This window comes from Adelges cooleyi, unplaced genomic scaffold, assembly GCF_023614345.1.
Source record: "Adelges cooleyi isolate 19-005CV unplaced genomic scaffold, UGA_ACOO_1.1 ACOO_flye_CR_arks_rails_tigmint_CR_PRNA_247, whole genome shotgun sequence".
NCBI classification, from domain to species: domain Eukaryota; kingdom Metazoa; phylum Arthropoda; class Insecta; order Hemiptera; family Adelgidae; genus Adelges; species Adelges cooleyi.
The window spans coordinates 12,707,896-12,852,074 of NW_026095912.1; the positions used below are offsets into that span (position 1 = coordinate 12,707,896).

At 31.0% G+C, this 144,179-nt stretch overlaps 13 protein-coding genes, 1 long non-coding RNA gene and 1 other non-coding gene across 28 annotated transcripts; 5 read left to right on the forward strand and 10 right to left on the reverse strand.

Moving 5' to 3' along the window:
- Positions 1–11,016: 11,016 nt before the first annotated feature.
- On the reverse strand, positions 11,017–16,938 carry LOC126836896 (KICSTOR complex protein ITFG2-like). The gene is made up of 7 exons (XM_050570604.1): positions 16,816–16,938; positions 15,800–16,230; positions 15,458–15,717; positions 14,425–14,616; positions 14,096–14,333; positions 11,780–11,936; positions 11,017–11,669 (listed from the first exon to the last, which is right to left on the reverse strand). The coding sequence occupies exons 2-7, from the start codon at positions 16,163–16,165 to the stop codon at positions 11,638–11,640; spliced, it is 1,245 nt and encodes a 414-aa protein (XP_050426561.1). The 5' UTR covers positions 16,166–16,230; positions 16,816–16,938; the 3' UTR covers positions 11,017–11,637.
- Positions 16,939–18,511: 1,573 nt separating this feature from the next.
- On the reverse strand, positions 18,512–34,842 carry LOC126836705 (protein timeless). 3 transcript variants are annotated; one of them, XM_050570314.1, is made up of 17 exons: positions 34,647–34,842; positions 30,371–30,507; positions 30,185–30,279; positions 30,012–30,070; positions 29,710–29,893; positions 28,915–29,055; positions 28,434–28,622; positions 27,846–27,938; positions 26,920–27,014; positions 26,649–26,816; positions 26,113–26,352; positions 25,482–25,608; positions 25,317–25,416; positions 25,021–25,228; positions 20,924–21,122; positions 20,639–20,753; positions 18,512–18,757 (listed from the first exon to the last, which is right to left on the reverse strand). In XM_050570314.1, the coding sequence occupies exons 2-17, from the start codon at positions 30,471–30,473 to the stop codon at positions 18,729–18,731; spliced, it is 2,145 nt and encodes a 714-aa protein (XP_050426271.1). In that variant the 5' UTR covers positions 30,474–30,507; positions 34,647–34,842; the 3' UTR covers positions 18,512–18,728. The 3 variants fall into 3 exon arrangements, with proteins under 3 accessions (XP_050426271.1, XP_050426270.1, XP_050426272.1); XM_050570313.1 differs by having other exon boundaries at positions 18,512–18,760; XM_050570315.1 differs by having other exon boundaries at positions 18,665–18,760; positions 20,583–20,753; positions 34,647–34,841.
- Positions 34,843–37,013: 2,171 nt separating this feature from the next.
- On the forward strand, positions 37,014–39,167 carry LOC126836997 (uncharacterized). The gene is made up of 3 exons (XR_007685427.1): positions 37,014–37,112; positions 38,223–38,411; positions 38,774–39,167. It is a non-coding gene; the product is annotated as an uncharacterized LOC126836997 (long non-coding RNA).
- Positions 39,168–40,232: 1,065 nt separating this feature from the next.
- Positions 40,233–47,804, reverse strand: LOC126837195 (uncharacterized). The gene is made up of 5 exons (XM_050571018.1): positions 47,774–47,804; positions 46,013–46,347; positions 43,163–43,497; positions 41,468–41,553; positions 40,233–40,535 (listed from the first exon to the last, which is right to left on the reverse strand). The coding sequence occupies exons 1-5, from the start codon at positions 47,802–47,804 to the stop codon at positions 40,273–40,275; spliced, it is 1,050 nt and encodes a 349-aa protein (XP_050426975.1). The 3' UTR covers positions 40,233–40,272.
- Trnad-guc (transfer RNA aspartic acid (anticodon GUC)) lies at positions 41,955–42,026 on the reverse strand. Its single transcript has one exon. It is a non-coding gene; the product is annotated as a tRNA-Asp (tRNA).
- A 1,002-nt stretch (positions 47,805–48,806) lies between the features above and the next one.
- LOC126836504 (programmed cell death protein 10) lies at positions 48,807–55,693 on the reverse strand. Of its 3 annotated transcripts, XM_050569981.1 has the most exons (8): positions 54,953–54,969; positions 54,732–54,892; positions 54,449–54,638; positions 53,409–53,586; positions 51,795–51,927; positions 51,322–51,354; positions 50,644–50,808; positions 48,807–50,015 (listed from the first exon to the last, which is right to left on the reverse strand). In XM_050569981.1, exons 3-8 carry the CDS (start codon positions 54,521–54,523, stop codon positions 49,931–49,933), a joined length of 669 nt encoding a protein of 222 aa, XP_050425938.1. In that variant the 5' UTR covers positions 54,524–54,638; positions 54,732–54,892; positions 54,953–54,969; the 3' UTR covers positions 48,807–49,930. The 3 variants fall into 3 exon arrangements, with proteins under 3 accessions (XP_050425938.1, XP_050425939.1, XP_050425940.1); XM_050569982.1 differs by lacking the exons at positions 54,732–54,892; positions 54,953–54,969 and adding an exon at positions 55,566–55,693; XM_050569983.1 differs by lacking the exon at positions 51,322–51,354 and having other exon boundaries at positions 54,732–55,070.
- A 92-nt stretch (positions 55,694–55,785) lies between these two features.
- On the forward strand, positions 55,786–59,996 carry LOC126836503 (cyclin-Y). Its single transcript, XM_050569980.1, has 6 exons — positions 55,786–56,678; positions 57,400–57,431; positions 57,520–57,708; positions 57,810–57,943; positions 58,019–58,171; positions 59,110–59,996. The coding sequence occupies exons 1-6, from the start codon at positions 56,468–56,470 to the stop codon at positions 59,399–59,401; spliced, it is 1,011 nt and encodes a 336-aa protein (XP_050425937.1). The 5' UTR covers positions 55,786–56,467; the 3' UTR covers positions 59,402–59,996.
- A 2,029-nt stretch (positions 59,997–62,025) lies between these two features.
- LOC126836652 (serine-rich adhesin for platelets-like) lies at positions 62,026–70,879 on the forward strand. Its single transcript, XM_050570239.1, has 4 exons — positions 62,026–62,390; positions 63,724–63,860; positions 65,539–65,743; positions 65,860–70,879. Exons 1-4 carry the CDS (start codon positions 62,236–62,238, stop codon positions 70,808–70,810), a joined length of 5,448 nt encoding a protein of 1,815 aa, XP_050426196.1. The 5' UTR covers positions 62,026–62,235; the 3' UTR covers positions 70,811–70,879.
- A 1,181-nt stretch (positions 70,880–72,060) lies between these two features.
- LOC126836688 (uncharacterized) lies at positions 72,061–73,261 on the reverse strand. Its single transcript, XM_050570294.1, has one exon. It carries the CDS (start codon positions 72,835–72,837, stop codon positions 72,418–72,420), a length of 420 nt encoding a protein of 139 aa, XP_050426251.1. The 5' UTR covers positions 72,838–73,261; the 3' UTR covers positions 72,061–72,417.
- An 8,097-nt stretch (positions 73,262–81,358) lies between these two features.
- LOC126836578 (aspartate--tRNA ligase, mitochondrial) lies at positions 81,359–83,985 on the forward strand. Its single transcript, XM_050570119.1, has 10 exons — positions 81,359–81,738; positions 81,813–81,985; positions 82,057–82,158; positions 82,218–82,316; positions 82,376–82,546; positions 82,619–82,795; positions 82,864–83,043; positions 83,117–83,284; positions 83,412–83,598; positions 83,681–83,985. The coding sequence occupies exons 1-10, from the start codon at positions 81,480–81,482 to the stop codon at positions 83,827–83,829; spliced, it is 1,665 nt and encodes a 554-aa protein (XP_050426076.1). The 5' UTR covers positions 81,359–81,479; the 3' UTR covers positions 83,830–83,985.
- Positions 83,986–84,834: 849 nt separating this feature from the next.
- Positions 84,835–88,523, forward strand: LOC126836584 (THAP domain-containing protein 11-like). Of its 4 annotated transcripts, none has more exons than XM_050570128.1 (5): positions 84,835–85,227; positions 85,645–85,748; positions 86,199–86,299; positions 86,872–87,134; positions 87,286–88,523. In XM_050570128.1, exons 2-5 carry the CDS (start codon positions 85,683–85,685, stop codon positions 87,507–87,509), a joined length of 654 nt encoding a protein of 217 aa, XP_050426085.1. In that variant the 5' UTR covers positions 84,835–85,227; positions 85,645–85,682; the 3' UTR covers positions 87,510–88,523. The 4 variants fall into 4 exon arrangements, with proteins under 4 accessions (XP_050426085.1, XP_050426087.1, XP_050426086.1 ...); XM_050570130.1 differs by having other exon boundaries at positions 85,681–85,748; XM_050570129.1 differs by having other exon boundaries at positions 84,835–85,018.
- A 415-nt stretch (positions 88,524–88,938) lies between these two features.
- LOC126836902 (protein eyes shut) lies at positions 88,939–105,113 on the reverse strand. 5 transcript variants are annotated; one of them, XM_050570619.1, is made up of 22 exons: positions 105,079–105,113; positions 100,497–100,770; positions 98,697–98,845; positions 98,483–98,596; positions 98,170–98,286; positions 97,703–97,816; positions 97,469–97,637; positions 96,443–97,373; positions 95,830–96,039; positions 95,663–95,766; positions 95,382–95,592; positions 95,072–95,223; positions 94,858–94,994; positions 94,154–94,564; positions 93,803–94,046; positions 93,092–93,474; positions 92,503–92,691; positions 91,663–91,904; positions 91,448–91,589; positions 91,057–91,229; positions 89,752–89,989; positions 88,939–89,382 (listed from the first exon to the last, which is right to left on the reverse strand). In XM_050570619.1, the coding sequence occupies exons 2-22, from the start codon at positions 100,685–100,687 to the stop codon at positions 89,231–89,233; spliced, it is 4,773 nt and encodes a 1,590-aa protein (XP_050426576.1). In that variant the 5' UTR covers positions 100,688–100,770; positions 105,079–105,113; the 3' UTR covers positions 88,939–89,230. The 5 variants fall into 5 exon arrangements, with proteins under 5 accessions (XP_050426576.1, XP_050426578.1, XP_050426577.1 ...); XM_050570621.1 differs by lacking the exon at positions 105,079–105,113 and adding an exon at positions 105,040–105,056; XM_050570620.1 differs by lacking the exon at positions 105,079–105,113 and having other exon boundaries at positions 100,497–100,858.
- A 4,972-nt stretch (positions 105,114–110,085) lies between these two features.
- LOC126836821 (putative fatty acyl-CoA reductase CG5065) lies at positions 110,086–131,357 on the reverse strand. 3 transcript variants are annotated; one of them, XM_050570475.1, is made up of 9 exons: positions 131,019–131,357; positions 123,004–123,222; positions 120,240–120,488; positions 119,777–119,922; positions 117,424–117,533; positions 116,062–116,254; positions 114,612–114,851; positions 112,914–113,171; positions 110,086–112,198 (listed from the first exon to the last, which is right to left on the reverse strand). In XM_050570475.1, the coding sequence occupies exons 2-9, from the start codon at positions 123,202–123,204 to the stop codon at positions 112,039–112,041; spliced, it is 1,557 nt and encodes a 518-aa protein (XP_050426432.1). In that variant the 5' UTR covers positions 123,205–123,222; positions 131,019–131,357; the 3' UTR covers positions 110,086–112,038. The 3 variants fall into 3 exon arrangements, with proteins under 3 accessions (XP_050426432.1, XP_050426431.1, XP_050426433.1); XM_050570474.1 differs by lacking the exon at positions 131,019–131,357 and adding an exon at positions 123,301–123,472; XM_050570476.1 differs by lacking the exon at positions 131,019–131,357 and adding an exon at positions 123,338–123,469.
- A 4,275-nt stretch (positions 131,358–135,632) lies between these two features.
- On the reverse strand, positions 135,633–138,069 carry LOC126836720 (uncharacterized). The gene is made up of 5 exons (XM_050570327.1): positions 137,860–138,069; positions 137,674–137,769; positions 137,178–137,265; positions 136,282–136,368; positions 135,633–136,168 (listed from the first exon to the last, which is right to left on the reverse strand). Exons 1-5 carry the CDS (start codon positions 137,922–137,924, stop codon positions 136,058–136,060), a joined length of 447 nt encoding a protein of 148 aa, XP_050426284.1. The 5' UTR covers positions 137,925–138,069; the 3' UTR covers positions 135,633–136,057.
- Positions 138,070–140,948: 2,879 nt separating this feature from the next.
- On the reverse strand, positions 140,949–141,825 carry LOC126837196 (NADH dehydrogenase [ubiquinone] 1 alpha subcomplex subunit 7-like). The gene is made up of 3 exons (XM_050571019.1): positions 141,745–141,825; positions 141,306–141,487; positions 140,949–141,030 (listed from the first exon to the last, which is right to left on the reverse strand). Exons 1-3 carry the CDS (start codon positions 141,823–141,825, stop codon positions 140,949–140,951), a joined length of 345 nt encoding a protein of 114 aa, XP_050426976.1.
- Between the last annotated feature and the right edge of the window lie 2,354 nt (positions 141,826–144,179).

Sequence of the window (144,179 nt, forward strand, 5' to 3'; positions counted from 1 at the left end):
AGTTTATACATTTTAATTTGGTAGTAGTATTGAAATATCTTTAAATAGTATGCTTATTTAAATTATTATTCTCTCAGCAAGTATACAAATACAATTCAAAATGTATATAAAATTAGGTATCTAATGAGGTATATACTTCGATAAGACATTATCTTCATAAATAATAATCAATTACACGAAATTTTGTAAATCGTGCACAAACGCTGAAAAAATAAACCTACTACAGAAAAAGTCAAAACGTTGTGCAAACATATTCTAAATTAATATATTTCTTTTATTATAGTAGTAGGTAGGTACATACTAAATTACTAAGAAACAATCATCGTCGATCGCATAGGTATTTAATTTTATTAACGTTTAATATATTATATTTAGTTGGTATAATTTTCTTTTTTGAAGTGTTTGAAATTGGTTTCAGAAAAGGATTTTTATAATTATATTCAGAATCGAAATATTTGTATACTTTAATGTAGTTTAGCATAATAATTGACGTCGTCGTACAATGTATTTAATTTCATTAATTGTTCGAATACAAAAAAATGAAGTACTTTGACCGTCTCTGTTTATCGTTTATAATGTGTCGTAGGAATTTCGTATGTATTAGTTTAGCATTCTGTTTAAGCTAGTATGGCATTTTTTCGAGAATAGACGTTGTTATATACGACAAGTTTTCAAAATGTTGCGAAAATTCCAAAAACGTCCCTAGTCATAGTATTATTATAACAATTCAAAGGAATCGCCGCTCCGTATGGGAATGGATAAAAGCAAACGGATTCCTGTTTGCCGCATTGCGGACTACGGTTAAAATATTCGGTTTACTGGAAGCACGAGTCCCTGGGGCGATTGTGCTCATGGCACGGCACGAAGGGAACAGGGGTTGAAAACCGACATGGCCGACAGGCCGTTGGCCGTTGCCTGGGCGACACGAGATTTTCGCCGACTACACGTGCCTGACCCGACCGAGGACAAAGGATCTTACCTCGTCCCTCCCCCCACCCTCCCCCTCCCGCAAGTATTTGAGCTCAAATACAGCCGCAGCTGGCAGGTCACAGCGCAGACTTATCCGGCGACCAAATCAATATGCCTTTCCCTGTGCACCACCCCGCCCGTTTATCCCTCCTTTCGCCTTACCCGACAGCGTTATGCGACGTTGCCAAACTGTTGAAAACCGACTGCGAACAACCGAAACGATAATAATAATAATATTAAACAAGTGGAACGGTTTCGTATAAAACACAGATTCGCCGTGAAGACGCTGAAAATCAAACGCATATACTATAATAACCCATTCTCGATTCAAAATTAACGGCTGTGTTACCTTAATAATTATTATTTCCACGTACCTATGTAGACAACGCTAATGGGAATTGCTACAGAAAAGCCTTGTTCGTATTGACTAGTATTGTTGTAATTCATTTAACACACAATACAGGTACACCGTAGTCGAATTAATAGTTATTCGAATATTCAAAGTTTCAACACAGAACAGATGAAAGCAGAAGGGTCACTTTCGATGTACGCAAAAAAAGTGACGGCCATTTTGTGACGGACTATTATAATATTTTTAAATGACATATTGTTGTAGTACCTATCATACATACCATAATACCATATTATATACCATACATGATAGTTTTGTTCGTTTTGACAAAAAGTGTACACCAAAGCGTTAGTAATGAAATAGTGTAGTCGTATTGTGCTCCTTCAAGTTAAAAAGTATAAAACTAAAATGTTATTTTGAAGACATTAAATTATAAAAAAGTTGTAAATAAACAATAATAAAATAATAATACAATAAACAGAACACTGAACAGCATATAACACAAGGTACTTAATAAAAAAAAAAAATTAGTACCCATAAATTAAATAATTTGATAAAGGGACAATAAGTAGAGTTTTTTGCTTATAACATTATTTTACGATTCTATATAAATATTTATTTTTCAGAGTGATGTTTCGTATGTTTTGACGTAGAAATTATATTAATCTAAACATCAATTGAATATTACCCAAAATATTCGATTATACGAAACGTAACAACAACCTTAATATTTATAACCCTACATAATATTTATATATTTTTGTTTAGTTAATTTTAAATATTCTATAGGCAATACCCGTATATATTATATCATAATATGGGGTGTCTATAAGTCGTTGAAACGGTATTTTAGATAAATAAGTAATTAAGTTTTAAGCGTATACGTTTTAAGAACAAAGATTAAATTTCAAATATGATTAAAAAACACCTACACATATTAATTAAAAACTGTACCATTGAAAATCATAAAAAGTATATTAACCTTAAACAGTATTAAAAACCATGAATATGCAACCTGCAATGGGAAATGCAACCGACAAAACTTCGAGTATTTAAAAAACAGAATCAAAACTTGTAAAATGTTTAATGTAAGAAAACGGTTAATACGCACGTTCTAAGCAATATTTTTTTGAATTTATGTAAAAATAATCATCCCCTCTACACAACTTAACAACAATCTATATTTAAGGCGCCTAGTTTCAAAACTAGCTAAAAGACCAAATTTTCTAAACGGGTTTTTTTTGTATTTCCTAAATGGTCACACTATTTTTCAGCCATATTCAATGTTTGTTTGCAAACCACCTACATGTATCACAAGTATAATATATCTTCAGTGAATTTTAAATCCAGTCATATGTTAAAAAAAAAATTGCTTATTTCTAAAACAGCCATAGGACGACATTTGACAACAAAACCGGCTATATCAAATTCATAAATCTATTTAACTTTTGTAATAATGAGTTTATAAAACACATTTTCGCACACAACGTGTATACACTGCAAAGCTTTGATTTCATATTTATTATAAAATCATAGAGTAAAATCTTCTTAACCTTATAATTTATATTATCGTTTTTTGTTGTTTTTGAGATATTCCAAAAATTTCTTATGGCTGGTTTTGAAAATAGACGCCTCGTTTGATGTAGATTCGATGCGTTAGCTAAGAAAGTATTAGGTTTTATTGTAGTGTGTGTTGTTTTTTTCTTAGTCACGGTACCTTCTTTTCTTGTGGGCCAGTTTCCCGAGGAGCATCTCTATTGATCCGTTGCCGTATATATATTATAGGCGTGCGCAGACATTTTGTCTGGGTCATGCAGCATGCTCTCAAGTAAACGGGTCCCTACAATAACTTTACCAATAAACGAAAAATAGCTCGTATATTTTTCCCAAAAATCGAGAAAACGTCAAATGAGCAAAAAAACAATTCCGTTTTAAATGTCACGTAAACATGATAATATTAAGGAAAATGTGAATGTAGAATTCTTCAAAACAAAAAAATCATGCTTATCTATCGGCCATTTTTTGATATGTCACAAAAACAAAATATTAGAAATACATAGTTATCATTAAAATATATGTTTCCAAATGTAATCGTTAACATAATGATATAATTATCGCTTGAGATCAAATTCCTTTCCGAAACTAGATAAATAACACTTTTTAATTAACTACGCTGGAAATTGCATACAGAACTTTTTTTGCTTTTTGCTTTCTTTAAAAGACACTGAGGGTAGTTTTTTATTTTCTGCCATAGCAATGTGTAAAAGGCAATCGGCGCTAATTGACAAAGAAACGAATTTAATTTATAAAATACATAAAAGTATGTATATTTGTATTGTAATTATTTGTAAATATGATCACTATTAATCCATGGCTTAAATATACTAGATTATTGCATAACCCCACTTTATTATATTACCAATTCACAAAATAGCAGTGTAAGGGTGCACCATTGTTTTTTATTTTATACATATAATATTTATAGTACCTTTATGAAATAAATGAATTTGATTGTCTGAACCCATACGCTGCTATTTTATTTTTATCATTGAAAATTTCTATGGAGAGGGAGTAGAGATACAATAACCTAAGATATTTAAGAAATAATTAGATTTGTATAAAATTACAAAAAGAATTAATAAACAATACCTGTTATCATTAAATATTAGGACGGTTTTAACTTATTCCGGACCACGACAAATAAATATATGTATATATCTAAACGTGATCGGTTCTGTAAGTCCAATATGATGAACAATAGTCGTTACCTCGTAATAATTTAATAACTGATGTTTTGTTCCAACTTTTAAACCAAAAAGCGGTATATAACGTAGATAATTGATAAAATACAGGGTGTACTACAGCACACCAGGCACACCCTTTCCGCATGCCTACGACCGGACCGTAGGGTTTAGTCTCAGAATAACCAGATGGGAAACTTTAAAAATAACTACTTATTAACTCTTATGAGCCGCCGATACAGTCCGACTGTCATATCGCACCCTTGGTGCAAGACTGCCACAACTCAATGTTTGGGTTTTTTTTTTTGTTAGTTAAGGCAACAGGTTTGTTGCTATGATTTGTATCTACAAAGTGGTCTATGGTAACAAGTCGTAACTCTAACGACGCCTCTAAACATTAGTGTCGGTATTGATTTTTTTCATTTGTACGGTTAAATAAATAGTAATACTGCCACATTTTCGGTTACAGCGTAGTTGGGTGGTTTTTTTTTATAGTTAAGCATAACCAATCGAGATTGCCTAATTTCGTTTTGAGGCGTTTAACCGGACGAGACCCTTGAAAAGTAATAAAACATTGCCACATTTTGTGTTGTGACATTCAATTAATTTAACAAGTAAAACAAGTTCTACCGATAAACGTTGAAAACAACTACCCATTACACTTTCTCCCTAAAAGTTGTTGAACTCTTTGTTTCGCTTTTTTAGGTGAAGTTTTAGAGATTAAGGTCTGAAAATTAGTCCGAATGTATAACTAAAGCGGGGCCATCGCGTCATAATATAGGTATAATTTCTCAAAAATCCGTAGTCAACATTTTGTTTTATTAAATCCCCCCCCCCAAAAAAAAGGAAATAACACACTTTGGCCATAGTATATATTTCTAGGTCGCTGTGTGTGAGTGAGTCATCAGACAAAAGGTTAGGTTTTCATTTTATTGTTAATTTCGGGGTGAGGGTACCAACGGCAATAAATCGTTGCAGGCAGTCGGTCAACCCTAATCGCGTGCACCCATGTATAAAAAATACATTTATCAGCACATTATGTCGTTACAATGCTTTCTACGATATTTGTAATTCTACCATTTGAGATTCTCGTCGGTGCGTTTATTTGATAGTGATTTTTATCAATTTTAGTTGTAATAGTTATTCATGTATACCCGTGACCTTCCCTGCCCCCCCCCTCTACTAGGCCCCGACCCAACTGTATACTGGATTATTTATAAAAAAAAAAATAAAAAGGTACGTCAACGTTAGGTTAGTTGTACAATATAGGTGTTTGTAGGTATAGTGTATACTGTACACCATGCAACAAGGGTTTTGGCAAGGTGGAACTGAGCGTTATTATTTTACTGTGGTTTTATATTTTACCCTAGAAGCAGGTATACGGCGGCTGCGGTCGTTTGCCTTTGGGCACGGATAATATGGAATGGACCACCTCGGGTTTGACCCCAAAAATCAATCCAGCTGAAACGACGTTTTGCGCAGGGATAACCACGGTTGCTAGGGAACAAAAGTCCTTGAGACGGCTTTTGGCAAATACAAATAATGGCGATGGTATACCCTGTTTCGTTCGCTCGTATCTAGAGAGCCGATTTTAGCAGCTGCAATAACAGTGTACTCGTCAAATAGATAATAATAATAATAATACCTACAATGTACCCATTACGTTATATGTACCCGTATACGCGATTTGATCTATCATAATAGTAGTTATAATAGGTGTATAGAGTTGGGTAATATGTGTTTGAAAACAATATGCGTTTAATAGCCGAACGCGGCATGTCGGAAATATAAAAATATCAATATTCTTATTTAACAAAACTTGTGCGAGCAAAAGCACCAATCTTAGGCGAACAGCGAGGCTCACGGGCATGGGTATAAATATATTTTAATAGACAAAAACAAGATACAAACATTTTTTTTAATTACTCTGAATGAACAAAAAATATAACAAAACTAAAATATGCCGAAAGCAATAGAATAGGTTTATTAAAACTCATATAATATATAATGTCACGTGATACAATTACTATTTTTTCTTGTTTTAACTATACGACAAGTGCTCTTTTCTCTGAGCACATTTCTAATAAGCAGCACCGCTTAGTCGATTTCGTTTCATTTTAATTGTTTTTAAAATAGAATATTATCTTAATATATTATATAATATTAAAAAAAAAACGTCAGTTCTTGATATTATCACTTAGTACACAAGTCCATACCACGTCGTCGTTACTATTATTTATTTGCCTAAATTTGGCCCTGATTATATTATAGTGTTTGCTAATCAGTAGTCAACACACACAAATATATACACAAGAATTCAAATAATATTTTAATACCTACTAATCTATAATCATTTTAAAAATTTCCCCTTACTCGAACAAATAGAAAGACAAAAAAAAACTAAACATCACAATAACTACGCAGTAATCTATGAATTATCATTATTCAACATATTATTCATGCGAATGTATAAATACAGGATTTACACTTTTTATATTTATTTTAATATTAAATACATTTTACGAGGTTGAAAAAAAGGATGATTTAAATTTAAATCAAAAAGAAACATGTATTAAATGTGCGCACGATAAAAAATATTACCTGAGAATACAATTTTGGGTAAGGCATAAACAAGTCTTCTTGAGTTACTTAATGTACAAATAGATTTGGGCCTTTTTTTAAAGTATATTTTCCCGATAAAAAAAAATGTAGCCTATCCGCCCTTGGCACTAATATCCAAAAAAAAATTTAAATATTGCAATTAAATTTTAATCTTTGACAAAAAAACTTATGTAACAAATGCAAATTTTCTTCTTTTTAGAAGTCCGGCGAAAAGGTGAACAATTCTGACTAACTTTTTGTCTAACTTAATCGTATGAGTTAAATAGCTGTGGTAAGAATCAAAAGAAAGCAAAATTAAAATTATTTCTACGTATTTCTGGGTTTACACGAATGATGTCAATTAGTTTTCCTCTATATAGCGCTATCGAAAATTAATGAACAAAAATTGTAAACTTGACACAGGTAGAAGATTGAGTTCACCGACAGACAATGAATAATCAAATAGTTGTTTTTGCAAGAAAAGTATCTCTTCAACCCGTCTGGTGCGAACCTCAACTAATGGTGGATTAATTGTTTGCGAAAATTCCTAATGGCTTTTATGAAAACGGTTTAATTTACCCCATTGATACATATTTTGTGGTAACGTTCAATTAACGTCACACTAACAATAAGTAAATATCTCGAACATTTTATTCTTAAAAATTTGTAATATCTACTGAATATTCATTAAACATTATTTGTGTAGAATGAACTTCTAAGTAGGTAGTGTTAATATATAGTAAACACTATATTAGACAAAAAAAAAACCCACTCCTCTTCCAATAGGATAAAATATATTTCAATACTAATTGGGGAAAATACATGCACATAATTGGCTAGTGTAGATATAAAAAAAGTGTGGATTTAAAGCAATAAGGACAATTGCTAATTATTAGTTAAGAGTTTTTATGGTGATTGGGGGTTTTTGCACAAAGGTAAGCTTACCTACCTACTTCTTTAAATCTTGTGTAATATTTTACACTGTTATTTCATACTCCACGCACGGCCAAATTCTACCGCTGGTGGCGTTTTGTGTGACCTAAGGGGTCACACAAGGGGTTTTATGGGTTTGTACCAGCTCTGAAAAATCGATTGTGCAAAAGTTGCCTCGGTTGCCATAGCGATTCCGGCTTTCCGCTCTTGTTTAATATTCATTAAAAGACGGTACACATCGTCCCGTCTAATACTAAGCTTAAACTTTAGATGGAATCCTCGCAAAGACCGAAAAAGGGTCTGTTTATTTTGCAAGCGCACGTACCGTATAGTAATGTATGGTGGTAGGGCGGGGAGAGAATAAACCGTCAGGGGAGTGCTTAAGGGTATAGCTTTTGCGTTTAAATCACGGTTGTCTAGATAGCCGTGATATAAGCTGGTACACTGTACAATATACAGTATACATACATTAGACGTTTTAAAAAATAGTAATAATATAGAAGAAAATATTTTATATAACTACTTGAAATTTCGTGGCTAAAAATTCACTAAAAATAAAAATGCTGTATTTTCAAGTTAGGCGCACGTACATTTAGAGTACTTTGTACTCATGGACCTAATATTCTTGTTTTTATTATCTTATCGATACATTTTATTGTTTTAATATTATGTCAACACCAACATTGTGTTTGTTTGTCGGGTCAGTAAAAAATGCAGGGAAAAAATGACTTACTGGTGAAATACTACTTAACTCTTCTTTCTTATCTGATTTTCACATCTTACACGGTCTTCATCCATTAGGAACACCACATATTATTGCACAACTACTACTACCATACTACTTTACCAACAATATCGCAAGAGAGTAAAAAATGTTACCTCTATTTAAACAAGGAAGGTAGTACAAAGAAAATAAAGATAAAAATATAGTATATTTAATGTATGTAAACGCATTCACCTAAAAATTACAATATTAAAAAATATTGTAATATTTTTTTTTTTTGTTATAGCCTGGATTGTCAATAAAGAGACCTAAAAGTGATATAGTGTACCTATCTAATGAAAAATTAAATCATCGCAGTACCGATTTGTATAAAATATTCGCCATTGTCCTTACCAAACGATTTAACTGACATTTCACAACATCATGACTGTATATTAATAAAGTGTGTATTGATAAAATAGCGAGATTTTTAACAGATTGGAAATTTTGTGTACCAGGGTCCGAGCAACCGACATTGGCAATACGGCCAAGAACACAATTCACTCAACAGCCAGAAAAATAACAATAAATAGCCTTCCATGTGTGCTGCGTTTCCTTGGACCCTGGTTATAAATAAATATAATAATATTATATAATATAATATTTATATATAGGTGGTATATATATATTTTTCATATAGAAAAATCGAAAAACGGAAAATTATCTTATTTTTACACGTTCTAATTATTTCTACTATTTCGATATTTACTGTGGTCGTTTTTTTCGACATTTCTATATGAAATAAGAAATTTCACCTCTTTTTTTTTTGGTTTTTTTAGGGAGAACTCAGTTTGCAATTTACACATTTTATGTAAAATTAAATTAGCTTTTTCTTGGACTCCTTGTTTGTAGGTACATCAAATGTACAGTGACCATAGACCTATAAGATCTATCTATATAGGTTTATGACAGTGACAGTTTATACATTTGATGTGCAAACAGGGAGACCAAGGGAAATAAATGAAAATCTGAACAAATTAGAAAAAATATTTTTTAATAATTGGAGCTAAATGACGGCCATCTAACGCCATGTCAAATTTAATGACCGCCCTAATATATATTATTTATATATAAAAAAGTGCATAATTTTTGTCCATGATAATTTTCGAAACTACTAACGTCATTTACATGCGGTTTTTTGTATTTTGACGAGAAGCATTAGAATTAATTATTGTATACTAATTACTATCAACATTATAGTATATTATAATATGTATATTTGAGCAACCCCCCCAAAAAAAAAACAATTGTTTTTTGTCTACTCGACTAATCTCAAATTGAGGCTAAAAATTCAAATTTGATAAGATAATATTTAGAGGTGACTGAAAGCTATTTCGTCCATTTCATTAAAACGTGTGAAGGTGAAATCTTTTTTGTCTTTTGACTATATCTATTAAAAATTTGAAGCTACGATATTTGGAATGGGCTCGTTGAAAACACGACTAAAATTACTTTAAAAAACCAAAATATTATATTTATTGTTGGTTTATCGACGAAATGGTTTTAGGTAATAGTATTTACAATAGTAGGATATAAAATAACATATATTATAAATAGAGATTTTATTTGAAAACAAGTTCACTTGTAATAAAAATATTCAAAACTATATCAAAGTATAATAATGAACAATACAAACGTTTTAATATAATGATCTGTGTTTTATAAACTGAAATGACACATTACTTTTAAAATATCAAACAAATATTACTTAGAGCTGTTTTTTGCCAACTTCATCTATACATTTCGGTAACTCGGAATTTGGATTAACCCTAACATGTAATATAATAATAATTAGATGTTACAATTAGAGTAAAACTATTTATTTTAGATATGTATTTTGTAAGATATCAATTTAGGGCAAATGGGATGAATTTGGCCAACTTTTGGTACCAAACAATTTTGAAAACATTTTTTGCATTGTAAATATATGTTTTAAATATACTACTGTGGACACAGTTTTATATATTTAAGCATATTTTACTAAAGTCTTATTATCTTTATTCTTATTTTACTAATTTATCGATTCCTCATAAATAGGTGCATTTTATGTCAAAATAGTAATTACATACTGTAATAACATTATACATCCTTCTTTAGTTAGTGAAAGCCCACAATTACATAAAATTATAAAAAATTACCGGTAATTAGGTTACCTAGTACTAGCCAACTATAATAAATTATGTATATTATGAAATTTAATGTTTCAAAAATGTTATTTGCAATTAAAATATTGTTTGAATTTGATTTGATTTAAAGTGGCAGGAACCAAAAAGAGTTTTCCTAACCAAAATCATTTTTTACATAAAAAAAAATGTTATTTTACAATACTTGTTAATAAAATCTATTTCTCTGCATTTAGTTTTAAATTTTCCCTCAATTTTTAAATAAGATATTTAAGGAAAATAATGAGCATCAATAATTTTGAAATAATCATTTATAATTTACAGCCTTCTTGGTTCTCGTCACTTAAGTTTATTTAAGTTATTTTAATATAAATATAATTATAAACTCCATTTCGAATAGTAAATCATACGGTCGACGAGCAAATATTGATAAATTGCAAACAGCAAAATGATTAAATTTTTAAATAATACTTTTGATTTGTGCTCAATTACACATCATACAAATTTTATTAAAATTACTTGTATACAATTTAAATTATCACCAAGTTAATGGACCAGATATCAAAAACTACTAACAATGTAAAAACAGTCTTAACCTCGTACAAAAGTGATACTTAGTAGCTGTTAATTGTATGATATTACACTTCAATATATTTTATTATGGTAAAATACTTATATTATTTCTATTTATGTTTAAGTTTAAACTTGAATTTTACACTATTTTGGCTGTAATGGGTTTGCTTGCTCGCCAATGAAACATACAAATAGTTATTACTTATTAAAACTTATCGTTTAACAACAGTTATGGGTTACAAATAAAAAAAATCACTCATTTTTACCAACACTGATCAATAATACTATATAATTAATATACTACACGAACATTCTGGTTACAATAATAAAATTAAAGTAACAGTTTAACAAACACATCTTCATCGACAAGTTTTCACATATTTAGTTACTAACGTTAAATTATAATAAACAGTTAAGTCTTATTGTTGCTAGTACTCCGTAATGGTAGGCAGAAATTTTTTTTTAAAAAGTTACTTCATTTATAGATTTAATACAAAAATATATTTAAGTTTTCAACGTAAATAAAGAATTTAAAACATAACAAAAACAGCTACACCTAACGTTATTATCAAATGTTGTTCATCAAGATTCTTCGGCGAAGTCACGTACAGGCCCTAAAAACAAATAAATTAAGTAAATAAAAACAATACACAATAAATTTATATAATAATAATAGAAGTGTAGGAGAGAACATATTATACATTTGTTGTACAACATTACATACATTTGTACAGACAGCCATCAATAAGTTTTTTACGATCATCATCAGTACTGATATTAAGTTTTTCCATGCACATCGAAAGTTCTCTGTCGTCAGCAATGCATTTTGACAAAGTCTGCACGGACGACTTTGGTAGTTTTACGTCGTAATAAATGTAAACCTACAAAAAAGTAATTTCATCTTAATATTAATAAAAAAGCTTTACATTTCAAATTATTTGATACAACCAATTTAGCTTTTAGTCATACAACAAATAAAAGTGGTTTCTCATCGGTGTCTTGTATTGTAATAATTTTACTAAAAGCATAATAAGAAGCTTAAAGATGCCAAATGATTTTACAAAATTCTACCGTTTGTCAAGATAGTGCGATAATAATTAAAATACCGTGAGAATGTCTGATAAATGATGAAATATACATATTTCAAAAATACAATTAGAAAATTACAAATCAAATGACTTTTTTTGTTAAAATAATCTAAGTAGGAAAAACACAATCGACTACTTGAGTATTTTTTTTTTTGGTTATAATATTTAATTTATATGTTTTAATAGAATACACCGTCGTTCATTTTTTAAAAGTTGTATTTTATAATATGTGTTAAGGTTTAGCATTAAAAATTATATCAGAACGTAGACTGGATACAAATGGAAGAACATACACTACGTTCGTTGATTTAGAAAAGGCATTCAATAGAGTAGATTTGAAGCTACTATTTACAGCAATAAGAAGAGCACAGATTGGAGAGATAGAAGATTAGATTGATTCTAAACTTTTATAAATCTCAATGCACAGAGATAAATATAAATGGTTATAAACAATAGTAAAATAAAAAGAGGGGTAAGACAAGGCTGTCGCTATCACTATATCTCTTTAACCTCTTCATAGAAAAAGCTATATAACGACAAAATCTAATAGTAAATAAGTAAAAGTAAAAGGTCAACAAATTCACCGTATTTGTTTGGCGGACGACATTATATTGTTAGTGAACTCCGAGAAAGATGTGAAATGGTTTCATTGAAACCACATGCCAGTAGTTCTAAAATTGGAGCTTAACAGGCTTTGCCCGAGCATCAACGTCAAAAAGACTAAAACAATGGTTGTTGATAAGACCGACTCACAGATAATAGCCGACAATATAATAAATTACTGCCACAAAGATCTAGTAAAAAAAAATCTGTTATTTGGGTAGTCAATTTACAAATGCCAACAAAAGACATAAAAAGAAAAGAATAGCACTTGCCAAACTAGCTGCCTTCCAAAGGAAACAAAAGCTACTAGTAAATCAAAACCTGTCGATAACCACAAGGAAAGGGTTCTTAAAAGACATTTGTATGGAGCGTCTTGACTTAAGGCTGCGAAACGTAGACCCTAGACAAACAGGAGAGTTGACAACTGACTAATTGCCACAGAAATGTGGTTCTGGAAGAGAATTACCAAAACAAGCTGGACAGCAAGAAAGACAAATGATCAGATACTAGCTGAAGTAAATGAAAAGTTGGAGATCATAGAAGCTATAAATTCTAGAAAAATAAAATTATTCGGCCACTCGATACAATATAACAAACTTTTAAATATGATTTTAGAAGGGAAGGTTTTAGGCATAAGAACTAGAGGAAGACCTAGAACATCTATCCTCAAGAACATTATGTTACACACTAGCTGTATGAATAAGAAGACTCTAAAAGAAACTGCTAAAGATCGGTACGTTTGGCTTCAACGACAATGTCAAGGCATAGTCTTAAGAGAAATAAAAAAAGAAGTTTAAAGTCCAAAAATGAATATTATTTTTTGTAACAAAAATTTCCTAATCAAATTATTACAAAATTACAAAAACACTTTTTTTTTCATTTAAAGAAGCCAGCAAAGTAGGGTAGGATCATATTAGAGCCGGAACTCGGAAATGGCAAAGGTTTTTAGAAATTATTGAGAATATAAAATTTAACTAAATGGTTGATGCAAAAATTTAGATTTCCATTTTAAAATGTAATTATGGTCCAGACACACACAAAAAAAAAATTTGTAGCAGTGCTCCTCATCGAAGGTAAACAAAATAACTTAATTATTTCAGGAACCTCATACAAGCTTTTACAAGGCCATTCAAATTTATAACTAGTAATTTTTTTTTACCCTTCCCTTCCGTACTATTAGGAAATGTTTATAGGTAATACTGATGTATCGAATGAAATCCAGAAAAGTAGCATTCTATAGAAAAATAATAATGTCACTTGGCCATCTTAACAATGAAATGAGCAAAAATGCATTTTGTACTCAATCTTTGGCAATAATAGTAATAGAACAAACTAAATCAAAGATTTACTTTATGACTGAACGTTGTAAACACAAAACAAGGTACGGGCCTAACATTAGACTTAATCGTGTACATTCCCGAACAAAACGAAGTAACAGATTCTCCCAACTGGAATATCACGACATGGCTTTGTTGGTCAACAATGTAAGTGTCTCCGTTCCACGAACAAGCGATCAAATAATCAGGTCCGCCTTCAGTCATTGATAATTTTTTCAGGCAGAACAACTGCTGATCAATTTTTTTTGACCTGTTGTAAAAAAAAATAATATATATATAAATATTTTTCAAAAGTTGTGCACTCTCATCAAACAGCATAATTTAAAAAATACACTTCTTACCAAACAACTACCTGCTCTTTTACCAACATCAAAAGGCCATCTAAAGTGGTTATCGCATACAAACTACCGCCTAAATTACTGTCATCTAGTTCATTATTGTCTACCGATTTGAGGTCTCCGATCATTTCAGACGATATCAAAGGATTACGGAGTTCAATGAGCTGGGTGTTCTCAAATTTTATTGTAGTCTCTCTATAATCATAGACAAAAAAAAAATTATTACTTGTAAAATACCATTAGGAGTTACATACTTATTAAAATATTTGCTATGTAATAATATTCTATTAAATAGCTAATCTTAAAGGACAATTTTGTATTTATTCTTTGAAATTTAACTTTGGTAAGATTATAGAAAACTACTTTAATATTATTAATGTATCTTATTTTAAAAGGAGATTACTACACAATACAATAACACAGAAGATATTTAATTTTCGAAAGTGTAATTAATGTATTTCATAATTTTATCTTAACTTGTTGTTAAATGTCTTCTAAATTAAAACAAATCTATTGTTTTATCAATACGACTTACTTTTTATCTTGGGTCATAATGAAATAAAAAGATAGTTGTAATTTGAGATTGACCCTTTGAACATTTAAAAATAAATAAAATAGTATTTTAAATATGAACTAAAATTTGTCAATGTAGGCCATATTTTTTTTTCTCTCGGTAAAGTATTATTTCATATGCAAAATCAATTTTTATTGTTTAATATATTATATTCACTCTCATTTAACCTTTTCGTTCCTGGGATTTTTTTTTTCCGAATAAAATCAACATTTTTTTTTACATATCGGCTGATATTGATTATCAATATAGCTGTGTCGATTTTTTTATCATCAATCTATACTAGAACTTGTGTTTAAAGACATTTTTGATAATAATAGTACCTTGTTAATATTTTATTCGATTTTTAAAGTTCAATCCTCGTACGAGGATGTCAGTAACGAAAGGGTTAAAGATGAATACAGAATAGATTAAATTATAAGATATTATATGCTATAAACATAACATTGTAACAAAATTGTTTACATCAAATCTGGGTGTGTGGTTGGGCAGTAAATTCGCAAAGCCGTAGCGCCTGGCTGAGAAACGAGTAAACACGGCCTTCCTTCTATATCTTTATTGAGTATCATTGATCCTATTTGATTAGCACACTCCCATTTGTGCAAAGGCACTAAGCGACCAGCAGCTGCACTCTGACTCCAACGATACGACCGAATAACTCTATCAGTTAGTCCGACAATTAATTCTACCAAACCATCACCGTCGACATCTCCCAGTAAAACTTCCTAAGGAAACAGATACAGATAATAAGCTGATACATATAAAACACATATACATTTTAACAACGTAAAATCTTGTAGAGTTTACTTTGGTGTTGGCCGGGATGCGTTGGACGTGAACAGGTTCAAGTTTAACGATACATTCGTCCACCAATTCTGACTTGCACAATTTCAAGCATAAATAAATGTGGCACCATCCATCACCAGAAATAACAATCAAAGTGTTACTTCCGCAATTCATCAAATCTCCAATGGCTATGGCAGTAATAATTCCCAGTCCCGATATTTTTTGGATTTGTCTTTGGCCTTTGAAAATGTACAAATCTCCGTCCACGTTGCCAACGACCAGCTCTATATCGTTGTCATTGTCGACATCTCCTAGCACAACAGCGTTTTTGTACACATTCCCGGGCACATCAAATTCGTAGTGATGAATGAAAGAGGCGACTTTCATTTTTATTGCAACATATAATGTACTATTTAGATGTAGAACTATTTACTATGTTTATATTTTCTTATCTGAAACAATACAAGTTATTTTACCTTATTTACTGTGAATTTATTGTCTTTTAAGTTACTAAAATAAATAATGCCATCAAGAGTTAAGTTGCTGAGTCATTTTGTGTTATCTAAAAAATTGATTTATTTGGTTTAAATTTTTTAATTTCTAGCTTGTTATTGATTATGTGAGATCTACCTGGTTAAATCTTTTAGTCTAGTTGACTATAGATATTTTCTTTATAAGAGTGGTAGTGGAGTAATTTCATTTTTTTTTTCCACTAGATATTGGTAACACAGTTATCATGTAAAAATTATAAATCTATAGGTGTGATACAATTGATAACTATTTTCAAACTTTATTAAAACTGATAAAAATAAAAATTGCGCTTCCAATTTTAATTGTTGTTTTTTTCTCTTTAAATTAAATCATAAGGTAGTATGATATGTATTTAACTTAGCTAGCATTTAATAAGTTTTACAAGAAACTGAGATTTTCGAAAAGTCTATCTTACTAAGTAATCTGATACTTCATTAATAAACATGGTGTTTAATATAAACAAAACAATTAATCAACGTCAATATCATTAAAGTGATTTTTGTTACCTTAATTATTGTTCATTTGCGAACTAACCCACTGCCACCTTCTAGGTGGCCATATTATCGCTGGCACTTTAGCAATAACTAGATTTTTAGAGATGGGGCCAAACGTGTTGGAGTCGTAGGAATGTCCTTTGTGGTCTCCTTCAATCCAATAATATCCCTTGGGAATGGTTTTTTGATTGGAGGATTCTTGTTGAATGTTTTTTTTCGAAATGATGACGTCACCTTCGATGCCGATCACTCGTTTTATAATTGTGTCGTTGGGATTACGAGGTGAAATGGCTACGATGACGTCGCCACGCTTGATTCTGTCCAATTTGACCGGAAGATGAGCTAAGAAGACATGATCTACGGTGCGATTGGGGTTAAACGTGGGCTGCATGGAAATTCCATCGACTCTGGCCACAGTGCCAAACGTGTCGACCAACGTTTGTCCGATCGCTATCCCAAAGAAGACGTTTTTCGCGACGTGTTGCCAACCGCCCATTTAATTCGTTTTTGTCGGATCACAGTACAGCTGTTGTTCTCAGATCTACTATAGACATTTTAAGGTTTACCAAAATGTCAACAACGCAAAGGGTGATTTTTATAAGAGCAACAGAGGTGTTAACGATTGTATACATACTTGACAACGAGAAAAATCATCAATCAGTCGTCGATGTTGAAAAACTAACACATGGGTAACAAAAAAAATTATACTATAAACGAGTATTTATGAAACTAGTATTTATTAGTATTTATTTGCTCAACAAATTACAAAATAACATTAAATTCTTCTGATAAAAAAATTATAAATCATAGGTCACATAAAAAAATCAACGTCCGGCAAGCTGTTATCAGTTATCGCCATTTGCCACAATATTATTTTGATAAGGAAAAATATCGTCTACAATGGATTTAGTGTTGCCTATTGTACATAATTGAACGGTGTAAGAGGGACACATAATAACTTCTTTAATAATTAATTATTGAATTAAAACCAATCCAGATGGAGCGAAAACGAAACTTTTTAAAAATTTACATTTTCCGCCGACCAATTAGAATTTATTTTTAGGCAAAATACTTACCAGAAAAATGTTTTAAACTCTCGAAAAAGAAACGTAAAGGAAAACACTGTTTTTTACATTTTTTTGTTAAACGACCTATTGAAGCATTATTTTATTTATTAATGCTTTCTATAACACAGATGTAGTGTGACTACAGCGACAGTGTAAGGTACCTGAAAAATCATACTTTTTATGTAATCCGTAAGAGTGTGTTTTTGTTTTAAATAAAAAACAAGTACCTAATCCATTATTAAGTGATGTTGTTACATAATATATTAGTTCATTTTTTTCTAAAATTTAATTATTAATAATAACAGTAAAATGTAATATACATACCACCCAAATGTTACAGGCTTTATAATAACTAATAACATAGCATAATAAGGTATAAAGTTTTTTTATCAATGAAAAACTGCTATTTTTATTTTTACATCAAATTGCCATTATAATACATAACATTTATTTAAATAGTTATTTCTTTATTTTTGCTAAGTGTCAACATAAGTAAATACTGCGATTTATACATTCGAGGAACAATTTAAATTAAAGCATAATAACCATAGACCTATAAAGAAATCTTTATAGGTCTATGATAATAACATTAACATTACCTATATTGTAATTTGTACATTCACATATTCCATTATCTAAACTAGATAAGTATACCTAGGTATACTTATAAAGTTATTTATTATTTTTATCTTATTGTACCAATTTAATCATTTAGGTTTAATCATCAAAAAGATAATCTTACGACTATAGTAAACCTTAAATAAACGTTAAACTTAATACTTATTAACTTTGATTTTGAATGGCTAAAATTACTTGTACTATTTCAGTGTCTTTCTCTTATTTAGCAATATTTAGTTTTTATGTTCTCCGTAGTTTGATTGCTTTGACTACTGAAAAAATAAAAGTAAACCGGAGTTAACTAAACGGATAAGAAAAATCTGGCTATTTTTTTTAATGCTTACAATTAATACAATTAAACCTATAGGAATTTAATAACTCTGTTAACAAATCGCAAGATAATGCATTAGAACTTGATGAACTCGATCTTTTTTAATTATTTTTTTTGTCTTAATTCATTATTAATTTTTTATTTAAATAAACTGTAATTGTAGTAATAATTTAAGATCAAAAACGATTTTGATTGTTCTAAATAGGTATTTGATTTCAAATAATGCTTCCAATGAAGTGTAATCTTTATTTTTGAATATAATTTTTTTAATCCTACAATTTAAAAAATTTACTCCTACCACAGATAAAAACAACCAACAAATGTTTTAACATAAAACAATTTATATACATTTTCAGCCTATAATTTGTGTACATTATCAATATACCTAACCTAACCTATACCTCTGTCCCTCCCAAATGCTTAACCCACAATTTGTTCGAATAAGTTCAAAGGATGTTATTTCCCCTCTTGCAAGACAGCAGCTTAGTATATGGGGTACTGTTCATCATTAATGATATATTGTTGTAATAACTGTTCAAGAACACGAGGAAAAAAAGTTCTTGTTTTTTTTTAAGCCAATATAAATCCAACAAATTATAAAAAAAAAAACATTGCGCTTATGTGGCTTTTATGTATGATGTCGCTTTTAATATCATTGTACCTACTACCTACAATAAAATAACAATTTTTGAACATTTTCTCTGCTTTTTAGGTTTTTTTCTTTATGTAGCATGCGAATTTTGCCTCAGACATTCTTTGGCATGTCAATTTGCTTTAAAAATTACTTCTAAATCTTTTGCAAGCAAAAGACATGATTGTATAACATTTTGTTTTGTTTAAAAAAAAAACTAAAAATGGTAACTAATTTTAAGATTTGTTTTTTTGAATACGATAAAGAAAATAGAACCGATAATTTTATTTTAACACAATTTGAACGCAAAGAACACACACGCTAAAAACTTTACGAAACAACTATTTTTATAAGTTTGGAGGCTTTGTAGAATTAAAAACAAAATTAGTAGAAGAAACAATTTTGTGACATTTATAACAAGTTTTGTACGTTTCAATAATTTTCTAAACATTTTAATTTATTTTTTTTTTAAATTATTGAATACTTTTAATGTATTTTAAATACTTTTTTTTGTTCAATTTGTTTTGATGAAATCAGAACTGGGCAGAAGAAATGCATTTTTCTATTTAACTTTTACACAAAAGATAGTTAACATTTTTTATTTTTTACTTTGTAAGTTATTTAAAATTTTTGGAGACAATCGAAACAAATTTGCTAGGGATGATCCGAGGCCGGGTTCGGTATGACCGAAATAAAATCTTATATTGATTATATTAAACAACAAAATGTCGCCAAAAGTACCTCATTTCTCAAAACGGTATTTTTTAAAAATAATTTCCACAATCGAGTTGCACACTGTTATAAATCAATAAAAATAGTACCCATACAATTAAACTCAAATTTTTCATACATAAAGTAAGACAATAGATATTAACATTTTATTGTTTTAGTGGGCTTATGATTTACCTATTCGACAACCGAAAAAATACTTCCAGTCTGAAATATTGGTGTCATAAAATATATTTTTGAGGATACATGTTTATAATTGATAAAAAAAAATATATATATTTTCAGGTACAAGATGCTTGTGTTTTTTCCCATTTCGCTAATATGTTAAGCTATTTGTACTACCACTTTATCTAGCAAAATTTCAATAATTGACCGTCAATCATTATCATTCATGTGTGCATACATGGTCAGTCCATATAAGACCATCGTACAAGACTCAACGTGTATTGGGCACCTTACAATACTCATTGTGCTCCAGTGAATTCAGCGATTTGTCCAACGTCAACAGTGGCACGCACGACTGGGACAGGTTCAGAAACTTGTGGATAACGTATTCGACTAGGTCCGACCATCTCTGCAAAACAAACCAAACGCCACAATCGGATAAGTTGACAGCTCGACAAAGGCCTAAGAAAACTCCAATTGTTATTGATACGGCGCAAAGCACAAGTCGAGTTGACCGCTTCGTCACTCGTCCTAGACCTAATTAACGTATCTACCTTAATTATTAGCGCTGGTACTTACGTCGTACAGGTCTTCTTTCTTCTCCAATATCTCCAAGAACGATTTCATTATGATGGGTTGATAGAGCACAGTAGTGTTCTCCACCTCGCCCACTATGTGATGCATCATGGTCAACACGGCCTCGTTTACAAACTCTTTATTCGTCTCGTGGTTCTTCAGTACCAGCCCGTAGTTCAGCATAATGTCAGGAGCCGCGAACCTACACGACACCGATGAATAAATAATAATTATTATAGATGCGTGCATTTCTTTTGAATTCTTACAAAAAGAAAAATATATTTAAATGTTTTTAAGTGACATACAAATTTGTAGGAAGATTTTCCAGCAAATATCGTGGAATATTTAAATTTTTGCTTACATTATTAAACCCAATTTTTTAGATAGCTAACTTGCAGCACGGTTGAATATCTAAATTAAAACCGGATATTACTGGCGCACTTTTGATTTCCCTATGAAAAGCAGAATTATGTAATTTTGTTGGTCAATGATGTATTTAAAACGAAAAATATAAAATATATTATTTCATTCCAAGCTGAACTGAAAAGGTATTACAATTAAGTATATTTTTGTGACCTAAAGATACACCCTAAAAATGTTACCTATACAATTTTATCTTAAATTACAGCGTGTTAAACGTTTTTTTAAAAATAGTCGAATTAGTTTCAATTTGTATCGAATATTCTTTAGATACAAACATATAGTACTGCAGATATACAGTGAAAACCAGATAACAAAAATTGTAAAAATATTATCAATCCTTTTCCCCGGAATGGATAGAAACTTATACTTTATTCCCCTTTTTTTTTAGATGTAGATTTAAGACTTAAAGGCCGAAAATAACACTGAAGGTAGTGGATCTGTAGTGGTGCTAAAACATACCTATTCGATTTTCTTAAAAATACGTAGAACAACTTTTTGTTTATTAAAAAAGTATCTAAAAAGAGACAAATCACACTTGCGCCGTATTAAGACTTCGGGTTGAACCAACGGTGGAATTTATCCGAAAATATTTTTTTATGCTACTTTGCGTTAACAATAAGTTAAATAATGTGTAAATGTTTTGGTGTGTTTCTCAAATTCAGTTGGGAAGGGATGAACTTTTTATTTTTTAGGCCACATGTAAAGTAGGTGTGTACCTTTTTTGTAAAAAAAAATATAACACATTATTGTAAAATTATCTAACTATTCTCAGGTTCGTTAAATGTTTTTTTTTTTATTTGCACTGAAGGGAGACAGGATACGCCAAAGAGGCAGACGCACACCTTGGCTACCTCGCCTACATGTATATACTCCACTAAGGGTGATATTTAGTTTTATAAACTTTCACAATTCGTCTTAGGAAAATTGCTTAAGGCACACCGCAAAGAGTTGAAACTATCTACGGCGGCGAGGTTTTGACGACGAAGTCGGTCCTATGTGCCCCTGGTACACTGAGCTTTTCACAGTTAAGGGTGCTTTCCCCTTTTCATTCGTAGCCGAGCTCAGTGTACTTACCCGATTCGATACTATACTGTATACCCGACACCGTAAAGCTGGGTTTACACCCTATAACATCTCTATTTCTGTGTGATTGTAATTTTGTGTTCCATAAAACTTCTTCCTTTTGGTAATAATCTATGAAATCCATTGTTTGTTTATCGTTCATTTTCATAACATTCTTATTTACACTCATATTATTGTATGTAATAACTAATAACTTCAAATTGAGTATAATAATTTAGTATTAAAAATATATGACTAATTATTTATGTTTTATTTAAAATGTGTTTTTATATAACGTAAAACGAGGTAAATAGAAATATTTTTAACTTTAAAACGGTATTGAAAATATTGTATTTGAGCTACATAGTTCATCAATACCTACGTCAAAATATTGGTCTCTTCGAGTACTTTAAGTATGTTTTTTTCAAAAAATTTTTATAATCAAAAGATTACTTTAAACTATTTTTTAAGTGCTCTGCTTCTATTCTCCCGTAAGATGGTGTCAATAGAAACATTTATGGTTTTTTTAATACATTTTTCTATTTTACCAACTGAACGATGAATAGAAACAATTTTTGATATTTTTAAAAAAATTCAGACAAAATTGTCTACCTACCTATGTGATAATTTGTTTTATATATTTTTACCTTAAATACAACCTTAACACTACACATAATAAGTAAGATATTGGTAATAATGCAATATTTAATTTTAACTGGTAAAAATTACAAATAAATATATGTTTATTGTACACCACAATTGAGCTTTCACGACTGAAATATCCAACATGGTTTGATATTGAACAGAAACGTGAATAGTAATAGGTAGCACGATCGTGGAATGCGAATTGTCCGTTTGTACCAGGAATACATAAGCCGAGATTCGGCAAAGGCGTTCAAACAATGACACAATACGGCCAAGAGCTTCTACAGATTTCGTGGTCAACCACAATATCAACCATATAATACAAATAAATTCATATATTTCAATTTATATGCCTTTTTTTACTTGATGATGGTGATTTATTAAAATTCCGGTGTAATATAATTATTCTCAAAGACCTTTAACGACCTCGACCCCACTGTGGTTGCTTCTATATTGCGGAACTCAGAAGGTGTTGTTTTTACAATTATGCGTTTTTATTTTTATGTCTAGACCCACGACATATTCCAAATCGATTACTTCACATAGCAAATATATATACACCAGTATAATATATATACCAGAGAACTTAATTTGACAAAACAATAAAAAAAAGATAACCAGTTTCATTTCAAAATTGAGAAAACACTCAAAAGTTTAGATATATTACCACAACCGCAATAACTTTTTTTTTTAAATAGCCAAATATTTCGAAATTTGTACGGAATTTTCTTTAGATTTGAAAAAGTATCAATAAGCATTGACAAACTAAAAAAATATAAAAATACTTTGACCTTTTTTGGGACATTTTTTACTTTTTTGAGCATAGTTTTAGGACTCAAAGCCTGAAAATTAGACTGAAGGTAAATCTAGAGTGGGGTTAATACAATTTTCTCAAAAATCTGTAGTCCAACTATGTTTTTAATTTGTAAAAAAAAAGAATAACTACTGTACACAGGTATCAAAGAAATAATATCATTATGTTGTTGATTTGCATTTTGGTATCAACGCAACAAATTCTTAGAAAAGACACACAATCAATTTTAATTTATCTTAAAATAATATAATTGTGGGTGCGAGTTAATTTTTTTTGAATAATAACCACTTGAACTGCATATCGTATAGCGTTTTAAAACATTATAGTACAAATCCTTATACTTATATTTACAAAACTGCATTTCTACCAAATTATATTACAAACTTCTAATTCAATGAGAATGTAAATATTTATGCAACGGGTTTACTACAACAATAAACCTTACCTATGTGTATAGTTTATCATCTGAAAATTCACATCCAAACGTTTTTTTTAAGGAGCTCTATCTCTGACAATGATAACAATTTCTTAAAAAAATTTCCCTTTTCGACCACATTGTGCTAGCATTTTTAAATTTATCGTATAAATATTAAATGTATATTTTTTATATTTTTACCAGATAGTATTTTAGTTATTTCTTATATTTACATAAATCACAAATTAAAATGTAAATGTAATATGAGTGTTATAAAAATCAAGAACGAAATTATAAATCTAATAATAAAAATAATGATATTACTTTTAGAAATAACGATTTGTTTTTTTAATCTGGTTCAAATTTGGGAAATGGTAGTAGCAATAATTAGTAGGTGGGTGGCTTAGTACGTTAATGATTGCAAAATTCATTTAATTGACATTACCGACATTGTTTGTAGTGGCGATACTTAGTGGCTATAGTGGCTCAATAATTTTTCACTCCAGTCTGTGCCAAAACCACAACTTACACATGCAAAATAATTGTCAACTTTTCTTTTTCTTATTTTTATCTAACAATACTGTTAATTAATAGATTTTTAACTAATTGATATCAATATTGTTATAAAGTGTAAAGGCAGCTCTGCGTATGGTTTTGGTGTGTGCCAAGTAGATAAGACAGCTGAATTAAACCTACGTTCAGCTTATGACACTGCGGTTATAATAATTGTATATAATTTACTTTTTGACGTGCGCCCGTATGCACTCGTTGAGGTTCCAAAAGTCTTTGAAGTTGTCGAAAAATATGAGGACCAAGTGGTTGGTGGTGATCAAGTCTTGCAAGTACTCGTTGACCTGTATCTTCTGGTCGTAGTGGCGGATGAGCAGCGCGAAAAGCGACTTGAGGTCTTGCGTCCACGTGATCGAATCCGGAGAGTTACAACCGGAATCTATACAGCACACCGACGGAGAGTTGTTAGCGAAACAAGTAAAACCTATTACAATATACATTTTACGATTATTATTTTCGTTTCTTACTCTTAAGTTCTTCAATGAATTCCCCGTAGACGGGCGACCCGACAGTGGATTGTCTGTAGTACTCGATGGTTTTGATCACTTCTTTGATGGCCATGACTACCTGTTGGGGACAATATTATATACAATTATTGTAAGTCAACGTTGGCGTTAGATACATTTGCTTACCAAGTGCAAGTGTCGGACGTGCAAGTGCAGATCGTGGGCCTTCTGCCGTTTAGCCACCAACAACTGTTCCAACACATTGAGACCTTCGTGCGCCATGAACGAAATCAACCGGAAAGACACGATATTTCTACACACCAACATATTATATAAGTGATCACTGTGCAAGTTAAGTGAATCAATGAGTATATAATTGAATTGATAAAAGAGACAGCAGTGATCGATACCACAGTGGCTAGTATAGCGCCAGGAGTCAATGGGTGACAATGATTATCCCGAGTCCTGTTGCGGATTTAAACGAAATTAAAATGCACATGTCCTGTGGATGAAATCACTTTCTCTCTCTCATTATTCCCACCGATCTGGTCTTAGACGGTTTAGATTTGGCATTTTTGGGCTTACAGCTGGATACCAAACAAGTTGGAGATTCTGTTATGAGACTATTGCACAGGATTTCTATGGCTAATAATTTACCCCGAATGCTTTTTAGGAAAGTACCCATATAGTAGACGTATGCAAATAAAGAATAAGAAACACTTTATTAGAAACAGTATCTGGCCGACCATGCTGACCAAAGACCACGATGGATTAGCAAGAGAAAGAGTAAAGCTATGGATGGATTCGACTTGCGTACCTGACGGTTTTCAAATCGACGTCTAGTATTTTACAGAACCGGCAAAAATAGGTGAGCATCCAGAAATACAGCGATGTGTCGACCTTCTTGTGGGCGTTTGGCAAAGTTAACTGTTTGTAAACTTCATACACCAGCGAATTGAAGCCGTTCCGCATAAAGTTGACGGTGAACTTCTGAAGCAAGTGCGTTATTTGGTCTCCGGTGGGTGTGTGCACGGCTGTTGAAATCCGCATGTTCAGCCTATTAAACAGAACATTTATTTTCAATACATCATGCAGCTGATATTCTACTGTCCAGCATAGGCGCTGTCGAGACAACGAGAGTGTTGGATATGTTTACTGGATAGAAAAAACTCTTCACGGCTTTCCCGACATTGAAATGGGCATATTGAGTTAATGAAATGGGAGCAGTCGTCATTGTCTATTGTGGAAAACGTGGTATTGAACGAACGGAATAATGGCGACGGGCGCAAGACGAAGAAAAAATATATATAATATATACATAACTATTTTAACCAGGTCGTATTTAGAGCTTACTTAGACTTTTTCATCACTTTCTTCACGCGCATTTTTGTTTTTTTACTGATGGATAAACCGGACATTTTGCAGTCTTGGCCGGACTTGGTCATCGCGATTCTTGCCGTGCTACATTTCTTGTTCACGTCTGGGACAAGCTTGATATTTTTCTTAGTCGTATCGTTTCCTCTATAAAAATCATAGTACAATTTGAACGCGTCATCCTCGCTGGGTTACATCCACAGTCAGTCTGGACTACAACAACTAGACGTCAGGGTTCTCAAGGTCTTACTTGCTTATAACTATTGCCACCGAACCAGGCGCCTTAAACAGAGGACGAGGCATGACGTGGTCGCCGACTTGTATGTCCATAGGTTCATCGTCGCCCTAAGTACAAACGACGACATTAATTGTAATTAACTGCAATATTTGCGACGAGCAAAGCATTCAGGGACGAATATTGAGCAAGGCTGCAGGAAGCACAAAAATCGGAGCTTTTATGTACATTGTACATTAGGGTGGTCCAAAAAATTTGTTTTTTATTTTTTCTGTTATAAAAAAAAATATCGGTAGAAAAAAAGGAATAAACTAGTAACTTTTTTTTTCTAATTTTAAAACTAATTTAGGCCTTAGAAAGTAAAATGTATGAAAAAAATGATAAGTTATCCTCCATTGTACCCTAATTTTTTTTAAAGGTTCAAAATATTTTTAACCCACAAAAAAAATATTTTAGGGTAATATAAGGGTTAATTTATCAAGGTTTTCGTAAATTTTACTTACTAAGGCCTAATTAATTTAATAATAGTTTTTTTTTTATACTGGTTTATTCCTCTTTTTCTACTGGTGATTTTTTATACAAAAAAAAATTAATACTTTTACCTTAAAAAAATTAAAACTAAGAAACAATCATTTTTTGGAAAACTGATGCTCGCAGCCTCTAAAAATAATTTAAAATTTTTTAAAAAAATAGGGAAATCTTTTTTTTATTTCAAGGAACATAATTTTAAAAGAACTGAAAACAAAAACAATTTTTTGTTGGACCACCCTAATGTATGCTTTTTACAGCTACATACCAATGGCCGATTTAAACCACCCTCTATTATACCATCATCACCAACACGAAAATATTTTAATATTAAAAAGTCAAATAAGTATCGTAGATACTTATTCGCATTGATAGTTTAACAAGTTAGTATTATTATTATGAAAGTAACGTACTTTTTTAACGACAGCCGGTCGATCACTGTCGTATTCGTCAGACGTCGAAGATTCAGTGGATGTGTTTTGCGCAATAGAATTTTCGCCGTTGTTCTAAAAAAAAGTATTCACGCTTATTTATTGCTTATAAGTTATAAGCGTTACTAAAAATTTTAAAAGTGTAATTTAATCAGGGGAATTCGTGTTTATTAGTAATTACCAGTGCTCAGAAGTTGTAGCATTTATATATATATATATTATTTTTTTTTTTTTGTAAACCTTAGAACATCCCAGATACATATTTGCTTCACATTTCCCTGATGTCATGAATAATTTTTTTTTATGCTAAATTTCGCATATACATGCATGTGTTTTGACAATTTTGTTTTGCATATTTTCAATACTTAGATGCTATTTATTGTGCATATATTGTTATTATTAAGTGTTTATTAAAGCGCTTAAAAAAAGTATTTTTTAAAAATGTGGTTGATTTAACTATATGAATCGAGAAAAATGACATATTTTTACTGCTGGCAAGTAACGAATGAAGGCATTTAATTTTTTTTCAATTTCTAGTCATCTGAATTTGAGGTAAATAAAATGAATTACGATCCGTGGTGACGATGACGTGTTGCTCTCATTGTCCTCGGAGCTGTCACTGATCATAGTTTTGTTCCAAGTACTCAGCTTTCTGGCCATCTGGTCGACATGCTGGTTTTTCCATATCAGAGCGATCAACTCGATGATCAACATGGCCCATTGTCCACGGTTGACGTTGGCGATCAAGTTGATCAAAATCTGCAAATATCAGATTTTTGATGAGGGAACCAGAGACACACATCCAGAGATTCTAAGGAGATTTTTTTAACAAGCCATGAAATACAGAGCAGAAGGTAAAACTTTCCAAAGAGATGCGTGCATTGGGCAAGGAAAGGTAAATTGCTGACGGAAAAAAAAGTTTGATAAAAAAGAGATTCATAAAAATTCAATGATGTCTAACGAAAATTCTGTCATCTACATAGGCATGTGATGCCAACGGTATTGCACTAGATACCACGTATCTCTCTTGGTGTTATAAGTCATAACACACCTCGTCGATTTTCTCAGAAAACAGCATCCAAAGTATTTGGTTTTGAGACTGATTGTTGGGGACATGCAGTACGTTTTTCAACAAGCACAGACAATCGTTGATCACTTCGAAATGACAGGAATACGTCAGACTGTCGGTAACCTGAAACACACACAGCCCCTTAGACAATTATTTATCGCATTACGGTGTTTGCTGTAAAACAAGAAAACACTTGAGTTTTCCGGGGTAAACGGATTTTTGATAGAAACGAGGAGGAGAACCACCGAGGTAACCGTGACAGTATCTAAAGTATCTTCTTTTTCGTCTTATCCCATAAAAGTGGAGGGTTGGCCAGCCAAATAGGCTCTCTCCAAAAATCTTTATTTCTTTTTCCACATCCACCCACTTCTTCTTCGGTCTACCTCTACCTCTAAATCCCTCGCTAACCACTGTTACGATGCAGTGGTCAGACAAAAAGACATCGTTACACCACTTACTTTCAACAAGCCCAAACCATCTCAATCCACACTTTCACTTTTCTATTCTGCTATTGACGCAACTTGTAGAGTTCCTCATCTAATATTCTAACCTTCCTTATTCTTTCTAACTCACATATACATACACATGTCTCGACATTCTCATTTTGGGACCTTCCATTTTCTTTCGTCTCTCATGAGATTCTTTAAGAATCCGGTGTCCAACCACTGACACTTTCATACATTATTTCTGGCGTCGCAACATTTTCCTTTCACTTGCCAACTACAGCAAGGGGTGTCCTAAGTCCAAACCCTATCGGTGTGCCCGTTATAGGTATACCTTTGCACTTTTTTCACATATCAGTTGAGTGACGCGTTTGATGGCCTTTTTGTTCACAAACGCGTTTTTTCCAGACGTCAACAGCCAACCGAGTTTAATGATCGTAGCCTGACCGGCTTCGTCGCTGATCATCTGATGTGTCGGCACCAAAAATTCAATGGGCATCATGATGTTGGCCAGTAACCTGAAACAGACGGTTATTAACAAAAACTAAATCGTACCGCACAGCGTATAGGCGGTAACGCTTATGCGGTGACCGATTCGAGAGCTTAGAGGACGACCACGCCGTGGATGCTACGCACTTGACCAGAAGTTCCAATATCTCATCATTGTCGACGTTGATCAGAATGGGTATGAGATCCTACAAAACAGGAGGGGAAATACATCAATATTGGATATCACAGATGGGTACAATGTCAGCTGTGAGTGTAACGAGTGAAGTTAAATTTCGATCATGTGTGATCATAGTACTAACTTTCTGAATAAGCTGCAAGAATCCAATTATCTTGCGAAAGTTTCTTTGATTAGGATCTTCGGTGTCCAGCTGTGTGTGTATCTGCAATAGTATAGCTGTAAACCAGAGTAAATCAATTCAACATATGTTACATGTTTTTTATGACATCTTAATATCGATATAATATAATATTATTATGTAACTTACCATAACAATTTTTAGACAACACGTATTCGTTTCCAATGACCATTCCCAGCTGAGCGAACATGGTCTGCACCTGAGCGTTTGGCAAATAGCTTGGCATGTCCATATTTTATCATGCAAAAGCAAAACTTTTACGAGTTCTGTTTTTTTTTTTGTAAAACAAAATAATAACAATAAATCAGGTATTTAATCATATTTTACAGTTACAAAATACTGATAATTTACAAGGGAAAATGCTCATGATAACATTAATTTAACTATAAAAACTAATTAAAATTAAAAAACATACATTTTTTTGCAAAAACAGCGCATATAAAAACTATTTTTAGTTTTTATTTATCTAATATAATATACTATGATGATTAAACAAAATAATTCAACTTTTTTTTAGTCAAAAGTTGAGTGCTATACAACGCCTTTCAATTTTCCAAGTTAAAAAAATAGATACCAATAACTTTATAAAAAGTTAGATACCATATAGAATTCTGACTAAAAAAACATGTATTTTTTAAAATACTTCAATAAATTTCTCTCTTGAAATTGAAAAATTAAAATATCACCACATATATGTTTATATTATACGACTCAGTTTTAGAAATGCTGTTACGGACCCCCCCTTTTCAGGGCTAACAAATTCATATATATATATATATGTATATTTCATTGTACAACTTATCAGGACTAACATATACATATATCTATATATTATATTATATAACTTCTCATTGTTAAATATTGCTAAATATAAATGTACCACACGTGCCGATTTCACATCAGACCCAAAAGGTCATTACAGCATCTTGCGAAAGCAAACAACTTGTAATTCTGTTCACAATGCTTTATGAATAATTATATTCATAAAAAAGTAATAAATAGTAAATAAAAGATAACGAATAATATGAAACAAATAAGAAAGAACAAACAAATATTTTTGTCATAAATAGCAAGTAACAAATGATTAAATGAAAAATAATTTTTTCTTTATCGCTTTGTCTAGATAAATAAAAAACATTCAAATAATGCATTAACTTGTGTATTAAAACACACAATTGATTACTGGTCATTAACTATAATTTTTTGGAACATTTAGTTTTTGGTCTATCTGTTTCCAAAAAAACATAGCTATACTATTTTGCACCGAAAAATCTGCTTATTGTGCGCAGTCTTTGTAACGATATTTTAAAGGTTTTAAAAAAGTAATAAAGTATTTTAATATATGTCAATTAAAAATAAAATATACATTTAACTTATAAATCCTAAGGTAAGCCCCTTTGTCCAACATTCTTCTACATTTTTCAAGTGTGTTTATTATATCTAATAAATATCAAATTTCTTTTCTACAACAAAGTAATTAATAAAACGGGGTTTGCCTGTTTTCATTGATTGATTTACACTCAAACAAAATAATAAAATATGCCCTAAAGCTTATTCTAACTGCGCAAACAAACGATTAGATATTATTCCTTTGGACTTTTTTTTTCTTTTGCCAAAGGAATCAAGTTTCTTCTTATTGCGTAAGCCAAACAAAGGCGAGGATACGATAGGAACATGATTTTCTGTTACATAACACAGTTGAATTATTATATATATACTTTGTAACTCGGACAACTCTTTTATTATGTAAAATATCAACTGAATACCTTAAATATAAGTAATCGATTACTATTACATAAACGTTTCAATAAAAGTACACCGATCGGAAATCGACCATTAAAAAAGTATAAAACGAATTAACTTCTGTAAAAAAAGAAACAAAAAAAGCCTAGAGTCTAAATTTCCTTTGAAATTGTTTACCTATATGAAATTTACTATTACCTACCTCTATAACCGTGTAATACTTGCATATTAAGTTATGATTTTGATTTTTTATAGTGAATTGGAAAAAAATTAAAAACTAATGTATTTCTAAAAACGCGTTGACAATAACTAAATTTGATCGATTCAAAATAATTAGGAATATTTACTTTTTTAATACAATCACTTTATTTTGTGATACAAATAAAAATTAATTAATTAATAAACATAATTGAAAATAAAATAAACCAAGTAAACAAAATAATAAAGGTCAATAACAAGTTGACAAACTTAGTATATTATTCGAATTCACCATTCTACGGAATGTATCATATTTTGTTTTAATCACAAGGATCTGATGAGTATTTATAGTGCATACAAAGAATACAAATTTTATAACAGCGTGTTTATATATCTAAGTGTGTAAAAGTCCGAATTTAGAAGTAAAAAAACTTTAAGGCAGCTGATTCTTTTATTTAGAATTTAGACAACTATATGCCACACACGCTAGCTAGGCGGTCCTACAATATTAATTTATTGGGCGTTGGCTTTTGAAAAATCAAAAAAAAAACCGGGCCTTTATTAAAATTAAAAAATTACATACAAATTAAAATAATTATAATTATAATTTATAATTATTAAAATTAATATAAATGTATTTAAGTAACAACTCAAATAATCTAAACGTATACATTTTTTTTTATTCTTCAACTACAAATGTTATTAGCTTAAAAACATATTTTTATAATTATTAAAAGATAATAGTTTCATATACATTTTTATGTATGATATCATTATTGGTTAAATGTGTAAGAAACCTATCCGAGTAATAGCCCCCCCCCCCAAAAAAAAAATAGGCTCTAAAAGTATTTTTAGACTAATAATTGTTACTTACATATAGAACTTTCATTGACTGAGATATTATTTTGTATAATCGGAAAACTATCAAATATACATTAATTATTATTTTAATTTATATACGAATTGACAACAATCATTACAAACTGTAGTTAGATAACATATTTACCATAAAAACTCATTTTAATTTTTTTTTTATCGTTTTAAAATATTTTATAAAAAAAAAAAATCATACAATTTGAATACCTTATATTATGCATTTTATTAAGAACGGAGTATTTAAACAAAAAATTAGTTTATTCATTAAAGTAATGTATTATCATAAAAAATGTATTTAAATGAATGTTCATAAGTTTTAAATAATAAATTAATAAGAAAAATGTACTACCATTTTGACTAGGTAATTAAAAAAGTATTTAGAATAACGAATTATTAGCAAGTAATTTCTATTGTTTTAAATAAAATGACCCATGTTTAGTTTAAAAGCCGTTAACATTGTTCTCGTGGTTGCTCGGTTTTTTTTTTTGATCCCTTATCTACACCACACGTATAAGTAAATAAGTATACTAGTGTAATTAGTATTTTAGATATCTAACAAAAATTGTACGATACAGCTATACATAAAAATACTATGCAGCGTCAATGACCTAAAAACATTTATATGACTACCTTTTTAATAATTGTTATTATGAAAGTGCCCACATTGGAGTTTGTACCGTGTACAGCTTGCTGCTGGCAGACGGTTTTATGAATGTCAATCACCGTTCTTAGTACATAAATAAATTAAAAAACAACAACACTGGAGTTTGATATGCAAACAAATTGGTAGTAATTATTATGGTATACAGTACAAATTACAATCACGTTGCACATACAATAGTTGTACAGTATGTACGGGCTATGTACGCATCGATAGAGCTATAACTGATGATATAGTACTAATATTTTACTATATTCTACTTTGGTCTAATTTTCAGACCTTAAGCCCTAAAACTTCACTTGTAAAAGCAAAATAAAGTAAAAATGTCTACCCCTTTTAAGGACAAGAGCTTAATATGATTGTTTTGGTTTGTCAACGTTTATCGGTTGTAATATTTCTGAAGAATATTCAATACAAATTTGTAACTAATTCGAATATATTTTTAAAAAAGTGTTCCGTAATTTTAAGTATAAAAGTATATAATATTTTTTTAGGGTTTTTCTCGATTTTGAAGTGGTAGGAATGAACTTCTCTACTTGTAGCTCATCCAAATACCAATAATTGCACGCGATTAAAAATTAATAGAATCGATAATCGAGCAAATCGATTCACAGGAAAAAAGTCATTGTGACTAAAGACACAAAAAAAAACACATAATTGTAAAACTAATATTTCTCAGCTAACGCATTGTAGCTTGAAAAAATGAAAAATAATTAGAGTAACGGCACCAGTGATTGTCACTACCCCCCCAATTTTTTGGCTTTAGCAATATAGTGTTAATATCAGATTTTATACCGTTGAAATAACATTTTTATAAAAAAATTCATTGAAAAATATGTAAAAAAAATTGTATCTAATGAAAAAAAAAACTGCATTGCCAACAACTGGACAAAAACTGATGTCGCTACCCTATTATAATATTATTACCTCCGGAATAGTTTCCCGTTGGGTTTGGGCGGAATTCCAAAATTTGTCTTCACTCGTTTTTCAAAATATCGGATCACCCTTCCATTGCTGTGTGTATAAAAAGTCTTAGGGTAATGCCGTTTTCTTTGGGACGATGTCGGCGTTTGACTGAGCTGAGCGGCGTGACGTCGTATTGCGCACACGGGTTAACTGTTGTGCTTGGTTGACTCATCACGTGTACGTTCAATGTGACATGCCCAACGGGTTATGCGCAATATCAATCTAATTTTTGCTCAAGTAATAAATTAATAACAACAATACTAAACAAAACATATCGGTTATTACCGTTTCGTTGTTTGTACAACAACTGCAGCAGCCTTGGACGGTTCGATGATTGTATTGAATAAAATTACAAATACTTAAAGTCCGCAAGGAACTTGAAAATCCTTTAATTAATTAATTTCAACGTATGTTAATACTAATATTCGATACACAATATTGATTATTTTTTTTTTAATTAAAAAATATGTTACTTAAAAATCATATTTTTATCAGGGGTAGCTAAGACAATTTTTCACAACATTCTGCCATAAAAACTAAAACTCGTTTAAGACTATTTAGGCACCTATTTACTAAACGGTTTAAAGTAAAACATGTAATAAATAACAATATCTAAATTAATCACTTCCTCATTCTCTCCGATAAATCGCTAAAAAGGTTTACTAAATGTTTAGATGGCTCAGTTGCTCATTCGACAAAAACCAAATCGATCAATTAGAAATAGAAAAACAATAGACCATAAAAATAGATTTTTCCTAAACAATAGTAAAATTAATATTGAATACAGTTGAGGTTGAAAGCACCTGGAAGCTGGACATCAGTGACTTTTTTTGTTTTATTCGAGAAATATTAAACAGTTATACTTCCTTCTCGCCTATAACATATACACATGATAATAAGTAACAAAACGTGGACATTTATTTTAATTTTTAAATGTATTTTCCACATCGTAGAACGTAGATAATAGTACAAAAGAGCGTACTCGACTATTTTTTCAAAATAGAATTTTTGGTATTAAAATCAAATGACATTATCCTCAATTCTTAAACTAAATAGTCTGAGCCATAGGAAAATTGATTATTTTTCAAAACATGAGCTTAAATTATATTACCTATTGTTAATGACTTATGCAACCTACTCTTCAATTAATATTTATTGTAGGTAGTTTCAATAATTGTAACTAAAACGAAGCATTAATTAAGGAAAATAATTAATAAAAGAGTAATTAAAACGGAACTAAAATAATAGTTGAACTCTATTATAGGTCAAACAAACATTTTACACGGGATTTATGAAAATTTTATTACATTTTGTTTTGTAAATAATAAAAACGATGTAGCGCAGTCGAAATAAAAACATATTGACACATCTGTGTATGAAAATCCTAACAAAGTATAACTGATTCGAGAATACCGTCAACCTATAAGTTATAGGTAATATACTACTAGTACAACCATCGATTTTGTAACCTATTGTAACAAGTCCTCACCAAACAAAAAAAAAACCAAATTGAAATGATGTTATAGGTTGAAATAATTTAAAAGCAGTGTTTTAAAACAGATATGCATACATTATGTATTTGACGTTGGATTGACAAATGTACAATTGCCTAATAATGAGTAAAAACCCCTAAAATGTTGGTTTAACTAACAATAATAATAGTTAGTAGTTATTGTTTTTATTTGTTGATGGCCACCGCAAAAAACTACTCTTTAAAATGGTCATTTCAATTTTTTAATTGTTAGTATATAATATTAACAAATCCCTACCAACATAATAAATATACTAGAGTATGAAATTGATGTGCAGAATGACAAGATTAGACATAATAATAGGAATGATTATCCAGGACCAGGAAGATCTATTAAGCGGGGTTTCTCAATTAAAAAATTAAAAGTATAGCATTAAATACTAATGTATGTCAATAGATAACTGATATTCTTCTACACATTTTGAATACATATTAGAACCCAGAGATGCATAGTTTGATATTTGATGACATGGAAGATTGTTAAATATATGTAATAATGTTGCAGTACACAATTTACCTAACCTATTTTCTGTAAAATAAAAAAATAAAACACTTACACACCTCTTCGTTAAAGACCTATATGTTTGTATGGTTTTTATACAGCAAATATACTTGTGTACTTATTTACATAGTTGTGCAAATATGCAGCTTACATAATAATGTCACATCTAGGAAATTCAATAGTAACATTTTTGGTATACTTATGTACTTATGTACTAGTATAGTTTTAGTTTTTTTATTTCATTTATACATAAAACAGCATTCAAAGACGGTTGAAATCATTCTTTTTGTCTCACAGTTTATAGAATAATACTATATTTTATCCAAGCTGCTAGCTGTATTCATCCGGACCAACCTTCAAGTCCAGCTGCATCTAAAGAGAAACTGAAGCTGAAGTAATTTATACTAATATTTTAAACTATTAGGTTTTTTTCGTTAGTTTTGTTGAATCATTTAAAATTATTAATTTTCCTAAGTAGCCATTCTTATTTTTTTTTTATTAAAGTCCATGTATCCATAGAGCCCCGGGGAAGAATTAGCCTGTTAGGTTAGGTTAGCAATTCTTATCTAGGAAACTATTATTATTTTAGCTTAAAGAATTATAAATAAAATTATTTTCATAAATATCTATTATCAAAATAAGTTTTTAATATTGTTTGTTAGTATTGTTATATTATATTAAAGTTATAATCGTAACTTAATCATTTGAGTCAAATTTATTCATTATTATAATTAATACTTATCTTAAAACTTTTTTAGGCCAAAAAAAATATTTCCATTTTACAACTTTGTAAATTATTAAATATTAAGTTCTATCACTCTTTGATTTAATAGTTAATTATTGGTATCTGTAAATCCGAACGTAATAAACAATTGTTCTAAATAAAATATATAATATATATATATATATATATATATATATAATTTTTTTTTTTTAATTCAAATACAATTATGTTATATAGAATATATTGAAATAATGTCTAGATACATTTTTATATAATTTATTAATTTTATTACTAAAACATTAAAGCTTAGGTATAGTAATATTTTTTTTTGAACGGCTAAAGTATATTTGTGTTATATTATAGCAATCAAAAACATAATGTTTGAATTTATTTATTTTTTTGGTTAGGGTAATAAAACATTTAGGCTTGTAATAACAAAATAATAATATTGTATTCTTGACTTAACTGCTACTACAATTAAAATATTTGCTAAATTAATTTAAAAAAATTAAAAAAATTTTTTAGGTTTAATTTTTTTTAGAATTCGAGTAATAAATATATATTTTTTTTAAGTAAAAAAATAAATTTCCTCTCAAAACAAAAAAAAACAATAATACCTACCTACATCAAATGTATTATTTTACATAAAATATATTATACATTTTTTTATTGCTTCTTAAAAAGCATGCAAGTTATACGTATATTTAAGTCTATGCGTATTTGAATTGTAATATCGGATTTGTTATGGAATTAATTTTTGTACTTTTAAAACATTTTCAGATTATAGAATTTTCGTTCAACGATTGTTGAAAATGAATCAGCCCAGCATCAGATATAAAAAATATTATGTTGATAGCCTTTCAACGTATCAATTTTGCATGTACATGGGTACAAAACCTTAAACCATATAAGACTTTGATATCACGTTTGCGCACTTAAGAGATCATCCACAAGCGAAGCAAAAATAAAGTAAACAACATTAACTACACACGTTACATATCATCTGATAATATTTTTTTTATCTTCGATGCTAAACCGAAAAGCAGTTGGTTTTATTTATTTTCATTCGCATTTGTAAAAATTCAAATATGGATCTTTCGTTATTTTTTTAACAATACAACTTTTTAATTATTTGATGACAATTTGCGTCTTAAAAGTGTTTAACAATTACCGTCCGGAAGATGTAAAAAGTGATCAAAAAATACCTTTTCAGCTGCACATCGAAGCTAAAGAAAATTGTTTCATCTTTTCTGCATCACACCATGCCCCTATAAATTAATATTAATAATATATTATTTATATTTAAATTTTAAATTATTGTTTTGTTTTAGATTATGCAGATTTACAATTTTTTAGAGAACTTTTTAAAAACCACTGCAGCAAATTAAACTTACCCGTTAAAGAATACGTGAAACAAAGGAAAAACGTAACGATAGTAAAGACAAACGAAGACTTGGTATGTTGGGAACAAATAAGACGGGAGTAAAATTAACCTGACTGTATAGTCTAATAATAATATTTTAATAATATAATATAATGTTATATATTAAATATTGTTTTTGAGATTATTCAGTCAGGTTAATAGTATTCTATCTTGGCTGTTCCTAATATGCCAAGTCTTCGTTTATCTTTAATATCGTTACGTTTTTCCTTTGTTTAGCGCATTCTTTAACGGATAAGATTAATTTGCTGCAATGGTTTTTAAAAAGTCTTAGTCGTTGCCAATATTCCAAGTCTTCTTGTGTTTTTAGTTATATATAATCAGTTATAATTAAATATATATAATTTATATAAGTTATATATAATTTAAATCTAATAATAACATAATTTGTTTTTAAATATTTTTAAATGTTATTAAAAAAAAAGTAAAAGTCACTTTTATAGAGGCTTTTTGAAGTATTATAATTTAAAATCAACGTATTGCTGTAGTGTAATAAATAATAATAAATTTATTTTTTATTTTTTGTATTAAGACTAGAATGATTATTTATAACATTTTTAGGATTATCATTTACATTCTTATATGTAACTCGGATTTTTAACCTTGTCCGCTTCCAATTTCTATTGAATGTTGACAGTACCTATATTTTTTGTTCGTATTAATGAAGTTTTCTATAACTTGAAAAATAAATACAGTAAAAAATAAATAAATTATCTAGAGGGCTTGAAGTCACATTAGGATACACCAGAGATCCTCTAAGCTCTGATCTCCCCGTCCCTAGTTTAGTAGGGACGGCTTAGTAAATAAAATAAAACGAACTTTCAATAAAATCTTTATATATTTTAAAATATTAAATCATCTAAAAATATAACAATTCATAGTACTCCGATACAATATTATATTATAATAACGACTATTTGTATAAAGGAACATTCAATTACATGACGTGATGCCTTTAAACGAAACCACTGATTATAGAGTGTACTAATAAAATGATTTACTAATTCACTATTATTGACTAAATTATAGTACATTCTACAATCAATGGTAAAACAAAGCATCGGGATAATATAATATACAAATAGTTTCCCGGCATTAAAATTATATCAAATAGTAAGTAGTAGTAATTATTAAGAAATACATTTTCCCTTAAAACAATTAACATTAGACACCGTATAAAAAACACAGACTAAACCTTAATTTACATATTAATTTTAAGTTAAACCGCTTTTCAAAACACTTTAGCATTTTACATTTTACCTATAACAAAAAAACTAAGATCTACACACTAAAAAAAAACCTATTTTTTAATAATGTTTTTTCGATTTTTCAAATAAACAGTTTTTTTTTTTTTTGGTTGTTAGAAAAGGCGGTTAATTATTTTGTTCCCTACAAGTTTAAAAAGTCATCCGACAACGGCGCGTTATCGTCGTTTACTTGGTACGCGTTTGCGATTTGTAATTCTTCGAGTTCATCAGTAAGGACTTCGGTGGTCGACGACGACAATGCTATTGTCTGACCACCATTTGTAGTCTCGCCTAAGAAACTGGGATCGAAAGCGAACCCGTCGTCGTTTTGGTGCCAATCCGATTCGTCTTTGAACAAACTCTCGATGATGGCATCGATCGACGGTATGTTGTCGAACTCGTCGTCTGTGTTATAATATAATATTTTAATGTTAAATTTAATTAAATATAAATATTGTAATATATGTATGTACAGACAATGACAATTAGTATTAAGGCCAATCGAACATATAGGGTGATCATAATTTTACGTTACAACCAATTTTTCTGTGAAATAATTTTTTTAGTTAAAAAAATTAAAAAAAAAAAAGTAAATCTGTATTGCCTACACTAAATGATTTAAATAGTTTTTAGTGTTCAAGCTAAAGTTTTGCATAAAGAGTGCAAGTGCGTTAGATGAAAATAAAATTACAGTCCAACACTTGCCTCTCTAATAGGTTTAAACTTCAGTAACACAAAAATAAATTATTTAAAGCTGGTTACCGATCATTTATCACTCCGCTTTTTATAGATAAATTAAATAATAGACTTTACTATTTAAAACTACCTTTTAAATCATATTTTTGACTTGGCTTCTAATTGATTATTTTAGAATATCACTATTTTATTGTTACGATTTTTAGCCAAAAGAAAAAATGATTTTATAATAAAAAATGCAGTATAGTTTTTACAGTTTTTTGTCGATCACCCTGTATATTAGGCCCGGTTTATCAATTATCAATGGTATTTATCAACTGGCGGTAAAACTTATTTAACTAATTTAATTAAAACAAACTCCCCATTAAACCGTTTGTCACTAATAAAATAACAATTAACTGACAAATAAACATAACTGGTACTTAATCCCCAAAATGTAAAAAATATACCAAAACAGCAACACAAATCGACGGCCAATTTTCAATAAAATCATCGTTGAGATTTTAAATTTTAGCGGTTTAAAAAACTATGTGGTCATGTTTTCCAAAGAAATTTACTTCAATTGATAAACCGGGCAGCATTTTGTCTTAGTGGGTTCATTCGAGTTTCAAGCTTATCATTATTTATAATAACATAATCACCTTCGTCCGCAAAATCGCAGTCTAGCAGCGGATCGTACGCGCAAAAAGCGTTGTCCTCCGTATTCTCTTTGCTTGGTCCGGGTAAACTAAAAAAGAAAAATCCCATTAGTAATGAATAATGATAATAAAAAAAATATATTTTAAACCGAGGCACAGTGGTCTGGCACATATTGTCTTTGGACTTTTTGTACGCACGCTATACAATAATACTTTTGTCATCTATAAAATGTCTGGGAGAGGAAGGGACAATTGCGTTTAGATTATACCAATTAAAGACGTGGATTCAGGATTTGTATATGTATTTATCAAGTAAATTGTTCGGGAGCGAGGTGGTAGAAATCATATTATATACAGTTGTAGTAGATTCACTAACGTTTTTAATGCTAATGATTAATATAGTAAAAATACTATTTGAGCAAATAGTGCCCAAGGTTACGGGAACAAATGTGCTTAAAAAAAATATTAATAAAAAACTGCAAAAAATTTCCTCCCCGGCGGGGAATCGAACCCCGGTCTCCCGCGTGACAGGCGGGGATACTTACCACTATACTACCGAGGATTACGTTGAAATGATGATAAAAATTCGACATTTAAGTTGTGACAGCCTTACAATACTAGTCAATTTTACACTTTTAGTAAATAGTAGGTAATTATACAATCATTATAATTATTTACCATACACGACCATTTTTTAAGGAAAAATTTTTTTAACGCATATTTTTAAAACGAATATTTTTGACAAAGTACAGTAACTTTTTATTTTAAAGCAAATTTAATTTGTTTAAGCGATGATATTATAATTAAAAAATGTGCAGTTAATTATTTGATTAAATACATTTTGTGTTATTTATTGTATAGAACACGTGACAAACACAATAAACAACAATAGGTACTTAAAAACTTATAATATAGGTACCTAATATATTAAATGGTTAAGATCAATCAGTTTGATTAGGAATATTATAAATATTTTTTGTACCATACGGCTTACTGAATTAAACTTGATAAAGCTAACGAGTTTTCTAAAAAAATATATAGGTAAACAAATATTTTTTTAGGGTTTGGAAACAGTAGTAAGTACCTAAGTTGGTAATTTCTAATTGAAAATTACTTTAATATCAAAGGTATGATGGACGACTAGGTATATATCTTATATAGGTAATATAAAGATAAAACGTTTGTTTTTATGTCAGCGAAATTCTCAAAAACTAGTTAATCGATTTCGATAAAAAATGTTTGTTCGATTTCTTATCGTTACCTTTCGGTAATAGGTCACAGGCTACTTTTTATCAAAATAGGTTAAGTAATTATTTTATTATTTATCAAACTTAAAAAATGTTATGTTATTTTTTTTTTATTATTGTATCCAAGCTAGTATACCTACCTACACGTACCAAGTTGTTGAGTTTACGATTGGTATTTAGGTAGGTCAAAAATTGATAACGACAACAGTTTTATCCCCAAACAAATTTGCGCGGTTTTTCAACATTCAACTCAGATTTATTATAACTTCGGTTAAACGGTTGGACAACGTCCCGTTAAAATTCTTTATGGAATATTCATTAGGCATTATCATTAAATCTAAATTTCCTTGGATCCCTCACGAGAGAATAAGTTAGACTAGACACGAAGATGGGTCAGAGGAGTGGTAGGGGTGAGAGGGTGGCATTGTGGCAATATAATTTGGCTCCTTACTTGAAAAAAGTCCAATTCTCTTCGAACGATGCGTTTTCGACTTTTACTGACGATTCTTTTTGGTGGCATATGTCAAACGTTTTCAACATAGGAATGCATTCTGTCAAGGGGTACCGGTTAGGCGGCAAGTTCTTTTTAGCCGATCTTTTCCTAGAGGTTTTCGGTTTTTTTTTGCTATCCGCAGCCTTGAAAAAAATGAACTTGTTCCGCATTTTCCGACCTAGCTGGGAAATTGACGACTTGAGCTTGGCTCGTAAAACTTTGGTATTTTTGTACTGGCGTTTACCGTCGTTCCGTTTGAACCATTTGACGTTTTTCAACGTGCAATTCGGTCTCTACGCAAAAAAATTACAACATTAAACATTTAGGCTTTGGCTAATGAAAACAAACGTTTTTTTAACGCACGTTTCAATCATTGTTCAAAACAATATTTCTAATTTGCACTTTGGTTTTAAACAAATTAAATAATTTATATTATTATAATAACTCTAGTGTCATGTCGAGACTAATGTCCCAACTACAACGCACCACTAACGATTAGATAGTTAACATAAATCATAGTGTTAATCAGCTCATTAAAACTGTGTATTATTGTAAAAAATCTCTGTTAGTAACAAGTACAGCTCAGAAATCGATTGATATTAGCTTATAAATTGCAGAGATTTAGGTATCTAATTCGAGTGTTGGTAAACCAACCAATTATTACAACTTTTTTTGTTTTTTGAATAATTTTATTTTTCTAACATCCTGAAATCATGAAATTTTATTCGAATCGTCAAATGTTCATTTAATGCACACTGATTACCAGGGTTGTTTTACATTGCAAAACAATTAAAAATTTAAGTTGTCGAAAAAAAGGCTCATTATTTATTTGTAATAAAAACATGTTATAACATAATATTATTATTATTATTATCAAGTTCGTCTTGTTATAAGATAATAATTAATATGAAACATTACACAATAATATTGTTATTAAAACAATTTAAAATTTAAAACCATGGTAATTTTGGAATTAACTTTGCGAGCTTAAGGTTATTATTTTATAACTTTTAACGAAATTACTTTTTTTATTTTTAATTAGCTAATAAACTAGTTTTAAAAAAGTAACTTTTCTCACCTTAGAATGTAAGCAGTAAGCACCTATTTTATGATATATAATCAATTTAAAACTTTCATACTGCGGTCGGATTATAAAATTTAAAGTAACCATAATCTTTAGGATAATATGTATAACAAAATAATTTCTAATATACTATAAGACGTTATAATGTCACTATTTACTATTGTGAGTACAAAATATCTATACTTTTTCTAAACGATAAAAACTATAGTAGCAATGGTAGCTGTAATTGCATGTTAAATACCTACATTAATATTTACCCTAAATAGGTACATCCAAATTGTTCAACTATAAATGTATTCAATTACATTTTTGTATTATTGATTCACATGCGTTTTAACTATTAATTATCTGTCATGCTGAACTTTCAAACTCGGTAAATAGTTGGAGGCACGCGTTTGCTTAACCCTTAATCGGCGTTCTGTGTTTGTTAAAATGCTAAAGTAAGTTCTACGCAAAAACGTCCAACAGTCAATACAAATAAAACAAACAGCACAATACTAACGAACCCGATTGAATTACCGAAGAAACTTGAGCTTTTAAAATAAGTTATAAGCGGCAAACATCACTATTAGGACCCTATGCGAAACCTGAGCATTATACGTTTCGTCCATTGTAAAAATGAATTATCTCGTTATAATTTAATTTTGAAATAATGAGCTTATTGTAAGTTAATGTGTAGCAAAACAAATTCAAGTTTTCGAATATTTATTTATTTTTTGAAGTTGCTTCTCTTTTATAATGAAAGATACGACTAAACGTGACTCCGTTAAGCAAAGATGTATATTTTATAAATATGGAGTTAAATTACTTTTACAACAAACGACCCATATGTATATTAGTCAGCATTCAATAATTATTTTGTTTGCTATTGTACGGATGCTTTTCCGACGCAATAATTTTGGAATAAATATTAATTTGCTATAAAAAAAACTGTCTTAAGCGTTTAAAAATAGTATACACAAGTATACTAGTTAGTTGTTACCCGAAAAAATCTCTGGCTGAGTGCCTGCGTAGGACGAATAGTGAAATGTAAATGGCCGATTGTTTAGTTCTTCAACTGTTCCAAGTACTACCCAGTCTGCCTCCGGTCACGTTCTTTTAAGTGAATCCGCAGACAAATTAAAGCTCATATTATTTTTGGATAGATACCAAATATTTGGTGGGAGTTATAAAAAAAACTTGTGAATTTTTGTGTAAATGTTTTACCAGTTGAATAATCTGGTCCCTGGAAATGGTAAGTTTCTACACAATTTGATTTCATTTGATGTAAAACTAACAGCAAGAAATATACATAATACAAGAATGCATTGTTATCCAAAATTGCCGAAATCAAGAAAAGAAATTCACGAATCATTCAGTTATTAGACATAAAAACAAATAGAGGTGTATTATATTATTTCTTAATGACAATAAGGAGCAAAATGAAATCTTTGCATTTTAATGTAATTAACTATTATTGATTTTTTAAAAGAATTTTATTTTATACACATAGATGGCATTTTTTAATTGATCAGTCATTTGAAAAATACCATTAATATTTTTTTATTAAAATCGTTATAACTATAAACCATGAATATTTTTTAAATTTACAAAAATATTTTGAAAGGTGACACGTTCACCTTCATAATGCTTTACTAGACATTTAATATTGTTTATTTTTATTGATAGAAAAAAACGTGATTAAATTAGAAGAATTAAATTATAATTGCAGGTAAACCGTTTACCTGTAGTCCGTAGAAGGAGGTCACGTCCAAATGTTTTTGCGTCAAAGTTTGGTCGGTCGGTTCTTTTTGCACCGAGTTTGCCGCAGAGGGTGTCTTTTCGATAGCAATACTACTGGTAACAGATATTTGGCTGCTGTCGGTCAATGTGAGGTCGGTAAACGTGCAAGTACTGCCGCGAAGACGGTCTTCCGGATTGTCTCCTGCCAATTCCGGCAACGGCAGTACACCCGTAAGATTCTGATAGTCGCTGTCCCAAAACGGATTTTCGTCATCGAATAAACGGCGTTTAACCGCCACCGGAGTACTGATCGGTTCGATTAACCGTCCGTTTGTGTCTGAAACTCATCAACTCACCATTGCAATTATTAGTGTACTTTTAATACGATAATGACGTTAAAACGGTTCGGAATTAAAACACATTCTCGTCATGTGTAATTACACTTTAAAACGGTTTAAAAACGTCAACCCGTTTCCAAAATGAAAACGCTCGCGCAGCGCGCTATGTAGTTAAAGAAATTAAAACAGTTTTTAACCACCCTTCACTGCACAATATTTATTTTTAGAATCGAACACTTTATTCGGGTCAATTCGGTTCATCGTTATTCGCACAACCCTAATTTCATCCAAAATCATTTTATTCTATTTATACAGTGGCCGAGATGCCCAGCTTCGCCAAGGGCACACGTTATTAGATTACATTTGCGCAAACAATGGCGCTAATCGGCTAATAGAGACAGGAAGGATAGCCCTCTAGAAATTATTTGAGAGTATAGTGATAATTTCGATTTATACCAAAAGTTGACCTTATTTTTAGAGTCAAAGAACACGATGCGAGTGTAGACTAGCATAATATTATTAAAGCTAACATAAAACTTTTGTTTCTGGACTCAAGATATCTTCCAAACCTAGAGGTTACTAAGAAACCGTTTTCTTCATGTAGAAACCCACAGTGTTGTAAAGTATTTTGAAAAAAGTAAAAACTATTCAATTATTGCAATAAAATTTTAAGTATCAATTATATATTGTAAATACTTCCGGTATAAAATTGATTATAATTATGGATAGTTCAATTTAAATAAAGTGGTCATACAATGCAAACGAGAACCATTTTTTGTAAAATGATCCAGGCCTCCAGGCTCCAACTATATTCTGTGTTATTTTTCTGTGAGATTTCATTAAAAAATAATCGTTTGTTTCCAAAGATTATATGATAGAAAACTTCATTAGGTATGTTTTAGTGACAAGGAGTATACAAAAAAATTAATTTTAATAAAAAGAAAAAGCAGGTTACTTTGTTTTATATTTGCTTAGCCGTCTTGTTAACGTTAACACATTTTTTTAACCTACGTTGTAAACAACTAATAAAACAAATAAAACAAAAATCAGATCACTATTCCCTTTCAAATTTTCAATAATACATTTTTATAGTTATAAAATGTATATCAATTCATCTAGATAAACCACAAATGCAAGTAGTTGCCATTATTAGTTTCCAAAAAGATATGAAAAAAAATGTTATGGTAAAACTTTAAACGTACAGTTTCGACTTTCGCATATTATTTGACTTATCTATATAGTAATAGTTAATGTCTAACACCGCTTTCATCCTCACCAGTTCGGCTTAATTTATTTTTAGGCTATAATTTTAATATTGTGTTGACTATATTTTTAACGTTTAAGCCAATCTGGTTAGAACGGCCATCTTACTGTCGAAGAATTTTAATATAATATAAGATAACAACAAATTATTTACTACGATACCTGCTGTAGTGAACTGTAGCTGGGTCGTCATATCGGCTGCTAGCAGTATATAATAATAATTAATGTATTTTTAAAGTACCTAGTTATTTATTGCGACTATTTCGATGACATTCTATCCCGCACCTGCAGGGTCACTTATATCAAAACAATTACTCCTACAGAAACATTCACCGATTGCCATCATAGGTATTTGGCTATTGTGCGTTTACCACCAACCGTGACCAAAATCTTTGACCACGATCATACCAGTGCGACCGCCATAGAGTTTATAATATTATATACCGCGATAAGTTCCAAATACAGACAACTTTACTATACTATGGTACCTTATATTGAATATACTTATTCTCCTTATATCTATTATGCTCTTATGTTGAAATTATTTAAATTTTGACATCAAACTCCAATCATAGCATGTAACTATGCTAAATTAACTAACAATTTGTCAAGTCACGTGATTAATATATAAATATTTGTAGTATAATTATAATATTTCTATTTGAAATAAATGTCCATTGTCCAAGGTTTGTTGTGAATATACTATTACTACAATATATACTCAATGATGTATATGTATGTAGGTACGAAAAAAAAGCTCATTTATTTCAGTTATCATTGCGATGTGGTATTCTCGTTTCTCTCTCATATTACATTACAGTAATTCAAAATTTATTTTATTGGTGTTATATTTATTTGGTAATCATTTAAGCCCATCTAAATCATTTGCTTACGCGTATAAAACGCAACACAAATACCACAAGGAGAAATGTATGTGTCTTTAAGTGACACGCCGCCACTCGTTATCGTTAGGAATACACAATTTACATGGTAGTTGGCACAATAGTGTATCGTCATAATATATCAGCTATGCCTTTTATGCGTTTACGGTGTACATGGAATATGGATACCTGCTGAATGCTGTGACACCGCAAGAAATGATCATGGGTGATTAAATATAAATAATCAGCTTTTGTAAAGAGTTAATAATTTTTCATTTTAATAATGACATAATAGTAATAATATCATATGTGTTTACAAATTTAAATTAACAACGATCCGTTTAAGTTTTAAAAAAATAGAATTTTACACAAGTCTAAACATTATAATAATGATGATGATACATATTATAAATGAATGTGTAATAACATTTAAAATCATGGTAATAATTAATATACCTAATATATGTTTATCGGCATACGATAACTACATATGGCTCTCAGTCCATTACAATAATATATTATTTTACAAGTTACTGTGTTATTTATACACACACATATATATATATATATATATAAACACGCACAAGTGTAAATATGTATTATAAGTAATCACGTTTACTGGATATATATGTATATATATTTTTACTATTTATTACATTATAATACTGTACGAAAATTGACGAAAACAACGATACGCATTAGCTTAACAATTTAACAACATTTAAAAAAAAAAAATATTTATATAATATTATAATACAACTACGTCAATGAAATTACACGGTCATGGTGAGATACACGAAATGTGTATAGTTTCTATATAAACACTTCGAAAAGCGAGTAATTATTACAATTAGTTTGTTTTATTTAAGAAATATTAAAATGTTGTTCTATGTAGGTAATATTATATTCTTCCATCATGCTTATCGTGTACTACAATTATTAATAATAATGAAACAAAAAATTATCTTTTCAATTAATTTGGCTAAATTTGTGTGCAAAAAACATAGTATATTAATTTAAACAAAATTGTTTCTAAAAATAAAACAAGAAAACGTCAAAGTAAAGTTTACATAAACGGGTATTTGTTTTATTTTTATTATTGTACAATAATATACTATAGTGATTGCTTCCCCGTAAAATAGATACTAATAATTTGTTTTATTTTTTCTATTTGTAATATTTTTATAAATTATATCATAATTCGATCGATTTAAATTAGTTTTAAAACTACATAACATTAATATTTTTTTATTTTTTTATTATAAAAGAACAATAATTATTTAATAATAATAGTTGGTAGTGGAATGTATTGTGTTAATATTATATAATATTGATGTTGATGATAATAATTGAAATAATAGTAATAATAATAATATTAATATATTCTATAACGACGACTAACTACGACGACGTTTATTTTGAAACAGCAAAACCAATTTCATTCACATTTGCTTTTTACTGTCACCATGATTTGGTTGGTTTGGTGAATTAAATATAAGGCACTAATGAATACTGCATTGGCACTGAAACAAAACGTTTTGATTGTTTTTTTTTAAAAAATAAAAGAAGCAAAAAAATATTTTGAAAACTTTATTAAGAAATGTCGATTATACGCTGATTACGGAAGAGTTAATAGTTTGAAAACTAATATGATAATATATAATATAGTACGCTGACAGATTAAAATACTTTCAAATGTAATTAAAAAAAATTATGTGTAAGCCATAAAAAATGTAATTTATTTTTTTTAAAAATGTCTAATAACTACATTGTTTTGTAATTACCAAAAATGAAATATTTTATTAAATGGAAATTATAAACATATTTTATAAACTATATAATTGCATAAACTTTACATTTTACTCCCTAACAAATAGATAGTGTGGCTCTAATGTATTAAGCATTACTATCTGTTATTGTAGGAACAATAATGGACTATTCAATTAATTATTTCATCAATCACAGCTGTTTGTAAATTTTAATAACAGAATTTGGTCAATTGTACAATAAGTCCAATGTAATGCGATACGACGACACAGATTGTGCAATGAACTAAAAATTACACTTGCATGAAGAGTATTAGGTTTTGGTAGTATTTGTTTATTTATAATACACATAATATGGAATTGGTTAATCAAGTATTTCACTTACTGTCCTTCTTTGAAGTAATCTTTAAGCGTATTACTGAACCGTTTGGAATATTTGACAAATTCACGTTTTCGCTGTTCTAACGCTTGTTTATTACTGGGTCCAGGTATGTAGCCAGACACTTCGTTTACAGCGTCGAGTAATTTTTTTATTGCACTAGCTATCTCTCTGAAATAACAACACAAAAACATAAATGACAATTAATTATTAGTTGTCACACACAACTCTTGATAACGGTTTATGTCATGTAAATCATATTAAAAAATAAAATTACAAAGTTTACACAACATAATTGAAAGTGAAATATCCCTGTTTATGTCAATAGAACTGTATTTCTATAGACTTTTAGCCTATAAGGACTATAGTTTTTCTAAACCGTAATAACTTGAATTTCTGTTGCTCATTTTAAATGATTTGTACTACAACTGTGGTTTTATTTACAAAATTATCAAATTTCTCAAGTTAACTTCAGTTTAATCAACGTTTAGCTACGATGTGGAGCTGAGAACCTTCTCATAAAAATAGTTTACATATTTTTCAACTTATAAAGTACCATCAGCACTATAACTTTTTAAAAAGTAGTCTAATTACTTCCAAACTTGTATGGTACATTCTTGAGTTATAGAACTACCAATATTCGTACACACACAAAACAAAAAAGATAAAAAAAAAAACACTCACCTAGAAAGGATGGAAAATTTTCTTTTTTGTATTCTAAAATGTTTTAAAGAAAATCAAATTTTAACTCTTTGATGAAAAAGCGAGTAGTAAAAAGCTCCAAATGTTTTTAAATATTTACATATTTTTCAACTTGAAATTGTGATAACTTTTTTAAAAATATTTAAATAAAAATAGTTCTTAATTTGAATATTTATTGTAGTAAATTTCTAAGTTACTAAGTGCGAGTGAATATAACCGAAAAATATGTATTTTACACAATCTTTAAACAGATAACTATTTGTTAATGTTATAGTAGTCAATATTGTCATAGTCATTTTATCATACCTTCTTTCCAAAACAAATTTACTTCAAGGTCACTTTACCCCGAATGGTATTAGTGATGTACACAAATATAAAAATTTCAATCAGTATCCACTCCGAATTTAAATGTGTTTGTTTAAAATATATAGTAAATAAATAACGTAATCATTTACTTAATTGTCTCCAAAAAGGTTTTGCGGTCAGTTATTTCATCTGGAATGCGACTTAAAATCCTTTTTAGAGCCATTGATTTTTTGTTGAGTTCTTGAAAAGCATCTTCGGATCTGTTCAGCCGATATTCTCCACCTGAAATAAATCAAAGTAATAACAGTTAAAATACAGCTCTACTACTCACACACGCGACGAGTATTAGTCGAGTGTATAAAAAATTAGTAGTAAACATTATAATACACAAGTAAAATTTAAATTACAAAAAAAAGGCAATTTTAGGTTTTGTCAATACTTGACATTAAAAAAATACAATGATTGTGTTAAAAGAAAAATACATAAATAAATCCGTTTGTGTATTGAATTTGACTGCCTAATAGCTTTAAATAAATTTAACACACGTGGGTAACCCACATGATTCTTTTAAACTAGTATTTTTTTTACATTGAAATAATTTCTGTTTAAATTAATTATAATGGTCAAAAATATTAATCAAGTTTATGATGATAAAATATTACACATGATTTTTGCATAAAACAATAAAACCTAACCAGCTATTATTAAACACATTAATTTTTGACACTAGACCGCGTCAATATAAATCTATTGAATATAATATTACTGTTTATGCTCAGATTGTGTTATTATCAAATTTGGAGAAAAAAAAAATGAGTTCATTAAACACACCATATTACAATCGTGTTAAAAAAACAACCAGTATAATTGCTTAATCAAAATAGAACACCCAATATCTACTCAGGACTCCCTGTAAAAGTAAAAAATTCTTAAAGGCAATTCAACACTATTTAATTTTATGTTAATATCGGAGATGAGTCTTTAACGGAGTTAAAGCATTTTTAACATAATATCTAGATTAAGCAATAATGGCTATATTTGCATTATTTTCACACAAGGTACACATTGGTAATTTATAAATAAATTAAAAAGTTTTCACTAAACTTTTTTTTTAATTATAAAATTAAACGAAATTGTTGTTTTAATTATTAGACTTGATTAAATTCTCATTTAGACACAGAAAATCCGATTAATTTATTAAATTACAATACATAAGCAATGATCAACTGTTTTTTGGACGATTCCTAAACAAAATTAAATGTTATTAAAAATAGTTTATGAAACATCAAACTGTATATTATATCTAGTCTACTCTATTCTACCACACTTAAGACTGCAACCAATGTACAAAGTCCAAGGTACCTAAACACTTTTATCTGTGAGATAAGATTTGAAGAAATTTAAATATTATTGTGATATGTTATATTATTTATCAAAGATATAACTATACCAAGTCGGCAGAAATATTTTTTACGTTGTAACAAGAGGAAAATTTAAAAGAAAAATGTTAAAACACAAAATCAAAAAACCAATACTTTTTCAGTTAAAAATTCATATCAACCTTCATTTATCAATTTCAATAAATTGTTTACTTTTATTTTATATTACTTTTAAAAAACTAATAAACGTTCAACACTCGAAAGCTTTTAAACTAATTACTAAATTTAGAGGTAAGTTAGTATATTTAGTAGTAGGTTTAATGCTAATAGGTAGGTAGGTACATAAGTAATACTTTTTTTTTATAACAACAATAAAATACAAACCATCGTGATCCGACACCGAGCCTTGGAGCCTCAGAATACTCTCGTTCATATTTATGCTAATATCACTTTTTTTCATTATACCGGCAACCAAATTGTACGCAAACCCTGGATGAGCATTTTCGGTTTTGAATAGTGCCGACCTTAGCGTTTGCGAGGCCGAAACATTATGCTTCTCCAACTGAAAACCATCGGATTAATTGGATTATTAAACATACATCAAGTGTTTATCACAGCGATGAAAATAGCCATAATAATGAACAATAATTTTTTTTTATTAAATATGATAAATTTACATAATTGTGTTACGATTTATAAACACAAAGCATATAAATAACAAGTATGTGATTTAAATCATTTACTAAAAAAAAGTGAAAACAGCGATCAACTGGCAACGTATTCCATGTATTTAAAGATCGATTTTACTAAATTAAAGTTTATCGACACACTATATTGATTGTTTTGTTCATCATGTTAATTTAATTCCCGTATTGTACCACCACTAGTTAATCATTTTAATGAAACATGTATTATCAGTGTTAAAAAAAAAAAGAGTTGTAAATATTTCAGAGATCAAATTTAAATTATAAAACTAAATTGTTAATTTTAGGTTATGTCAATTCTTTACATTAAAAAATATTTGAATGGAGTAAAAAAATAAAAATACAATAAAATAAATGCATTACGTGTGTTGAATTTGATTGTCCAACGACTTAAATTAAAACTAATACACGTAACTCATGTTGTATCTAACTATATCTTATCGGGTAAATCAAACTGAGTCACGGGCAATTACAGTGATGGCGACTATTTTACATTAGACATTATTTGTTGTGGAGGATATTCATACAACCAACATCTTTCATCATTAATAAACGATTTCCCGACACGAGACCCTAATATGAATCTTATACTGTCGAGTTTAATATTATGCACTTTAGTTTTTATACCCAAAGTGTGTATAATTATTATAATATTGCACCACAACTACTACCATGACGAGGTATTGTTTTTGAATACGATCCATAGTGACACACACATACCTGCGACAAAATCGGTCTGATGAGGACCGGAAGGATTAAAGAACTGACGGGTGTCTCGTCGTTCATTTTCATCATTCGTCGACGATGTCCAGCCGCGATGACAATACGACAACAGTACGACTAGACCGTCCGGTCCCAAGTCAAACAGTGGCAGTGGCCGTCCAACGGTTACATGTTATGTTCACGAGGCCTGCAAAACGGTTTTCGACAAAATTCAAACAAATTTTCAACACTTGGCTATGTGTAAAAACACGTAAATACGCGGTCGACGAGCAGGACTTACCACAATGTACTGTTTTCGGAAAAAACTAGACACCGATTTTGACGTCGGCGGTTATCGTTTAAGACGGGACGGGATTTTTGAAAAAAAAAAATTTCAAACGGCAAACACTACAGTAGCCGCTGCGGTGGCTAATAGTTATGTCGGAAAAAACGAAAAAAACGCTATCAAAAATAATAATATTACAATTTATGTTATATCAAAAGATCCCGGACGCGACCAACCTTTTTCTGGTGGTGGTGGTGGTGGTCGTCGTCGTCCAACATGACGGATATGATAATTATCAATCAACAACAATATTAATTGTTGATAACAAAACTTGGGTCCGGCGTCGACCCGCTGAGCGCTGCAGCCTACAGCAGCAGATGACCGCGGTTGTTGTCTGTTGACGGTTTTTTTTTTTTTTATTGTATCAAATAGATTATGGGATAATGTTTTTTTTTCTACAGTACCAAATGTTGCCCTCCACTGTACACTGTACGGTATAATGAACTTGTACAAAAACCATTACAAGAGATTCCACTCAAAATTAACATATCATTCCAATCCTTCCATTAACACACACGCGTCTTCCCACACATTACCACCAAATATTGTCTCCCGCCGTTTACAGAAAAATGAATCCCACAGACCAGCTATTACAATAAAATGTTACAGCCTGGTAAAAATAATAATTCCGAGGTTCTGTTACGGTTTCCTCTCTCACTCTCGTGTTGTCATTTTGTAAATAAAAACATTTTACTTATTATTGTTATTATGTTTTAAAATAAAAAAAAAACGAAAATATTGCAATCTAAAAAGTAGAAATACAAAACACTCGTGTACGTTACCACTTACCTGTAGGCCTGTAATTAATAATTGTTTTTTCTATCGTTATATTTATTAAAAATACGAATTTTAGTTACCCAACAAAACATTGTTGTCGACGTATCTACGGGTTGGCGTACTTACTTGTCTTCGGTTAGCTTTTAAAATGTTTAATATATATATATATATATATTTTTTTTTTCTTCAAGTATTATCAGTGTAATCAACCATCGAGTTGACTGATTAATGGTGTGTGCCGCGGTTATGTGTGTGTGCGTTATCTGCCGTGACCGAAATTTTGTTGGTTATGTGCCGTGTGTTCGTTTTTGATTCACTGCCCAATTCATTCCGAATTACAAAACGACGATACCGCCGCCGACCGGATATAAACATCATTTTTATTTTTATTTTCAACGCTATAACATAAAATCCGATATTGTCCATCTAAACTTAGAAGGCGACTCTACACGGTATTTAGGCAACACCCCATGGGATCCGTTGATCGTATGTCGTACATAGTTTTCGAGTGCCGCCGCCGCCGGTCGTAAATATTAATAACAATAATAATTACATTTTTACAACTAGCACACGACCACGGGACGTGTAACAAACACAAGTGTATTGTAAACATGTTATGCGACCACTTCCGCAGTGAATGGATCGTCTTGGCAAAGCGGCATTGTCGTTGAATTACTACACTCGTCTACCATTTTCTAGTCGAGAGCCAAGTATTTTGTTTTCAGACTGAAACGGGGTTTTTTTGTTTTGTTAGTCGACTAATCTAGTCTCTAGATAAACTGCCGGTCAAGATACTGTCGGCCGGCACACGCTTGCTTTAGATGGCTGTTCGTCGCGGTGCAACTCAGTAACGCGCGCTGTCCACTTATAGCTTACGCGACATTCATGGTGTTATCGATAGGCTTGCGAAAATCATGGGTAACTGGACCAGCTGTTGTTCGTACAATAGCCCCATACCGAGGCGCAAGGACGTCAACGGCGTGACCAACGAATTCCCCAAAGAGGGCGAAGAGAGCGTCGGCAACCTACAGCACATCAGCGAACGCGAACAGGACGATTGGAACACCGACCCGTCCTGCCACCCGAAAGTAGCGACCATCTTTTTGGAACGGTCCAAAGTTGAGAGTAAGTTGTCAATTTGGGCGTGACAAAATGTATTTATTCGGGTGAACGTATTGAACAACAGATTGTCATAGAACAAAGTGCTATAAAATCATTTTATTTAAAGACTATACTGTTAATAAAGTGTATTATATGCCCATTTGTAGTAAGTTGACAAATCTCAGTTTTTCTTTAATAAAATAATTCAACAATCAATATTAAACATTCAAACGATTATCATCTTGGCAAACTTTTTTTTTTATTGAAAGCCACTAGACTGTTTTACAGTAATTGGTGGCGGCCTTTAAAATTTTACGCCTTTCACCATTCACCATAAATTAATTTTCGTAGTTTTAAACTTGAAAAGAAAATATAATAGTCTACAAAAAAGTTTCCCATCTTAAAATATTGCTGCCCTAGACAACTGTTGCATGCCCTGGTTGACAGTTACAATATGCTTTAATTAGAATATTTGGAGTTAGTGACCCAAAAAATACATAAATGCACCAATAATCGGCTGCCAACTCATGATTTGAAGTAATTTTTTTTTTTCAAAATGTTCTTGTCAGCGACTAATTTATGGTCAGGAAACATAAGTAGGTTGCCTATATTGTACCCAAGATACCTTATTGTATACAATCTTTTGTTTTTATACATTCAATGTCCTAACCACTTGACACGAGGTTGCGACAAGTTGGGTGTTATCTTGAATGTTATTAATATTTGTTGTTTTTTTTTTTTACAGATGGCTTAACGAGAAAACAAAGTCAATCGCAGGTTTGTCATGTCAACAACATGTCTTTATGATGTTATGTTCTTGTACACAACTGATTAAGTATACTCGACACGTTTTGTTTTGTTGCAGATTGTCGACTTCCGATCTCTGAAAAAAAGTAGTTCATGTTCGACCATTTATTTGGACGATAGTACAGTGTCTCAACCTAATCTTAAGAATACAGTCAAATGCGTAGCACTCGCTATTTACTACCATATAAAAAATAGAACATCCGAGAGACAAATCAATATTTTTGATGAAAAATCACATCCCTTAACGGTGAGTAGAGAAACAAGTTATACATTCTCGGTGTTGACGAAACAGTTTAAACACAAAATAAATTACTCAATTATTGTGCTCAACAAATATTTTTCCGTTAGAGAGAACGTGTACCTGATAATTACGATATTCAAAGTCCAGAACACCGCCAAATCTATAAATTTGTTCGGACGTTGTTTAACGCTGCACAACTGACTGCCGAATGTGCGATTGTCACACTTGTTTATTTAGAAAGGTAAGTAACATTGTTCCATTTGGTTGACAAAAAATATATATATTTATTTACAATAGCATTGTTACGCCATTATAGATTGCTGACGTATGCTGAAATTGACATAACGCCTGCCAATTGGAAAAGAATTGTACTCGGAGCTATTTTATTAGCATCAAAAGTGTGGGATGACCAAGCCGTATGGAATGTCGACTATTGTCAAATTCTCAAAGATATTACGGTTGAAGACATGTAAGTAGAGTACATTTTTACAAATGTGCGAAAATAATTAAATAAAACAGTTTCACAGTCGACTATTTAATAGGTATACATATATTAGGGTGGTTCAAAAAAACCTTAATTTATTATTTTTTGTTTTTCTCTTGACAATATATTTATAGATGTAAGCAAAAAGATAATTTTTGATCTTTTTTTTAGGTTTTTTAAACTCATTTCAAGATGTGGTTCGGATTGATTTAATATTAAAAGTTAAATAAAAATTTCTATCATATTTTCCATTTAACTATTTTACTAACAAAATCATTAAATAACATAGTACATTTTTTAAAAAAAATTCTACTAGAATATTAGCAGATCTGTTCCAAATCAAAAATTTAATTTCTATGTCTACAGCAAGTTACTGCTGTTAATTAAATTTTTTTTTATTACAAATATTGTCTTATATAAGGTAACATTTAAACAATTTTTTGTGTTAATACTAAATGCCAAATATGTTCGGACAGAGTTAAATTTTTTGTACATTCTTGAAACTGTCCTAATTGGGTTAAAAAAAAATTCAAATTTTACAACAATAGTCAATACATTTTTCAAAAATTAAATCACTAATTACAATAGTTGAATTTAAAAACAGCAGTGTTGAAAAACCTTGAACAGGTGGAAAGTTATATGATTCAGATAACATTACCCATATTGACAATCAACTAATATTAAACACAATTATTCTAACACAACAAATCGAGCTAAGACAAATTTTAAAATTTTAATCTACATCCCCAGTAGTTCTAAGTAAACTAGTGTATATTTTCAATAATATTGTTAAGTATATATTTTTTGTTTAGAAATAAATTAACGCAATATTTCGTTTATTATAATAATTTATATGTATATATTATATAGTTTCTTTTAAACTTTGAGACATATTATTGAAGAAATTCGATTACCATTTACAGGAACGAATTGGAACGTCAATTCCTCGAAATGCTCCAGTTCAACATTAACGTTCCGTCCAGCGTGTACGCCAAGTACTATTTTGACCTTCGTTCGTTGGCCGAAGACAACGAACTAACATTCCCCGCGGAACCGTTGAGCAAAGAAAGAGCGAAGAAACTTGAAGCCATGTCGCGTGTGTTTGAGGATAAGATAACAGCAGAGTTTTTGAAGAACGGCATCAAGAAGTGGTCCAGTCTGGACAACGTAAGCAGTCAGGCAGTGACGCGAAAGAGCGCCGCTATTTTGTCCTAAACAAGCACAATACTACTTTTCCTACTGCTGCGACAAAGGCCGATTTGACTTCACCGAATTTGTGATCGTAATCATAGGTGTAATACTATAAATACATATTGTTACAAAAGGTGTACTAATTCTATATGCCTTTGCTAGATTCTTCTTTTTTTCCTCAGTCTAAAACAATTGTCATCAAAGTCTAATTTATTATCATTATTTTTATTATTATTATTTAAGTGTTTTATTTATGTGGTGTTTTCGTTAGATCCAAAACATCTATTCATTATTATTATCATTTAAATAGTTTACTATTCATTACTTCTAAATTTTTTAATATTAATCAAAAACGACCAATCAATTTTAGTATTTAGTACAATCGTCGTACGGCAATAGTTATCGAAAGCAATTTAGCGATCCTAACTATTGTTGTTCGCTCGATTAATCGCCATAATATTAGTTATCTAGACGCATGCGCGCGTACCTACCGTATCGACGGTAGAATGTCAATTCAATTTTCAAGAAAACTGAAGATTTATTTAATTTGTGACTCTTTAATTTATTTAATTAAATAACTTATATGTATAGAATTCTCAAGAACATTTAAATTGAATGTTTGTAAATGGATAGAATTTTAATGAAGTGAATTTTCATTAACAATCAATTGTGTTACAATTAATAAAAAAAAGTTTTAATTTTTTATTTCATAGGTTGAATTTTCAATAACAATTATAATATTGCGGTTTTTTTTTTTCATTAAAATGACGTCAACAAAAATGTCATGATAAAGTGTGATAAAAATTTTCAAAGTTACTCAAGTATTTAGTCAAACATAGAATTAGATGTAAACTACTTTTGTAAGTTATTTTTCTACTTTTACATTGTTTTCATTCGCTGGTTGAAGTTTCAACCTAACAATTGCATTTGTTAAAATACAACCGTATTTATCTTTTAATGTCGCTCAGTTCTATATTTATATTATGTCTTAACTAAACAGTGTATTATATTTTAAAAACAATAATTTGATTGTTTAATACTATTTATATACATATTATATATTATATCATTTCGATTGACTAAACATTTTTTTTTTAAATTATATATTTTGCAATAATTTAAATATTTTTATTTGAAACTAAGAAAAAATAAGGTTATAAGACTAAAAGTTTTTATAATATTATAACTATGGTAACAACATAAACAATAGTTTAATATTCAAACGCTTTTTAGTTTTTTTGTCATTTTATTTACATATATTTATGAATTTATTTCAAACACTTCTTTTACATTCCTGTTTTTTTTAACCATAAATAAAATGTGTTCAATATCGTTTACAATATTTTAATAGCATATTTTGAAGTACAGTATTTGTTTTATTTTTCATTCGTTCCAATACTTATTTTATTACTTGTAATCACAAATCGCTATTATAATTTAATGTGTTCAGTGTACAAGTTTATTTCTTCATGAAATAAATGTTCTATTTTAAAGTTTTCAAATGTTTGTGACACCTATTAGTCTACAAACTGTGGACTACTTTTTAAAGTAAATAAAATTATTTTAGCCATCGTCGAGTGCCATTTCTCAAAAAATCTACCGTTTTTATGGATACTATATTGGGTTTTTTTTATTTAGAGAATACATTTTTTAAAATCTCTAACATGATGATTAAAAACAAATTAAATTATACCCACGTACCAAAAGTATTACTAACACATACAAGCTTGTAAATGATATTTTACGATATCTCCAAACAAAACCATCCAAGTAGGATGCAGGGTTGTATATAAATAATCTCTATCTTTACCGATGATATTAAAGCCTCCCAAGCTTTATCAAAAAAATGTCTAATGATTTATTGAAATAGTCTAAAATTATAATACAATTTATATACTTTACTCATAGTTAACATATAAGAGAGGAGATATTATACCAATGGCAGTACCATTTTGGACGCAACTTGTTAAACGTCTGTGAATGAAAATAATACTGTCAGATTAGTAATATTGTATATCTATTACTAATTACCACTATAGGTAAGTATTCTAAATCAGCTATCAGTTTACGAATAACGATACAAATTACAATGCATAATAACAAGTTAATAACCAGAATACGACCACACTAGGTGAATTCTGATTTTACCACAATTTTTTAAATCCAATAACGAGCAGGTAACAAAAAATTGAGTAAGTTTTTGGCTTTTAACTTAAAAAGTATGTCCGTTTGACCGAACCTGACTTCACGATCGTTTTTGTCATGAAAAATACATATTGTGATGAATAAAAATAATTCCTTAAAAAATCACAATATTACATCAGTGGCGTATTTACAGGTGGAGGGGAGAGATATTAGAGATAGACCCTCCTTGGTCTTTTTAAAATAGAAAACAGATACACTTAAAAGTAAAATTACATTGAGAAATACGAAAATTATGGAAAACTGAAAAATTTTAATCTGAATCCAAATCACTATGTTTATCAATTCGTTCCATCACTTACCAGGCTGGAGTCGGTTACCAGCGTTGGTGAACCATATTACGACCTAACCGGTTACTGTAGTATCGCTGAGGCTCGCCGGGAAAAATATGTCGGTATCAACGTCAAATTGTGAAATATGAGCGTAGTTTATCTGATAAGCGTTCACACACAGCGCTTATGGTATAAATTAAAAAAATACAAATTGGTCAAGTGTAGAATGGTATTTGGTTTGTACGGCATGGTCGCGAACACACCATGAGGGCATGGATTCGGCATTCAAATTATTATTATTTAATAATGCGACTGAATGAACAATGATTATGTTGATGATGATAATGATTAAGGTGTACATGTGATAATTTTCATAAATGCATTATGCAACCAGACAGTTTACCGCCGTTTGTGTACCTGCACAACAATTACACTTACAGACTCAAGTTAGGTTTCTACGCGGCGCCGAGTAACCCGAAATTGTTTTCGAAAACCGTCAGGAATGAACTCGACAAATTGAAGTACAGTTACAACTCGGAGTAAGTACACGCGTTCATAGTACAATGTATGATAATGAGTATGTCTTACATAGGTGTTGTCAACATGGAAAAAATATTATGATCAGGAAAACTAAAGTTTAACATGGAAATAATTCCATTTTACATGGAGAAAATATTATGATCTAGCCATAGCTAGAAAACTAAATTCTATAATAATAATTAGATCTCGGTTTGCTTATCAAGTACTGATGGGAATCCTAAAATTCGGATTTTCACAAAGAAAAAAAACACTAGCCATTTAAAAATTGTTTAAATATTTAATATTAGTACAATATTTAGCTTAGTATCCTAATTAAATAGCTTTTTAGTTATGTTTTTTTTTTAAACAATCTTGATGATAAATTGCTTTCAGGTTCTAACAAATCCAAAATTCAAAAACAGTTAATATTTTTGGTCTTGTGTTACACACTTTACTTACATACACAACTTTTATATTGTAAAAATATTTAGTATTTATACGATTAATTAATTTAATGGCTAATATAATGTTTTTTGTGAAAACACTATCATCAAGTACACAAGTTAATGGTAAATTTCTCGTTTTTCAATAAAAATATATGGCCGACAATACAAACGGGAACATGATTTTGATGGACAATAACTAGGGCTCGCATACGTTTGTATGCAAAACAATAGATAAATATACAAACAAAACAAAGCATGTTACTTACACAATTTCTTATTTAACTATAAAAAAAAGCCGATCATTATGAATATTTTGTTATGAAAATAATGCCCATTCTCACCAGTTTGGCTTAAAGTTTAATTAATAAATTACATTAATCAACTACATGTTTAACAGATCAAAATGGTTTTAGCTCCAGGAGTTAGCAAAATAGGTATAAGCAACACATTATATCTTAGTAGTTATATAAAATCTTACAAATAAAGTTTCTTTCATTTAATTTATTTATTTCATTGGACTTTCAAAATTTTCTCTAACCATATTTTTGTTTCTTTCAAAACTAAATTTCAAATAAAATAATAAACAAATCCCTTCTAAATATTGGCTAATTGATTATAGCATCGAAAATTTGGCACATTCCATACATTATTAGGAAATAATTATAAAACTTGTTTTTAACTGAATTGATAGTCAATTTTTTGTTAAATAAGATAATGTTCAAGAAGAGACATTTTTTAATTTCATCAATAATATACTTCAATTTTAATTATAAATTACCTCAAACTATAAACTATAATAAAGGCTTTATGGAAAAACGCATTTTAAGTACTTTAAATTAACAAACATCTACTAATTAATTAATTATATTTCACTATATACTTAGTACATAATTTTTATTGTTTTCAGTTTAAAAGGATTGGTTATGGGATTTGGTCGAATAAGTTCCAACCAAGTGATACCAGCAGATTACAGTCATAACATCAACGTATCGGTTAATGTCGACATTTACATTTTCCGACCACCCATCGGATCAGTTATCGAAGGTTAATATTATTATAAGTTATTTAGTTCTATATATTTCCAAATTAAATATGAGAACTATGAGGAGAGAAAGACTTAGGCGGGTAATGGTAGTTAATTTAGAAGAAGAGAGAGCCATTGAAGAAATAGTTGGACGTCATCGAGAGCGACATAAGGATAGCAAACAAAATGTGTTATTGCTAAGACATACAACATAACAAGTAATGTTATCTATACTCTTTTCAAAATGAGATTGGTACGCAGAACAAAGCCGCGCCCATGCGCAGTAGGTGGCCGCCTGTACCGATGTAATTTTGAACAGAGAATATCTAAATTTGTTTTATTAATAAAAATTTAATATTATATTGTCCTACAAGTAATAAAATAACACTCAATCATTGTTACGATAATATTAGTTTTCAAAGTGTGAATTGATATTTTTAAAAAATTACATTTCTTTCATTATCGCTTAACACAACAAAACCGTATGTCATGTACGTTTTTAGAACGGTTTTGTGTGCTAAAAATTGGTTTTATAAAAATGAATCATAACAGATGAAATACTTAATTTCTACCATTGAAAACATGACACAATGCAACTATATATTTTATTTCTCGTTATTTTATTATTCAGTTATATAAGTTAGAATTAAACACTGTTGGTTTTATATACTGTATGAAATATTTATTCACTAGAAGAAGAAAAGAGTAAATAGTTAATCCTTTATCTTATCGACCTTTTCTCAGTGATAAATAATGCTTTTAGTGCTTTCAGATGAAACATTTTTTACTAAATTATTTTATATATACATTGCCTTTTTTAGTGTATTTGACAAAAATTAATAAAATTCTCAAGACAGTTGTTTCAAAACTACATTTAGTGGTTATAACTACATTGTTCAATGATATCAAGGATTTCATAAAAGCGTAATAAACAATTGTATTAACCTTTTTAAATTTTTGCGCTTGCACAGGTATTGTGTAATCACAAAAAAGGGTTGCTACAAATGTTTTTCGTTTAATTATAAATAAATTGATATGAGTGATAAATAATAATTTTAAAAGACAGGGAAAGGTATATTCTCCAAGTCTTAACTAAACCAATTAATGTAACCCTGTAAACAAATTTTGGTAATCCTTAAAGTTTGTATTGTATTCTTTGTTCACTTTAAGTAAAATAAATAAATAGAATATTGCCAATTTAAAACAAATTGTTGAACTGTACGAGTATTTGTTAGTTTATAAATAGTGAACTCTAATTAAAAGTTAATAAATTTAAAAAAATGCATAAATGAGTGTTGTAGCTTTATATTAAAAGTTGTTTTAAAGTTATCAATCGGTGTGTGCTAAATAATAAAACGTTATATACAACGTGTGATTTTTAATAACCTATAACTCAAATACTATTATCCATATAGAAAATGTTTAAATTAGAAAAATGTTGCATTTTATGTTGAAACTTTGCTCGACTAGTAGTGCATGTTGACTTCTGTAAATTTCAATTAAAATTTGAGTCTCCTCCAATTTTACCGGTGAATCTAGTTTCTACAACTGTTAGATTTTATCTAACAAATTAATAAAAGAACAGACATTACATTTATTTGTTGTTATATTTCTATGTCTTAATTAACATGTTAGCTAAATTTTGTAATGTTTCAAAACTCAAATTCATTGTTGAATAACAAATGTTATTTTTTTTAGCTGTTGTCAATCAAGTGAGCGAGAGCCATGTTGGCTGTTTGGTGCTTGAATTGTTTAATGTTTCGATCGTACGGCCAGAAAACAAACCTTACCGTTGTTGGCAAGGTTCCAAAGTAAAGAAAGACGACAAGATTAACGTAAGAATTTTGTCTTTTGATACAACCAAAAAACTACCTCACATCACCGGAGAGATAGTGTCCAATAGGTAATTATTATTATAGGTATTAGTACTTTTTAATAATAACTACTATTTACAATTAATGAATATAATTGTACAAGACTGTTGGTTTTTTTTTCTGATTTAACGCGTTTTATTCATAGTGACAATCTACTGAGTGATAGCGGAGCCGCTTCTGAAAGTGAAGCAGAATTTTTTTCAACAAAAGCCAGTTCCAAAGTAGCATCAGAAAGCGATACTGAGAGAGAAACTGAAGTAATCATGAAAAGTTGTCCCAACTCGTCGTCAAGTAGTCCATTGCACTCCAGTTTTACTCAGAATGTTTCTGGATCCGAACACAGTGTGAACAGCCTTAGTGTGACCAGACATAAACGATTCGAACAAATGCAAAAACATTTGGAAAAGAAGAAAACCGCCAGTCAGCTACAATCACAAGTGTTTATTAAACCGAGCGAACAGGGAGGCGATCAAACTAAGTTTGTATCAGATACAAACAGTCCCACCAAGATGACAAAAAGTCCTAACAAAGCTATAAAGAGTGCTATTAACGATTCCTTCAAACTGACCAACACCTCTTTAAATCATAATATAAATAATGACCTGTCCAAGAGAGAAATTTCAGATAGTAAGAAAAAAAAAACCCACCAAGACAGTACAAACACTACAAATTCCCCTTCGGCTTTGACCAAGCTAAATCAGAGTGGAACAAAAAATACTGACAGCAGTAACAGTAGTAGCAGCGACGAAGAAAACAAATCATTAATGAAGTTGCTCATCAATACATCGCTTACAAAGAGTCCAACCAATCAAGAATCAAAGAATAAAACGCCCAAAACAAGTAACCCTCTACATGTAGACAGTGCATATAAAGAAAATCCCATGTCTTCAGTGTCTTTAGATTCATCAAGTAGCGATGAATACAAGACTGTGAAAATGACGAATCAGGAAAAACTCCAGATGAAAACCACTAGTGATACGAACAGTAGCGACAGCTCTGACGACGAAATGTTTGAATCATTAAAATTTAATCAAGCTAAAAAAGAAAAAACCGAAACCCTTTCCAACTCGATACAAACTAATAAAGTTTTGAAAAAGAAAACAAACCAAGAAAGTACAAACGCTACAAATTCCCCTTCGGCTTTGACCAAGCTAAATCAGAGTGGAACAAAAAATACTGATAGTAATATCAGTAGTAGCAGTGACGAAGAGAACGAATCGTTAATGAAATCACTCGTCAACAAATCGCTATCGGAGAGTCAAACTAATCGAGAATCAATGAATAAATCGCCCAGAAAGAGTACGGCTCAGTCAACAAGTCTGGAAAAAGGCCAGACGAAAACCAATAGTGATTCGCACAATAGCTCCGACAGCTCGGACGACGAAATGTTTGAATCGTTAAAAATGAATCAGGCCAAAAACGATACCCTTCACAAACCTATACAAACTAATAAAGTGACGTTTCAACATCAGACGAGTAGTAGTGAAGACAAGGAAAAAGAATCGCCAATGAAACGACAAACCGATAAACCGTCACATCAAAGTCCTACTAGCAAGAAGCCAGTTGACAAGAAAGACAGTAAAAACATTATGGAAAGTCCTTCATCTGCATCGAAAATAAAAGCTAAACAAAAAAAACGTTTGACTTTGAGTGAAAGAACTAAACGCAGCCGAGATGCAGCCAAAAACGACAGTAGCAGTGACGAGGGTGGAATGGAATTTTTTAAAAGACTGTCGACCTCAACTCCCAAAAATGTAGACAATGTGAAGAAAGATAATAATATTTCTAATGTTACATCTGATTCGTCGAGTAACGATAATTGCGACACTACGATTACTGTGAAAAATGATAATAATATTTCTAATGTTACATCTGATTCGTCGAGTAGCGATAATTGCAACACTACGACTACTGTGAAAAAAGATAATAATATTTCTAATGTTACATCAAATTCGTCGAGTGGTGATAATTGTGACACTACGACTACTACTAAGAACAATACTGTGAAGACAACGATAACCTCTCAAAGCCACGCAAAAGATCAGCCAAACGCCAAATGTAATTGGAGTAACAATGTGAGGAATTCGAGTAGCGAGAGTTCAGACAATGAAATGTACAAATCTCTTAAAATGATAATTGCTAAAAAACCTCGCGAAACACTTGGCGATTCTAAAAAATTAGTAACAATCAATAACGTAACTTTTTGCGATACTAGCAGTAGTAGCAGTGAAGACGAAAAAGAATTATTAAATCCTTTAAGTGATAAGAACTCACCACAAAGTCGTATAATTGATAACAAACCTCAAACCAAGAAATCGCTACCTCAAAAAATTAAACATGATAGTTCTTTTTCCTCAAAGGTGGTCAACCTTAAGGATGAAGACAATTGTTGTACTAATGAAAATAATAATTTATCGTCAACAGAATTGTTGGACAAGGAGAAAAGTAGAAAAAATACTCTTTCAATTTCAAACATCACACCTGGTTCCAGTCCAAAGGTATCAGGTAAAAGAGCTAGCCTGAAAAAAAATGACACTGAAACTAATATTAAAGTAAACAACAGCGATGACGAAAGTGTAGAAAATTTTGACAAAATAGGAAACACTGCTTCCCCTCACAAGTACTACGAGGGCAAGAGAAAAAAATGCTTTAAATTACCTTTAGATTTAATGACCAAAAAAGGTAAAAACCGCTTGTCTGTAAAAAAGGAGCATTTATTGAATCATATAATGAGTGGTCGTTATAGTAGCGACAGATCAGGCGAAGAAATGTATAAATCAACAAAAATAAATACCAACAAGAAAGAAAGTGAAATCGTTTCAAACTCCAAAAGAACGGTAACAATAAATAACGTAATCTTGCAGGGTACGAGTAGCAACGAAGATGACAAAGATCCTAATAGGGATTTTAATTGTCTGAATGGGATATCGAATAAAGTATCCAATACAATTAAAAACCCTACAGAAAATGACAATCATGTTTGTTCAACTAGTAATTTACCGTACGAACAAGATGTTGTGGATGGGAAAAATAGAAAAAAGAAAAGCAAGAAAAAAAGTAAATGTGATGTATCTGAAATGCCTTTGATCGAAAATGTCAAATGTAGTCCAAAGAGTCCCACTATGAAATCATCAGGCACTAAGAACTCTCAGGCTGAAATTATCAACCGATTAACATTAAGAGAAAACGACAGTAACAGCGAAGACAATCTGACGCAATCTATTAATGAAATTTTGAAAAGTGCTTCAACTAAACTGTCAAAAGACGGGAAAAAAATGAAAAAGAATTCTAAAATTCCATTAGATCCGACGAGAAGCGATGAAGACACGACCCAAACTGGAAAACTCAAACGATTATCGAATCCAACCAGCGTTCTGCCGAATACCAATAATCATTTGAACGACAAAAACTCCGAAGATGAAACGTGCAAATCAAAGAAAAAGAAAAAGACCAAAATTAAAGAACACAAAAAACTTTCAAAAACCGGAAAAACGTTTCACGACATAAGCAGTAGTGAAGATGAAACTATGTTACTAACGAAATCTCTCATAAGTAAATCGGTTCCTGTGAAGACGACAGTTAAAATATCCGCCGAGGAAAATAAATGTACGGACGGTAATGGTGATTCTTCTCAGATTCAAACAACAGAAACAACTAAAAAAAAGAAGAAAAAAAAGAAAGATATACAAAACATCACCGTGGACTCTCCTTCAATAAAAACTAAACATACCAAAGTCGACAACACATCGATTCAGGAGACAAGCAGAAGTGAGGACGAAATCAAGTTATTAAATAGATCTCTTGTGAGTAAACTATCACGTAAAAGTCCAACTAAAGTTGCTGCCAAGAAAGTCGATAAATCTACAAATAACAAGATTCATAAAAATATTGATGTTTCCCTGGAAGATGTCGAAAACACTAGTGCCTTGGTATCAGCAACTACTAAAACAACCAAAAAGAAAAAAAGTAAAGAAAACAAGAATGTGGTAATGATGGAATCCCCTTCAACTTCTAAAAAAAAAACCAAACAGGAAAAAATAATCAAAAAAATTGCCAAAGAACAATGCGACAGTAGCAGTAGCGAAGATGAAAACGAATTAATCATGAAATCTCTCCATAGTAAGTCTCCGACTACAAAAGCCATGGCTAATGTATCCGTTAAAACAGCTAACAAACCTTCAGGTCTAACCGAAGCGATTAAAACGCCAAGTAGTAATCAAAAAGCAAAAATAAAAAAAAATTCAAACAAGATTGAATCCGCTGTACAAATCGAGTCTGAGCATAGCAACAGTTTGACGACAAAACAAAAGCCAAGAAAAAATAGTACACAGGCCGATATAATCAAAAAGCTTTGTCAAGACGCGAATGATAGTAGCAGCGAAGAAGACGAATGTTCCTTAATCAATAAAATCCTAAAACAAACCACCAAACGTGTAAAGGGCAGTAAAAAAGAAAAAAAAGTTTCTAAAGTTCCTTCAAAGTCATTGAGTGTTGACAAAAGCTTGTCTACCTCAAAGATCTCAAAAGCTGTGCCGTCGAACACGGCTAAAGTTTTGACACCAATAAAACGTTCAAGCGGTAATAGCTCAGAAGACGCTAAAACCCATAAATCACCGAAACAAAGTTCGACTGTGAAAGAAAAAAGAAAATCTCAAAAGTTCAAATTTACTAACTTAACATCCCACCAAGACTCGAGTAGTAGTGAGGACGAACATAATTTACTAATCAAATCTATTATGCTTAATAAGTCGCTACCTACAAGTCTGAAAACAAAAAAATCTATTGACAATAAAAATAACTCTTTTATTAGCAAGAAGGATAACTTTTCACCAGGTAAAAGTGTAGCCGACGACAGTAATATCAAAAAAAAAAGTAAAATTAAGACAGGATCGCCTTTGAGCTTAAAAGGCACTCCTAGCAATACTAGAGAAAAAAGTCCGACGCCAAAATTGTTATCTGTATCTGGTAAAAAACGCCATCGGGTCGAAGTGATAGAGCAAATAACCCAACCTAAAATTAATAGTAAAAGCAAAAAACGACCATTAACGTATTCGAACATGGAAGAAATAAGTAAAAAAAAGAAGAAAAAAGTGTAATATATTTTATTAGTTATATTTTTAACATAAATTTTTAATTAATGCATTGAAACATGTTAATATTTTTGAAAACTTGTTTTGTTTTTTTTTTAAGTTTTAAAAATAAAACAATTTATTATGGAAGTAAATGAGTCATAACTTCTCCTCTACCGTATGTACCTTCTTGCAGAACAGTTGATACAAATTTGTATTGGATACATAAAATATTGGTGATTTTTATCGAAAGAAAATAATATATACTATTCAAGTAAAATATAAATAAGTTGAAACACTTTGTGTGACTTTAATCTATATTAAAGTCTTTGATAATTATAAAAAAAAATTAGTTAGAAAACATTTGATAATTATCGTTTGGGCCAGATCAGATCTGTCAAATACTTAAAAAAACTTTTTGTTTTAACTCATAAAATCCACTGAATTTAATTTAATAATAAATAGTTTTAAATGTTAATACTTTATATAAATATCATTAATTATCATAATCATTCATTCTAATACCCAATTACTATGATTTTGGAACTAACATTTAAATATTGGTAAACATTCCATATTATAGCAAAGGATAACAATGTAGTTTTATAAATTGAGTTGTATTACATTGTAAACATTTTCCATCTAATCTATTTTCTAGAATAATTTAAAAGCAATTTTAAAATGTGTATTGACATTTTTCAAATTCATATCTTCAGTGATTTTATGTCAACTTAAAAAAAACATTAGCGTTTATTGACTATATTATTTTTAAATAGTTTAATTTTGATAACAAGGAAATTAAATAAAATCTCTAGAATACATAGGTATTAAATACTTATCTGATTTACTGGAAACCGATCAACAATGGACGTTAAATTATTGATGTGTGTCTCATTTCAAACAAATAAAATTATGTCTACATTGAAGTAATTTTTTAGTAACCAGATTAAGCTCTGGCTAAAATTTCAATTAATTAAATTAAATAAAAAAATTATTTGTTCACCAGCATCACATAATATACAAAAACAAACTTTTTAATTTGTTAGAATCTAATTTGTTTTATTTGATGCTACAATGTATATTATGTTGGCCGGAGAGGATGGAGGAGAAGGAAAAATCTCTATTGAGTGTACTTGTTAAGCATTGTTTTTAAGCAAATTCATTGTTCGACCACTATGATATAGTATTTATAGCAAATCCTTTATCGACAAACTGTGATTGTTGTTTTTACACAGTCTGTTAGATTATTATTGAGTAAGAAAATAAAAGTCTAATAGTACAAACAATCACAAAACATTTATTGAGAACTCAAATTTACATTTTACATTTATCAAAATTCCATATAGGATAGGATGTCTAAAATAATATTGGTAAGACAAAGTTGAAAAATTTTTTTACACTAAAATATAATATAATTCAAGTCAATTTATTCACGATAAGTTTAAGTAAAACTTGGAAAGTTTATTTTTTTTTACTGTGTTTGCAATGCAACTTTCTATTCTATTCTTTTAAATTTCTAAGCGTTATTTTTCAAAACGTCGGCCGTGTAGCATCCGGGCACCTACCTCGGGTACGTGGTGTCGATTGTGCCGTATGTATTGAGTGGGTTGTTGTTGTGTACATTAATTGCACGTTTATGGATGTCTGTACATGAGGTCGTCCAAACGTTTGCAGTTGGATTTTTCAAATAGGTTTTTTGAATCATCGCTGTTGCAACACACGGTGAACTGGTTGTTTTTCTTGACGTGTTCCACCAACTGGAGTGCGTAGCCTTTTCTCCTGTGCCCTTCTAGGGTGTAGATGAAGTTCAACATTTTCGGATTTGCGTACTCCTTCATCGGGTCGAAGTCGCAAGTGGACAACAGAGCGAAAGACACCGGCACACCGTCTTCGTAGAGCACATAGCAAAATACCCGTTTGTCGCCGTACCACTGTTCCACGTAACAGGTGTCGAAGTACCTCATCTGATGTTTGCATTTTCTCATTATGGAACCGATTTCCTTGACGGCGGTCTTGGTGGTGAAAATCTTGATGGAAGTCGTGTTGGCGGCCATCTCGCTCGATTCGCACTTGTTGATTGCTCAAAAGGGTATATCTAATCCCACTTGTTGCTCGCCCAAGAGAGATAATAATATTATGTACCTACTTGTCGATTGAAGAAAAAAAAAACTGTTATCGGCCCGATCAATTAGGTATTTGGATATTTATCGACAACCGGCGACTGATGAGTGATGGACGTATACTTAGTGAGATCATTGATTAATCAATGGCAAGATTGTAAGAAGCATGTGTGAACAGGCTACAACAGCTGCCGTCTTGTCACTTAACGGCCCGTGTTCAGGGTGTTAGGTGCGGGATAATAACTAATGAGTAATACTATAATTACTCAGTATTATTACCGTAATACAGTATTTGGTATATAGTAACAACAGCAGCTGTTGTCTGGTCACTGGTGGTTATTTTTTCCCCTTCCAATTTCCGACGGTTGTGCCCATAGACCGTGTAGTATAACCACAGACTAGACTAAATAGTAAATATAATAGACATAGCTTAATACGATTTTAATTTTTACGTCCATTCCGTTTTATAATTTAATAGACTAAATGTATTATCTATTCTACTTAACACCTGAACGTCTCCACCGGCAATTTACCCTGTATTTAGATATATATAATGCCTAAATACCTATTAAAATCCTATTAAATGCTTATCAAATATTATAGCAAGCGTCTAAACTCGATGCCGTACAGTGGTCGGTAAACCTAACCAGGTCAAACCAATATTTGTTTTTAATCATACAGTTTTTGTGGAAATTTTAGATGTATAGATGCAATTTTCGAGGTCCAATTAAGTTTAACGTAGGTACCTATTAGGATTAAAATATATTGCCTATTCGGATCGTAAATTAGGTAATATGCTTCAATTCCCAGTAAGCAATTATACCTATTGTTTTTTTTTTTTTAGAAACTAAGTACACCATTAAAAGTACATTTAAAGAGCCATAATATAGTATATAAGTATCAAAAAATTTAAATAAATAATGATACAAAATTACGTATGAAAAATATCCCATCATGAGGCAAAAGTTAACATTCGTTTTTAATGTTATTTTAAAAACTAAAAATCTTAATAAATGTAATTTTTCACTTAAAATAGAAATTAATAATTTATAATAAACTAAAAATGATCTTAGAATAATCGTGCCACGATATAAAAGTTATGAAGAATCCAAATGTTTTTTAAAACTTAAATCGGTTTATTTTTAAGAACGTTCTGTTCGAAGTAGAAACATATTATGTTTTCTCACAAAAGCAGAGCCTGTTCAAGATTAAAAAAAATTAATTTTAATTTTGTATGTTGCTTCTGTTTACAATATGATGGTTAAGTTTAAGAGTACCAATATACTGATTTGCATCACTTTCATATTTTGGTAACCAATAAAATATTTTTTATACTATACTGTGCGTTTACACAATATAATTTTACATCTTAACAAGTACACATTTTTTGAATTTGTAGAGTAACTAGTTGAATCATGAAACTAGTGTAATTTAAAACGTTTAATAATCTTACCTATATATCTTACTTATTTTTTAACTATATAGGTAGTGTGATACTTAAGAAACTGACAAACGTTGTTTGGCGAATTTGGCACTTAGAATAAATTATAGATGGGTATATTTATTGTTAGCAAAATGACTACAACATATATTGAAACAAGTAAACACGCCCTACTTTTTTGGTCTTAAGATTATAATAATTGTAACTGAATCTTATCTAAGAATAAAAGTAAAAAGTACAAATAAATAACGAGAATTAATCCTGTTTTCTATTTCATATTTTTAAGTTATATTTTATAAACTCATGGACGGAATTAGATTGATTTAGTTCAATACTCATCAAAGCTACTCGCTGTTTAAATTCTTGCAAACAATTTGATTTCCAATCAAAATTTTAGTTTGATAAGCCTGATAGCATGGGTGCCTGAGTTTTTTTTATAATTAATTGCCTAGTTAAATTAAAACAAAATTTAGTCAAATATGCCTAGTTAAATAATAAATATGATGTTGTTAAATGATGTGTTCAAATAATATCAATTAATAGTATAAAATAATTAATTTGGTTATTAAAAAAGTATTTTTCACACGCTCATCAGTTTATAACGAGTATGAACAGTGCTCAAGTTTGAAAATGGAGGATGTTTTTACATAAAAACAAAAGCGTACCTGTCAATTTTTTTACCCCTTAAAAAACACCGGCTATAAAAATTAGTAGAGGTATGCTACGATTTCTGAAAAAGAGTTGGGGTATTCAGTTTTTTATTGAGTATTTAATTTTCTCACTTTGTTAATACACTGAATGTCATTAAATAATAATATAACTTTTAATTAAATTCAAAATAAAATAGTAAAGTCAAAACGATCCATTGGGAGTGCTATAGAATGTTTGTACCTCTAGACTGGTGTTAGGTAAGTGGCTTTAGGTTTTTGTCAGAGGGCGTCGAAGCAACCACTTCTGGATATTATTTCTAAGTAGTAAGTATAATGTTATATTATATCTTTTATATAAATAAGTTCTTCAGTTTGGCGGCGAAATATACCGAGGTCGTATTAAGGGTTCAAGGCCCACATTTCAATTAAGCAATATGTTTTTAATTTACTAAAGAGAACACAAAACAAAACTAAGACATGTCGTAAAACGTTTTAGTTTGGCATTAAAACCTTACAATAATTACAATTTTTATTAATATGGTAGCTCTACTTGAGCCTTAAGGTACAATATTATGTTCCGTATAAATTTTAAATCTGTTTTCCATATCTTTGATATTTTTTAGGGGAAAAGAGCTTAAATGGATTTTTTATAAAAAATGTTATCGCTACAACCGATTTTGAAGATAAACCTTAAAAGCTTCGGCGATAGTGTAGAGCTAGCGTAATATAATTATTGTTATTATTTTTAACTAATTATAAATTTAACTACTATTAGTTATTACTACTAGTGTCTACTAGTTAGTGTCTACTAGTTTGTCTTTAGTAGGCAACCGTGGTTATTACCATGGAATAGACTAAATCAGATTGGTGAACGCAGTGTTGCCACGTAAAAAAAAATGTATTTCCCGTTAAACGTTACATACGGTCATAATGTTCAATGCATTTTAATGGTTTGTTTGTAAACACAATGTTTGTAAGCATGATTGTTAGTAAGCAAAACCTGTCTAACCCATCTACGCATGTCGTAAACGTGTAACACTGTCATTGGTGATTTGTCTGCGCTACCCTTAGGTGTTCTGTTACTCTGTAGTCTGTCTGTCTGTTGTTGTTGTAACGTTCAATTACAAAATTCTTCTTAACTAAAAGGCGTAGAACAACCAAATGTTGTATAAAGAACTGTAAAAGTTTGCAAGTAGATCCGGCTTTATTAAGTCAATTTACTTTTACAAAGGACCCTTCTTGGTAAGTAATTTTTATAGTAATTTATTTAGTATTTATACAAATGATTATCAAGATATTAATATTTAATTATTTTAAATTGTATTGATGTGCAGTTTGGATTGAAAAATGTGAGTTGCTACATCTCAAATGAACAAAATTACCGTTTGGAACATCATGTTCAACATCTGGTATATATTTTTACTAATTAATTTATAAACTAGGTATTCTAATTTCTAATTAATAAAATAAGGTTTGAATTAAAATAATTAAAAATATTTATAAAATTAAAAGTGGATTTTTTGTTTTGAATAGCTTATAGGGTATTAAATAATTTAGTCTGGTTAAGATTACTTTTCTATGGTGTTTTTTAAACATTCAGTACATGTTTTGACTTGTAGCTATTGCCTATTGCTATTTTAAATATAAATTTGAAATACTTAATTAAATAATATATTTCAACCACAGAATAAACAGAAAAAAAACTATCTAATTTTTACATGGGCTCTTATGGGACGAGTTAAAATCATGTCGGACATCTTGAATATGATCGAGAAATGGTCACAGACCTATAAAGAATTTATCTTTATAGGTCTGGTACGCATAGACATTACACTGTTGGACTTTAACTTGTTATTTTACCTACGTATAATTTTTTTTAATGGGTAAAAGAAAGTGTTTAATTTGTAACGCAGTATTTAATTGTAACATTAGAAGAAAATTCCACTCATGAGTACTTTTTTTATGAAGTCTTATTATAAATTCATTGCATGTTATACATATCTTTACACACATATTTACCGAGAGTCTTCAGATTCCCCAACAATAAAAATATAAGAGACAAAACAAAATAACGTTGTACAATAACTTACACTGCTCGTAGTGGTAACACTGCTACGACAATAGTCCTACTCGCACATAGTACAATTATTTTATTGAATATTGTTTTTATTATCTATGTGCTCGCACCACCCGCCCGTCTTCTATCCGGATGTTCATGGACCAACCATGGTCGTACCTGTGATTGATAAAGGTTTTTTGTTTATTAGCCTCTAAATTCATTATGTTTTCTTTCCAGTCGTGCTACTTTCTGACTTTTGAGTTGTGCCATTGTGTATAAAACTTATATAATATTTTTATAATTTCTGTGAATGCTATTACTGTGATAGTTTAATACGACGATCAAGTCGATTATATCTAACGTTTTCTTTTTCTTTTAAATCGTCAACGTACAGCAATAATACAATGAATTCTGTCGTCAGAAAAAAAAAAGGAAACCAAAATGCCTTAATATAAAGTATATTAAGGCATTTTGGTTTCCTTTTTTTTATATCACTGAAGTGTGATTATTCAGCCATGAAAGAATTATAATCATCATACTTAAGTCATAGTAAGAAAAAAGTTTATTATAAATGTGCTTTACCGGACAATATTATTTCTATGTCTATCTGTAATTTATGTATATTTTCTTGTTATTTTGAAAGTTAGGTCTGTTCAGATTTGTTAGGTTGATAATAACTTGCAGAGTTGTTTTGCGTTACATTTTTTTATTCATCGTGCATGATGTAACAGACCATATTGAACGGATACCTCGCACAATGATAAACTTTAGAGTTAAAGTAGCTCTAACTTTTCAACTAGAGTCAGTAGATTTCTGACTTCAGAATTAACATTGTAATCAGCATAAAAGACATTACTACATGGAAAAAAAAACATAAATAGACATCCCTTAAGCTATAACCGGTCCAGTATATCTTTTGTTAGTTCGTCAATTACATTTCCATGATATTGATGTAAATAAATATATAAATATATGAAATTTATGGTTAATTTTTATCGATTTGGAGAAGGTTACCAAACCACAAAATCATGTGACCATAAAACAAGAAAATTACTAGACCAATTCGCATAGTTTTATTCGCCAAAGTAAGTTAAAAATGTATGAATTGTAAAGTACATTGTTTACTTTGAAATAAAATAAAATAAATCAATGCATATTACTTTGACATTTGATAAGCAGCCCAAGAAAATCAGCAGACAAGTGAGAAAAAAACTAACAACATTCACCTACGCCTACACATGTGGAATAAACTAAGTATTTATCGACAAAATGACCAACTGGTATCCCGTATTATACATGTCTAAATAGATGTGGTTTTTGAAGAAGCTACTTAAGGCACACATTACATTGGTAGGTAATATTTGATAAATACTACCAGTGTGATGTGTGCTTAGTAATTTTCTCAAAACTCTCAACGTAAAATTTACAAATTTCAATACATGGATTAATAAGTTAATTGAACACTTTTACATTTAACAATTTGCAATAAGTGTATTTTACTAGATAAACATTTTAAAAAAAATAATTTTTTTTTCTACTTATCATTCTATATTTTTTATTTGTTATGAACAATGTACAACTTATATGTATTTTGTACCAGTATATGTTAAGTGATTTTTAGAATGTGTTACCCTTTATACTTAAGTATGTTAGGTAATTTTTTTTATAGTTCAAAACTGTGCAAACAGAAAAATCTAAAAACACCTTCAATAAAAATTCAAATCGAAAGAAGCGCTTGGGGAACCAAACTAGATTTGTTCTTTAATATTTTCTATTGTACTGTTTTTTTGTGTACTACAAAATGTGTGAATTTTTAATTACATTGTTTACATTAGAATAAAATATAAGGAATCAATGCATATTACTTTGAAATTCGACAAGCAGCATAAGAAAATCACCAGAGAAGCGAGAAAAAAAGCTATAAAATATTCACCTACACATGTGGAGTAAAGTTATGAAAGTCTTTATTGACAAAATGACCAACTGGTATCCCGTATTATACATGTCTAAATAGATGTGGTTTTTGAAGAAGCTACTTAAGGCACACATTACATTGGTAGGTAATATTTGATAAATACTACCAGTGTGATGTGTGCTTAGTAATTTTCTCAAAACTCTCAACGTAAAATTTACAAATTTCAATACATGGATTAATAAGTTAATTGAACACTTCTACATTTAACAATTTGCAATAAGTGTTTTTTACTAGATAAACATTATGAAAAAGAAAATTTTTTTTTTTACTTATCATTTCACATTTTTTATTTGTTATGAATAATGTACAGCTTATTTTTATTTTGTACCAGTATGTGTTTAATTTCTTTAATATTTTCTGTTGTACTTTTTTTTTGTGTATAACAAAATGTCTGAATTTTGAAATATATGTTTACTTTAAATTTTTCCGCCAATAATGTGTTTTGATTTTTAGTATAAGTGAAACTCGGAAAGAGCAGAAAATTAAAACAGAAGTACATTCAATAGACAATTGTTACAATGACTACATAACAGAAGTAAAGAAAATAAACCTTTGAATACTAACATTGGCTTATCAATGGATACAAAGTTGCACTATATTGAAAACACTGTCAAATGTAGTTTGAAACCCAGATTTGTCCACAATGTTTCAACGAAAGTAATCGCAGGTAACGTGATTTTTTAAATAACAATATAATTCATTTTACGAATAAGAGAAAAATAAACGGTTTGGAGTTATCGGAAAATATTAAATTTAATGTTTCTTTACTTTAACAAAGTTGTTAGGATTAACCCTTGTTTAATATATTCACTTGTTTAATGATGAACATATGTTTATTATATCAGATATATCTTATTATAGATTATATGTTCTAAAATATTAGTTGTTTAAGCAGCACAAGAAAATCAGCAGAGAAGCGTGAAAAAAACTAACAACATTCACCTACACCTACACATGTGGAATGAACTTTAAGTCTTTATTTACAAAATGACCAACTGGTATCCTGTAACACACACTCCAAATGAGATGTAACTTTTGAAGAAGCTACTTTAAGCACACGTCACATTTGGTAGGTAATATTTGATAAATACTACCAGTGTGATGTGTGCTTAGTAATTTTCTCAAAACTCTCAACGTAAAATATAAAAACTTCAATACGTGGATTAATAAGCTAATTGAACACTTCTACATTTAACAATTTGCAATAAATGTATTCTACTAGATAAAAATTAAAAAAAAATTTTTTTTCTATTTATCGTTCACATTTTTTTTTTTTTTTAAATAATGTACAGCTTTTATATATTTTGTATCGATATAATTTTAGCGATTTTTAAAATGTGTTATGCTTTATGTTTAATTATGTTAAGTAGTTTTTGTTATAATTCTATAACTGTGCAAACAGAAAAATCACATAATACCTTTAATAAAAATACAAATTGAAAGAAGTGCTTGGGCAACTAAACTGGATTTGTTCCACAATATTTTCTGTTGAACTTTTTTATGTGTACTCAAAATCTATCATAATATAATAATATTATGAAACACTGTGACCCGGCTTATATTTTGTATTGGGCCACTATCACTGAACTCAATGTATTACTATTGCTAAATGACTGCTCGGTAAATCCTTCTTCAACCTTTACCTCATGGTACCAAGACCTTACTGTATGTGGATGAGGTAAGCAATGACCAAATTCTTGCCTTATAAAACTATAGGTCTTAGGAGAATAAAAGTTCAAAGCCCTTAATGTTGGGCTAAAGCATTTTTTACTCATTTTATTACCACGGTTAATAATTTCATTGAGTGCAGTTAGAAAGTTTTTTGTAGGATACAACGTTTAGCTTTTATAATTTTTTTCTTCATATAGTGTTAATGTGTACTGGATGCATTTAGAGGAGATTATAGAGACCTAGAAGATTTTTCGTAACAGTGGTCCATTATGAGAGTTCGCTTGGCATTAGACTTGGGAGTCAAATTTATAGGAGATACTATTTGTGGTCTATGGCGATCAGTAATTTCGGAATATCAATTAATTTAGTTTTTAAAAAATTTAAAGTACTAAATATTTAAAAAAAAAATTGTTTTTTTTTTTGTAACCGATTTTCTAAAATTGTTCTCATTATTTTTTCGGATAAACTAATATAATTTTAAGTAACATTTTTGGGTTCTTACAATATTGTGCGTTCTACAGTATGTGTAATGTGTTATCTACTTTGAAAAATGAATGCTGTTAATGTAAAGCTGATAAGCTGTTGAAAAATTCCGGTTGGTGATAACTGATAACTGTTATCAAAATTTAAAAAACCTGCACGAGTACTTGAAAGTTAAGACTAGATGGTAGAACATTTTGAACGTTTGCCGTTTAAGTTTTAATAATATCCTAATAACATTTCACTGTTCAATAATTGTAATGTTTAGTAATAAATATTGAGTTAATCGTGATTTAAAAAATGTTTTCTTCTTGTATTGCCCGGCTGTTAAAAGATCCTTCGACTTTGAATCGAGTGTGTTCTCAGTGTATGCGATACAATTTGCCTGTGTTAAGTAGTCAAGCACCCACGTTTGTCGTCCCTCGAAAAAACTTTGGCGATTCTAAGAAAACAGATGAAGTATCGACGGAAATCTCAGAAGCTCAAGAAAAACGTTTATCGAACGAAGCGGTAACAGGTTCCTTTAAACTAGACACGTTTTCTAGTTTAAATACATCAGGTGAGTTGAACAAAATATATTCTAACCTTACGAATAATAGTAATAATTATAATTTTCAATAAATATCGTTCTAGATGTATCTGAGACTAATTTCTACACTTTTCGAACTCATACGTGTGGCGAATTAAGGATAGAAGATGTCGGCAAAACGGTGGTTTTATGCGGTTGGTATGAATTCTCACGGTTCAGTCGCTTCATCACTCTAAGAGACGGCTATGGTTCGACACAAATTATTATACCTAAAAACGTATGTGCCAACATAGATTTCTTTCAGTTTGCATAACAATTATAAGAAAAGAATTATAAATTTTGTCATAGGATCCTCAAACAAATAATGTGAACCTGAAAAATATTCCATTTGAGTCGATTTTATTGTGTCACGGGATAGTACATGCCAGGCCAAACGACCAAATTAACGACGTGAGAAAACGCATTCTTTTGTAATTAACTTGTGGCTATTATATGAGACATTGTTTTAGAGTTTAGAAACTGGATTGATCGAGGTAGTCGTCAACAAATTGGAAGTGCTCAATTTGGTTAAAACAAGTATACCGTTTCAAATTAGAAATTTTAACAAGGTAAACAATTTGTGGTCGTACAATTTTTGGATTGTTATAATATATTTTTTTAATTGTAGGCAAACGAGTCTATAAGACTAAAACACCGTTATGTTGATTTGCGGTTTCCAGAAATGCAGCGAAACTTGCGTTTAAGATCAAGTGTACTTATGAAAATGCGCGAGTTCCTAATCAACAGCCGAAACTTTGTCGAAGTGGAAACTCCAACGTTGTTCAAAAAAACTCCCGGCGTAGGTTAATGACGACTGATTAAAAATTGTAAGTTTTCTGTTTGGGATACAAATCGAGCTTAACTCTTCTAGGGTGCACAAGAGTTTATTGTGCCCACTCACGATAAAGGAAAATGTTATTCCCTGGTCCAGAGTCCCCAACAGTTGAAACAAATGCTAATGGTTGGATCCATTGACAGATATTTTCAAATAGCCAAATGTTATCGAGACGAAGCCACCAGACCTGACAGACAACCCGAATTCACTCAAGTAGGAAATTACAAATTACCGCTTTGTGTTGTTAAAAAGCATTTTACTATAATATTACTTGTTTTTAGCTCGATATCGAAATGTCATTTACCGATCAAAACGGTGTCTTGCGACTTGTTGAAGAACTGTTATCGTTTATATGGCCTAAAGAATTGGGCGAAATTAAAACGCCTTTCCCTCGTATGTCGTACGATGAAGCAATGAAAAATTATGGCAGCGACAAGCCGGATATGAGAAACCAAGCAGCGGTAAACGATGATATTTTTAAATTATATAAATTCATTGTTATCAAAATTAGTCACTAACAAAAATATATTTTAGGAGTCAAGTGACACTCCACAAGAAACCGATAACGCCAATCGATGGCGATTTATTTGGATAGTTGATTTTCCACTTTTTGAACAAGATTCTGAAACAGGATCTATTCAGTCTGTCCACCATCCATTCACGCAACCTCAGGAGCAAATAACCGATGATAACTTGTTAAAAGTATGAGTGTATTAATACTGAAAAATATAATAATAATATGAAACTATAATAATTTAAACACTTGAGCGGTGTTAATAATTCTGTACGCTTTTTGAAATAATTTGGTTTTTCTAAAATGTTTTCTTAGGTTAAAGGCTATCATTATGATTTGGTGTTGAACGGATGTGAGGTGGGAGGAGGTTCTATTCGTATACACGATGCCGATTTACAAACCAGAGTGATAGAATCGATCCTTAAAATACCTATACACAATATGTCACATTTGATCGAAGCGTTGAAGTCTGGGTGCCCACCGCACGGCGGAATAGCTTTAGGTAATCAAATATTTAATGCGAAACAAATTATGTTAATAGTATTTTATGTTTATTATAAGCTGTTTTTTTTCTAATTTCGCAGGTATTGACAGATTAATGTCGATTTTGTGTAGTACAAATAGCATTCGTGACGTTATTGCCTTTCCGAAAACATTTGAAGGCAAAGACCTTCTGACGGGGGCCCCTTCGGAGATATCCGCAGAAGATATAGAAAGATATTTAAAATTTTAACTTAGGCAACTTTTGTATATAAGAACATAATTTTAGTTGTTTTTCATTTGTAGTTATAGTACCTATGTTTTATAAAGCTAGTCCCGCCTTACATTATTATTGGCGTAATGTGAGGAAATCGAATTAAATAAATTGTTTTGTCTCTTTTACAACAAACATATTTTGCGTTAATATTATCGGTTTTTGTTAACTATAATAAGATACATAAACACGAGACTGTAAGTTGTCTAATTTCCGCTGGAGTACTGCAGCTATGTCTGTGCCTAATTGTATGTAGTACTCGCTTGTCTATCTGAGTTTATCTGGGGGTGTTAAAAGTATAGTTTAGAAATTAAATAAGAGTACTGAAAGTACTGAAGTTGACGTTAAAATCTCCACTGATTAACCAAGGCAGAATGTGATAGTTATTATTCAAAATACCTAACACTTCTTCATGAGTATTGTTTGACCATTTAGTATAGTTTACACACAGCTGATAGGCGCTCTTCTTATTACTTTTGTTGTTCCACGTGTGTTAAGGCATAGCTTAAATGTTACAAAAGTTTTTTTTTTTTTGGCGAACGGAATCGAACTCCAGTTTATTTATTTTACGTTACGGCCTAAATATTTAAATATATCGGTTTTTTTAACATTTTATTTAAATATCCAATTTTGTCCAACTCTGGACAAACACTGTATCACCAGACAAATGAAATGAGAAAAATAAATTGTCATTTTCTTATAAATTAAGAGAATTTTTTTTTTTATGAATTACATTGTGCAGTATATCAACCGTTTACCATTTTTCTTTTCTACTTTTATTGGAGATATTTCAGCTCAACAATTACATAGCTATTTACCATTATTGTTATTGCATTTTCGTTATTATTGATTTTTAAAATAATATTTTGTCTCGATTAAAATTACGTTGCTATGACAACATTAATGTTATCACTTCAAAATAATATCACAGATATTCTGTGATTATATGATTGGTATTTGTTATCACTTATCACAAGAGGAAAAACAAAAGTATTATTTTGTTTTTAAGTTTTGGCAAAATATATTGTTTTTAATTTTAACGATTAAGCAGGTACCTACATTGTTTCAACATGTCTAATGTTTGTAAGCATACAATGGACGACGGTCTGGTTGCATTTCCCTCGTTTAATTCTTTAATCAACAACCTCCTATTGTCGTTACTTTGAACGTAAGTGCTAATAATTTATCATTGACATGATCCGTTTGTTGCAAAAAATTTTAGTATTTGACGTTAAATTCAAAATTAATTACGGTTTTTTCCCATGAGACCCACTATAATATAGTTTATTGTTTTCACCTCTAAACCTATCGTGTTATTGTGACATGATCGGCCGCAGCGTAATGAAGTATTGCGTTCATCTCGTAATAATCATTTAGGTACGTACAGTTCAAGACTATCCCTAAACTGTATTTATACTAATGTAGGAAAAAAAATCACTGACAACTATTACTAGAAAATAAATCGAGCATTGTAACTACGATTACTACACACCGTAACTCGACCGAATGAAATAATATTATGTATACTAATATATCATAAATATTGTACAGTTTGTTTTGCCGCTTGTTTGAAAATTGAGAACAAATTAATTTATCGTCATTACTTCATTATTATTAATGGTTTGACCCATTTTGTTTATTATGTTTTCTTTTTCATAATTTCTTTCATAGTGTTACCATTTGGTAACATCAAGTCTCACGTTACCAAATGGTTACTCCAGAACTTAATGGGTTAACTAAGTAGTTATTTAGAAATTACGTTATAGTATTTAAACAATTACTATTAATTTTTAGAACTCATTTTTTTGTGTTTCAATGCGTAAAATAAAGAAATGCCAAAGGACAAACCATTATCAATTGTTCAAAGCCAAAAATCCCCAAGTAGAAATTGCTCTTTGGTAAGTAATTATAGATAATATAATATGTTTTGTATGTTCATCCTTTATGCAAAATTTACTTTTCCTTAACACTGTAACATTAAATTACATATGAAGGGCTGCGGTAAAAAAACAATCATAGTCAGTGTACCCAAAGTTTTCAGTATTACAGTTTTAGAACTTTAAAAATAGATAAAGTACAAGATAACACATATGAAATAATATTGTTTTATCTATATATTTTATTGAAAAGTTTAATTACAAAATAATCAAATTTATTAATTTAAATATAAGGAAAAAAAAACTGAATGGAAAAATAATTGACAAACGACTATGATCATTTTTCTCCGCAGCCCTTCATATATATATATATATATATATATGTGACTTATTTATTGTAGGGCTTACTGAGTTCATCATACTTGGTTTTATTTTTATTTTTAATTTGTAATACCTATTTGTTTTATCAAGACCAAAAAAACTGGTGTACGGTGTTCTGTTAAACAGTGCAAAAACAAACAGGCTTCTACGTTGAACTTGAGTTACTTCACATTTCCGAAAGATCCGGAAAGGTAATATACTAATGTTTTACAAACCTGGGGATTTATATTTAAATTAAAAAAATAGTTATTTGAAAATAATGAATAATTGTAGTTTACATTATGATACACTGAGTTATAGGTACATTTTTATTTAGCGCAACACATAAAAATTTGTTATTTATTAATTAAGTAATAAATTATTACTTAAATATTTGTTATTATTTTTATAACTTCAAATAAAATTGTATTCAGATACATTTTTATTTTATTGTTTAAAATAGCCTGTGTTATTTTAAATAGTTTTTGATTTGTTATTTAAATTTATACAAATTAAAATATGTTCAAAATTATTATTTAGTCCAAATTAAAATAAAATATGATTTTTTTAATTTTTGTATTTATAAATTTTTATTATTATTATTTTTATTACTATTTGAATTTTTTCTAAGTAAAATAAATATTGAAATAATGCCCTGAACTGACTTAAAATTAATTGTAAATGTAAGTATATAAGTATAAAAAAGTCATGTTACACACTTAAACAAACGTTTCAAACACATTAATATAAATATAATATTAGTAATTAATTTTGTACTTTTAAGGTGCGCTGTTTGGATTAAAAATTGTAACCACACACATTTGAGTGACGTCAAGGATCCTAGAACTATTCCAAGAAGTTACCGTGTATGCGGGGAACATTTTGAAAATAAAATGTTTTTAAATAATAATGTGAGAAACAAGCTTACGCATTTCGCCGTTCCAACTTTATTCAAACAACAATTATATTGGGACGGCAAAAATCACTTTTCAAAAAAGACCAACGTCAGCATGTTGCAGCCGCTTTCAAGTTCACTTCAGTTTCCTGGTAAATTAATTATAGCGTTATAACACGTCCAGGACGTCTTGAGCCTCGGCAGTCATGTAAACGTAATGACTGCCGGAATCAAGACCTACTGGTCAGGTTAGATGAAGTACAATATCTTTTAATACAAATTTTAACTGTTTTTCTCTGATAGATTCCTCATCTTCTTATCCGTCGTCTGTGTCGATAGCATCGTCGAAACGTGATTTTTCTTGTCAGACTTCAATGCAGTTATCGCAAAGGACGCTGAGAGAAATGAAGTTGACCGAAGAGATCTGTACGCTAAAAGAGAGAATTAGGCAGTTGGAAAAAACGGTTGGAATACTAAGTAAAACAATAGAGAAAAACTATTGCAAAGAAGTTAAAAAAATACAGTGAAAAAAAAAAAAGTTTTTCATCTTCTGTTAGGTTTAATAACCAAATAAGGATAGGAACAATTCGGCGTGAACTCTATTCAATTCCTAATGACTAGTTGATTAATTGGACTATTTTCTAGTCCAAAAATGTAGGCTTAGCAAGTATAATCACATCTCACTCAAATCCCAAAACAAAAAAAAAATTAAATGACATTTATTAAGAAGACTGGTTTTGTCTCTACTTCTTTGTCTGTAACTGATGTTAAACCATTTGTTGGCTTGACTTTTTTTTTTAAATCAGATGCCTTTCTTGTTATTAGTTGTCTCTCTTTCTTATTTGTGATTCCTTTTACTTGTTCAATTTTGAATGTATCGGAATATTAGTTCATAATTTTATTTCAAACACTGTTTGCTCTAATTTATTCCAAGTCCATACTTCATTTTTCACAACCTTCTTTGGAACATAAACTATATGATTGAAGCACTCGATGTTTCTCCACTAAGCTCTTTGATCAAGTACAAATTTCCAAGTCCGCTTAGGTGTTCTACGTAGGAATATTCGTGAACTTGTTAAAGCGTATTGGAATAAAACGATGATGTTACGCTATTTGTTGTACTTTGTCATCAAATCACATTTCACGCACATAATTGACCTAGCAAAACAATGTTGGTCTAACAGTGATATTTCATAATATGATTACTTCTTAACATAATATATTATACATATCAGTTTATTTTTAACGCACAACTTGTACTAATGTCAAAGTTGTAATCTCAAAAATTGCATTTTAACAACAAACAAACGAAATTATGATCTTAAAAATATGTCATATTATCATCTTAAATGTATCTCTATGTATTATCTAAGTTAATGAAGAGATTCTTAGGTAGATTACCTCAAATAGTGCAAAAGACTTGTTTGCATTTTAGTATTGCACGAGTTTCATTTTGCCGATGTGCTACTAATGTAAATATTAACTATAATAGGACTGTAATAGTATTTAAGACTGTTTTTGAATAAATTTTAACATACTTATATGCTTTTGTATCTTTTTTTTAGTAACTATTCCCCCCTCCCCAAAAGTTAGCCCACCGCGCTGACATAGCGAAGAATTATTACAATTGAAAAGGATAAAATAAATGTAAATATACAAGTAGTAAGTGGGCCCTAAAGCTTAGAGGCCGCTCTGGTGGCAAATAATGTGAGCTAATTTGGCTTAAGCAAACCTAACTGAGATGGATGTTTGATGAATCCAAAATTTGTCACAAAATTAATCCAGCACGTTTATTTACTTTGAAGATCGACTTCAATTTCAAGTATTTACTGATTTTCAATGTGCTAAATTTAACAAATAGTCATTTATTATTTGGTAGTAGAAAAATATAAAAAAGAACAGTTCAAGACGCTTATATTGACAAAAAAACTTTTTAATATATTATTTTGTTCATAACACAACTAGTACAAGTTTTTTTTTACAGTATTTTCACCGCCAGTCCTGCCCCGTGTCGTTGTTAGGATGATTCTGAACAAATACAAAATGTATACAAGTAAAACGTTTTTTGAACAACCTCTCTGTTCGTTGGGATACACGATAAATGCACGTTATAGGAAAATCATTTTTTTTTATACAATTTTTAGGGTTTAAAAACTTGTTTACTACGGTACACGGTATAACAATATACTGTTGGAAAAGCGTTAGTTCAGGACAAGACAAACGGTGTGATGTCCGTACCGGATTTATCTTACCAGATGTCGCACAAATCTACATTGACGCTTTCGTAACGTTTGAAATCGGTTATGACGTCTTGCTGGCTGATCAGCTGATCGATGCACCCTCGGAAATTGCCTTTGAACAAATCTTGTCTGTATAAGTACACATCTTCGGGAACGCCACCTGTGAAATGTTTTCGTTTTGTTACCATATTATTAAAAAAATCCCAATCGACCGACCAAAAGGAGGTTCGGTAGAATCTTCTCAACTCAAATGTGTTACTAACACACATAGATGACCGTTTATAATGATGACCTGAACCACTTTATGTATACCACTTTAACCATTTATAACCACTTTATAATGACCTGAACCACTTTATGTATACCACTTTAACCATGTATAACCACTTTATGATGACCTGAACCACTTTATGTATACCTGTATAATTTATACTTGTATTCCTTTGTTTTTCAATAATTGTCGGTTTGTCTTTATGACCGCCATTGTACAAAAAAAAAATGAAAAAATTCAAATCGTTTCCAGTCTTACCCAAATAAATTATGTTGTCGTTGAGCTCCACGTCGACGTCGTGTTGGCACGATTCAGATACCCAATCGTCCAGCTCTAAGGTCAAATCCGACTTGCTAACATTCAATCTGGCCATGTGCCATTCGCCGTTTGTAATGTTGTCCAAAGGTGCGGTCAACGTAATGGGTCTTTTGTATTTTTGGCCCCAAGTCAACGTCAACAGCCCGTCGATGACGCCTAAGCCCATGTACCATTCTTCCTAAGAAAAAAAAAACCCATTTAATTTGTTCAAACATTGATGTTTTACACGTTACAATCATGTCTCATTTGAAGCTCTCGGTAGAAGTGAGTAGAACTTAACATTACACCCTGTATATATATATATATATATATATATATTACTAAAAATTGTAATTTAACAAATCGTTCAGTATTAGTCTTGTACTATTTTCTGTTTATTGGTAAAATAAAAGTTATTAAATAAATGTTTAAACGTGGCACTTATAGTAAGTACAACAATATATTATGTTAAGTTGGTTGTCAGATATTATTAACCAAAGTGACTCTCCTGTAAAATTCGATGAGGCTTTTTTTCCCTATTTCCCAATTACCATTAACATACGATTAGATCATCTATGATCAATTTGATAAAAATCGATTAGTTTCAAACGTGTTTTGTATATCATTAAAATACAAATTCAAATTGGTTATTATTATTTATGTTCTTATTTATACGAAAATAAAGCTTCCTATTTATTAAATCAGTTCAAAAAAAATTTATTTTTCAGAAATGTATTATTAAAATAAAAATTGCAATTTTTACTTTTATTCCGAGACTTAAGGGGAAAACTCGGGTTTTTCCAAAAATATTCCTGCATTTTGATCCCTAACTATTAGTATTAAATTAATAATGAAACATCTGCGTTATAGATATAGATTTTCCCTGCCTCCCAAAAAAGAGATTTGAAAATTTGTTTATAATATTAGAATATAATAATTAAATAAAAAAATACATAATATATTATGGCGTTAGTATTATTAAAAAATATATATATATTAGTTAATTATTAATTGTTGATAAATTTATTTCATTTAAACTTGTAATTAAAAAAAAAAAATCAAAATCATTTGCAAAAGTTTGTAAATATTTTTTAGTATTTTTTCGACCTTAGTTTAGTTTAATTTTAAAAAGCGATTGAGGACTTTTTTTTTTAATAACGTTATTTAAATTTTTTTAGATTACCAACCCAGAGTTTCGAATAGTATTTTTTTAAGTGCATTTGTAATCAGTGCCTTGGACTTAATTACACATTATTAGCATTTTACCCGTGACGTCCACAAGATCAGTCCATCCTCGTAGGTGGTCGAAAATTTCAAACTCATAAACTGCTCGTCGGTGGTGTCGTCTTCGTCTTTGTCTTCTCGTTTAGTGAGCGAAGACAGTTTACTGAGAACCATGTATCCGTGTCCTCTGAACAGCGGCGGGCCAGTGGGAAGTTCTAAGCGAAATAGTATACAAAATGTCAATCAAGTTTCTGCGAGAGGAGTGCTTAAAGTGTTAGAAGTTAAGTTATTCGGTTTTTGTCTGGCTTTCGGTCTAACGTAGCTTTGTTTTTTTGTCGTACCTCTACCACACTTTCTGACCAGAAGTAGGCTCATCAAAGGCCTTGTTCGATTCGCCAGAATTGTGTAAACAATTATTATGAGTTCCCATTACCTTTTGTGCAAAATGGACCGTCCCATCCGGGAGCACATTGGCACGACGACGACCCGTTGCTGTTCTGAACGCATTGACCATTGTTTTGGCATTTGAATTCGTTGCAAGACACTTGTTTGCCGCAAGAGTCGCCGGTAAATTCCTTAACATACAATTCGATATCGGCAAGATGAATATTATGCAAACCGACGCAATGACAGCCGTTGTGTGCTCACCCTTGGACAGTGACAGTGCGGCTTCATGTCCATGTCCAACCAGCAGTTCCCCCCGTGATAGCACAGGTCTCCGCCGCAAGGAGTGCCGTCGCAGTCGGCCAAGTTCCTACCGGCGGCGATTGTCGACGAATTCAAAGGTATCACCTCATAGTCGATGGACAGTCGACGTATGCATCCGGCGTAGGGTACCGGAAGTCCGGCCGTAGCCCCCCGGGGTAACCTGGACAAGTCCGGCAATCCTCCTGTAAACATAACGTCGGATCTGTTGGACTCAAATTTTAATTAAGTCTTTAGTTTTTCCCTTGAAGGAAAAACATTGGATCACGAATAAGTCTGTTATTGCGCCTATAAGAAGCTGCCGTTATCATATTTCTTATCAACTGATTTTTATAATCAATTCTTCTATCAATAGAAATAAATTATCGGTTGATTGGTCTACACCAAAAACGTTTGTTTTGAAATACCACACCTGATCACACCCTTTACACTTCACCCAGACACTACACTAATTAGTGTACACTTTTTTTCTCTTCAAAACGAACAAACCTAATGTATTATCTCTTATCTCCAATCTCTTATCATTTATCACTATTCTCTTATCTCTTATCACGTGAAAGTGAAAGTGTAACGAAGAAATGGCGACACAAAATTCCTGTTGTCAGCCCAATAACATATTCATGGCCATGGAAATGAAAAGCCAGCAGGGTGGTGATTGATCTGTCTGTAGGAATTATTATGAAACCTGTAGCTTCGAGATTTGATCCCTGACCTAATGTTTCCCACTCACTTGAGTCGAGATGGAGAACAGTTGCTGCTATAGTAATTAAATAGACCTCTTACCGAAGTATATGGAATTGTCGAAATTCGTTATGGCCTCGGACGGTCTCATTATCGCGTAGTTGATCATGCCGTCCACCCACAAGTACAGCTTGCGACGATAACGACCCACCCTCACGCTGTGCCATTCAGACAGCGTCAACACTCTGCTGCTTCGCACTACAACCACGTCGTTGACACGTTGAACTTCGCCTAAAAGTTAAAACAAATGAACCAGCAGGTATTAAGGACTAAGTAATCGTTAATCGTATTTTGTAATATCGAATACTTCATGTGGCCAATTTTATGGATCAGAATTCTTTGCCGGAAGGTACTTTTTTAGGAAAAAAAATTGAAAAAGTGTACACTACACAATATCTGTTGATATGTAAAATTAAAATTGTACAAATAGTTTTGACGATTTCCCAGAATAAAAAGTTTGGAAAAACGTCAATACAACCCTGAAGGAGAGCGACTCAAGCCTTCCTTCCGCTTTCTCCGTGCCTATTTATACATTATTACTTTATGAACTCAATAAGTCAACTAGCTCTTGAGCAATAGCGGTTATAGAGCAATATGCGTCCCTCTTTTTTTTGGCAATAAAATTACATACTCTGGACGGACACGGTTAGCTCCGGTATGCCACCGTACAGCGACAAGCACAAGAACTTCTTCTGGTCTCGATCGTACTCAACGAAAAACACTATTCCTTCGTCGATAGTAGGTTTGATCTCGAGCTCGATGCTGAATTGTTGTGCATTCGGTTCGGCCTCCATCGGCACTGACAAAAACGAACGTTTGCCCGTGAACCTGACGTCAGACAGCCGCTCTTGGCGCTCGCAATTCTTGCCGGATCGGCCGACGGGACAGTCGCATTCGTACGCTGATCCCACGGGAACACATGTCGATCCTTCAGCGCAGACGTGCCGGTTGGAATCGCAAGCGTTGTACCGATGAGCGCAAACAGGACCGAACCAACCGTCGGCGCAGACACACCTATGGATGTATTTAGCTTTAGTCGCATAGTCAAGTTTGAACACGCGGGACGTTCAGATTAAGAAATAGACTGCACTCTACATTCAAAATGGAGGAGGACGAGGTATTTTTAGGGTAATTGGGTCAAATTCGCTATAGCGTTTGAGACAACTGTTCCACAAACACTGCAGCGCTCTTATCCTTCGGTATTGCTATTAAACAATATAACCCAGAAGGATATCTCAGTATTATCCGCGTTCCTCTGTTACTCGAGTCATATCTTAACATTGTATCGCTTAGGGCAATCTATAACCTAATAGGTCCGTGCAATGATTGCAACAAGTATTACGCCAAAGAAGAACCGTGCTGGATGCACGCTCCGTTGTGTTGGCATATGTCATTCCGGTAGCACTCGTTGGTCGAACACTGCGACACAGATCTGCCCGAGTTGATGGCTGTGTAGGCATGGGTCAGACTTAACGGCATTGTCACGTGGCCGGCTTTCAACTGCACCGAACTCATGCACCCTACGAATCCGGTGTGTAACGGCAAATCGTGGGGAAGGTCCGTCAATCCCGGAGATTCGTGACCACCTGACAACAGAAATGAGACAACGTTAGTTCGGTAGGATGAAGAAATACAAGATAATCTCGGATCTTTCCATGGATATTATCCAAGTCAATTAACTAAATACCCTTACCTAGATAAATGACGGGGCTGGTATTGAGCTGAGTCAAACGACCCACCGACTGTCCGGTGACGTTGGCGAAATTGTCAACGGCCAGCCACGCAGTCTTGCCGTTCCTGCCTAACTTGACCACGTGCGCTTTGTTTGGTGTGTAGTCGATCGGCTTCGGTGTGAATATTCTTCTTGGGCCCGCGCCCAAGTTCCAAGTAAGCACTATGTATCCTTTTATGAAGCTCAACGCGACGTGATCAGAGGAGGCGTCGTGTCCGATGTACATCATCAGGGCTATTTGGTCAACCGAGTTGGGCACAAAGTGCAGGGACAACTCGAAACTCTGATGGATCTCGGCCGGTATGGAATAGGCGGCGTACGAAGACAGCCCGCTGACGCTGCCCGGAAAAAACGGGTCGCCTATCTCGAGGTCTGTAAATACATCTTAATATCAATGTAAATCATCCTATCGTAACTATTTTATTCACTTCATCAATATTTATCTCTTCCTTAGTTCAGTAACCTAATCTAACTTACCTCGTAGATAAACGCAACCCCCATTACCAAATACAATAAAAGCTTTAAAGCTTTCTGTTACTGTTATACAATTTATATGAGCACGTTTGTCTCAATATTCCGGGCTGCGAATGAATAGGGTAATATTTTGAATCCGGATTAAGAGACCAAAGCTAGAACTCGCAAATAAAATCAGTATTGCCACTAACCGTGTTCGCAGTACATCCCGTGCTTGCCCAACGGGCACAGACAAATGAAACCGCTGCCGGGATAAATCACACAAGTGGCGCCGAACTTGCACGGGTTGTTTTCGCACACAGACTTTTCACAGTTTTTGCCAACGAATCTAAAAAAAAAAAAAAAATTACAAAGTTCATAAAATAGCATCAAACAGAGCCCAAATTCTGCAGGAGTCGCACATACCCTGAAGGACATAGACAGTTCCACGAGTCTCCAAATTCGACACACGTGGCATAGCTCTGACACGGACTCGACAAACATGTCAGCGAAGCACACTCTATGACTCCGAGGCCGTCTATCGCGTTCTCGTAAACGTTATGCTCCACTTCGTCGATCTGTAACACAAGGATACTATTAAGTCTCAGATGTTTAGGTGCAATTTGAAAGTCTCTAACGACTCGGAGCCCTTAAAGTGACATAAACAATTTGTGCAACACCTGTACTACACGCAGGAAGACAATTTAGACAGGTATCCACCCGTTTGAGTACTCACCTTTAAGTGTGTAATACAACCAGTGATTCCAATCGCTACTGGCATTTCGGTGGCGTTTTGATCCGGCGGCAGTCCGCCAAGGTACAACTTGGAGATTTTCTTGGATAAAGTCGTGTCGGCCGCCTGTTCTCCACTCATGGCCAACGTGTCGTTTACCCTCAGCGACGCCTTACAGTGTTCCGACATGGAATGTGACATAGCGTGCTCAAGCCTAAAGAATAATTACACGAGGTATCGGAATTGTACCATTATATGGAACAACTGCATTTAAAAATTCTCACGTGGCCGTCAGAAGAAGATGGTGACCCGTGTTCACACGGTACCTGGTTTCGCTGAACAACATGGTTTGTACTCCGCAGGAGAATTGGAATTTCAAAAGTCCGTCCTGGAAACGAATAGTAAATATTAAGTAATGGAGCATACCTACACAGCAAACAAAGTGTCTTACCTGTAAGTAGAGACACATGTACATGTGTGTGGTTACTTGTGCGAAAAACAGTATTCCGTTTGGCGCCAGAGTCCGTAACTCCATGGCTATTTGGGTGCCTGACCGGTTGGACAATCTGTGACTTAAGAAAGATTTTCCCGTGAACGCCGGCACTTTGATATTGATCTTTTCGTCGCACATTTCTCCTTTCCAGCCGAACGAGCATTTACACTGAATGCGATGGTAAATAACGTGGATTAGTGTTGCAGTGTTCAAAACTCGGTGCGTTCATATCATTGACGATCACAGTAAATTTAAACTCGCAGTCACACCACAATATAGTTTAAACGGAAACAATCATTAAATGAGTGCAAAAGAGAGCATAACTATTGTCCTGACCACGAATCAAGATGAGAGTGATTAAGGCAAAAGAGATAAGGAATGATACTAGGGATTCTAGCTAGGATTTCCTGATCTTACCATTCTAGCATAGATATAAATTAGGAAAGTAAAAAATTATAAAACTATTTCAATTTTATCTTAGCTCGTGGCAAATCTTAAGTTTTTTTCTCTTAACCACTGGCGATACTGGTCAACCAGTGACAATGCGTGTGTAGCTATTGACTTTACTAACCTGAAATCCCGTTTTTGATTTCACGCATTTACCATTGATACATAAGGCACAGATGCTGCTACCGGTCTTGACCCGCTCGGTCGCGGCTGATAAATCGGTGGTGAAATTCAAATGAAAGTCGAAATTGTCGTAAAATGTGGTGAGCATGGCCACGTTTTCGGTCGGCGAGTAAGTAGGATAGTCTGTGGCCACTAGTGGAGTCCGGGTGGGTGGTACTGTCTTTCCGGCGCCATCCGGACTACCGGTCGTGGCTGTGGAGTCGACAAGTGGTTTGGAACTGGTCGTTGTGGTCATGTACATACTGAAAAACTCTGTAGTCTCGGGAGGGGTAGTGGTAGAAGTCGTGGCGATAGTTTTGGTGGTAGTAGAAAAAGTGTCGGTGGTGGCGGTGAACCCACGAGCATTTTCCTCGGTAGTGTTGGCGGCAACTTGGGTCGGTTCGTTGAACGAATTTGACAAAGGAAACGCGGTCGTGGCTTCGACAGTGGTGAGTTCGGTTGTAGTCGTATGGACAGCGGTCGTATCGTAAGTCCTAAAGGTATCCGGTGGCATCTCGGTGTTGAAAAGAGGAGTAACCGATTCCAGATCCTGTTCGCCGAATGTGGTAGATGCTACAGTTGTGGTTGTCGAGAGTATTCGGAACCCTGTATGAGAATAGTCGTCGTCCCACGAGGTGGAGGTGATGAAAGTGGGAACGGTTTCTGAATTGGGAACGGTCCAAGTAGTAGTGAAGCGACTTTCTGGTATTGGAGTGCTGCTAAAGGCGGCAGTAGTCTCTTCGACGGTGCTGTTGTATGGCGTTATCCAGCCAGTACAGTTGACGGTGTGATCGTCGATGACCGCGCAATCGCAGTCCTTACCCGACAAGCCTTTGGGACACGAACACGTGTAACCGTCAACTCCGTCCACGCATGTACCGCCGTTTAGACACCTAGATGCGAATAACGGAAAATAGTTAGCCTGGCCCTCAATGGTTTGTGTGGACAGTGACGGACTGTTTACTAGCAAAATTAATTGTTTGCTGACCTGTTCGCCAACTGGCACTCGTCGTATTGGTATTCACAGTGTTTCCCGTGAAAATCGGGTACGCAGTAACAGACGGACACGTCTTCTTCGACCAAGCACAGAGCGTTGTTTTGGCACTGGTGAGAGTCGCACAGGCGCAGGGCTACGTCACAGTCACGGCCAGTATAGCCTGTAGAAACGCAGAAACTGCACATATATAATATCGCAAACTGAATTAAGGTTTCGTGTAATTACCGAAAAGACATGCGCAATAGTAAGAAGTTTGTTTGTTCACGCAAGCGCCGCCGTTTTGACAAGGTCCAGACGAGCACTGGTCGACTTCTTTGTCACACGTTTGACCCGTCCAACCTTACACGAATGATAAAGTCACAAATATTAATATTAGCTGGTGCCGTAAGAGATGAATTATTACCAAATATATATTAGAATTTATATTGATCAAGTCAAGGGCTACTTCCTGGTCTTTGCCATAGCGCAGTATCAACCTCCAGTGATCTCGACTAATAAAGCCATTTTATACTATCTCCATTCTTAGTTCCAAAATTATTACTTCCAATGCACATTATATACTCTGTCTTAATACGCTCCTTCATTACTATTTTTATCCTTAAGCACTTCTCTACTACGTTATTTACTATACTTATGAGCTCTCAAAATTTTCGTAGATTAAATAATCTAAAAAAAAAGGGTTATTAACTTACCCGGCGAACAGATACAGGAAAAAGTCATGCCGGGTCCCTCAACACATTCACCGCCGTTTTTGCATATCGTTTCCCCGGTAGAATTGCATACTGCCAAATCCACTTCACAGGTCGTTCCTGTAAAACGGGTTTAATAAATGTAAGTAAGAGATTACAATATTGCACGGTATATTTATTTTGATATGTTTTATTCGAATATAATCATTTTTTTAAGTAATAAAGTATGACGATTTTGGTCGATGACCCCAATTTACTTCCAAGTGACATAATTTTCAAAAAAAAAAAAATTACATTCTTTTAATAGTTTACTTACCGGCGTATCCAGCGAGACATTGGCACACGAAGCTATTAGTATAGTCTATACAGGTTCCGTTGTTCTGGCACGGGTTTGACTGGCACTCGTCAACGTTAAATTCGCAGTCGTGCCCTTAAGGGGGGGGGGGGTAGAGAGAGAGGAAAAAATGTTATTTTAAGATTATCACCATGTACAAAAACAATGAAAGCCTTAATATAAGGGTTTCCAGTACCTGTATAGCCTTCCGGACAAGAACAATTAAAATCAGCAATACCGTCCACACAAGTCCCTCCATTTTGGCAAGGCGAAGACCAGCACTCGTCCCAGTTGGTCTGGCATCGAACACCGGTGTAACCGTCTATGCAATAGCAAGTGTATGAACTGAAAAAATGTTCAAACCCCGTCCTGATCAATAGAATATGCGATAAAAACTATGATCCTCTCAATGACCGTTCTCGACGGTTGAGCCGTACCAAAGTTATAATATACCTAGTCAATTTTAAATTATAGTTTGAAATTGTATATTAAAAATATAGGGTAACTATTCTAATTTAAAGGTTTCAATCAAATTTTTTTTTAGTTTTAATTCTTAAATATCTTTTTCAACAAATATTTATAATTTAGACACAAATTTTAACTAAAATAATTAATATTTATTAGACTTTTATGTCACTAGAATAACTTTTTTGTGAAAGTTCCAATTTTTGTATTTTCATTGAGTAATTATTCAAAACTAGTTATCGACTTGATAATTCTTACCCAAGTAGCAAGGAAATGTTTTAAAAATGTATGTAAAATAACGTTTAAATAAAATATTTTATGTAAAAACTAAAATGTTTTTAAATGTCATTTCTACAACATGAGAAGTTGTATCAAAATTGATACAAAATTAATTTAAGTAGTTGATTTTTTGGGTATCGAATTATTTTTGCAGTGAAAAGCTTTTTACTTTAATTTATACAGTCCGTTTGTAAATAGAAAACATAACATTGGTTTATTTATGTTAATATTGCATTTTAAACAGCAGTCATTAAATTGAAAGTAATTGGATAACAGTCAAGCGTTTCGATGCAAATAATAAAAATATGCCATAGAAGTATAGAATTTTAACTTATGTTTAAGATAAATCGTTATTTTTTTTACCCAAATTATCATTTAACTTAACAAATGTATTACTTATATTAAGTTGCACTTATACGAAAAACTAAAAAAAAAAGAATAGTATAATTAAATAAATTAGAAATAGGACTTTAAAAATTTAGTTTCACACAAACTACAGTATAGTTCAATCAATGTTAGTATAAAATTGTCTAAATATTTAATTTTAAAAAAAGGATTGAAAACAATACCAAACGAGAAAATCCATAATTGTTTTTAGTAGTTTTTTTTATTATTTTTATTTACAGTTTTGACTCGTTAACAACTTTTTCAGAAAATACTTTTAATTTATACAATTATATCTAGAAATTATTTCTTAGATGAGTATTAATACAATTTTCATATAGCTTAAATATGATTTTTTTTTAACTCAAATTGTTATAGTCCTGCCTCTAAATTATAAAATATATAACCGTATTATTGAAGCTTCGCAGAACAAAACGTTAAGTGGGTTTAGTTTGTGTTTTTTTGCGACCTAACCAATGACCTCTCGTCGACCTCAGTGCGTGCTGGCATTACAGTTTTTTTATACATTAAGTCCACTAGCCACTATATTATTTGTAACAATATCAATAATAAATAAGTACACTATGAGGACAATTTTAGTTGTCCCTTTGTATGTTTGTATACAAGTCATGTTAAATTTGTTTTGCCAGTCGATCCAATCAGAACCGGAATTATTTATTTAAATCAAACTATAGCAGTGGATTACCCATAAACATGCCCTCAAACAATCGACAGTATGGCCAAGACAGCGCCGGGTTATATATGGTTGACTGTCTCCGAGTTCGATGGTAAGATTTTGTAGGGGTTTCTTTTTTATTTGTAGTGTTCAATGAATAATAAATTGACAAAAAACCCACCACCGACTTACTTGTGTGCTTGGTCAACGCATATGCCATACACGCAAGGGCTGCTCGCACACGCGAAACCGCCAAAGTCATGTCCGGTCAAAACCGAAGAGTTGGTTTTTTCTGGCGATACAGTTGCGATGGCAGCAAAGGCTACCGCCACAAAAGCTGCAGCATTGCATAGTGACCACTGGTGGGATTTGTTCGAGAGCATTTAGCATCGCTGTGACACTTTTTTTAGAGCAGAAGACCCGTGTTCAACGCGTACCCGCCATAGTAGCATCGACTCTACTGGCTCTGAAAAAGTCGGTTTCAACACAATATATATTATTATCTTAATGGGCACACGGGGTTTTGAGAATTTATGTCTATGACTAAAAAACAAAAAAAAAAACTGTTAAGAGTTAAAAAAAAAATGACAGCTTTCGGATAATTAATACTTCTTTAGCCTCGCTCACTCGCACTTCCTTACTCGCTTTAACTTTAAACGCTAATTGACTTTTTTCTGACTTTACATTTTAAATAAATGTTTGAACCGCCATAATAAAATAAACTATCATGCGAATTTGACTCCTTTCAAAAGTAAACAAACAATTTATAAACATAGAACATATTTATTAAAAAAAAAAAAAATTCAATAAAATTGCGATTTGACACCTTTCATAAATAAACGATTCAATTATTGTTCGGGTTCGATTGGGTCACTAGGCCACATCATCAGGAAACCATTTAGGCCACGTGAAAAAATCCCCTTCTCTCCCACCCACATAAGAATATCGTTGGTAAAGATTTGTTCCTAAACAGTACTCTGAAACTAAAAGGAAACGACTTAAAGCCGACTATTTGCCTATTTAATCGGGGTTTCACGTGAAAACGCAAAAGTTTTTTATGTGTATAAAAAATGTTACCCCCTCATCGCCGCTCCGGCGTGTCTTTTTGGAATCCGTGTCACGAGCCCAAGTACACATTTTTGGAATACCCGCACGCATTAAAAGCGCTGCACATTAGGTGCACCCCACACAGGTCGTTGTACCTGGCACGGGTTAAAGGCACAACGCCGGTGCATGTTTTTTAATAATAAAATTAAAAAAAAAATCACAAACAGACATGCAAATAGAACGTAGATTATTATATAGTATAGGCTCGTGTTTTACACCGTTATTATTGCCCAAATCACGCGACAGCGTGGAAGTATTGCAAGTCGCTGTTAGCCCTATAATTGCAGGGCACGAGGGTAATATGTTAAGCAAACACACACAAGTAGAGTTATAATAGATGTATAAATATTATATAATAGTACCGAAAATAATAGGCAAAAAGAGGAACATAAATTCCAATACTTAATGACCGACTGGGCGCATTATGCGAATTAACCTGGGCGTACCTGTTGAAGACGGGCGGGGTCGAACCTCTTAAAGCGGTTGTCCCTTGTAATAAAGCCATGTCGGTGTAAAATGACGTTTGTAAAAATATGTACTATTAATGCAATTGTCGCCCAAAAAAGTAGGGAAAAAATCGATTTTCTCCGTTAATGACTTCCATCGGACACAAAAGATCTAATACAGACCTGTCGACCGCGGCCGTGCCACCATTAACACTTGGAGCACAATAAAATGTATATTATATTTTATTTAAGCAGGTAAATGGCTTGGCAGAGAAAATATGTTTTGTATATCAGTAGTATGTTGGTTGAAAATCTTGATGTTTTCTTAAAACATGAATCGCATATTATAATATAGTTTGCAAAGATTTTACTTGCAAATGACATTCTCAAACATATGTTTACAAGTATTGAAATACAACGCCTTTGAATTATCGTTGAATAGGTTTTCATATGGGTCTTAGGGCGAGTTTTAATAAAACTATTTTATATTAGTTCATCGAAAATTAATTTCAAATAAGAAAAAAAAATACTCAACATTTTCACGAAATTTATCATAAATGCACATATGATCTCAAACGATTTTTCCATTTTTTTTCTCTCCATTGGTGTTATATCATAATGTCAAAAACGATGGTAAAAATCAGATTTAGCAGGTCAAACTTACTTTTTAAGTTTTTACAAAATCTTCGTTTACTCAGTTTTTAAAAAACCTTCGTAAAAATAAACTTTTTTAAAATAACGAAAGTGCAAAACGTTTTATTTAATTTTAAAACTATGACAAATAACTTGATTTTAATACTTTTTTTAAATGCAATACTTTTGTTTTTCACCCAAATAGGGACACAAAGGGATTGAAATAAATAAATTGACTATTTTTTTCACTCATTTTGAATCGTTTTACAGGTATGAAGTCATAATGTAGTAATCTTTAGATTACTTCTGAATAAAACTTCTGATGAAATTATATAAGCAATCAAAACTAATTTAAGGTTTTTATATAATATTGTAAATCGTTTTTTAAAAATTATTTTTAAAGGATCCCATTTAGGAAAAAACCGTTAACATCTTTTAGACTTCATTATTTTGTGCATTTAATGGGAAACCTATATTGTAATTATTAAATAATATTATTTATACCCTATTGTTAATGTGACTATAATTGTCCACGTTTAAACTATAAACGTTTAGAACTTAATAGTTATTTCATTTACTAATTACTTCTGACAGGTACATTATTTTATTTTTGAAAATATAATTTATTGTTCAAAATCAATAAATAAATAATATAAATTCAATATTATTTTTATTATTTATATTAGTTAACAAATTATATTAATTTCAATAAAAACTCCGTCAAATATATGATTTAAAATTTATTTTTTATTTTTAGACACTAAAATTATTAGTGTTTAGACGATTGCCTGTAACTAACACTTATAATCAAATTTTCAGAAAAAAATAGTGATAGTCCAATTTGTATGTCTTTTATTTATATTTAACCTAATAATATAAATATTTGGACTTTCTCAAGTACATATTTCTATAAGTTTATTGATAATTTGTTTTTTCGGAATAAATACCTTTTGAGTAAACTAATTTATTATAATTTTTTATACCATTACAGTTTGGAAATCATGACTATGGTAGTTACTAGTTACGTTATCATTCAAACAACAACAAAATTATAATGTCTTCAAAATGCGTTTGTCAAAATATGTTTAGGCATGAAATTTTATATTTCAAATATTGTATACTTTAACAAAATATTTTATTTAATCATTTATAGTTAAATCGAATTTTTAAACCGGTAAATGCTGTGCCAAAAAATCATTAAAATATTTGAAAAAAACATTTTGAAAGTATATAATTTTTTTAGTATGTGATAATTATTTTGGTTATTTAATGAAGAACTAGAAATTATCTCTATTTTATCTCTGTATTTGTTATAACACTACCTAACAGTGTTTAGTAGTTATTTAGTCTGGGTATTTTTTTGAACCCACCTCGTATACAGAGTGATTGGTTAAATTATGACCTAGTCAATATCTCAAATGATATTAGACTTTTTTTAAATTATTGTTTTAAGATTGTTAGTGAGCTAAATTTGAAATATTTAAAAAAAATATAACACCGTTAAAATATAAATTTTTTTAACGGTGACTTCTATATTATCTTAAATTTTTAAATTAAGAATAATTTTACTGTCAATTTTTTACTGATCGACAACCAGTTTTGAACAATTATTTTTAAAGTTATTCAAGTTTAAAATGTTAAATGGGAGGTTGAGTGCAGTCGAGTAAAGCGCATGTTAAATAAAAAATACAACACCCCACGCCCCTACATTCATCCCCTACCCTTCATTCTGTATGTTATCCGTTACTATTTAAAACGTTTAAGTTCATATGATTTTAATACATAAGAAATAGGGTTGTTTTTTTGAAAAATACATACAAACTGGGCTAACCAAGTACTGTACAAGTATAATTAAAAAAGTCTAATATTCTTCAAGATATCGACTAGGCCAACTGTTCACCAATCGCCCTTTACACGCAAGTCTAAATTCACATATTTTATTTAATATGCCCTTCTAAGTGCTAACACTATTAAATCTTGGTATATCAAAATAAACAGACTCGAGTTAATCTAATTACTGTCTACAACATACCTAGCATTTACAGGTTTTGACATCGCAAAATTTAAACGTTAAACGAAAACCAAAGTTATATTCACTTTGGCACACAACTGCCAGGGTTATTGCTGCTACTATAAAATAGTCATTAAGTCACAATACTCGTGCAATAACATGTATATTTTAATGGTATATTGTCATATTGAATTAAAACGTCAAAGGTGTCATAACGGTGTGGTGATAATGTGCGTGAAAAAAATTTAAAGAAATAACATGAAAAAATTGGACACTATTAAAACATGACCTGGTCGGTAGCCTTTTTATACAATACCTTCAAATTACCCTTTACCTCCTGCGGACGCTGACCGTCCGTTATATGTACAGCATAGGTATATGTTCTTATAACCATTACTGTTGGGGTGTATGTCATTAACGTGTACATTATTGTATTGCAATATTTTATGGGACGTGCGGTTTGTACAATGGTAAAAAAAAAAGAAAAAAGTAATAAAATTGCCGGTCGTTAAGTGTTGCCCGACTAATGACTACTTACATGTGGTTTGTATTGTGTGCACTATTCGTGTGTGCTTACCTGAAGTCGATGAAGAATTCGCCCCTCGCGTAACGCGGCGCTAAGTACACTGGCAGGACAACTCGGACCCGCCGCCCGACTTAACGATTAACGGCTTAGCAACCGAAAAACCTTTGACGACAACAACATAATAATAATTTATAAATCACCAACAAAAAAAAAACATACCGCACCACACGTATTACAACGTTAGAGTCTCATCGTCGACTTTGTTTTGTAGACGTTTTGAAAACTTATGTATTTCTGTGGCTTGGCTTGAGCCTGTAACAGATATATAGGACCTAACATCTTATAAACATCCTTGGTTAGGATTAGGAAGATTTGAGTTAGCTTTTTTTATAGATTGACCCTTTTTTGAACCAAAGCCGCAGATTTACAACATTAAATAACAATAACTTTGCTGCAACAATAAAATACAAAAATATTAATTACAATATTACAGCATCCCCTAAAAGCAAAGCTTGTGCTGGGGGAGCGAGTTCTTATCAATTTAAATCATACATAACACCTATACACAATATATATAAGACAACACATATTTTTAATAAAAATAATGATATACCCGTTTAAATATATTTAAATTGTTTATATTAAACGTGTAAATAGTTCAAACAACATACCCTGTACATAGTTTAAACAATTTATTTATATCATAAGTAAACAATATTTTGCAAATAACTTTTTCAAATAAAATTTGTGCCAAAATATATCTGTATAACATGTTTAAAGCATGTCTGGCAACATTTTGGTAATGTAAAAATGTGTTTGTTCTGTGGGAATAAATGTAAAAAAAATGTTATAATAGGTACAACAATATTGGAAACAAAATATATTTTTATACACTTTTTATAATTTGACACACTATGTATTAATAAAGTAAAAAATTTCAATGCGTTCACAAAGGGTCGTTAAAAAAAGAACAGCTCAAAATAAATTTTTAATCAAGCGAATTTACCTACTTATTTCTTAACCATAAAGTATTGGCAATATTTCGCAAATTAATAATTTAGTACTTAAACTACGGTAGGGTGGACATTGTTTTTGGCTTCATGGTGGACAAACCTGAGCATTATCCGAATAAAAACTCAAATCTTAAATCAAATTTTATTTGAACGAATTTGAAAAACAAATAAAAAATTATTTTAATCACTTTGTAATTTCAAGTCTAAATAATTGATTATTCAAATATAAATAATAATTTTAATGACAAAATCATCCCATTTCTTTTTGAATAACAGGTTGTTGAAACGGCCGATTAAAAATGTATTCAAAACAAATATTATTTAAAAGTATGAATAATAACCAATTTTAAATAATTCAATATTTGAAACAATAAATAAAAATATATTTAAAATACAAATTAATTTTATACCGAAGGTAAATAATATTATAGGCGGTATTGAAAATTGGTAATTAATTAATTAGCTTTTGTAAATATGGTCGCTTATGCACTTTTATGTTTGTAATCAAAACCATATCGAAAAAAGTATGTGTCCGATCAAATATGGACAAATAAAAATGTATTTTAGTTAAATAACACATTTATATTTCAAATAATAAGTTTCAATTAAAAATATTAAATATCGATTTTACGATTGTTTGCAATTTTTAGCAAAATTAACTTTTTTTAAAAACTGACAAAAAGTTGATTAAAAAATGTTTTTTAACGATACTTAAGGTTTGTATAATATGTCTATGGATAAATATATGATTGAAAATTAAAATTCTTTTTCGTTAGTTTGTAAATAAATTATTACAAAAATATATTATTTTTTTAATTTAAACAAATTATTCGAAACATAAAATACAATTTTGATTAAAAAAATTGTCGAATTTTTTAAGATAATATCCTAGATAAGTATATTTATAAGTTTTAATGTTATTTAATTTGACCAATATACGTTTTAGAACGTAAAATGCTTTTTTTTATTTTAAATTGTTTAAATATTTTAGTATTAAGTCATAAGAATAAACCTCACAATAAATCTAAATAACATAAATATTAGAGTAACATGAAACGTTATATTCACATCATTACAGGAAAATATTCTTTGGAAAAACAAAGTCATTATATTTTCAGGAAAGGCTCGTTATAAAACGGATACCTAACTATATTATAGGTAATTGGGTGAATATGGTTTCAAAAATGTACAATACATTATTTTACACGAATGGGAAATATTTAAAAAAAATTTAAATAGTTAAAATTAAAATGTAAATATTGACCGCTACGCGCCCAACCCTTATTGGCAGTGAGCAAAGGGTTGGCTCAAATGAGGTCATGTTTGCAGAAGTTCTCATATTCGTGCCAATACAAGAAGAGCTAATCGATGATTTATTTTTTACCAGTAGACTGCGTGAAAAATTAAAAATTATCAACGTTGGTAGTAATATTGTATATAAAACCGATTAGGTATAAGTACTTTGAAATTAAATTTAGTATAGATCATTTAACAATACAACAGATAGCTTCATTTGGAAAACATACACAAGGCTTCCGCCGAATGGCAAAATATATTGCACAGGGTACAAATGTACAATATATTTTGTTATTATTTATTTTTTTTGTACCTATTGAAGGATTTTGAAGACATTACTATCGTAACGATGGTCGTTATGCAATATCAATAGTAATAAGACACGTTTACCTATAATACACTTGTGGTAGCATGGGTGCATTTAATGTCATTAATATTATGTTCAATACCGAGTTCTATTGTATCTGTACTTAGGTAGACCGGCCGGCGCTGTATTGCCGTGGCCCGTGCAGGCGACCGGACATTAAAGTCTCATTAGCGCCATAATGCGGTCTATATAACCACAAGGTGGACACACCACCGGACACATATCCTCTGTGGATTTCAACGCAGCACCATCTATCTTAACCCCAAGTCAGTGTTCGGAAATCTCGGCGGTTTGATTTATTTCGGATTTTTTTACCGACTTAGTGAAATTTTTTTTGTAAAAAAAATACTCACAAAATGAACTCTTACAAGTCTAGCGGTTCTTCGGGCAGCAGCAGCAGCAGCAGCATGGACTACTACGCTAAGCGGCAGAAGAACAACGAGGCGGCCAAGAACAGCCGGCTCAAGAAAAAAGAGCACGAGGTCGAAATGGCCAAAAAAAAACAAAAACTCGAAATGACCTACGTCAAGCTGCAAAAGCAAATCAACCGCATGCAGTCGGTCCGAGCCTGACCGTCGGCCACGACAAGGCTGACCACCATCTTCGCCGCGCACTTAAGGTAAGCTAAAATCACACTATATTACTCGAATAGAAGAAATGTTTTCAAAAAGTTATAGCAAAACTATGTTTAACATTTTAAAAATATTTTCAAAACTGTTGTACAACATTTTTGGAAATGTTAAAATTTTTTTGGCCGTTTGTCAAAATCTCTGAACAAAAACAGTGTTGGAAATATTTTCAAAACGCTAAAATAATTTTGCCAACATTTTAATTTATCGCTTTCTAATGCACTCCTCTCGATGGGTTTCCTACTTATTATTACAAGTACTGTTTAACATGCTATGGAGTCAGACCTAGTCAATTTTAGTTTTAAAATTATTATTTATTTATTATTGAGACGTATTTGAAATAATATTTGATCTCGATAAAGTTTTTATTTGATCATAGTAGGTTAATTGAGTAATTTCATAAATTTAAAATTTAAATATTACTTATTTATACGAGCTAACGTTTTTTTGACATGGTTTTGATTACAACAAAACAAATCCTACAAATTATGAATTAATTTCTTTATAAAGAAAAGGTAAATCAATTTTGGCGGTAGCCATAACTGATTAATTCCAAAATTAGTAAAATTGTTCATTCAACTTTTTTAAAACAGATTTTTTTCCAAATCTAAAATAGTTAAAATTTAATTTTTTCATAGTCGGATTTGATTGGTTATAACCTTCTTGATTCTTCTAAATAAATAAATATTTGGAATAACTTTTTAAACTTTATTTTTGGAAATCAAATGAGATGAGTTTGTTATGCGTTAGAAAATTTATTTAAATACACTTTTATTAGGTATTAAATTATTTTAAAAACTACGTGAATTAAAAAATATTTAATTAATGACATTTTTACTGTATTTTCAAAAACTGAATAATTGTTTGGGATTTTAGAATACTTAATTTTAACAATTTTTCGTTCTTTGGCAAAATATAAAGTAGAAGTAAAATTTTTCATTGTTTTTTTTGTTTTTTTGTTTCAGAAGTGCGAAGGCGTGATGCAATTTGTCGTTCTATATCTTTAGAATTTATATATACACGCATAAAGCGATAATATTACTATTCAAAATAATATGTTGTACTTACCAATTTGTTTGTCTACTAGTTAGCACTGTAATATTTTATTGTATACCTACACCGCATCAGGGTGTTTGGTTATTATTTTTGTAAATATTGTGTGTAAGTTGGAATTTTATTATGTTTACTTAATTATATTTACTTAAGTGCCTTCATAGTTTTTTTTCATACAAATAATTTGTACATACCTATAAATATTATAATATATAGTATATATTTTAATAATTATAAATTTGATACAGTACCTATTAATCAGTAAATAAAATCAGATTTCACATTCACCACGGTGTAATTATTTTTTTTTTTTTAACTTGTCTTGTTTTTTTATTTATCAATAGCTTATACCTTATATGCAAAATACAGAAAAAGGGTATTTTAAAAGAAAATAATTAGAAGCTAAAAACGATTTAAGTCAATGTTAAGCAATTTTTGTTTTTAATTTTAAACATTTTAGGTTTGTATTTAAATATTTCGGTTATTATTATACTTTTCTCGGATTTGGCAAAGTTTAAAATTAACTATCAATAAAATGTATGTTTAGCAGGGTAGTATACTTGGGTATAGCTATTTTTTTTTTGAAAAGTGAGAAAGCCACCTATACAAATAAAATTGTAGTATATTTTTTTTTAAACAAGTTAATATATAATTAGTTTACAAACATCGTACGGAAATATTTCCAACAGAAAAAAAAAATATATATATAATATTTAACACTGGCAATATTATAGTCATAATTACAATAATAATAATAATATTTAACTAAACTTTACAGTATACTACGTATATTATGTAAAATGTATATAATATGATTCCAAAAAGGGAAAAAACTATCTATCTCAACAACAACAAAATATTTGGACAGTCTATTTTCGTTTGTTACGACGCTTAAAACTAAAATATATAATTTATATTTATCAATACGTTACATTGCTTTAGGGGTTCTAATGAATTGTATACAATATGTATTTATATGTATAATTATTGATATTGAATAGGTCAATAATAGTAATAATGGTAACTCGTATTTGGATTGACGACGTTCCATTTCGGTGGCATACACTATTGTTGACTTTTTTTAATCAAGTTTTTTACATATACATATACAAAAAGCCTTTAAATCTCATCGTTTTGGATAAATACCAAATAATTACCGAGCTTATACGAAAAGTTACTTTTGACTATTTTTGGGGAGGTCTTTGTTTGTCAACCTTGTTGCAAGGTCATATAAATGTGCATAAACCGTTTTTTAATCAATTTTTTGTGACCGAATCACACAAAAATATTTTGAAAATAAAACTATTGAAATATAATGGTTTTTATTTTTAAATAATTTGTCTTCGTTTTCTGTATAAAATAATGGTGGAAAAAATAACTTACCTGCCCTGAAATTGCTAAATAAAATCAAGTTCGACACAATAACACTACTAAACACCAGATATGTAGTTTTTTAATTTTTTTTTTTTTAAGTGTAAGTTTCAGTGAAATACACCACTTTTATATTTTATTACCTTTGCTGTAGTGTGCGCCACCGATTCGATTTTCGACAAGCTGTTAAATTAATATTATTTAATAATAGTTACCTATATACAACAACCGGATAATATCCGCCTTAACGGTTGTATTTTTTTCTTTTTTATGCATTCACCATAAACAAACAAATAAACAGCCCATTACGATAGGGAATGCTGTAAATTGTAATAACAAAATGTTACCGTAACCATGTTTGAACAATTGAACCAGGTAAGCGAATATTAATTATCGGCAAAATCCAATCTGTAATCAACTGTACTCCAGTATTGATAATTGATAAGGTCGAACATAAACATTGGTCACCATGCATAATAATATGGCGTCCACTTTAAAATACATGTATAAGTACGGTTTCCTATCGAGTTGTTGTACTTAAACTTAACCTAACTTACCTAATTCTATACGGATGTCTTCTCGAAATAAAAAAATCGATATCACATATTAGTAATACATAATAATATAGTCATAGCGTCATAACCGTTTACTAAGTTACTATTATAAATTGTATAAACACCAACCTATTTATTATTTATTATAAAATAACTATTTATTTAAAAATATATAAAGTGCCAACAATTGCGATAGATTTGACTTGGCATAACGAGTAAAGTAATAGATAATAGATACATATTAAACAACTCACATTTAAAGCTATATATATATATATATATAATTAGTTTGGTTTTTCCATCCAATAATTTTATATAAAATAAAATAACAACGGAGGATTAATTTTGGTGATTATGTCATAACATTATTATGTTTTATCCGTTTTTCCGCACCAGCTCTAATATTTTACCCGTCGGTATAACAATAAATATCATGTGGTCGTGGAAGTACAGACTTTGATAGGCACCTACTTAAAAATTACGGTAATAATAATACTAATAATTACTCACTAAGTTATTAAGTACCTATACCTTATAACTACTACAGTATCGTTGATTGTTTTGGTGTACACATTGTCGTCGGACTTGGCCGAGTACTTTTATAGGGTGTATATAACATATTATGTAGGCACTTTGTGGACGTTGCATCGTGACAGATGTTACTATTACATTTACTGTGTTTTTTTTCTTCTAAAATCATTACCTACTCTAATGGTCTATATTGTCGCTCACGTGAACTTCAGCTTGGAAGATACGTTCGCGATAAAATTGATTAGGAAATACAGAGCCGAGAACCAAAATCGTTTAGTCGAGCTGTTGCCCAACAATATATACCTGACAGTTAGCACAGCGAACGCCACCTGGGTGATGCGGTGCAAGTAGTACATTCTGTAACAGAGAAAACCACAAGAAATGTTAGCAATATTCATAATGTACACCTTTTAGTATAATGTACTTAGTTATAAATTAATATATGATTATAGACGGAGAGGAGAATAGAATAGATTCAGGTAAATCTATTGGCAAACTAGTGGCACTTAAACTCATACACAAATTGGAACCCCCCAAGGGATAACTTGGAAAAAATTTTGTTTTTAATTTTCAATAAAATTGTTTCAAGTTATCTTATTTTAAACTATACAAATATACTTAAATAATTAGTACGTTTAGTTCCATATAAATTATACCAAAACAAATTTCTCAAAAAAAACGTTCAAAGTTCTATTTACATTTTGCCAAAATTAGCAAGTTTAGACTCATTCAAATACCACCCCTACGGCGTAATAATTTTTTACTAAAAATGTATTATAATTTATATCGTTAAGTTTAATATAAACACTTTTATTTAGCTCATTGTATTGACAAAAATTGACTGAAAATATATGAAATTTGGATAACCCTGTTGTATTATGTACTACACATTCGGAGTGGTCAATCTGCTTTTTTAATCTGAAAATTGAGGGCATTCTCATCGGATCCAAATAACTGTAGTTGATAAACCATTAACATCCCCTCCCCCTCCCCCTCCCCCCAATTAGACCCGTCACTGCTTCCGGTGTACAATCATTGTAGGTAAGTATTTTGGGCTATTAATCTGAATTACCTTTTCAGCTGGATCCTGGCGTTGGGCACGGTACTCGGGTCGTCTTTGAGCACAAACCGTCTGGTCCCTAGTAAGTACGTTTCGACATAGTTCCGCCATTCTAGTTTGGACACGTCAAAGTAAAACGTCTTCCGGTCGTTGGGGTCGAGCTCGGCGAACAGTCGTTGTACATTTGAATTTTTGAAGTTCCACTCGTGTGTCGTAAAGAACTCCAAACAAGAGACGGCCTTCTGTAAACGTTGATGGATTCGAACTAACCTGCAGAAATCAATCAATGACTTTACATTTAAAATATACATGTATATTAGGGTGGTCTAAGAAAAAACTTGTGCTTGTTTTTTCGCCATTGCACTCTAACGGTTAGGTTAGGTTTCGAGCATTGGTTCTATGTAATATAAATAAAATTTTAAAGTTTAACATGTTATTTTCATTTGAGTTAAGCCTTAAGAGGGCGTCGCACCGCCCATTTTTAAGGAGTAAAGTGTAGGCAAGTTTTTACAAAATCTTAATTTAAAGGTTAAACTGTGATGTGTAATTATTAGTTCAATAACTAGGACTCTATTTTGGTAGTTAATTTATTTTTTGGACTATTACAGCATCCTTGAAAGCAATTTAAAAATGTTTTTTTCATTTCTATATGTTTAAGCAGACTGAAAATAACTCGCTTAGTTTTAATTTTAGAGTAAAAGCACCCATTATAAAATTAAAAGAAAACAATATTCCGGAGGGCAAGACGGTGCGTTTTTTTATTATTCCAAGTATAACGCTTAATACATAGTTTAGAAATAACGACTATTTTAAAATTTTTAAATGACTGTAACTTTTTAAAAAATGATTTTTTTGCCCGTCTTCTGGAATATTGTTCTTTTTTAATTTTATAATGGGTGCTTTTACTCTAAAACCAAAATTAAGCGAGTTTTTTTTCAGTCTGCTTAAACATGTTTTTATCACTGAAAATCACCGGTGCGACGCCCTCTTAACAATTACAATGATCATGAAAACGTGTTGAGTGGTAGATAGAAAGATCTTGCACAGAGCTATAGGACATTCGATTTTCTTATAAATCTGTAGTCATACTTTTTTTAATTAAGGTAAACCCCCCCCCCAAAAAAATAGGCGAAAATTACACTTAGAACGTAATACATTTCTAAATTGCTATGTGTAAGTGAATAAACAGTCAGCAGGAAAATAATGTTCATTATACATTTAATAGATTGTTGACTACAGTTACGTTAAGATGACATTACGCCTTTACATTTATAAGTAAAAACCATCAAATAAGGATTTTAGACTTTTGTGTGGTTTTGGAGTAGAAACGAAATAAAAATAATGTTTCTCAAGTATTATATGGGTATTTTTTAACATAAATAATGCTAAAATATATGCTTTTGCGATGATAAATTTTCCGACAACCGTCACATAATTAAAAAACCAGATTTAGTTTATTTTAGGTTAGATTTGGAATATATAGGGTAAAGTTAAGTTAGATTTGGATTGGGAGGGTTGTAACTATACAACTATCGACAACGATCAATATCGAGGAAACCGGTAAACCCTATCTGACTTGAGGAATGAATTCACTAGATTAGAAAATCATAGTGATAAAAGATAAGTGATAAGAGATATGATATATCCGTTGAGCGGAGAAAATTACAAGTTTTTTAATTTTTAATTCTGTAGTTTTTCGCTTCTGTGTACCTGACTGGTTTTCCTGACAGTCTGGCCAAAGTGTCGATAGCGTAAGCCGGTAACATTTGGAAAACGGTCACACAAACCGAATTGACCAATCTGCTGCTTTTGAAACTGCCGCCAGGGTACCATAAGATGTCGCTGAAAGGATGCCGTAAGATGAACTCGTGTCCCAGCCTCTCGATGTCTCTCCAATAAATAGGATTGGTCGTGCCCGAAGTGCAGTGGTAGATCTTCACGCTCATAGGCCTAGAAACACAAGCATGTTGTAATAGGGTTTGGGTTGTGAACGGTTTGGATCCGCGGCTTTAGACCTAATTGTTCAACATTGTTTACTGGTTGTAATATAATACCGATGAAATAGTGCCCAACAAATTACGATAAGATGGGTTTTAGCTTCAACGTGGAACTCGGAAGAAGAAAAATTTTAAAAATTCACTTATTTAACAGGCGGGTCTAGGGTGATAAATCTAACGTAAGAGTTAAGACTTAACTCTAATTTATTTTCTCTTAAAATAATTGCGATTTCGTAGTTATTCTTTCTGGAAACACCTTAGTTTATGTTATTTTACAATACATGACAATATTTAGATTTAGAACTCTATCAATTTTTGAAACTTAAATAGTAACGTATGTCTTAAATTAAATTTTCGAATTTTTGAATAATTTGCTGAAAAATTGTATGGGTTGTTAACCAGTTTTAGATAATTGCTTTAAAAGTTTAAAATTTAGAATGGAAGGTTATTATTAATTTAAAATACATACATTTCCATTTAACTTTTTAAAAGTTGAATTTTCTATCTGCGTTTGTTTTGATAATTGATCATCAACTTTTAAACAGGATATATTACAAAAGAAACTGCAATAGTTGAATAATAATTTTCCAATGTGTTATCTTGCAATAAACGGTTAGTAAATTATTATTAAAAACCAGCAGGTGTGACAGAAACCATTCCTTAGTATAAGACGTGGTTCACAAAAAATAAGTCTACAAAACATATACAAATTATAATCCTATAATATTTAAGTTTTAAAGCATGGCTTCTCACCACCGAGTTGTCTTTGTTTTCCTTGTAGCCAATTTGGCTTGACATTTAAACCTAGCTTAGCCTATAATCGTTGTATTGTTGACTATACTTCATTTTTAAGCTAAATTGGCCAAAACGGTCATTATAACGATAAATTGCTACAACCGTCGACTAAAAACGAGGTAAATATAAAATTGTGGATAAAAAATTACAAGTTTTTTAAGTGCTCTATAAGTCATTTTCAAATTATTAGTGAGGCATCTGATAGCTGTTATAAAAATAAGTCATAAAATTAATCTTGTTTGGTTAAAAAAAAATTACAACAAAAGTTAAGTAGATGGGAGAAACTGTTTGAATTTCCTAACTTGACAGACATTAAAAATTAGAGGGACCGTTTTTATTAAACTCAATGCCACTATCATGTCGGGTACCTGTTTATGGCCGTGTACCAGGCGGCGGATATAAGTAGATTGATACATATATCTACAGGCACAAGATCGGCGACCAAGTTCTTATGACACAGCAACGTCCTCAACACACCTTTTCCGGCTCCTGCCAGCAGACCCGTCGGCCCGTTGAGATTGTCCACCCAGCCCGCGATTGGTTCTTTCCAGGATGCGGTTACTAAAAAAAATACAAAAAACAACACCTTCAGTTTATTTTATAATGACCATTTTTTTTTTTAGCTTCGATGCAGAGATCAGAAGGTATGGTTTTTACAACGATGTTCTTAATTTTCCTTATCTATTTTCTCATTCTTACCAAGGTCATGCTTGATTTTTGCAGATTGTTCAACTACCACTCCTGATTCCGGTTGAGCTTACTACATCCCAGACCAAAGCGTATCTTTTTCTACAAATCTCCATAATTTGTCTTACTTTTTTACCACAGTCATCATCCGTGCCTTTCTTTTTATATTCTCCTCTAATTATGATAATTTACTGATTTACTCCTATACCCTAGCCTGTCTTCTTGCTCTCTCTTCCATAATCCCTTTAATTCTGCACAACCTCCCTCTCATTCTCAATATTAGATCTCTCATGCCTCGTACTTCCTGTTCTGGCAAAGAAGTAGATTTTATTTGAGTCCTAGGTCACTCTGGGTTCATCGAAAACGAGACGGTTGATTTCCTTGATTCCTCAAACACATCCTTCCTCGGTATACATGGTAAACACTAATAAATGCATAGTACTATTCAAAGATATTGTTTGATTTTCATTATGGCTATAGCCGAGCTACAAGAATAATTTATTTGCCAAAATTATGCTTAACACATTGACTATGCTTACACAAAAGAAATGAAAACAATTTTTTTTTCAACTTTGTTAAAATGTCTAAAAAAGATAATATTTCATTTCATTTTGTGTGAACATAGTCATTTTAAATTTGATTATAAAAATATTGTAATGTGACTATTATGGCCTATGTAGGAAGTCAGGAAGTATGGTGTTTTAGACTATTTTTTTTTTACTGTTGCGTCTTTCAAGTTTGTATTAACTTTTGAAAACAAATCGTAAAGCCAATACCTTCTCGGCAGCACCGTGTCGAAGCTACAACAAAACTTGATTATTAAATAAACGGTGACTTTTTCTAAGATATTTCGAAACCATATAGACCACACAAACACAACCGTCATAAGACCCAATGTTGTTGTTTAATGTTTTCAATATACACTTAGTCTTGCTTAAAAATTAGCTGTTTTCTACTACATAAGCACAATAAATAATATCAACAATAAAACAAACGATAATAAGATATTATGTTCTTTTGTGAATGTGTGTAATTCGACTCACCTATCGAAGGCCTGACAATCACTATAGGCAAACCGTCGCCTTGTTGTAAAAGCATTTTTTCCGCCAATGCTTTGGTGAATGTATACGTGTTCGGCCATCCTTGAATGATTCTGAAAACAGGAGGCAGTGATAAAAACAACATTTAAAAGAACATAGATTTTTTTTCGTTTTACTTAAAAAAGCCCTAAAATATTGGTAATCAAAAGTATTATTCCAACCACGTCCATACCAAAACCAACCAGTCCGATGGCTCGACTATTTTTTATATGTGTTAGTACTATATAAAATGATTAATTATAAAAATGTCAAAAAAATTAAAGATTAAAATGTTTTTAACTTTTTTTTTATGTATTTAATTTTTAATCAAATTCAGATAAACATAATAAAGACTTAAGACTTACGTTTATTTTAAACTCATCAACTATATTATATAAACTATAATTTTATAGAATCTATAATTCATAATCAAATCACACGGTTATCCAAAAATACAAAGACAACACTATAGTTTCTCATCAAGTTTGAAGTGCTTACCAGTGATTGAGTCACTTTCCAATATAATAAACTAGTACTTCGTTGACTCAACTTTGCTATTGTGACATTTTACTACAAACGTTACAAACGGTTGGATTTTTCTTTCCGAAAACACGCCAATCAATCAAAAATGTTTTAGGAAGCTATTTTAAAAGGTTTAAAGATAGGAAAAGGGTATTATTCTCTTTCTGAATGATAAACGCCTCTAAAAAATTCCACACATTCAGGATTTCTATAATATTAAAAATTCCAAATAAGTTAATTTTATTGATTTTTTATAGTATTCATTTTTTTGTTGACATTAGTTTATGAGCATTTAATTTTTTTAAAGTCTTTCAAATAATGCCTATCTTTTTTTTCTTCGGATTTTTCCAATGCCCTAAGTATTTACTATACATTTTTTGAATTTAAATGGAAAAGCATTATGCGTTTTAACTCGTGTCCGTTAATTTTATTTTATAAGAATTAATATACTATACCTACTATGTTGTATACTTAAATTAAAAATATACTGTAGGTAATCGACCAGTATAAAACTGCTTCATGCGTTAAACCGTTCGCAAATATTTAGGTCAACATATTTATTATTTGACGGGTTTAGCATTTTTTCGAATGAAATTATTTTGTACATTAAAAACATTATATACAACGTGATTCATCAAACAATAAACAATCGCGTTAATATTGGTTTTCACATTTCATTCAGAAACCTTACCGCGGATCCACGTAAATCACAACACAATTATTTCATTGTCAATATAAAACCTACCATTTTTGTTAAATATTTTTTTATATTGTAGGTAATATAATTTTGGATATTTATATAGTTTTGGAAATTTAGATTGATGACTAGCTGAAAAAACAAAAATTATCTGCTTCTGTATTTAATAAAAAAAAATCCAATACTTTCTCAGCTCCGCATCGAAGCTATAAAATGTGAACAGGGTGTCCCAAAGTACTAGTTGGCCGTTACATCTCAAATATTTAACGTCAAAAACAAAATTGTATTGACTACATATTTTAGTTAAAAAGATAATAAATAGATGACACTACTACGTTAATGAAATAACAATACTTGAATTAGCCACCTTTATGAAATAGAAAATACTTTAATAACACAAAATTGAAGTACAATCTACAGAATATACGACTGAACAAGTATACTAATTACAAAATACTTGTAAATAAAATAGATAAGTTTTTCCGCCAAATTATTTGTTGACATTTGGCTGTGTGTAAAAACATTTAAAAAAAACTAAAGATAAATTAAAAAAAATTAACGACAAATTATTACATTTTTGTTATAATTATAACTCTGGAACGCGTTTTATAGTTTATTTTTTTTGTATCAACATTTTTATAAAAATATACCCACACATTTTCCGAAAAAACCGCCCTAATAAATCATTTTTGCTATTTCTTCTCGGTTTCACATTGAAAAATGAAAATCATTTGCACTCAAAAATAAATAAAAAAGACATTCAGCTTAATCCAACGTATTTGCTCACACTCTTTTCCGACATAAATAAAATATCCAAGATGAAATATTATCATATTCGTTTCAGATATACATATTTCATGTAAATACGGAAAGGGATTTTTATGCAAACAACGTTTTTCAATAGCTCATCTGATACAAATGTATTTGAAGAAGGGTGATTTCATTCTTTTGATGGTCAACCATTCATTCGTCACCCCAAAGCGCTCTTAGACCCAGACAGCAAAATAAACAATTTCTACTTTTAACAGCTAATGAAAAATAGTTTTTTTCAGAAAAAGTAAGATATAGTCTATGTGTATATATATGATATCTACTCACTGTGGCGTTATCGATTCCAATAGATTTTCGTCCAAGCAGTCGACACATTGAATGATCTTTTCCGGGTCTGCAGGTATCGGATAACAGTGTTCTTCGACGTCTTGACGGTTGCAATTGCAATAGGCCGTGGAGACGTGCACGAATGCCTGCAATTATTATTCTAGTACATTTATGGTGTATTTGTATGACGTGTAACTTTTCAAATAAAAATCATAATCCGACAACTGGGGTTTCAAAGAAATTTATATTAGATTCAAGCCAGCGATTTCCACTATAGTTCGGTTTACAAATTGGCTTATTGATTTAAATTGATTGGATTCAGTGTTCTTTTGTGAAATACTATTAATTATATGTTTTTAAAGGTCAAACAAAATAGCGTTTTTACTTTCCATGAAATTGGTACACAAAATTGCTGCCTCCCAGCTGCTGGTCAGGGCATTTTTCAATTGAGTTCTGTGCTTACCTCTAGTTTGGTCATTTTGAAGCACAACTGCACCAGCCTCTTAGTGCCCAACAAGTTCATGGCCACCGACAACTTGAGCGCCTCGTCGAACTTGACGGTGGCTGCAGAATGAAAGACTATAGACACGTTGTCGGTTAACGTTTTCTGGTCTAATGTGCTGATGCCCAACTCGCTCTGCGTCACGTCTCCGTTGATTGGCACCAGTTTCTTCAGCGAATCAGGTTGATTTTTCTTGATCCAGTCGAATATCTGAAACGTTAATTTTGAGTTTTACGATTTGATCCAATACCGGCCATGGATCCGCCTAAGGGTAGTAATACGGGTCAACCCTACGAGGGGGGGGGGAGGGCCTTCGTCATATTCAATATGAACACATTAGGCGTGCTAAGCAAGGGAGGGAAGTGATAGTGTAAAACGCATAATATACAAGATATCAAATTAGTGTTGAGAATTTAGAGATAGAAGTAAACCGATGATGAAGTGTTAGTGTGATTTAATGGGCGAACTTATACTTTGTTCGCATAACTTTAGTTGTTTCCAACTAAACAATTCTTGGAGCCGAGTTGAACATTCATATTTCAAATACTACGAAGTCGACAATAAACGCGAAGACATAAATCATATAGCGTTTGAAATATCAAAAGTTTAGGGATAAAATGTCGTACAAAAGAAAGACTGAAACGCAAAGCCATTGTTCACGAGACATCTACTAAACCGATTTAGAATTTCTTTGTACAAGTTAATATCTCTTTTATGGAAATAAAAAGGCCGATTTTTATTTACCATACTTGAGTGCTCACTAGATTAATTGAACTCGCAGAAAAAAAAAATAATGAGACACATAAAAGCCAACAGTTATTTACCATACTTAAGTGCCTACCAGATTAATTTATGTCGAGGATTGCTCCTTAAAAAAAATATCTCTTTCGGTTACTTTAACTATGTTTTTCATTGTAAGTAGACTTTCAACAAAAAAAAATAATTTAAAATAAGCTGTACAAAATTATTATTAGTGAATAAAACTATATTTTAGTTCTAATTAATCTGGTTTGTAGAAAAACATTGGCATATTTCTATTATTATTATTAAAAGTTGATGTAAAACAAATGCTCGATTTTTTTTTTTAATAATTTTATTTCAATAGTTTTTACTTACTAGTTTTACAAAAAGTTGAAATAAAAAATGAGGACGGGAGGAAGGATTAAGTTTTGATCTGCGCGCATCACTCTACCTTACTTTATCTCCCGTGCTAAATTTTAAACTCAAATAGCTTTAAAAGTAGTTATTCAAAACCGATTTTCCACCAGTCAATATTTTCAGCAAATTATTCTTATTTTAAAAAAAGTTTATGAAATATATACGTTACTGTAATAACAAGGGATTTTTCCAATTTACATTGTCTCTTTAAAAGTATTTTTTAATGTTAAAAACGTAGTCGAAGTCAGATTTAGTCACTAAACTTTTGAAGTAACAAAATTCGTTAAAAAAATTTAAGTTTTTATAATTAAAATAATGATTGTAATGAAAAGTGTTTATAAATCATTTTCAATTTTTATTTTCTTATTTTAAGTGCAATAATTTATTTTTCTGTCTCACGTTCAGAATTAATTGAAATGTTCTTTGGAAAACTTTTGTGTCATATTATATTGATATTTAGATTTTGGATTCTCTTTTTGCAAAGTCCTAATCTAAAATTAGTATTGACGTTCAACTGTTGTAAATTGTATAACCGATATCTTTTATTTTAACGGTACAATTTTTTTCTTGGCTCAAACATTAGAGAGTCTTAAGTACAAATATAAAATTCCTAAAAAAAAATAAAGTAATTTTGTTTTACTGATATCTTAAAGATATAGGCAGTAATGCAATAACGGAAAGTATTTTCTTCAATATTATGTAAAATTCACTGAAATATAACAAACTTGTTCAAAAACTAGAGACGGGGCCAGACAAATTCGAATTGTCACAATAACCGTTATTCTAGTCATAATATTATATAAGTTTAATTATTTTAGATATTCTGTAGATAACTTGTCTATTACCTATATGTATTGAAATATTTGATGAAAAAGTTATTAAAGTTCTAAAAAGATCAGATTTTTCAAATTTTAACTGATATTTTTGTTCATTGTGTTTTTAAACGAATTTTCTTTGTACTGTATTTTTGTTTCAATTTTTTATTACTTAAATAATACTTTAATACTTAAATAACTTATTAAAATGTAATTAAGTAATTATTCAAAACCGATTATCGACCAGACAGATTATTTTCAGCAAACTATTCTTGGTTTAAAAAGTTTATTAAATATATACGCTACTCTATAAGTTTTAAATGTTGATAGAGCTCTGGAAAAGAATACAAATTCGAACATTGCCAAATTTAAACTATTCTAAAATATTGGAAAATAATAACAGCCGATCCGTCAAACCACAGAAGAGATGGCGAGGAATTCAAAACTTTCTTCAAAATTTAATTCTGATAAAATGGGAACTTGGATTGATGAATACGTCATGGGTCTATTTACCAAGGGTCTAATTTAATCGCAGTCGTGTGAAGCCCCTTAATGAATCACCCTGTATACAATTTTTAGGGATAATCGCAGGGATGTACGCGCTTAAAAAAAAGCAGTTGAAATAACTGATAACTTGACAAGTCAAGCTACTCAGGTGGGAGTATCCGCAAATTGTGTAAATGCAATACCCCGCTCAAGTTTTGATAATTTTTCAAGTTTAATTAATTTAGTAATTTGATAACAATACTTACCACCGCGTTGAGCAGCTGGTCCAGCCTGGACCGGACGTCGTGGCCTTGCTTGGGCCTGATGAGCAAGTATATACAAGCGACGTTCGGGCAAGACCGCAGTAGTTTTTCCACGAGCACTTTGCCCATAAACCCTGTGGCGCCGGTGATGAGTACGTGACGGCCGCGGAAAAAATCCGCTATGGGACTGGAAGTGCTGGCCATGTCTGCGTCGCTGAGCACCTAATTCGATTGTTATCAATTATTCATTACATACAATATATATTTTAAATGAAATAGCCAAACGGCGGTGGTACATACGACCGTGGGACACTATGATAACACTGTAAAATCCTACATGTCACCCTTGCGGGTTCTATTCAACTCGAACCCCGTGATGTTCGCCGGGTGTGCTCAGCCGGCGGAGACCGCGCGGTATTTGCACGGCCGTTCCGGGCGATTCGATAAAAGGGACCGCCGGAGCCGACCGCGCGTTCCCACCGCCATCTCGTCCAGGGTTTGCGCGGGGAACGCACGGGCAACGACGATACGCAATGATGTCGGTGTGCCGGTACGAGGCGGTCGCGTCGATGAACTTTGCCGCGCATGTCTGTGCCGGCTAGCAGCGCCGTCGTGGCTCGCTCGACCCGGCCGCACTGTCCGCACCTCCCCCGCGGAGCCGCACCGGTGAAAAACAATAATATTATACGGGTTGATACCGCAGGATATAGGAACAGGGGCAAAGGGTAATATCGTCTAAACACTTATTCGCAACAAAAAAAAAAAACGCGTCGCATTACGGTAGATCCTCCCTAGACCCTCCTCTGATCCACCTCCCCCCGTTTTTTGCCCCTCTTCCCCACCGGGCTTTGCGGGTCAGCCCGTAAACCGCACAGAGATGTGAAATTCGAAAATGGATTTTTCAAAACGGCAACCCCGTTTGGAAAGGGGACGGGCATTGGCTTGGGCTCTCCTAAAAAATAAATGTTGGCGTTTTGAAAAGTACTAATTTTAAGTTTTTTAGTAGACCCCCACCCTCTACCCTGATCTCTGCCAATGGGGAGGGGGTCGAAATCAGTTACGGAAGTGTCGAAATGTTAATACTTGACCTGACATTTTATTGTTTATTAATTTCAATACAGGGTAATTCGTTAAGGACAAGGCACTAATTTCCTCTTGACATAATTTCCAACACATAGTTTTTGTTTTTCGACACACTTTAGTCATTTTGCAATATTCAAATTTGTATTTTTTTATTTTTTTCCCACAGCTTTATCAACATAACTTAAAAAGTAATGTATGTATTTTTTTAACAGTTTAAAATAAGAATAATGTGCAGAAAATGTTGACCGGTTAAAAACAGCTTTTGGATAATTACTATTATTAAAGCTGCAAATTTAGGACAAGAGGAGAGTACGGTGGATTAATTAGCGCAGATAAAATAATAGTTCAATCAACCCTTTTCATCTTAAATTTTAAACTTTAATTACTTTATGAATATAACTATCCAAAATCGGGTATTGGCCAGTCAACATTTTCAGCAAATTATTCTTAATTTAAAAAGTTACATACTTATATTATCATTTAAGTTTCAAAAATTGATATAGCTCTAGACATTTTTACAAAAAAAAGTAAATATTTGAATTTTTTTTAATGTTTTAAAATAACATAAACAAAAATATTTTCAAAAATAATACCTACAAAATTAAATTAAAAAAAAGTTTCTTAACCTTTATGAATCACCCTGTACACATGAAAAAGAAAATGAAAATTACTAATACAAGCTGAGGATTTTTTTCCTACTTTCTCAGTGGTAGGACATTTTAATTTACCGTGAACACATTTTTGTTTAATGCTCTATTAATTAATAATTTGACAAATTTCAAAAATATTTGTATGCCAAAAACAAATATAATATAATAGTTAATACACTTTTTAGCAAATAAAAACAGAATGAAAATATATCCGGTCAACGGTTATCGCCGTTTATCCTCTTAGCGTGTATGGTCCTACTATACATATAGTAATAGCTTTTAACGTTACCCGGATCGATTTCTTTCAGTTTGTGATTCGATTAAGTGCCACCTATCTATATACCTAATATGATACTATAAAGGAACGGTTTAACTTTTAAACGAAGCCCTACCGGTGGTATCGCCGACGTTTTAAAGTGGTTTCCGGGTCCTATTACCGGCATAGGACTTAGCTATAGTGGGATTGTCAAGTATTTGGAATTGGAAAGCAAATGAAACGGAAACGTTTCGACAATAAAAGGACCGTTTAAAGTTTCCACACCAACGTTTTATTTTATGTTTTTATTTATCTGGCTCAATCGCAAAGGCAAAACTTTATTAGTTTCCATTGCCTAAATTCCTAACATCATTATTTATGTAACACTTTGCAATCGACCTAGAAGTGAGGGGGTCGTTTAATCGTGTCTTCTAATTTTGCTGTAAAATAAGTAAATGTCAAAATTGATCATTTATCAGTAGGTGACAAATTATTAGGCTTATGTAAATTTTACAGTTTGCTACAATACAACAAGCTCACCATAAAATTAGGGGTCGAATCACAAAAATTTGAATTTTCAGAATAACCCTTATTCTTGTCTTATACAATTCGTTTCAATACTCATTTTAAATATAACATGTAGATGTGATGTATCTAAATGTATTAAAATTAAAAAAATATTGATACAAATCTATAAAGCTCAAACTTTTCGATTTTTTTTTTAAATTTTTTCGTTCATTGTCGGTTTTTATAAAAAAAAGTTGTTTGACTGTTTTTTTTGTAAATCTAGAATTGAAGTCCTACTTCTACTAATAACTTATACTTAATATCTCTATACTTCTGTATCACTATTTGTTATTCGTATACTTATTCGTTATACATTTCTCCAAACGAATAATAGTAATAATATTCGATATTGACCAAACGCCGATCTCCTATCATTTTGTAGAAACTTTAAAATTGGCACTGCACACTTATAGGGTGTAGTTAAAATAAGTAAAGTGCAAAAAAAAAAACAAAGTAAAAAAAAACTTGTAGATTTTAATATAGTTGTAAAATTTAATGGTGGTTGAAACAATTAGGTACCTATTACAGCGCCATAAAAATTACATTTAATATACATATATACATTGATAATATGTAAAATATATTATATTTTTCCAAAACATGTTCTCAGTAATAATGAATACTTTCTAACTTTTTAAAAGCGTTGGCAGAAAGAGTGCATTGTAGGTACAGCTATACCCACCGCTTTGGAAAACATTTTTTGACATCATAAAGATTCGCAAGAAGGACATATAAGAACATCCGTCAGTTGTATAGTTTTTTTTTTGCTCTTATAGTTTACATAAAAGATTCAAGTAGAATCAATTTTTTTTTTTTTGGGCGAAATCCAGCATTTTATACAGAACAAAAACATATTAAAATTAATTTTTAAAACAAAACAAAATACTTCTATATTGTATTATACATTTTATTGCATCTTTCTCCCCGTCCTAGTACTCTGCTAAAGAAGTTCAACAAGTATGTACACAAACAAATGTTTGTTCGACGCAAATAAAACAGTATAATAAGTTAGTATAATACACTTATTTTAAATACAATATAATCGATAACTTTGTGGGTAGTCAAACTAACAGGGATGCGTCCACAGGATGGGAATAAGTGCTCCATTCAAATTTATGTTGCTCAAACTATATTGTATATTTGTCCCGTTGGGAAAATTGCTGGAAAAGGCTAACAAAAACTAATTTTCATTAGAATTTTGAAACAAGTCAGATGACCCATATAATCGGTAGGTACATGCCTGAGTTTTGAAAAGTAGGGCAAGAAGTTGTTTTTCTAGAGTAGTTAAGTGCAAATTTAAACAGCTACTCTTAAGAATTAAAATAAAAAATTTAATTTCGCCAATTTGTGTTACATAACATGTGTGTAGCTATTAAAACTACTGTTGTCAAGAATACATTACCGTCTGGGAATCGCCTAAACGCCGTTGTCAATAAGTTATTAGTCATTATACTCATTAATATTGGTTGCAACTTGCAATCCAAGTGACTCTCACTGATTATTGTGTACCCGCCACAAACAAACCTTGACAAAATACTTATTTACCATAAACCTTAATTGTCTGTGTGTTGTGATCCGAACGATGTACTTAAGGAAAACACACATACACGAGCCTAATAATGCGTACCTACATATCTACATACAATATGATGAGTAAGTCAGTTTTTTTTATGAATGGCGACCTAGTTGCCATTGAAACAAAAATTTCCAAACATGCGAATACATAATTTCACCGTACTTATATGCAATTATCAACTGCATTTACATAAATTAAATAAAAGAATATATTTTAATAATCGAGTCTAGTCACGAGTGGACCTAAAAATTATAACTTATTTATATCAAATGTATATGGAAACGGAAAACGGCAAAACTGCATACAAAGAAAAACTAAAACTAGGAGTCACTTTCCAAAGTCTGCCAAAACGATTTAAAAAAATATAGATTTATCCTTTTAAGAGGATTGCACGCGGTCTGTTTTTAAGGAGCTTTGTAAAGGCAATATTAAAGAAAAAGTCGGTTTTAATACATTTCGACTATGCCAATTAGTTGACCGGTTAATTTGTATAAGCTTCAAGGTATTATTTTTAATTTAAATCATGTTTTATGCCATTTTGGTACCGAAAAGCCAGACAAAATTCCTACTACACATTGTACCGTCCTACAAATTCAATTCTGTAAAGAGATCCGAGTTTTTTGACTACTATACTATGTTATGTAGGAAGAAGATTTTCATTTAAAAATGTCAGTTTCTTATAATAAAATAAATTAAATTTGCAATTTTTTCAATAATAAAACACAATTTTTTACATAAAAAACTAAAAAGTAAAAAATCGGCTTCCCACATAACATGTTAAGTAGCCAAAGAACTCGAATCTTTTTATAGAATTTTAATCGGACCATCCTAAGTAGTCGAATTTTTGGTCTAAACCATCAAATAAACAGACCGCATCCAAATCCCCTTTTTTCTGTTAATTTGAAAAGGCCGGGTTTTATATATTTTGAGCTAATTTTGTTACAATGCAAATATATAAGCATATTTTTCAATTTGTTTATAGTTCTTCAAAAACCTTTTACATAATTTTCTCATTCCTAAATATAAAATATTTCTATAAAAATACATGTTTTTATTAAATTTTCGGAATAGAAATTTTTTTTTTCAAATAATGTAATACAAAAATGAACAGTTTTTTATCCATTTAATTCATATTTTCATATAGAACACGCCTTCTAGATCAATTATTAATGTCATATATCGCTTCTCTCTTATTCTTTTAAAAAATTGTTTAAAAGTGTTACATAAAGCCCTGAATAAGTCCGGTGTCACTATAATTATGTTTGTTGTATTGAGGAAAAAACATAGATTAATTCGTTTTCTTGAATACAAAAAAAAAGAGGTACACAAAATCAAAGGTGTCAAAGCGAATACGATTTCTTATTAATAAATCTTTCTTTTTGGCTTTGTCATAATATGCTAAATTTAAGTATTTTAATGGCACAAAGTTGGATTTCAGAGGTACAAAACAAGATACTGAGCTTAATTTATAAAATATGCCAGTAAAACATGTTTGAATAGGCCAACAATGATAAACGACACTGTAATTATTACATTACTTTTAATTATAATGTTAGCATAAATACATACTGTATACTGTAATATAGATTATAAGTTATATAGATTATGTTTGGTCGAAAATTTACTTTGGCATAAGTCGCAACATATTAAGTGAAACTTGAGTGAAAAAAAAAATTAAAATCTAAAACTTTTACTATATTATTGAAAACTTACTAGGAACAGTCCTAATACATATTGGCACGGTTCGCTGATTTTTATTTCAAGATTTAACTAAAATTATGGTTAAAAAACCCAAGTAACAAAAAAAAACATGTATCCCCTGGGTGGTGGGGGGGTTGGAGGTAGGTATAATTTAAATTTGAGACTATTGACGTAAAGGGGCATACCAATTAAATATTTCTTATGAATTTCAACTCGATCCCCGACCCTTTTTCTGGAAATTAAAGCAAGTAAAAGTTGAAACTTTAATACTAATAAGTAATATACGTTTTTCCAAATTATAACTGTGAAGAAGTAACTTTTTTCAACTTTTATCCCCCCCCCCCCCCGGCCAAGTACCAACCAGATGAAATTTGTGATTTGTAGAGTTGCTACTCGAAGGAATTGGCCCAGTATTAAAAAAGTTACCATTTTACAACTATATATTTGATTTTACCATTCCTGTTATACGTCGTTCCGTCAGAATGTGACTTAACATTGTTATAAATTATAATTTATTTTATTTTTTAGTATCTTCGGTTGTATTTTGCGGGGAAGGGGGTACCGCAAAATAGGTAGGTATAACAATTAAAATATTTTTAGAATTAAAATATTAAAAATAGAGAAAAATGTGTAAAATGTAAATAAATATTGTCGATCGTGCACATATACAGAATAATGTACTGTCTGTCTTTTCCTTCTTCGAGTGTCATCATCATATTCTAAATACCTAATTAAATATTGTTTAGTATTTTAAAAACTTAATAAACATCATCTTCTTCTTCTTCTTCATTTCTTCGCCTTACACTCCCAACTACATGGGGTCGGCCACCCTAGTCCTACACCTCTACAGAGCTCGGTCTTCTACATATCGTTCAATAACCGCCGCTACCATCATATCACTCTGTATTCCGTCCACCCATCTTTTCTTTGGTCTTCCTCTTTTTCCCTCTACATTTATCTTCATAACACCTCTCACTGCCTCTGCCTCTGATTTAAACATCATCTGAATCTAGAAATAATGTATAGCCCGTATGGAACAGTTTTTAACAATAACTTTTAGAGAAAGAGAGAGATAACAATTATTTTGTTTTGCCATAGAATTTGGCCAAAAATTTACTACACTTTAATGCTATTCAAAATCGAACAAGTCAATCAAAAACGATTACCTTAAAATATTGCTATAACTATGGAAGCAATGTCAATCGTCTTAGTGTGCCATTATTTGTTATAGTGTAAGAAGGAAGAAGCATAAAATTCCATTGAAATTTCATTTACAAAAACTATAGCAGAAATTCCTATATTTATTTTATAAATGCACTAAAATGTATACATAAATTATACATAGAAAATAAACAGTTTCTTTTAGTTTTCCGACCATTCGGTATTAAGAGGACGTCACACCAGTTATTTTCTTCAATAAACCCGCCTTGTGCGGATTAATTTTACAAAAGCTATAATAAAAACTAAGAAACCAAATTTTTACTTAATATAGACAACAACATTGTCTGTGTTCTACCATCGCCCTTTTTAAAATATTTCAACCAGTTTATGAATAATTAATTAATTAAGAAAGGACATTTTTTACTTTTTTAAAAATGATATAGCGTTGGTTGTATTAAGTATATCGAAAAAATACGGATGATGGAACACAGATAATTTTGTCATAAATAATATGTATGAATTTCTTTCCTTAACTATATATGAAGCCTGAGAAAAATGAATCCGCGCAAAGTAGTTTTGATGGCAACAAAATTGTATTTTATCCTATGGAAATGACTGTGATAGTCTGACAAAAAAAATGGCAATCAACAAAGTATCATCAATACTGTATTAATAAGTATACATTATAGTTCAAACTCCGAATTAAGATTTTTCGAAAAATTGCCTATACTTTACTCCTTAAAAATGGCCAGTGTGGCGTCCTCTTAAGATATATTATCCTTTTTCCACTAGGCTGGTAAAATTAATATTTTTTGTAATATATTTTATTTTAAATAGGGCAAAAACAGTGTGAAAATAATTAGATAAAAAAATGTAATGCCCTTCGGATTATATTCTTTCAATAACTTTGAAAAAACGGTTCGAAGCTGATCAAAAATAGATTCATACGTTTACTGTTTGATTGAAAATGACCATCGGGGTTATACGAACAAGTAAAAAATATTAATAATTTTTATCGACTTACTTGAGTTCAGGCCAATCGTTTTTTGGGGTGGTCGCGTTTCCAAAAAAAAAAAAGAAATATAAAAATACAACCACAAAATCCAAAACTCGGACTAAGAAACCGACGTCGAACGCGTCATGTTTTATCAATTTTTAATGCAATAATAAAACAAATTTAAAATAAAAAACACAGTCAGACGATATTCGGTTTTCGGTCAGAAAACGTCCAATTAAACCACTTGAATAAGGAAAAAATCAAAAACTTATTGCTGTAATTTGTGGCCGAGCCCAAGTGCATAAGTGCAATGCCAATGTCCCAAAGAAACCCGGCACGAAGACCAATGCTCGTCGATTTCGTCATTAACACATAAACACACTAAAATGTATAATATAACGTTATTAAATGCTATATTATATTATTGTTATGTTTCTTGGCGTTACCCCCACCAACAGCAGCACCACCACCACCACCAGCAGCAGCAGCACAGAATCGAAATATAACACAATATACAATACAATACAATATTACGATTATTTTGTACACAATATTAGAAAATACAATAATCCACACAATAATACACTGCATTTGTGTGTGTGACCGGCTTAAACGTCGACGACGACGGTGGAATTATCCAGTATTTTTTTTTTTTTTTATATATTGCAAAAAAAAATATATATAATATACTGTTCCTTTTTTTTTTTTTTGCAACATATATTATGATATTGGACAGTGTCAATTCACAATAATAAAATATACATGTGTTACTATATTATTATATGTGTGTGTGTGTGTGTTACGCGAACCCGTATGGAATGCGTCTACATATGATATAATAATTGTTTGCGTAAACACATTTTGAAATTTCGACCTGATAAAAAATAAAGACTATTATAAAAAAAAAAAAAAAAAAAGTAATAATAACAAAAAAAAAAAAGCACACTCTGTAGACCATATTGCCGGCACTGACTAGATACCTATTAATTAACATAATAATCATTGTATAGGTAGGTAATTTTACAGCAAACAGACAAAAGATACAAAATAATGGCCGTTTGTCCTGCGCGATTTTGTTTTGATCTGTCAAACTATAGTATAAATGTGTACATAGTTGAAAATAATTTAAATTTGTTGTGAGAAATTCCAAGCACCCTCCTAATGGTCTAATTAAGTACAAATGAAATAGAAACCAGTCGTTTAACGTGGTCTGGCTGAATTTTGACCGCGACAAGTACTAGAAAGGCGATTTTGTATTGTTGCAATTTATTATAATAACGGCCTAAATAAATAAAATGTCACGAGTTAGTAATAATTGCAAAGTCATCCAAAAGGTATCCAAAGCCATTATCACACTAATGTAAGTCGCTTTCCAAAATCCGCCCAAGTGCCCTTTCGAAATTACTTGACGGGTCACTGCGGAAATTATCCATACAGGTTTTACTATTAATATATATTTGATCGAATAGTTTTTGTATAATTCACAATGGAAAACAATGCAATTCTTAGGTGTTAGTAGGTGTTCATAATGGTTCTTAGCCGTTCATCTATAGTGCAAAAATGTCTTGATTTATACACTAACCAACTAATTTTCAATTTGTGTTAAGCTAAATAATATTTTGTTGGTTTAGTACCTTAAACATAGGATTAGGTACAACTGTGTAGGTAATTGAAAATGTATAGCTGATGATATTGTGTAGTAGTGTGTCTAAAATAAAATAAAAACAGTACATAGCATATTTTTAAAAAAATTTAATAAAATAATTTACTGTCTTTAAGATGTCCTACAAAGTTAAGTTATGTTTACAAAATCCAAGTATTCAAAAACAACAAAATTAGTTTGGTATTTCTAACTAAAATTATGTAGTTGGTGCCACCATATATATTATAGTAGAACCAACTATACTCATAAACAACTATATTAGTTTGGTATTTCCAACTAAAATGACCCGGTTGGCTGCAACCATATTACATTATAGTGGATCCAACTAGAAAATTTCCAATCAATGACAACTATAACCAAATTATTTTTTCTTATGTAAATACCGCGTTTGGATCTTTTAATGATGTCTCTAATGTTGTTTATCTACCTTGACCGATGACAGCATTGAACAGTAAACGAACTATTCGTTTTGGTTTAGAAACAATACTTGTCTCTTTTACTCATTTGAACTGCACCATATATTTTGTCTAGTGCACTTTTCAGTGTTATTAGAATGATCAGATTTTAGAAATAACGTAGATAAACTCAAATATTTTTTAAACAATTGAAATCTAGACCATCCTAAGTGAATACCTATTTTATGTTTTTAAGTATGGACATTGTGCTTGAATTGGTATGGATAATATCAATTTTATGGGCTACTGGAATAATTTAGAAACCCAAACACATAATATGATAATAGTTATAAGAGGTAAATATGTAATATCTAAGTGCCTTACATCATATGGATCACCCCGTATGATAATTATTGTCTATTGACAATTATTTTGACCCCAATTGTTTTTTTTTATATATTATTTTTTTTTCTACATAACTAAATTAAAATATAGTATAATAATATCATACTTGGTTTTCATTAGCTCTTGGAAAAGCATATTATTATAATCGTTATAGGCTGGTCGATAGCACACTATACAAATGCGGCATTGAAATTCGATCACACACACAATATGTGTCCGGTCATCCGTGTAAATATTCCAAACAATGTAACATAACAATAATAACATAATAGCCAATATGTTGTATTTTAAACATAGCAGCTAATAATATTATTCATTGAGTAACACGACCTATTTTCAAATATGGATTGTATCGACACACGTTTCATACTGGATGAGCATTTGTAATAATATTATAAGGATTGAAACACTAACATGTATTAAAATTATTGTAATATTAGTACACAGTTCAATTACATGTACTTGTAGAAATGAAAATAATTCTTTGGGAAATAAACAGATACCTACTTGTCAACCGTTTTCATGGGAAATGCTGAGAATTTTCACCTAGATTGTAAAATGTACTCAGATACTTCCACTCAGATTAATAATACCTATAATAATTTATACTAGTCTTAATTAGTTTAATTTTAATCTATAGTAGAATAGGTATAGAAAGCAATCAGCTAAATCCATCATCAACATGTGTTTAAACGGATAGATAAACGGTTAATATAAAAACAGTAACCAAAAACTGAATACTTGTTCATCATAATAAATTATCAGTTGTCTTATTGTTAGTTTTGTAAGCCGACAAATTATTTATACATCCAACACCCTTAAATATGAATAATAATATTATTGAGATAAAGAAATTATATGTAAAATTAAATAATAATTAAAAATCTTTTTATCATTTAAACAAAAAACGATAATAATAAAGTAGCTATACAATCGATTAACCGAAAATTATAATATCCAAAAACATTATGTTTGTGATTTTAATTGTGTTAGTCATGAAAACAAAATGTTAATTATATTAATAGTTACATTTTACAATAGAGGCTTCAGGGCTTGCTATATTTTACCACTGATTTTCTCACTGGTGTTTTTCATGGTTCAGGTCTAGTATTAACTTAATCAATCATATTAGCTGTTGGTCGAGATAATTGCTATAGAAATATTGATATCAAAATATTTTGCCTAACTCGTTAAAAAAGAACTTCTCGGTATTGGGCGAAATTACCAAGTACAGTAATTGATATATTATTATTATTATGCAACAAATATAATGAACATAAATTACCTATTAACAATATTCATTTTCTTGTACATTAAATACTCATTTAAAACAAAAACCACAAGCCATGCGAGTGTACTGCCATAAATTAATGTCGGTGTACCTACCTATAAGTTATTTGTGCCATCAAAATTGAACTACATTTGAAAAAAAAAAATAAAACAAGTTTCAAAAAACTATTTTACCGATGACGATGACATATTGTAATATAAATTATACACACCTACCAATTCGAGGAAATTATTTTGTATGTCCTACCCAATTACAATAGCTAAAATCGGATACATTATTGTTATTTAAAAGCAATTCATAATAATAATATTCGTATGGAAACCGCAAGTAACTGTTATGTTATCTAAGGGTTTGTACATTAATAATAATAATTTCAGTCACAAATATTATTGTTAAACACAAAATATACCAACTGAATTGATACATTTAAATTTATTTACTGTAATGTTTAGAAAATGTATTTAAAAGAAATTAGTTTCACAAACTGACACATAAAGGAAACTTAGGCCTGAAGACTGATTCCATGGTTGTTTCCTCAATGTAAGTCTGTTATTGCAAAAATGAAGTTGAAATAAAAAAAAGGGTTATAAATACTTAAATGCCTATTTTGTTTTTGAAATAATCAACAGACTTTCATTTATAAAGGGCAGAGGTTGGGTACACATCAATACTAAATATATATATATATATAATCTTAAACAGTATGTGGATCCAAGATCTTTTTTTGACTATTTGTTTACACTATCAAAATAAGTTATCGCACTATTATTGTAACACCTTCTACTGTGACTTTGCAAATAGTTAATACAACGTAACAATATGTATTATAACAAAAATATAATTTATTAATTTTCAATACATATAATTTTTATACATAAATTACCTGAGCATACCCTGTCGATTACAATATTATAATAAAATAAAATACTATTACGCGTAAATACGTCATATCACTTAAATATAAAACAGTTTCAAATGACATTTAATCGTACATAAATATATATGTGTGTGTATATATATATATAAAAATGAACATTTTAATATGATTAAAAAAAATAAAAAAAACACATCAGTATACACATTGTCCAACTACACATCCGTAGATGTGTTTATCGACAGACGTGTATACTGTATGGGCATATTACGTACGTATGACAAACATGAACTTTTATGTAAATTTAACATATAAACGATAAGGTATAAGACGATTTTGAGAGAACATCAAAAGGGAATAGTTCAATGTAAACGACTTATCGGAACGCACCATTAAAAGTTGCTATAGCGGTAATAAGTATGAGCAGCACCAATGATTTTATGAAGGTTTCGAAATAAGTTCTTGCTCGCGCACCAACATTGATTCTTTACGATGTTCTCTTTGTAACGCTTCCCTTTGTTTGGCGACACGCAAAACGTTGGCTCTCTTCTAAACATTACATAAATAGAAAATTATAGCATACAGTAATAATTGTTCTTTTGATCATTTTTAAAAGTAATTTAATTGAGCAGAGCGGTTTTTTATTACGATTTTACACTTACTTCCATTGAAACCGATTTCTTATGTAGGAATATTAATTTCTTTTTCAATTCCGTCAGTTGTCCGTAACAGTGTTTTACCGACGTAAACTGAAAAAAGTATTGTTCATTGTATTAATCAAAATAGAATAGAATATTTTCCATACTAATAACTTATTGTAACACAACTACATTGTATTTATTTTTACTTAATCCTATATTTTTTTGTATCAAGTTACAAGCGACTGAAATCTGTTATTTCTTTGGTTTTATTTATTTCAAGCTCAATTTCATAGGACTTGAAAAAAAAAAATGTTTTATCATAAAATATCAAGAGAGGGATTTTGAATAGTAACATTTAAACTTAAAGAATTTTTTTTCTAAAATTGGAAAAATTTTGATCAGTTTAGAAGAATTTGTTAAATTGAAAATTAAAATTTCCCATCAACTGCAAAAAAACAAAATTCAAGAGAAATACTTAAAGTTGAACTAGTCATCTGAAACTGTAAGAATAACATAAAAAAAATAACAGTGATAATTATTGTAAATCTTGTAAAATATTGTAAGACAATGTACAACTCAATCCACGGGTCTCTTTCCTCAACAAAAATTGTATTAGTTAATGACCAATATGAAAAAAGTAGGAGTACTTTAACGAGAAATATTTAATGATAATTACTTGTTTTTTGACAGAATGGAAAAAGTGTTATTTATCTGAATAAAATACCAAAAACAATTTTGCGACTATTCAGACTTTATCAGAAAGTTGTATTGCTGTAATTTAAGGTAAATGTTTAGATTTTTCTCAAATGTCGAATTCACAACATGCTGTAGTTAAAAGACAACAAAATCTCTTCGGGTAGGGTAAGTTATTATAAATTTATAAACTTTCGAGAGGTAAGGAGTGGTTGTTTACATACCATTTCCTGAATATCCGTTTCGTTTAATAAACTAGACAACTCTTCATTTTCCTTTGCCAAAGCGTTCACCAACGACTCCTGTTTCTCTCTGAAATCGTAACAAATAATTTAATATAATTGAATTTACACGTGTAGTTTTACCTACATCAAATAGTATATTAATGATTGAAACATTTGGAATAAAATATGTTTAATGAAAAATATGATGCGTTAACTCAAGTAAACACACGTTAGGCCACTGCTTTTTATAACTGTTGTATATAATTAATCCGTTTAATCTATTATCCGAACAAACCTATTACGAAAACAATGCTACGAGTGATACTTAAATTGCACTACGATGAACGGCAATCACCGAGGCTTTACCGACAAAAGCGAGACGGATGATCAAGTAAAATCAAATAGTTGTTCTTGTTTAAAATAATAACAAAATTTGTATTAGAAATGCAACAACATTCAACACACAATAACAAATAAACATTTTTCGAGTACTTACACCACATCTTTTATTTCCGACTGGACCTCCTTTAGATTCGGACACAACTGGTTAACGTAAGAATTCAATAAAAATAATCCCGGCTTTATTTTGGACCTACAACGAAATAAAAAAAAAGTAGAAATTACTTTTTAAAAATAAAAACAATATGAACTAGTAATATTTATATTTGTTATAGATTCTCACTCCGTCCGATTGTCTCCTACGGTTGGTTCTTCGACGGTTTCCTTTGTTTGATTATTGTCATCCATTTTTCAAAAACAATTATTGTATTTTTTTTAACAAAGAAAATCAGTACTTAAAATCATTTACAAAGTAATAAATATTATAATTTAACAGAAGTCACAAGTCGGTAAAGGTGCTACTCTTTGTTTTTTTGAAAAAACTATCAACAGCAATTATATATTTGATAAGAGATAACGGATCTTATCACAATATCTAATATTTTGTTTGTGACAACAACAAATTTTGATAATAATAATTGATAAACGATTACAACTAAGAGGTTATAATAATAATTGTATATCTATTGTATACAGTATAATGTATATTGTTATTATATTCATTTATTTGTTTATCTTTAATCGTGTACAGAAAAATATGTTAGAATTATAGTTTCTAGCTCCATTGTAGGTACTATGCGTTTTGGGTAAAATACGTCCCAATCCTGAAATTATTATATCCGATGGCTTAGTGCTAGTATTGACTGTTTTTCCGGAAAAAAATCCCACTAATTTTTTAAAAACATAAGTATTTAGAAAAGGGCTGTTTTTATGAGTTTTGGTAATTAAAAAATAAAATCTCTTCGGTAATATTGCAAAAAACTAATAATTATTATACAAGTGCACGACATAAATCACAAAACTATAGGTCACTTTAAAGTAAAAATTTAATTAAAAAAAATATATAAATACATTTTTGAAATCTATTTAATAAATACAATGTTGGGTTTTCGCCAACTTTGCAGTTAGTCCAACTTTTTTCCAGAATACACTTTTTGACAGCAATAGATAAAAAAAATTAATGCAGTTCTTTTAATCTAAAATTTATAAGTATTGTGATATTTACATTGAACAATAAAAACCTTGTCTTACAATCTTATTAAAATTTGCTCTCCTGAACAATTTCATCCGTCGATACAGGTACAATAGCGTTGGCTATTGGCTAGAATTCAAGCTGTTGGTAACCCGGTTTACCTAATTGTATGTTTTTTTTATTTGAAAAATTCAAAATCTCATATTGTATCAACATATTATTAAGTATATCTTTTTTGAAAACCCGTTTGGTTTTGATCAAAATACATTAAATTTTAAATTAAAAAAAAATATTACCAGCGACGATGAGCAAAACGCCTAGAAACATTGCACTCATCACGCACGGCCAGCGTAGGCCACAGAACCCGATCGAAGCAGTGGCCAAAAAGAACAACGTGGCAGCCGCCGCCAACAGAAAACCGAAAGAGGCCGGCGAAGAGTCGAAGGCCGCCGCCGACGGTGCCGGTAAGCCGGTGCGGAAACGGCCGGTGTTGAAAAAATGGTCCGTCGAAGTGAGTACGCGGACGAGGAGTACTCAGGCCAGTACTCAGACGGGTACGCACGCCAGTACTCAGACGACGACGGCGAAAAAGCCCAAACAGAAATTGGCCAAAACGTCGCCGCTCGCCACCACCACGGCCACGTCGCTGATCAAGCCGGCCAATCCGGCGCTCAACAAACAGGCCGTCGCCGGCAACAAAGCGGACAACCGCAACAAAATAAAAAATGGCGTCGCAGCCACCAAACGGGTGTTGCAGCCCATCTTAGAAGGTAACCAGCAACTAGAGTCGTCGTCGTCGCAGCCGCCGGTCAAAATCAAAGCCAAGATGAAGACAACCGCAAGTGCCGTTAACGAGTAAGATCAGAACCTTATGCACAATCACCGTCGCTTTATTTTTGAAAGCCCAAATAATTAATAATAATCATATTATTAATATTATAATAAAATTATTAATAATAATGTCAGGTACCCCAGCCCCCCCCCCTCTAGTTGTGCCCATTAGCGGTACTTAGGTTGGGTTTTTTTTTTGCAATTTCAAAACCACTAAAAATAAACTGAAAGTATACATTTTTTACTGCACTTTTCTAGTGAAAAGTATTTAAAAAAAATGTATTTATCAAAAAGTCCTCTTACGACATTTTTGAACTTAATCGGGAAAAATCAAAAAAAATGTTGAAAAATTTAGCTTTTTTTTACATTTTGAATTATATAAGAGAAGTATTTAGAAGCAAAAAATATAATGGGATGTATTGTTTTCGGTTTTTGTCATAATTTTAAGGCATAAAGCTAAACATTTTGAGAAAAAAAATAAAAAGTAGTGTAGGTACCTAGCTTAGCTTCTTTCCAAGTGGATTTATTTCAGGAAATGTAGAAAATATAGATTAGGTCTTAAAAATTATGTGTAACAAATTCCAATTTTTCGCTTATAATTACAGAATTCTACATGGACGTGTTTAATAGGACATTTTTTTTTTTAGGTCACAAAAGAAGTCCAAACGTGCGTTTAAAAAGAAAGTCAAAGTGGAAATCAAAGAGTGAGTGGCGCTCAAACAGAAAAGCCAAAGTACACAACAGTCCACCTCGAGGACTCATCTAACCGTTTGTTGTGGTGGTAAAATAGGACAAAAAAACAAAATTAAAAATGTTAACACTATTGTATATATTTTGTTATTAGCCCAAATTTGCTGTGAATCTTATTTACTATAAATACATATTTTTATAGTATTGACAAGGCTCTAATTAAACTACTAACTTACTCATAAACTGGTTTCCCTAGTCCAAAAAGCTACTAAATTATTAACCTCTTTTTTTTTTTTGTGTAAAATATATATATATATATATAATATACTTAAATAAATTTTAAACTGAGTGTTCAATAGCGTCGAATGCTTTTATATAATCATCACAGCTGCGTATCCTTCAAGAGGAGTTTTTATTTTTTACTAACTGCCAATTTTACCTGTTCTGCAGGCAGTTGAAACTTGCAGTAGTGTTGTAGGTTGAATAAAAACATGAATGCTAAGTAAAATCTACTTAGATTCCAATCCAACCAAAGTGACATTTACAATTGACATACAACAAGAGAAGAAGTACAATATAGCTGTATATTAAATAATAATAAACTTTTGACTCGTGTAATGCTCGGTTTCATTTCTGGACGAAGCATACTTATTCATTTAAACGAAATACATAGGATATTGATTTAATAACTTCAACGTTTAAACATAAACATTATTTGTTTAGTCCCATTGGTGTGTATTTCCCGGCAGAGGTAACCCAGTCGGTTTCGCTGTCGTTTTTGCAGTTTCTTTGGCCGATATCCTAAAAAAGACAGTGTACACACATGAGCTTATGAACTTACCTACAAGTGGAGTTACACCATACACAGAAATAAAAAAAAATACACAGTTATGTAGGACACAATACATTTCTAGTTGGAATATCCTAACCCAACCGCTCAATTGGTTTTTTCAAGCCTATATGGATCAGAAAGTGTGCTTGCCCTAAAGAAGGTACTTTATAAGGCCAATAATGAAAATGTTTACCCCTTCCTTCCCCTTCAACATCAACATACAACTACTTGAACATATAGTTACTTTGCGTTTTCAGGAGTAGTTTGGTCCACAACGATTATCGGTGGCGTCACTAGTCCACGTGCTTCTCGAACACAATAAGAATTACTTGTCAATTTATGGTGAGGTCCTTTTGGAATGGCCGGAGGAGGTCTTGTGGCAGGAGACATGTCTTCAACGCTTCTTACGTTAGGTCTCAAATTGCGCTACAAATCAATTCGATACTATAATATAGGTTCAACATTTTTCAGAGTTAACCCCACTCAATAAATCTCATGGAATGTAATTGACGAAAGAAAAAAAAATTTACAACATTGAATCCAGAACTTGAAAGAACTGCGGAGGGTAAATGAAGTCAGAAGATAAAACTTATTTCTCAAAACACATGCAAGGATAATATCTTCATTAACCATTTTTTAAGTATGAAAAAAGTGGTAATATCTTAAAATTTTCATCTACTTACTCTGCTTAAAAACCTCCTGAGGCCGGATATAAAAGCAGACGTCTTAAACTGGGATGGAATCAATTCGATCCAGTTGGCCATTTTTCAAATTTTAAATTGGAAAACAGATTTTTGTAATAAACAGATTGTAATAATTCAATGTTTGTACGCTGAACAACAAGCAAAAATGTCGATGGCCAGCAAATCTTAAAATAACTTTATAAAGACATTGGTGGCAAACTTCGAGATTAAAAACAAATTTAAGTTAGTTTATGTTAGTTATTTCCAGAAAAAAATCTCTTGAAAATTGATGTTAACCGACCAAATCAACCAAATACCAATTATCCATTTTTTTTTTAATGTGTTATTATTAAACAAAATTTACAGCACTACAATTATACAAACTGTGTACAATAAATAATATCATTACAATTTTTATGATTTTTAAACATGCGAAAAAAGTAATACAATTAAATAGAAAATCCAGCTTTATTCACAATGGAGTCACATTTAGTCTCGTATCTTCTTTCATTATAAAAGAGAAGCAACTCCAATAAAATATGCACAAATAGTTAAGTACATTCGTTAACAAAAAGCTGGTATAATTTTTAGTGGCCAAGATAAATAACTCCATAGTGGAAGTTTTCACCACCAGAGTGCGCTACGAAAATTGGCAATTGTACTTACATACATTGTTTCAAATAACTTTACAACCTGCCTGTCTTGAAATATTTCATTTTATGCAGTTAATCGGTTTGGCATCTGAGCGCCTCACTTAATATTCTCATGGCGGTTATAACATACAAGTGACATGGTAGTAAGCGGCTAATAGCGTGTAGTCGTGGTTTCACTATAACGTATTCTTGTAATTGTTGCGTTTACCTTATCAACGGAATAGGTTTAAATAAATAAATTGAAAAATCGTTTACGAAATTAAAGAATTTACATTCGCTCGAGTCGGATACAATTGCCATTTCATGGTAAAAACAAATAATCCCAACCTGACAGTCTGTCCGTGGAACCTGTGCACGTACGAAGGACGATGGAAATACTACAGGTGGACTACGAATCCATTGTTGAGCTTCCACAGCAGCGCCACCATCACAGAAGCAAGAAAACTTCGCTTGTGCTACATGTAACTCGACTAAGTAATATTCTAACCTGGGGGGGGGGGAGGGGCATTTTGCCATTGCACGACGCCGTCTTGAGAGATAAATTTTTTTTACGAACCGCCGCCCCGTTTAATGCAACACGTTTGCAGGTCCGGAAAGATACCAAAAGGTACCACTGAATCGCAACTGTATTTCTCGAAACAACTCTATGAAAATGTCTACCATCCGGACACGGCGGAACGACAAAGATTGCTCGGCCGGATGTCGTTTGTTTCGATAGGAAAGTCGTTGCTAACTCCGTTTTCGTTGACGGCGTTAAGGTGAGCCGCGATTGAATACTGCCACTTTTTGGTCGTGTTGACGCGATAAAGCGACCATCATAATATTGTACATCAACCGGATCTACAGGGTATCCCAAAAAGATTGGGGTGGGGTTTCAAACGGCTGCTGTAGGTTGTGAAGTATTATAGATCTACAGCGCTCCGGTAGGACTCGAATGAAAGATGGAGTTGTCAAGTTGTCAAGCTGGCGACACAAACGGGAACGTGACGGGAGACATCTAGTGGCAGTCATTCGAAACTTGACAATTGCCTCTTTCGTCCAAGCCCTACCAGAGCGCTGTAGGTCCAATACTTCACCGCCTACAGCCTTTCAAACGGCCCGCCATTATTTTTGCGACATCCTGTATTAAATCTTTTATCAGTAGAGATTTCGTTTTGCTTTCAGATCTAATCCGTCCAACACGTTCGGCTACGGCTTAACCCAGGCATACGATTCGTTTATCAATTTTACCAACCGAAATGGCGACACGAAACTCACAACCACTCAAGCTGCACTGTCTTTCATTGGTGCCACCGCACTGTCGACTTATGCAGCCAGTCGCGTACACAGATATCTTACATGCATGTGTAGCCCTTATGCGTATGTAAGTACTCACCCACCTAACGGTTTGAGCCGAGGAAATTTTACAAAAATGTGTAAAATTTCGCATGATTGCAGCAGTGAGACAAATTAAAGATATGCACCTACTAGAGAAATGTAATTTCCCCATTTTGGTCACACTGCAGCTCGCCCTTTTCACTTACTTCATACGTTTTGCTGCCTGTTGTGACCCCCTGAGACATTCGGTCAAATATAAAAAATATTTTTAATTTTTACCTAGTACTTAACATTTGTTTTATAAATAATTTTAGCGATTCGCCCCGTTGGCCGCACTAATAACCGGCACTATCGTCAACATACCTATTATGCGAAATAATGAAATAATCAACGGGGTAGGATTGTACAACTGCAAAAAAGAAAAAGTCGGATGTTCCAAAGTATGTCAACCTAGTGGTAATTTTT

Coding starts and splice junctions, on each gene's coding strand:
- LOC126836896 (XM_050570604.1), bottom strand. CDS start 16,165: ATGAAAGTCGCCTCTTTCATTCATCACTACGAATTTGATGTGCCCGGG. Junction 14,334..14,424: donor AAAGAGCAGGTAGTTGTTTG/GTAAGAAGTGTA, acceptor TTTTTACAACAG/GTCAAAAAAAATTGATCAGC. Junction 11,670..11,779: donor TGATGGCTGTCTGTACAAAT/GTATGTAATGTT, acceptor ATTTGTTTTTAG/GGCCTGTACGTGACTTCGCC.
- LOC126836705 (XM_050570313.1), bottom strand. CDS start 30,473: ATGGACATGCCAAGCTATTTGCCAAACGCTCAGGTGCAGACCATGTTC. Junction 21,123..25,020: donor ATACGGGCGCACGTCAAAAA/GTAAATTATATA, acceptor GGTGTCGTGTAG/GTTCGCGGCTCCTGACATTA. Junction 20,754..20,923: donor AGAAAGAAGACCTGTACGAC/GTAAGTACCAGC, acceptor TTTGTTTTGCAG/AGATGGTCGGACCTAGTCGA.
- LOC126837195 (XM_050571018.1), bottom strand. CDS start 47,804: ATGACGACCCAGCTACAGTTCACTACAGCAG. Junction 41,554..43,162: donor GAGAATTGGACTTTTTTCAA/GTAAGGAGCCAA, acceptor TTTCTTTTTTAG/TTTACCCGGACCAAGCAAAG. Junction 40,536..41,467: donor CTGCGATTTTGCGGACGAAG/GTGATTATGTTA, acceptor ATTATAACACAG/ACGACGAGTTCGACAACATA.
- LOC126836504 (XM_050569982.1), bottom strand. CDS start 54,523: ATGATGAAAATGAACGACGAGACACCCGTCAGTTCTTTAATCCTTCCG. Junction 50,809..51,321: donor AAATTTTCCATCCTTTCTAG/GTGAGTGTTTTT, acceptor TTGTTATTTCAG/AGAGATAGCTAGTGCAATAA. Junction 50,016..50,643: donor GATTACTTCAAAGAAGGACA/GTAAGTGAAATA, acceptor GTTTTGTTTCAG/TGCCAATGCAGTATTCATTA.
- LOC126836503 (XM_050569980.1), top strand. CDS start 56,468: ATGGGTAACTGGACCAGCTGTTGTTCGTACAATAGCCCCATACCGAGG. Junction 56,679..57,399: donor GGAACGGTCCAAAGTTGAGA/GTAAGTTGTCAA, acceptor TTTTTTTTACAG/ATGGCTTAACGAGAAAACAA. Junction 57,709..57,809: donor AAAAATCACATCCCTTAACG/GTGAGTAGAGAA, acceptor TTTTTCCGTTAG/AGAGAACGTGTACCTGATAA.
- LOC126836652 (XM_050570239.1), top strand. CDS start 62,236: ATGCAACCAGACAGTTTACCGCCGTTTGTGTACCTGCACAACAATTAC. Junction 63,861..65,538: donor CATCGGATCAGTTATCGAAG/GTTAATATTATT, acceptor TATTTTTTTTAG/CTGTTGTCAATCAAGTGAGC. Junction 65,744..65,859: donor GGAGAGATAGTGTCCAATAG/GTAATTATTATT, acceptor TTTTATTCATAG/TGACAATCTACTGAGTGATA.
- LOC126836688 (XM_050570294.1), bottom strand. CDS start 72,837: ATGGCCGCCAACACGACTTCCATCAAGATTTTCACCACCAAGACCGCC.
- LOC126836578 (XM_050570119.1), top strand. CDS start 81,480: ATGTTTTCTTCTTGTATTGCCCGGCTGTTAAAAGATCCTTCGACTTTG. Junction 81,739..81,812: donor TTCTAGTTTAAATACATCAG/GTGAGTTGAACA, acceptor ATATCGTTCTAG/ATGTATCTGAGACTAATTTC. Junction 83,285..83,411: donor CCGATGATAACTTGTTAAAA/GTATGAGTGTAT, acceptor ATGTTTTCTTAG/GTTAAAGGCTATCATTATGA.
- LOC126836584 (XM_050570128.1), top strand. CDS start 85,683: ATGCCAAAGGACAAACCATTATCAATTGTTCAAAGCCAAAAATCCCCA. Junction 86,300..86,871: donor TTTCCGAAAGATCCGGAAAG/GTAATATACTAA, acceptor TGTACTTTTAAG/GTGCGCTGTTTGGATTAAAA. Junction 87,135..87,285: donor AAGTTCACTTCAGTTTCCTG/GTAAATTAATTA, acceptor TTTCTCTGATAG/ATTCCTCATCTTCTTATCCG.
- LOC126836902 (XM_050570619.1), bottom strand. CDS start 100,687: ATGCTCTCGAACAAATCCCACCAGTGGTCACTATGCAATGCTGCAGCT. Junction 94,047..94,153: donor CAGCCCCGTCATTTATCTAG/GTAAGGGTATTT, acceptor TTCTGTTGTCAG/GTGGTCACGAATCTCCGGGA. Junction 91,905..92,502: donor CGACAATTCCATATACTTCG/GTAAGAGGTCTA, acceptor TTATGTTTACAG/GAGGATTGCCGGACTTGTCC.
- LOC126836821 (XM_050570475.1), bottom strand. CDS start 123,204: ATGGCCAGCACTTCCAGTCCCATAGCGGATTTTTTCCGCGGCCGTCAC. Junction 113,172..114,611: donor CTGTCAGGAAAACCAGTCAG/GTACACAGAAGC, acceptor TGATTTCTGCAG/GTTAGTTCGAATCCATCAAC. Junction 112,199..112,913: donor GCCAGGATCCAGCTGAAAAG/GTAATTCAGATT, acceptor TCTCTGTTACAG/AATGTACTACTTGCACCGCA.
- LOC126836720 (XM_050570327.1), bottom strand. CDS start 137,924: ATGGATGACAATAATCAAACAAAGGAAACCGTCGAAGAACCAACCGTA. Junction 136,369..137,177: donor AAACGGATATTCAGGAAATG/GTATGTAAACAA, acceptor TACTTTTTTCAG/TTTACGTCGGTAAAACACTG. Junction 136,169..136,281: donor AGAAATCGGTTTCAATGGAA/GTAAGTGTAAAA, acceptor TGTAATGTTTAG/AAGAGAGCCAACGTTTTGCG.
- LOC126837196 (XM_050571019.1), bottom strand. CDS start 141,825: ATGGCCAACTGGATCGAATTGATTCCATCCCAGTTTAAGACGTCTGCT. Junction 141,488..141,744: donor TCAGGAGGTTTTTAAGCAGA/GTAAGTAGATGA, acceptor ATTGATTTGTAG/CGCAATTTGAGACCTAACGT. Junction 141,031..141,305: donor ACTACTCCTGAAAACGCAAA/GTAACTATATGT, acceptor TGTCTTTTTTAG/GATATCGGCCAAAGAAACTG.